Source organism: Equus asinus, chromosome 20, assembly GCF_041296235.1.
Source record: "Equus asinus isolate D_3611 breed Donkey chromosome 20, EquAss-T2T_v2, whole genome shotgun sequence".
Classification (NCBI taxonomy): Eukaryota; Metazoa; Chordata; class Mammalia; order Perissodactyla; family Equidae; genus Equus; species Equus asinus.
This window is the reverse complement of record NC_091809.1, coordinates 49467058-49611236: the sequence shown is the minus strand read 5'-3', so window position 1 is coordinate 49611236 and position 144179 is coordinate 49467058. Positions and strand designations below refer to the sequence as shown.

The window sequence follows — 144179 nt, the reverse complement described above, 5'->3', positions numbered from 1 at the left end:
GTTTTTGCTCCTGCGCCTCCCCGCGGGTTTGCGACGTTTAGCGACCACCGCGCCTGCGCCAGCGCCGGCTGAGAGGCTGGGGCCGTGGCGGCTCGTGCCGGGTGATGCTAGGCGGCTCCCTGGGCTCCAGGCTGTTGCAAGGTGTGGGCGGGTGTCGTGGGCAGTTCTGGGCGCGGAGTGTCCGCGAAGGTGGCGCAGCCATGGCGGCAGGGGAGAGCATGGCTCAGCGGATGGTCTGGGTGGACCTGGAGGTGAGTGAGGTCGGTGTGGGGTGAGGGGAGACGAGGGAGGTTTCGCGCTTGGGACCGAGCGGCTGAGCCCGTCTGGGGACGGCGGCGGGTATCTGGGTCTCAGGTGTGGCAGGTGAACGCCGCCCGGCTGTGGGCGGCCCGGGGCAAGTCCGGGGCAGGAGTCCTGCGGGTTTTGGGAACTGTGCTGGACTGTGGGGTTTCTTTTCAAAAGTGAGGAGTCATCCATATGGCGCCCTTTCCCACCAGCCCCCCCAACTCTGCCCAGATGTGGACCTGTCTAACGCTCTGGTCCTTCACGTCTTAGTGTCACAGGGGTGGGGGTGGGGACAGCGGCTGTGCCAGACGCCACTTCCCCAGCCTTACAGGACCCTAGTTGTTAGAGCGAGACTAGACTCCGGAGATGACTCAGCCTTACCCCTCATTCCATAAACGGGAAAACTGAGGCCGAGAGAGAGGATTCAGCTCGTTCAAGGTCATGCTGTTAGTGATCTGAGCTGGGACTAGAACCCAGTTCTGATCCCTTTGGGTTTTCTGTGCTCATGCCAAGGACTCCTCTGTCCCTTGAGCCTCAGTTTTCTCATGTATGAAATGGGGATGATAACAGTACTTTCCACACTAGATTGTGATAAAGATCAAGTGGCATGGTTAGTATGAAAACTTTGTGAACTCTGCAAAGATGTAGTGATGTTAGTTATCTTACTCTTCCAAAATTGAATGCTGTCAGCACTCAATTTTGCTTACTTTGCATCTTTCCTAGAGTAGAACCGGTGGTGCCTGACATATAGCAGGCCTTTGGTAAATGTTTATTGAATAAATGACTCATGTTAAGTGTCTTGAGCGCTTGTCCAAGGAGCATTATTGTCTCTTCTATCCTGGTTGTGGGATATAAATTGAATTTGCTTGAGGGAATTCCTGTTAAATAAACTTGGTAAAATAGGCCAGAAAGATGGTTTTGTGTGTGTTATATGTTTTTTATTGCAGATGACAGGATTGGACATTGAGAAGGACCAGATTATTGAGATGGCCTGTTTGATAACTGACTCTGATCTCAACATTTTGGCTGAAGTAGGTGATGCTGTGTAATAGAGCCATGCTGTTCAGAGTGTATTGGAAATCTAAAGATTGTTTTTCCTCTTCATTTAAAAAATGAGAAACCTGAGGTCCACGTAGATTAAGGTCCAAAGTAATGTGCTAGATCATGGTAGGGTTGGTACTGGAACCAAAGTAATCCGTCTCACAGCCTAGTTATTTTTAATAAGCCATGCCAAAAATTACATAACTGCTACCATTTACTGAGAGCTTACTGTGTGCCAGGCACCGTTCTAAGTGCTTTCCAAGTATTCACTCTTAATCCTCACAACAATTATAAGGTAGGTACTGTTATACTTGTTTATATAGGAGGACATTTTGGCACAGAGACATTGGGTAATTTGCCCAAGGCCACCTGGCTAGTTATTGGGGCAGACAGGAGTTTAACCCAGGCAGTCTGAGTAAAGTACTCCTAACCAATAAGACAACCGACTATTGTAATACCATGAGGTTTGGTGACTCACGCTAAGGTTGACATCTTTCTATCATAACCTTAACTTTAACTTGACTCCGTATGTCTAGTTTCTGTCTTTTCAACTGGTGTCTGATTCTTCTAGATCTATATTCAGATTTTAGAATTCCTGTTGATGCAGAATCAGAAAATATTCTCTTGTTGACATATTGGGCACGATTAAGGTTTTAGCATGCTGCTTTTAACTGAAACATTAAGCAAAACAAATAAAACACACCTGTTGCCTTTTGGCCACTCATGCAGCACTTCATAAGTGTGTGGCAGCATCTGATTGGTAGAGGGTAAAATCTCTAGCCTTGAATAACTCTGTTGCATAGTGTCAGCAGTATTCAGAGGCAGTGGGAAACTGTAGAATAGGAACACAGTAGGGATGTTTGTGGGAAAGACAGTCTTGTTAAAATAAGTTCCCAGATGGAAGCATTGATGTGTTATTGGCATTGTATAAATTTCATAAATCTACAGTTAAGACTTCCACTTATTTTCCTGGGTAAGTAAAAGAGGAGAGAGGGCATTTATAGATGAATTGCTACCTTTGTGGAGTACTAGGCATACATCCTGGAGTACCGCCTGACCCATCAACTGGAGGGACAATCATGAGACTTTGTTTTTTTTTTTTTGTTTTTGTGAGGAAGATTTGCCCTGAGCTAACATTTGTTGCCAATCTTCCTCTTTTTTTTTTTTTTTGCTTGAGGAAGATTAGCTCTGAGCTTACGTCTGTGCCAATCTTCCTCCATTTTGTATGTGGGAGGCCTCCACAGCATGGCTCATGAGTGGAGTAGGTCCCCACCCAGAATCCAAACCCATGAGCCCCAGGCCGCTGAAGCGGAGTGTGCAGAACTTTAACTGCTTAGCCACAGGGCCGGCTCCAAGACTTTGGATTTTTCATCGTTAACAGCTAACTTTTTTTTCAAACTTTATGTAAATAACGTGCTGTGTTTTAGTTTCATTTGTTTTTTCCTGTCACTTGGAATTTACTTGAGATAAGTAGTGAAGAGAAGTGTCTATTTTACCACTCCTACTGACTTTGGCCAAGGAAGACTTATCCCTTTAGACTGTTGAAATAATGTGAAACGCTGATGGTTTAATGGACCAGTTAGTTGATATGGACCCTGGAGGAAATTTGGGTCTGTTTTCACACAGACTATGGCGTTTGTAAACAGACTCAGTCAGATGAGGATAAGGATGTAAGAAGAAAAATGGTCAGTGACTGTTGGCACTTAATTGTCAGTTCTGTGGAAAGTATGTTCTATTCTTGTACATGAGTCTGAGGAGCGTGTTTTTTGCTCGTAGAAGAACAAACATCCTACTCTGAAAATTTTTTCATAGTTTTGTGTGCCAAACTGGGCTCCAGAGTAAGTTACATAGCCTTATATTGGTACTAGTTTGCTTTTTCCATCATGCTTTGTTAGAATTGTTTTTTACAATATGAGGTTTATGGTTTTTTAAAAAATATGTTATCAGAGCAAATTTTTTTGCTTCCTCGTGGAGATGGCTTTGACCAGTTTTCTTGTTTTGGTGAAATTCCTTCTTAGTTGTAGGATGTCAGGCATATTTTAGTCAAATTCTAGCCATTTCTCTCAGTGATTGCAAACTATTTTTAGTGCTGTAGTAGTAATAATACCTTGGATTTACAGAGTGCTTTTTTTCCAGAGAGTTCAAAGAAGTTTCACATCTATAATTGCGTTTAGGGATGCTAACATCCCTGTGAGAGAGCCGGGGCAGTTTATTGTCTCCGTCATACGGAAGGAGAAACGAAGCCCAAAGTGACTTGCTTTAGTGCCCCTTGTCAGGCTTCTGTTACTGCTGGGACTCTGTCCGAGGAAACTCACAGCTGAATGCTTTGTTAAATGGAGCTGAGAATCTGAGGGCCACTGTTCCCTTTTTTTTTCCAGCTGTCACCAATTACCTTTTAAATTTTTTAATGTAAAAATATTGCTAAAATTAAGCAGTATAACTTTATCCAAAATATATGTATAGTAAGCTGTTAGTGTTTTGCCCTGTACTCCTCCTGCCCCATTTTTTTTAAACAATTATAAATGAAATAATATGCATGAATATACTGTTCAGCAGTTTCTTTTTTCGCATGGTAATATAGACATTTTCAAAAGGAACTCATAATCAAGGATTGGCAAGCTTTCTCTGGAAAACACCAAATATTAAATATTTCAGGCTTAGAGTGCCACATACCTCTCTGTCACATGTCTGTTTTACACATGAACATTTTACAAATGTGAAAATCATTCTTAGCTTGCTGGCAATAAAAAAAAAAAGCCACAGGCTGGGGCTGCAGTTTGCTGACTCTTGATCGATATTTATGTCCTCTTTTAATAGGCGTTTTAGTTTTCAGGTGTGTGTGTATGCGTGCTTTCGTTCATTCTTTTTTGCCGTGATGAACAATGCTAGGATGAATGCGGACCACTTTGAGTTAACAGACAGCCCTCATGTCTTACTTTCTCTGGTATATATATTAAATCCTTAAAGCAGCTTAAACTTTACCTCAGAAATGAAGGTTATCCCTTTTGATTCTGGATAACTAATGGCTTTTCCCATCCACAGGGTCCTAACCTGATTATAAAACAGCCAGATGAGTTACTGGACAGCATGTCAGATTGGTGTAAGGAGCATCATGGGAAGGTAACAGTACCAAATAACAGGATTGCTGCTTTGGGGATCAGTAACCAGCTTGTTGCTCCCACCTCTGAATCCTGGACCATTATTGGATGGTAGTTTAAAAAGGGTTAGAGGAAGATTGCTTGGCAAGCCTGGGGAACTGCTTGCTTGTTTCCTTGTCGTCTTTGGGACCTCTCGGGATCATCTTCTCCTGAAAGTCCTTTTTGCCTCTCCTACATTCAGTCTGTCGCCAATGCCTTGTGGATTGTCAAGTATTGCTCAAGGCAGTCTTTTGGATAAGATTAGACATCAGCTTTCAGAGAAGGGGGAATGCTGCTGTCCTGTTAATAGTTGCTTCTTCCCAGACCTTGTATCCTTGGACTTTGGGCACCATCTTTTTGGCTGTATGGAAATCCTATTAACAATCAGGAACATAGCTTATTTGACTTGGATTCTTTAAGAAAAAATCGGTGCAAAGATGGCAGTTTCAATTTGAACCTGAGCTCTATAAATGGTCCATCTGTGGTTATATTTGCCCATTTTAGAAGTGAAGTTTCATTTCTGGATGCCTTTGAAAACTGACTTCATGTGTTTCTGGTGGGGGCTGGGGATTCTCTCTTGCAGTCCGGTCTAACCAAAGCAGTGAAGGAGAGTACAATGACATTGCAGCAGGCAGAGTATGAATTTCTGTCCTTTGTACGACAGCAGACTCCTCCGGGGCTCTGTCCACTTGCAGGTAAAATCAACTCCTATGTGTACCTTGTAGGTAGTCTTCCATTGTAGTGGTTCAAGAGACTGCAGTTCCAGAAAGACCAGCCAGGACTACCCTGTCTTCCACTTACTCTGATTTGGATTATGCATCTTACTTAAAAAAATTTTTTTTTTTTGGTCAGGAAGATTGGCCGTGAGCTAACATCTGTTGCTGGTCTTCCTCTTTTGCTTGAGGAAGAGTGGCCCTGACCTAACAGCTGTGCCTGCCTTCCTCTATTTTGTATGTGGTATGCTGCCACAGCATAGCTTGATGAGTGGTGCATAGGTCTGCACCTGGGATCTGAACCTGCCAACCCCGGGCCACCTAAGCGGAATGCGCAAACTTAATCACTATGCCACCGGGCTGGCCCCCTATATACATCTTACTTTTGTGTTCGGGTCTCCTTGTATAATTTATACATGAATATTGGGAAACTGCCCTGAAACTAACATGAGATCTGGGATACACAGACTAACTCAATAAACTTTTTTCCCATATTTTTATTATGGAATATTTTCACATGTACAGGAAAGTTGGACATAGTAATTGTTAACTTTGTGCCATGTTTGTTTTACATGTCTGTTTTTGTTGGACATTTGAAAGTAAATCATGGGCATTGTGACGGTTAACTCCTAAATACTTCATCAAGCATTTCCTAAGAATAAGGACTTTTTCTGATGTAACCACAATATCATTGTCACATTTGAGATAACTAAAAATAATTCAATAACATCATCCTATATCTAGTTCATATCTAGTATATGTTAATTGTTTTTGAACCAGGATTCAGTGATGACTCATGCATTTCATTTGGTTATTATATCTCTTTGGTTTCTTAATCTAAAATGTCCACCTGCCTTTTTTTGCCTTGTGACATTGACTTTTTAAAGAAACCAGGCCAATTCTACTAGGATTTTGAAAGGATTGCCATTGTTAGACAGAAGTTAATGTTCTATGAAGGTGTATTTTTATTCGTATATGTAACTTGATGTAGTAACTGACACTTTCCTTAAACATTCATAAAAAGTGTTTTGACAATAAGTAATAGAGCATATATTGTATAAATTTTATTCCCTACCCAATGCGGCGGGTGTCTGTTTTAAAGTTCTCATTTAAAATTTAGTGTTTTTAATGTAAATTACTGTATGAAAACATGAATATGGATATGATTTGTTAAAATTGGAATGTAAATAAAGGTTTATTTGTTTATGTGATTCACTTAAATTTTTAGTGTTAGTGGTGTGGATTTTGTGACACTGGGAGAAAATTTGCACATCTGGTATGATCTGAAAAAGTAACAAGCAGATTTGTGCATTATTTTAAGTATATGGAATAATGGATTTATTCTTTTGTCCATAGAGAGGCCATTTACAAATTTGTTATGAGATAGACTGACTAAATACTCAGAAATCTGCACTTGTAACTTAATCAGATGCACTCAGGCCTGATTGAGAAATTTTGAGATGCTTTTAGGAATTGTTTGAATTAAAAAATCATCTCCATTTCAAATACAGTTTATAAATTTTTATATCCTGTTGTATACTACTAGAAATACACAGATGAGGTATGCTTCGTGTCTTTCTAGGAAATTCAGTTCATGCAGATAAGAAGTTTCTTGACAAATACATGCCCCAGTTCATGAAACATCTTCATTATAGAATAATTGATGTGAGCACTGTCAAAGAACTGTGCAGGTAAGGGCTATCATTAGGATCCATTAAATTGCCTCATTTACCATGTTTTAATTGAGAATTTGTGGAAAGTAATTGAATAGAGCTGTAGAACTGAGGGTGCCAAGTGGGTGTGTAATTTCCTCATCTCATTCTCGCTTGGGTAGGACCTTAATTTATTTGGGACTGGTGAGAATTGGGGGAAATAATGTCAAAAATCTTCCATGTAAATTTCATTAATCCAGAAAATTTACTGAGCACCCATTCTGTGCCATGTATTGGTCTGTGTGCTGGGAACATACGGATGAAAAGCCGTCAAGTAGCTTAGAATCTACGGCGTTGACAGATGGGTAAAAAACACACCTTAAAAATGTCCTGGGTGATGACTGTAATGGAGACGTGGGTATAGAATATTGAGGGCACAATATTCTATATTGGGGTGCGGGGAATGGGAAATCAGGGAACACTTTACCTAGAAAATAGCTTTTAAGCTGAGATTTGAAGAAGAGTGGAAGTTTTTCAGGTTTTTAAATGAGGAGAGAACAGTGCAGAGAATGGGCAGAGGTATGAAGATACGAGGGAGCAGGAAGATAAAGGCAAAATATGTTCAGGGAATTACAGGTAGTTCATTAATGCTGAAGTGCCAAGCATGAGATTGGAATCCGTAGGGGGTGAGGCCAAATTATGAAGGGCATATGTGCCATGCTAAGGAGGTTAAAGTATATCTTGTAAGGGATGGGTTCCTTTGAAAAGTTTAAGTAGAGGGATGAGTGATGATTAGATCATTCTGATTAGAAGGTGGCAAGAAGAGAAGTAGGGAGATAGGAAAGGAGACTTTTGCATCATCTTGGGGAGAGGAGAATGAGCTAGGGAAATGGCAGTTGGGTGGCACAGAAGGGGCTGGAGATAAACTATTTGGCACGGCATTGAATGCTTGGATCCAGGAGTGAGGAAAAGGAAGAGGTGTAAAGTGACTCCAGTGTTTCTAGTTTGGGCAGTTAGTGGATGATGGAACTGTTCAAAGATGAAAGGGAAAATAAGAGGAAGAGTGGATTTGGTAGATGGAGGGGGGGAGGTGTTGTGGATGGTGAGTATGGTTTTATGTGTGTTGAATTAGAAGTGTCTGATGCATTTTTAGGTGGAGATGTCCAGCAGGCCGTTGGATATCTGTGACAGGAGCTCACAAGAGGGCTGGACTGGAGTGAACAGATTTAGGAATCTTACACATTGATAAGCTTGCACAAAGAGAATATATTGATTGAAGAGAGGAGAGGGTGGAAAATCAAGTCCCAGGCAAGGAGGTGACTTGATAGTCACAACCCAAATGCCTTTTTTCAATGTTAATAAGTTACTGGAAGGAGGTAAATATTCAGTGTATTTGAGACAGTTTCCTTTGAGAGTTCCATTTTTGCTGTGTATAGACGCTGGTATCCAGAAGAATATGAATTTGCACCAAAGAAGGCTGCTTCTCACAGGTAAGTTTGGGTCCTTCCAAGTGCTTGGCAATCGGACATATACATAACCCCCAAATTCCTGACTGCTTGAAATAATGACTCTCCTCCACTCTTTTTTCTTGGGGGAAAAATCAAGGACAACCAGCATAAAGATAACTTACTTTTGCTAAGATTATCAGGAATTGTCAGATTTCTAGCATTCCATTCTGAAATATGTGGGGTCTTACATCTTTATTGCAATTTTAAACATTTTTAGGTAACTTAGTTTGTAGGAATGTGTAACAGTCTTAATTTTTCTAGTAACGAGCAGTATTAATTTTCTTCCCAGCAAGGATAGAGACTTGTAGCCATTTAAAATTAGAATTGTATTCTAGTTGTAGAATACAGTTAGCCAAACTTTGACACTTTTTAGTTTTTAGACTGTTTCTTTTCTGCAACCTTAAGCACAAGTACACAGGAATTTAAAGACCTTGTGTATCTAGTGTCCTCTTTTACTTTGTGATTTTGTAGCCTTTCGGGAGGAACTTAAAACTTGATGGGTGATTTAGCCACTGGCTTCTAAGGGCAGCATGTGGTTCATCCATTTCCAGAGCCCCTGCTGTGTGCTGGGCACGTTCTAGGCAAGCAGAGAAAGACAAGTCCCTGCTCCAAAGAGTCTTGTGTGCTGATGTTTTTTTATTGGCCTTCCATGGACCACAGCACAATAATACAGGCGTACAATACCTTCTTCAAACAATTAGGGCTTGATGTGTTTTGGATTTCAGAATATTTCAGGCTTAGGAAGGTAATGGTGAACCTGTAGTGTTTATCATTCTGTCATATCTCTAACAAGGTCTGAGGGTGCACCCCATAATACAACACTGGTATTTCCACAGGGAAACGTGGATATTCACACCAAAGGGCATACCTAACGACTCTAAATAGGCTTACTTCAGGATTGGTCAGGTTTTGCCATATAACAGGTTATAAAAATTTTTTGGGTTTTTAGTATTGTGGATAAGAGATGTGTACCTTGATTCAGCCAGAGGCTGTCTTTTTGACAGTTTCAGGTCTACGGTATATCCAAGACCTGGGAAGAAAGCAACATTGTTGCCTTAACCACAGAAATAACTGTCATAAAACTCTTGCCCTGAAGTCTGTGCAGTTTATTCTCTAGAAGAGGCCCTTGGCCCCTCGTTCAGAGCTTATTGATTTCCTTGCACACTGTTCTAATCATCTTGGTTACCTGATTTCTCAGACTACAACAGATGAGAAACAGCATGTTGGAGGAGAAGAAAGACTGTTAGATGGAGGCAGGCTGCCACTGATTATAGCACAAATCACCACGAGAGGAGGTAGATCCTCTTTTATGGTTAGGTACTGTCTGTAATTGATGTTTACTATGATGGCTGAGTCATGAGTGATGTTCGAGTATGTCAGTATATTTTGTTCAGGGACGTCATTAAGTATTGCTCAGTGTTTCCCAAACTATGTTCCATGAGCTGTTAATAAGTATTCCACAAATGTGGTCGATTAAGTTTTAGAAATACTGTGTATATAGTGCAGCCTCCTGTTGGGAATTCACAATACACGTCAGTCCATTAAATGCTTTGCGGAGAAGTTTTGAAATGTTTAATCTAGTTTTTCCTAAACTTATTTGACCCTGGAATTCTTTTTTTCTGTGGAACACTTCGCTGTCTTCCAGAACAGTTTGGGAAACTTGAATCTGTTTTATTTTAGAAATTTTTTTTTTTGCTCAAACGTTCTTGAAAAAACAAAGCACTTAAATTCTCTTTACTGAAATGTTTCACTTCTTGGTGATGTCAGATAGTGACATTTACATGTACCTGTTCTTAAGTTATTTATAAAAAGTTATGCTTTGTAAAATGCTTATCAGCTCCTCTGTTTCTGGACGTTTCAATTCAGTATGGTGTGTTTGCTTGTAGGGCTCTTGATGACATTAGTGAAAGCATCAAAGAACTTCAGTTTTACCGAAATAACATCTTCAAGAAAAAAACAGACGAAAAGAAGAGGAAAATTATAGAAAATGGGGAAAATGAGAAGACTGTGAGTTGATGCCAGTTCTCATGCTACCACCACCTAGTTCTCTGGAAGCAACTTCGGTGGTTTTTTTCTTTCGTTCATGCTGATTGCTTGGCAGAGCACCCTCTTTCAGTTAACTTGCATATCCAGATTATTCAAGCAGACAGCTCCTGAAATATTATTTTTCTCCTAACATGCTGTTTTCATTTATGACACAGCAGCTTCTTTGTAAGTACCAGGCCATGTCCATTCCTTGGTACATATCTGCATTTGATTTTAGACCATTTCTTTTGTTTAAAAAATAATAATAATAAAGCTAGTTCTATTGAAATGCAAACCTTTTCGTACCATCTATTCTTTAGTAGTTTAGTCATTGGAAAAATGATGGCTTTTTCTTTTTTAAGGGGTATGGCTAATGTTTAAATTCTCATAATGCCCTTAGAAATGGATCAAGTTTCTTATGTTAGATAGAAAGTGAACTTGTTCTGTTTGCTTTACAAGTCAAAAATAGAATAACTGGAGATAGACTCAGAGAAGCAAATTTGGGCTCCTTGTTAGTTATAGTTGTCGAATTAACATAGCTACTCTTCATTCCATTCAAGAAATTCAGGTAAGCCCTCAGACAGGGATGCTGTGGGTAATAACTAAAGTTTATTGAATAGATATTATGTGCAAGGTAGTCGCTGTCTAGGTTTGTAGAACGTAAATAGCTGGCTACTCTAGGTCTACTGGTCAGTAAGTTTTGAGAAAGGATTTCAGTTTGAATAATCTTAACTCCTCAGTTTATGTACTTCAGAGCACAGTACTAAGGTGAGTCCTCAGCCACAGGGTGCAGTAGAATCATCTGTTTGTAGAACACGTCTCATTCTGATGAATGCCCCCTTAAGACAAGAAATCAGAATTGGAAAAGGCCCACAGGTACCCTGCCTCTCCCAGAGAACCATTGGACTAGGTCTTCTGTGGTGATCCCAAATTACATTCCTGACATGATTATGGCCATTATGTGAACGTAGCAGTGTGATCCTAATGCGTGAAAGTTACAGATACAGAAGTCACTACAATATAGTTCAGAATTATCTGATAATTTCATTCACTTAGTGTAACTTGTTCCAAATCAGTAAAGTAAGGCTCAAATTCACAAGTATAGTAAGTTTGAGTTGATGAAAACATAAGTCCGCTGACTTTGGACCAGTGTTCTTTATACTGTTTGGAATGGTCTGAGCTTTAGCTCATGCACCAATAAAGAGGTTTGGAAGACAGAGTTGTATAGTAAAGAACAGGGCTCTTGAATCAAACTCTGGGTTCAAATCTGAGCTCCATGACATACGGGGGGTGACTTTGGCAAGTTCACTTTTCTAAGCTTCAGTTTCCTTACCTATAAAATGAGACTGATGGTACCTAACTGAAACATAGAGTTAAGTTAAATACTGCTCACACAGTTCTGAGTTCAGTGCTTGGTGCACAGTGAGCATCCTCATGGCTAATGTATAGTGATAATGGATTGCGTCAGTCCAGGACCTCTGGGAAAGGGTGCTGTGATCAACGAGCTATGGTGCCTGGAGGCGTTATCTTAAATCAGTGTTCTTTTAATGCCTATGACTAACTGTGCTGCCAAGCACTGTTGAAACTTCACTAACGGTGTGACTTTGGCTTAGTGCTTCTAGCTAAAATTGGGCAAGATAGTCTTTGTCTTCACTTGGCTCTTAGGAATGTTATGAATTCTAATGCAAGAATAGATCTGAAAACACTAAGCTTGAGAAACAGGCTCATAGGAAGCACATACTATTTTGCTGTAGGATTTCTCCCCCACAGATGGCCTGTTTATTCATCAGGTTAACTGAGTCCTACCAGTTAGTTTTGTTAAGAATTTTAACTCTTGGTGTTCATTTTAAATCCTCTGTCACACGAATGGCCAACTTACTGATTTAATCCTGTGTTCTGTATCTTTATGAAGTAGAATTCTCTCCCCTAACGGAGCATGTGTTAATTTTTAGTAAAATAATTGCCAGCCTGTGAGATAAGCAGATCTGGTCTGCTGCAGGTCTGTATGAAGACAGGATGGTTCATTATTTATTAGTCTGTTTAAAAATAAATTTAAATTTGTAGTGCTGGTATGTGATTTCACAGGGGAATCCTGCAGCTATGAAGTAATTTCTGTGAAATGAACTGCGATGCAAATTGGTTTAAATATAACTACAGCCTTAAAAATGATCAGTATGTTTGTTTAGCAGAGCTTGCCATTCCAGTGCTCCTGGGGCTTTTCATTTGCTGCTTCTCCTGTCTGTGCTGTAATTATCCTGCAGACTATGTTCTTGGGATCATCCAGGTAGACTTCCCCTGCCTTAAACTCACGAGGTGAGTCAATCAGTACTGTGAAGATAGTCTCCACTCAGTACTCCTTGAGCGCTCGTGGTCATCTAGCCATTGTACTGAGCATGTGGGCAAGAAAGACCCTCTCTTTTTCAGTAGCCTAGCCGTAGGAGATGAGACTGGAATGTGAGCCACCTGTTTTTTTTTTCGTTTACAAAACAATATATCTCTTTATTAATAAGCCAGCTGACAAATTCATAGGGAAATTGGTAGTTTCCTTTGGCAAAACTGGTGTTCTTATAAGTGTAAGCTTTGAAGAATTGCTAGTCATAATGTTCAAGTGCCATTTTGTCATTAAATAAATTTTGATGTATCGATGGCCTTGTGATAGTGCATGAAAGTCCTAGGTACACTCACATGCCCTGGCATCTTGAAAAATTAATGAGCAGCAGACACAGTGGAGAATTGGTTGTTGTTAGGATAAGCCATATGTGGCAGATTGATGAGGGCAGAAGCTATTATGTTCTATATTTATTGATGAGGCAAAAGCTATTATGGTATGTATCTATTGATATATGCTGTATATCTATTGTGAAAATTAATTGAGTTTTAGTTATTTGAGCAAAGCCTTTAATTGTATGTGGCTCCTGATAAAACCATAGCTGTGGTGGTAATGTAAATGAAGAGTTCCTCCCTAGTTGAGTATTTTCTATTGATTAGGGGAATCTGGAAATTTTCTAAGAGGATAGATCTTAACATAAATCTTCCTAACACACCCACACCACAAAAGGGTAACTATGTAGAGGTGATGGATAGGTTATTTAGCTTGATGGAGACTTTTTCACAATGTATACGTATATATATATATATAAAATCATTAAGTTGTATACCTTAAAGATGTAATTTCTGTATGTCGAAAATATCTTAATAAAGTTATTAATATATATATATGTTAAAAGGCTGCTAAAAAGAAGGGATTATAAGTCTTCATTCCACTAGAATGCAGGCAGATGTAATAGTTTTCGTAATTGACTTGTCAAGTTGAATGCATAGGACCTGAGATTTAACTTGGTCTTCAGGATAATTTAATCAGTTTAATTTTGCACCTGGGTTATAATACCACTGGTATTTTATGATACAGAAAACAAGAGTCTATCATTAGGAGTAAGCCCTAGAAAATAGGAAGATTGGGGAGTGTGGTGCAAAAATATATTCTTGTGTAAATGAAAACATACCATGAACAGCCCGCGGAACCCTTGGGGACGCAGGATAAGTTGCATAATTTGGGTTGCACAACAGAGTGAATGTACCTAATGCCACTGAACTCTACACTTAAAAATGGCAAAAATGGTACATTTTATTTTATATATATTTTACCACAAAAAAAGACGCGTAATGTACCACAGCCCGTTTTCAGAATGATCTTGTCTGAGGACGCTTGGAAGAGCTGAACTCGGGCTGGTGCTTGTGCCCTTGGGAGGAGGAACTTCCCTTTGTTTCCCAAATTTGGAATAGCAGGAAGTGGACAGTTTCGGGCAGTGCTTTCTGTTATGTCAGCATCGAAGTGGTATAAGGAATTGCTGGTTTTGTTTACAGACAAAGGGAATTTAACAATATCCTTTGGGAGCGTCCAACCTCCTTCTCCCCTCCAAATTTAGCCATAGGAGTTGGGGGAAAGATGTTTCTGAATTCTGAGTTAGGTGTACTTTTTGGATAATCTAGCTTAATAAGCCCATTTAGGCTGGCCTGAAACCCAGTCCTATTTTGTTTCTGTGGAAAAACTTTTCCATTTTGCATTCCATTTCGCCAGCTCACAGTTTACATTGCGCAATGGAGCTCATTGTTCGATTAGAGACTGTGTACAGTGTAATACTTCCACTCATCTCGGTTGTATTCTCTTTGTCCAAATCATTTATTTATTTTTCTTACACACACTCTCGTCTCTACCATTCTGGGTGTTCTCAGTACCTTGTTACATCCTTCTGCCTTCTTATTCCATCTTTAAAGTCTTTTGTGAAATAGGCTGACATGCTGGCCCACTCATTTCATGTTCCTATTTAACATCTAACAGCAATTTCAGAAGAACTGAAAAGTAGGATAGATGTTAGGGATACTGTGAAGCAAAATCCTAGCCCTCCCTCCCTAAAGTGGGATAGGAGCAAAGCTTGCTCCTGTTTGAACTATTTTTGTTTAAATATAAGCTTCTAGAAATGTGGGGTTGGCATTACATGTTCCAGGCCCAACTTTTACTAGGAAACCTTGTTTCCTCCTCAGACTATCAATATTTGTTTTATACAGCTTTGCATTTTATGGATGGTAAATTTTTTACTTTATTTGGATACTCTATAGAGATTGCCAACATTTATTTTACCAAAGTAAGGATGTTAAAACACCATTTCCTGTCACTATCATTCCATAAGAGAGAAGACATTTTAAAACACACAAAAGAAGGATATAATTTCAGAATGAAGAACAGATACTTTGGAATACATTTAGCTTTGTGAAAAAGCCAATCATGTCCTTATTTTTTTCATTGCCTTTTGGATTGATTAAAAAAGCACCAACTTCATCCTGGGCCTATGTCAGTCCCCAGATGGGAGTTTGGGAATCACTGGTGTGTTTATGCCTGGGACTTAGGCCCAAAACTGTCTCCTGGAGGAGCAGAAAAGAGGGAAGGAAGTTGCATTCTGTACTACCCACATTATACTTTTTTGCAAGTTGTTAAATGAAAGGACCTGGAAGATATCCAGAAGCCTCGTTGCAGTCTAGTTGAGGTGAAATCCTGTGGTGTGTTAATGATCAGAGCGTCAAAGGAAGATGCCTTGTCCCTGGGTCTCACTCCACTGCTAAGCTTGTACAGTCTTTCCAAGTGATTCCAGGAATGCTGTGAATTCCTTGGTTGTTGGAAACTTTATTTTTGCCATTTCGACGTTCTGCAATTGTTTTTGTGTGCAGTCAATGTTCAAACATTGGCTTTCTGAGGATGGGCAGGGAGAGGAGACAAGTGTGAGTTTTAAAGTTATTTTAGAGTTTCAGATATAGCCTGAAATTTTTAAAAGTAATTTCATTTGAATTATGTCCTAATTCTAGTTTAAGTTTGAAGAATATAGTTAAGTGTTTCCTGTGGTTAAATACTGGTTTTTGAGAAAAGCATGACAAATCCTTTTAAACACTGAGTTACTGAAAGACCCTTGAGAATAGAGTGTTAATAGACTATTGATAAAAACAATTCTAAAGTTATATGGGAGAATGCTCAATGCTTTGGGAATTTCTCCTCTGAAAAAAGATAGCTTAAACTATTTAAATGTGATAGCACACGTCCATATTTCTGGAGAATTAAATTAGGTATGTTTAGTTGATAGTGAGAAAATGACTAAGAATTCATTCTTTTACTTATTATTTCAATACATATTTATTGAAGATTCTGATTCGTGCTTAGTGTTGTTTTAATAATTCGGCAACCAGCCGGGACTTGGACATATCCCTGCCCTCATAGAGTTTATGCTTTAGAGAGAAAGACAGACGATACATAAGAAAAAAAGAATTGTGCCGTTAATTAAAAAGGTGCCACGGGACAGACACGTGGTGATGGAGCCGGGGACGAGGAGGGGCTACTTTATTAGGATGGGTGGTGCAGGTTGCCTCAATTAGGTAACATTTTAGTCTAGTCCAGAAAGATGGGAAGGAGGCTGTCGAAGGCACAGAGAACAATGGCCTCTAGGTAGCAAAGAACTTAGTGCGTTCCTGGAACCGTCCGAAAGTCAACTTGGATGGAGCACAGTGAGCTAAGGGAGAAGGCATTCTAGGCTCTCTTTAATAGGGCCCTAGTAAGTATTTGCTTCATGAACGAGTGAACGAGTAAGATTTTTACAGCCTTCGTTCTGGCAAAACCTTATTGCATGTTAAAAGTAGGTGACAATGAGTGAGAGGTGGACGTCACTGGGATGATGGTCAACTGGTCAACTCAGAGACTTTAAAGCAGCGTCTCAGTTGGTGCCCCAATTTTAGGTTCCACATTACAGGCCCAGAAACTTGATTTCAGCGGTACATCAGCAGCAGACCAATCCCTTAAGGAAGAGCCTGTTCCACCCGAACACGCGAGGGACTGAGGTGTAATTCTGAAGGCTGCTGATCAGTTTACACTGGGGTCTCCTTTTCTAAGGACTGAAATGCTATATTAATGTGTGCTGGATGGGGCATCCCTTTTTCCAGCATCAGGGCACTGGGAAAATGAGTTTGTAATCAGAAGCTCACAAAGTAAATTTAGGATGAGATCAAGAAGGTCTTGAGGAGTATTCTGTCTGGGTCAGGTTGAGGCTTAATGAAGCGTCTTTGCTCCACAACGAAGAAAGCTTTAATGTTACCAGCGCTTTCTGGATTTATAGGTTTTTTTAGGATAGGGCTGGATTTAGGTTCACTTTTAGGTCACTGGTTTGCTTTTTCTAGGCTTCCTTTTTCATTATTTTGCTTTCTTTTGACACAGTCTTTTTTGTTTTGTGTGTGCAGTTTTTGTTTTTTTGTGTCAGTTTTTTTCCTGAGTATAAAATAACAAGTGAAACTATAGAAAATAACCCCACTCTACAGAGAAGACCACTGTCCGTCTATTGATGCCTGTACTTTTTTCTACGTATCTACGTATGTAGCAGGCTGCTCAGTGTGGTGGACCTTAAAATGTACTTCTCTTGCCATAAATATTTAAAACAGGTGGTGTCAGAGGTGATGGCAAGTCATCTTTGAATAGACTTCTCCTTTAGTAAGGTCATCAAAATGCCTCTTTGGTAGTATGCTTATAATACAAATATCCTTGTGTTTTTTAATAATGTAGATAAAGCAATCAGAATGCAAAGAAGTCCAATGGAGATGTTAAGTAATCTGTTTAATAATGTAGTTGGTTCTCACTGAGGGAAGGTATATCTCAGCAGAAATTTATTTATTTAAGAATTTTTTAAATAGAGTATTTAAGAGATGTGAAGTCAAGAGGCTAGTGTAGTGAACCCCTGTAGACCTTTACCCAGCTTGAGCAGTTATCTCCACTCTGGTCATTTATACCCCCAACTAGTCTCTTCCCGCACAGTTTATTTTGTAGCAGTCCCCACACAGCATGTCAGTTCTTCTGTAAATATTTCAATATGTATCTCTATAAGATAAGGACTCTAAAGAAATAAAAGCAATAACCATGGTATGATTATTATACCTAAAAAAGCTTACAATGGTTTCTTAATGTCATGCAGTAAGTGTATACATCTTCCTATTCTGTATTTCCCATATATAGTTACAGTTGTATCCAGTGGATCGATGAGATTTAGGTTTGGTTTTTATGACATTTCCCTTTCCATACTTCAAAGTTCTTTGAAGCCAGTCACTCCATGCAGCTCACATTCGAGGAGGGGGTGGGTTGAGCTCTACCTTCTGCGGGAAGAGGGGGAACCCAGGGAGTTATTTCAACGTCAAATAATTTTTTCTTTCTGGTTGTCTCCTTGAGGCTGGCGAAGAGTGCAGGTTGAAAGAAAGGACTCAGAGAATGTAGGGAAGAAAATGGCCAAAGGGAGCTCCTTGGCTGATGAACTGTAGGAAATATAATGACTAAAATTGTAGGTTTTCTTTTTGTGTGTTATAATCCATAACTTTAATGTTGTTTATTAAGTGCCTGCCATCTAGCATCAGCATTAGTTAGCAAAGCCAAATTGAGAGAAGTGGAGCATGTCAAGCTGCAGCCATAAACTGGCCAGTGGTTCTCAGAGCAAACATACAACAGCAGTCACCAGTGAACGGTGACAAGTGACCACCCAGGCACATAAGCCCCTCCTAGGAATCCTCAGACATTCGGGAGGGACTTGAATTTCCTATAGGAAAAGAAAAGGTTTGATTTCTTTTCATTAGATCTTAAGGAAAAAGATAACCCCAGACGGCTGGAGTTCTGGCATTACTCATGATACACACAAGTTTGGATAAAGCAAGATGGCTATAACATGATGAATCAATTAGGGATTACAATGTGAAACAGTCGTAATACATGGACCTCCATTTGTTATAAAGTCCTAGCGATTTGGATAGAACGCAGAGCCCAGTAGGAAAACAGCTGTTATGATGTAACTCTTAGGCACACATACCTCTGTTTGAATGACTGGCCACGTAGGTTTTTTAAATTTAATTTAATTTTCTATTGTTCTTTTGTTTACTTCTAGTGGTAGTGAACTGCTACCAAAATTGCTAGTTCAAGGCCAACAGTAAGAGAATTTAAAAAAACATCATGAGTGTAAATATTTGAAGGCGTATGAGGTTTGTTTTTTTCCCAGATTTTATCAAAATATTTTTACTTTCCTTTATGGTTTCCACATTTACTGAATTGAATTAATTACATCTCAGTTTATTCATGACACATTATGATCAGTCAATGCAAAATCTTTCTTTTGTTTTATGTTATTACATACTCCATCTCTACTTCCATTGCCAGCCCCCTAATCCCTGTTTTGTTGAATATATGAATATATCCATTCTACCTTTTTGTTCTTAAAGTATATGATATTGTATGAGTGTGTTTTAACTTGATATAAAATGGTACTATGATATAAATGTCATTTTATATTTTTTTAATGCCGTACTGTGTTTATGAGGCTGTGTATATTACTAAGTAGACATTAGTTTACTAAATCTTACTGCTTTAAAGTATTTCTTTATATACACATTCCCAATTTTACTTACTGTTATCACAACCAATACTGCTATGAATATCTTTGTGAATGTGTCCTTATGGGCCTGAGCAACAGTTTTCTGTGAAGTATATAGCCAGGAGTAGGATTTCCAGGTCATTGGATAGCCCTGTAACTTAATTTCTCTAAGTACTGGCAACATTTTCTCCATAATGGCTGTGACAGTTTGAATTAGGACCAGAAATACAATATTACCATTTTCCTAGATCTTTGTCAGTACTTGGAATTACATGAATTTATGTTTTTTTTCTATTTTTATGTGCAAAAATAGTATTTCCTTATTAAATTTGTATTTCTCTGAATACGAGTGAGTTTGAGCATGTCTTCATATGTATTGCAATTTTGTTTCTTTTTTGTAAATTCTTTATTCATATTCTTTGTCCATCTTTCTATGGGATTTTCTGTCTTTTCCTTAATGATTTTCGTTTCAATTATTTACTCCCAATCAGTTATCCATCTGTTGACTTTGTGTGTGGTGACTTTCTTTAAACAGGGACCTTTAATTTTGTTATTGTAACGTTGTCACTTTTCCTCCTTAAGGTTTGTTCTTTGAGAATATTGTATAAGAAATAGTTCTCTACCTCAAGATCATGAAGATATTCTCCTATATAACCTTTTATTAGCTTTATACTTTAATTTTGCTTTTCTGAATTGACTTTTTTTTTAATTTTTATTTTTTTCGGATGTACATCGTATTTCAAATTCTGGATACATTACATCATGTTCACCACCCGAGCACTAATTATAGTGCATCCCCTCACATGTGACCCTAATCACCCCTTTTGCCCTCCCCCCACCCTCTTCCCCAGTGGTAACCACCAGTCCAATCTCCAATGCTATGTGGTTTTTTTTTTTTGTCATTTTGTCTTCTACTTATGAGTGAGATCATATGGTATTTGAGTTTCTCCCTCTGACTTATTTCACTCAGCATAATACCCTCAAGGTCCATCCATGTTGTCACAAATGGCCGGATTTCGTCATTTCTTATGGCTGAGTAGTAGTCCATTGTGTATAAATACCACATCTTCTTTATCCATTCGTCCCTTGATCGGCACCTAGGTTGCTTCCAAGTCTTGGCTATTGTGTATAATGCCGCAATGAACATAGGGGTGCAAGTATCTTTATGGACTTTTAATACATCTGGAGACCACATCTGGAGACCCTGTGAGGTAAGATTCCAACTTTATTCCTTCCATAAAGTGCACCAATTTCCCGTCACTATTTGCTAATTAATCCATCCTTTCCCACTGATTGTGATACCACCTCTATCACACAAAACATTTTTGTATACAGATGGGTTTGTTTCTGGGCTTTTCATTCTATTCTGTTGGTCTTTGCCTGATTCTATGCCACTGTTTTTTTATTTTGGTTTTTTTTTACTGTGGTTTTGTATTATATCTTGTTTCCTTATAAGGTCTTTTAATTAGATGATGGTTATCCTGGGTTATCTATGTGGATTTTAAAGTCAACTTCAAATAATAATGATTTCTTTTAATTGATTTTGTCTCTTATGTGCGTTTCTTGTCTTATTACATTGGCCAGAATGTCCTTTACTATGTTGAGCGGTACCTGTGGTGGTAGTGTTGTTATCTTGTTATCGACCTTAAAGGAAAGACATCTAAAGTTTGTCCATTAATTATAATGTTTGTTATAGGGCATTAATACATAACCTTCAAGAAGTTAAAGAAGTTCTATTTTATCCCTGGGTTTTTAAGAACAAAATGATAATTGAATGTTGAACTTTATCAAATATCTTTCCTGTGTCTCTCGAGATAATTATGTATTTTCTTCTTTACTCTATTGCTGTGGTGAAATGCGTTTATAGATTTCTGATATTAAATCATCTTTGAATTTCTAGAACAAACTCTTAATACAATACTTAATAAAAGTATTTTTGGGTTATTTTTCACACTCCCAGTTGGATGCTGTCAGCTAAGATTTTATTTCGGCAGTCTGCTTCTACGTCTGTTAGTGAGATTGGCCTGTAATTTTCTTTTCCGTATTGTCTTCATCAGTTTTTTTTTAAGGTTGTACTAACATGAAAAATGAATTGGACATCTTTTACAATTTTTCTAATTTTGGATAAATTTGTGTAAGATAGAGATTATCTATTCCAATTTAATGGAGCTCCCCTGTTAGACCATCTGGGAAAAGTTATTTTTTGTCTAGCGATTTTTAGATTACTATTTTAGTTTCTTATGGTATTGGCTTATTCAAGGTTTCTATTTTACATAGTGCTAATTTTGTCCTCAGTATATTTTTCCTAATTTATTTATTGTAGGTTTTCAAAAATATTTGAATATAGTTTTTCTTACAGTAGAACTTAACTTTTTATCTTTATGATAGCTATAATTTGCCCCCTGATTTAAGTATATTACATTTACTTGCATTTTATTATTATTTTGTTGAATAGTCTTTCTTGAAGTTGTCTGTAATAGTCTTTAAAGGAGGAGCTTATGGTACTATTAATCTTTTTTCTGTACCATTTTGTTGTTTTATATTGGTTCTACCCTTTATTATTTTCTTCCTTTTTCTTTCTTTGGGCATACTCTCTTGATTACATTTTCAGTTATGCTTAGTTAGTTTTTAATTTTTTTTTTTTTTGAGGAAGATTAGCTCTGAGCTAACATCTGGCACCAATCCTCCTCTTTTTTCCTGAGGAAGACTGGCCCTGAGCTAACATCCAAGCCCATCTTCCTCTACTTTATATGTGGGATGCCTGCCACAGCATGGCTTGACAAGTGGTGTATAGGTCTGCAACCAGGATCTGAACTGGCGAACCCCAGGCCGCCAAAGTGGAACGTGCAAACTTAACCACTGTGCCACCAGCTGGCCCCTGCTTAGTTATTTTTAAACTTTTCTAATTTGTTTTCAGAGCCATGAATTTCCTTCTAACAAACTTCTCCTAATGTGCATACGTCTAGAACACTGCCCCCAACAACTTCAGGATAAGCCTTTTCCAGCATTCAGTAGTTTAAACTCAAAGAATGTTATCTGATAATACCACAATTAAGCTATAAGTCAATAAATAAAGGGTAACTAGAAAAATTTAATATTGTTCCAAACGACTTACATCACAGAAAACTTTAAATAAAAATTAGAAAATATTTGGAACTGAAGGTTCGTGGAAACGCTACAGATAAAAACTTTTAGTGAAACGGTACTTTGAGGGAAAATTGTAGCTGTAAATCCTCATTTTAGAAAGGATGATAGATGAAGGGAATAATAAAGTTATGAGCAAAAATTAATGAAAGAGAAATGAGTATTGAGTAGAGAAAGCAAGCAAGCTAAACGGAATAATAAAACTGACAAATGTTAACATCATTCAAGAAAAAAGAAGGTACATGTAACCGAAATCAGGGGAAAAAAAGATACAATTAAAGAAATAAACTGAAAAGATAAGAAAATAATGTGAACAACATAAAGCCTACAGTATGATAATCATTTCATACCCATTCAAATGGTAAAAATCAAAGGTGTGACAGACCAAGTGTTGGAAAGGATCTGGATCAACAGTATCACTTCAGATTTTCTGGTGGGAATGGTAGTATAGCCACTTATGAAACAGTTTGGCATTGTTTTAATAGTTAAACATTTATATACTTGTCTACCGGCATTTCCACTCCTAGGTGCAGAAGAAACTTGCAAATATGTACCAAGAGACATGTATAAAAAGTTCATAGCAGCATTATTTGGTAAAGCAAAAACCTGGAAATCTGGATGCCCACAGATGGGAATGGATAAGTAAAGTATATTCTCAAATGGCTATTATATAGCCATCAAAATGATTGAACTACATCTATATGCAAAATTTCTGCTACATAAAATTGGGTGAATAAGTAAGTTCCAAAGAGATTTAATGTATCATGGTACTCAAAGTTAGGGTAATGTAAACTAAACAGAAAATATACTCTCCAGGAGTATGTACATATTCCATCTTGCAGAATGCTTCACGCACCCGGGGCGCTCTCCTGTGCAATAGGGATTGTTCCTTGCAAAGTCTTGTTGGTGTAAATATAGTAAAAACTGCTCTGTCTTAAAAAAACTATACATACATATATGTATATGCATACACACACACACGCTCGTCTCTTTATATGGAAGGATTACAAGATTCAGGAAATACTCTGGGTGAGGGGAGGAAATGGGGGGGTGGAATGGAGGAGGATCACATAGCTGTATAAATAGTGATGTCAGTTTTCTGGTTTCTATGATGGGTTCACAGGTATTTATTACTAAATAAAAGATGGCTTGTATGAACCAATGGACAGAGTGTTATGAAGCAAGGGTTATGAGCTCCACAAACAAAAATATCGAATAATTTAGCATATTAACATACTAAGGGAGAAAAATCATATGACCATCTTAATAGGTACAGAAAATCATTTGTAAAAAGTCAATATCCATTTGTGATTAAAGGAAAAAAAACCTGGGAATACAAGAAAATGTACTTAATCTGGCAAAAGGTATCTATAGAAACCACTACCACAAATATTAAACATCATTCTTTTTTCCCCCATACACCCCTAATTTTTAGTACTTTGCGTTAATGCAGTACACTTGTTATAATTGATGAGCCAACGTTGATACGCTGTTATTAACTAAAGTCCATAGGTTTACATTAGGGTTCACTCTTTGTGTTGTGCATTCTGTGGTTTTGGCAAATGTATAATGACATATATCCACCGTTACACTACCATACAGAATAGTTTCAGTGCCCTAAAAATCCGCAGTGCTCCACCTATTCATCCCTCCCTCCATCCCTCTGAGCCCCTGGCAACCACTGATTTTTTTCCTTCTCTGTAATTTTACCTTTTCCAGAGTGTCATATAGTTGGAATCATACCGTATGTAGTCCTTTCAGATTGGCTTCTTTCACTTAGTAATATTCATTTAAGGTTCCTCCATGTCTTTTCATGGCCTGATAGGTCATTTCTTTTTAGCGCTGAATAGTATTTCATTGTCTGGATGTACCACAGTCTATTCATATACTAAAGGACATCTTGGTTGCTTGCAAAACATTCTTAATATTAGCTGAAACTTCAAAGGATTCCCACTGAGAATGGGAGCTTGTCAAGGATGCCTGCTGCCAATTCTATTGATCATACTGGAGCTAGCCAATGTAGTAAGTCAGTAAAAAATAAGAACACGTTAGGGTTGGGAGGCAAGTAATAAAGCTGCTGTTATCCATAGATGACTTGAATGTCTATATGGAAGACCGAAAAGAAAGTAAAAAACATTTTTAGAGATAATAATTTAGCAGGCCGTCTGGCTACAAAAACAGATACAAAAGCAAGTTGCATTTTTATACAACAGCAAACATCAGTTAGAAAATGAAAATTTTAAAACATACCATTTACAACAGCGTAGAGAAATATGAAACACATAGGAATAAATTTGACAAAAGCTTTACAAGACCCTAAGGGTGAAAATGATACAACTATATTGAAAGAAATTGAGATACTTAAACAATGGAGATAGATAGAAGAAAGACTCATATAATGTATATATGTGGACCTGTATATTGTGAATGTCAATTTTCCCAAATTTTATTTATAGAGTCAGTGTAGTCCTAATAAAAATCCCAACCATATTATTTTGTGGACATTTGATAAAATGATTCTCAAATTTATATTGAGGTTCAAAGGCCTAGGTATTGGTCCACTCTTGAAGAATTGTGAAGTGGAGAAAATAGCCCTCTTAAGTGTAATGACTTACAAAGCTGTAGCCTTTAAGTGAATGTGATGTTGTTGCTGGAATAGACACATAGACTAGTGGAGTAGAATAGAGAATCCAGATACAGAACCATACATTAAAGGACACTTGATATATAACAAGATGGTTTTCAAATCGGTGGAGAAAAGAGATTTTTTTCCAATAAATATTAATAGGACACTTGGGTGCCCATATTTTAAAAAATGAAATGGGACATCTACTTCACACCACACACATATACATTCCAGGAAAATATCTTTGTATTTTCCAGATGGGGAAGAATTTCCTAAACAGGACTATACTCACACATACATGCCAAAAGCAAAATAAAGTGCACACGTGCGTGTGTGTGTACGCAAACTTGCACCGCGTAACAAAAGATTGTTAAATTCAATTAGATGAAAAAGAAGAATTTCTTTTCTTGAAAGCTACCATAAAAGACACAAGTCATAAACTGGGTGAAGATAATTGCGAATCAAATAATTGACAAAAATTGATACTCAGTACATGTAAAGAATTCCTACCAAATAACCAAAAATAAAAAAAGGAATCTAATAGAAAAATGGGAAACACGAGAAAAGATACTTCACTAAAGAGGAAACCTGAATGTCAATAAACATGAAAAAGTGTTCAACTTCATTATTAATTAGGAAATTCAGATTTAAACTACAATAAGTAATGTTCCTACCAGATTGGCAATATTATAAAGTCTGATAATACCTGGGATTAAGAATGTGGTGGCATTGGAACTCCCGAGCACTGCCGGTGAGAATGTAGATTGGTTGAACTCCTTCGGAGACTTACTTGGCATTACTTAGTACATTTAAATATGTGCACATCCTAAGATCCAGTGGTCCTTTTTCTGGGTGTTTAACCCAGAGAAAGTCTTGCACATATGCACCAGAAAATAAGTATAAGTATATTCATAGCAGCCCTAAAATGAAAATGATCCAAATATTATCATCAGTAGACTGTATAATTAATTGTGGTACATTTAGAAGGTTCTGCAGTGAAAACAAGATCTAAAGCTACATGCAGCAACGTGGATGAACTGAAAGACAATGTCTAGCAAAATAATCAGACTACAAATGAATCCATGCACTACTATTCCATTTAAGTCAAGTTAAAGGAACATCCAGAATGAAGCAGTGTCTTTAGGAATGTATACACAGGATGTGTGAAGCCAGGGCATCAGGACACAGCTGCTTTTGTAGGGAGCAGATGTGATGGAGACAGGGGCACACAGGAAGCTTCTAAGGTTTTGACAATGTTTTCTTTATACAAAATGAGGTGTTTGCTTTTCTAAAATGACTATTCTTTGAAAAATATATATGCTTTATTTTCACCAGTCTATATTTTACAATAAAAATACAATTGTTTAAATGTGATAAAGTATGAAAACTTTAACAAATGCATGGCATATCAAAGTTCATTTTGTTTATTATTGCTTTGTTATTAATTATTAATATCAAAACGTTTCCTTCTAAATACAGTTGTGGCTGCATCTCAAATTTTTCACGTAGTGCTTTTAGTTAGCTAGAAGTCTTTTTAAAATTCCCTCATAATTTTCTCCTTAAAACAAATATTATTTAGTAGACTATATTCTAGTTTTCAGGCACATAAGATTGTTCACTATCTCTCTTTTTTTATAATAGTGCTGCGTTATACTCAGAAAACATAGTCTCTATGAAGGTAGTTTTTATTGACATTTATTGAATAATTTATCTGCAGCTTGAAATAGCAAAATGTACTTAGATGAATAAAAATATCTTTATTGAAATTCCTGCAGTGAAAATAATTTTGGTATTGCAGCTTGAAACTCTCTACGCCATTCCCCACTTCCCCATTATACTTTGATTTTAATATCTCCATTTTTGATAACCTGAGGTTTCTTAGTACCATAACCATAATAATATTACAGAATAGACTATGATTTTGTGTGTTTATATGTATTGTTCAATGTCAGTTTAGATTATCCCCAGCAATGTATGAGAGTGCCCATTTCTTTGTCCCTTGCTGAGCAGTATTGGATAATATCTTTCAAAAATAATTTTTGGCAATTTGAGAGGATATATATCTATATTTCAGTTATATTTTATTCCTTTACTTTTAAGTAGGTTTAACCTTTTTATCCATAGATTGTCCAGTTGTCATTCTTTGTGAATCGTTGTCATGCCTTTTACTAATTTTTGTGTTGTGGAAGCAATGTTTTTTTTTTAATTAAATTTTAAAATTTTTTTATAGATTTAGGGTGCTATGATCCCTTGTTGCAATTTTTCACCCCCAATTTGGTATTTGCTTTTTAACTTCAACTTCACTCTTTTTACCTTCCTTCTTGTTATTCAGGAATAAGTATCCCCACCTTTGTTCTCTTATTTCCTGTGGGGCAGTTTGGTCTTCTTTTACTGCAGGAGAAGATGATCATCTGGCAGAGATGCTGTAGCTCAGATTACAGAACTGAGCTGGAGGTCGCACTGTGTGAGCTCCGATCCTCGCCAATTCTGTAAGTCAATGAATATCGCATCTATTCAGACAGCTTCCAGGTAACAGATAACACTGAATAGAATCTTCCTTATGATACAGTAGTGACCCCAAATTTAAGCATGTCAAGAAAATCTAACCTTCCGACTCCTTGACCAAATTTTATCTCAAGTGACTTCATAAATACACTGTGCACTCTTTATCAAACAATCCAAGGGAAAACATCTCTTCTATCTATAGTGGAAGAATAACATTGACATTTGTCAAAGGTCAGGGCTTCAGAAACTTAACTTATTGATAAATCTGTGAACTGCTCGTACTTTTGTATTGTGGTGGTAGAAAAAATTGCAGGATTTTTTTTTACGTGTTTTAGTTCCTATCAAGAATTTCTAAGCACATTGTTTTCTACTAAAGTCCAATCTGTTCCACATTTTTGACTGATAAAAGCTAAATCTTTCCTTTTGGAAAAAAACGTTCTATTTTTTAAGGAGATCATGTAGGATAGAGGTCTAGAGATATGTAAGTCTCAACATAGGCCTCCCCACATTCCCAAAACTGACTTAAGATGACCCCAAAATAGGACAAATCCTCAATGGGTCCTGGAAATTGAGGAGAACTCCATCCGTATGCAACAATACTAGAGACCATCTACTAACTGCAATATAGGAGTAACTATGTTGAAAGAAGACATTAGAACTGACCTGTGGTATTGCCTTTTAAAAAATCATCAGGATCAGAGCCAATGAGTAAAGGAAATTATGGGAGAACTCCACTGATAGCCCTTAATTTAGAGGGGTGAAAGCTAGAGGTGAGGGTGCGCTGTGGGACAGAAAGTGAGCTCTCTGCGGCAAGAATCAACCACTGGCATCACACAAACTGCAGAGTTGTGTGTGGTGGTCCTACTGTCTCAAAGATGGGACTCTTTACTGTTAGCTGTCCTCGACCTTCTAAATAGTGGTGGGTCTACATACAGAGGAACTTGCTAGCAGCAAATCTCTAGGGTCAGGCCACCATTTCAAATGGAGCAAGTAAGGATAACTTTTTTGTATTCTTATGGCAGACGTGGGTCCACACTGTCGTCCTATCATAATTGCCTTTCATTGTTTGGGAAGTAGGGGCAAGATTGGTTGCTTGGTTTGTTTTAAATCTGTTTTCTAATAAAAACTTCCATACAGTCTCAAAGAGGTTTTTTTTTTAAAGATTGGCACCTGAGCTAACAACTGTTGCCAATCTTCTTTTTTTTTTTTTCTGCTTTATCTCTCCAACCCGCCCTGTACGTAGTTGTATATCTTAGTTGTGGGTGCTTCCAGTTGTGGCATGTGGGACGCTGCCTCATCGTGACCTGACGAGCAGTGCCATGTCCGCGCCCAGAATCCGAACCCTGGGCCACCGCAGTGGAGCGCATGAACTTAACCACTCAGCCATGGGTCTGGCCCCTCAAAGAGGTTTTTGAGCAAGTAGTTTTCAGGTGCTGTTTTTATCATCCTTAGTGATACTTGTGGAGGATCATTGGGAAAGATGCACACAGGCATTACTGTAACTGAAGAGCAATAGACAATAATCATAATCTGCTGATTTTATCTCTTTCTCTTAGAAAAGAAACATTATTAGATGATGAAAAGTGTCAGCAGTTTTCTGAGGGTCTCCAAAAATGCCATTTTCAAGTCAGCTGATTAAATCAGATTAGATTAGATCAAGTGTATCCAGTTTTCTTGACTCCTTGCTGAGCAATTTTAACTTTTACTTTTTTAAAAATTATTTTATTGAGGTCAAATTCATTTATAATATGTAATTTCAGGTGTACATTATTATTTATCAGTTTCTGCTAGACTTCATCATGTTCACTAACAATGGTCTGGTTTTTATCTGTCACTATATATATGTGCCCCTTCACGTTTTGCTCACCCCCCACCCCCTTCCCCTCTGGTAACCATTAATCTGTTCTCTTTGTCCATGTGTTAATCTTCCACGTATGAGTGAAATCATACGGTGTTTGTCTTTCTCTGTACGGCTTATTTTGCTTAGCATACTACCCTCAAGGTCCATCCGTTTTGGTGCAAATGGGACGATCTTGTCTTTTTTTATGGCTAAGTAGTAGTCCGTTGTATAAATATACCAAATCTTCTTTATCTGTTCATTGGTTGGTGGGCACTTGGATTACTTCCACATCTTGGCTATTGTGAATAATGCTGCAGTGAACATAGGGGTACACAGATCTCTTTGTATTGTTGATTTCAAGTTCTTTGGATGAATACCCAGTAGTGGGATAGCTGGATTGTGTGGTATTTCTATTTTTCTCTTTTCCATGGTGGCTGCACCAGTTTGCATTCGCACCAGCAGTGTATGAGCTTCCCTATTCTCCACATCCTCTCCAACACTTATTACTTCTCATCTTGTTAATTACAGCCATTCTGAGGGGTGTGAGGTGATATCTCATTGTAGTTTTGATTTGCATTTCCCTAATAGTGATGTCGAACATCCTTTCATGTGCCTGTTGGCTGTCTGTATATCTTCTTTGGAAAAATGTCTGTTCATGTCCTCTGCCCATTTTTGATCAGTTTGCTTGTTTTTTTGTTGTTGAGTTGTATGAGTTCTTTATGTATTTTGGAAATTAACCTGTTGTCGGATAGATGATTTTCAAATATTTTCTCCCAGTTGGTTGTCTTTTCATTTTGTTCTTGGTTTCCTTTGCCTTGCAGAAGCATTTTACTCTGATATGGTTCTGTTTGTTTATCTTTTCTTTTGTTTCCCTGCCTGAGTAGACATAGTTTTCAAAAAGATGCTGCTAAGACTGATGTCAAAGAGTGTACTGCCTATATTTTCTTCTAACAGTTTTATGGTTTCAGGTCTTATGTTCAAGTCTTTAATCCGTTTTGAGTTAATTTTTGTGTATGGTGAAAGATAATGGTCTACTTTCATTCTTTTGTGTGTGGCTGTCCAGTTTTCCCAACATCATTTATTGAAGAGACTTTCCTTTCTCTGTAATATGTTCTTAGCTCCTTTGTTGAAGCTTAGTCGTCTGTAGATGTGTGGTTTTATTTCTGTGCTTTCACTTCTTTTGCATTGATCTGTTTTTGTGTCAGTACCATGTTGTTTTGATTCCTACAGCTTTGTAGTATGTTTTGAAGTCAGGGATTATGATGCCTCCAGCTTTGTGCTTTTTCCTCAAGATTGCTTTAGCTATTTGGGGTCTTTTGTTGTTCCGTATAAATTTTAGGATTCTTTGTTCTATTTCTGTGAAGAGTAATATTTCCTTTTTCAGAATAGGATCTTTACCCCTTTGCAAAACTGAAGAGTGTTTTTGCCCAGACAGTCAATATGTTAAAGGGAATGAAGTGTAGTAGAATGTGACACCCCAAAATATCCCTCTTTGGCATAAGGATTATTTTGAGCTGATTAATTTGAGAAACTATATACATGGGGGAAGCTCTGACAACAGGGTAGAAGTTACTCTTTTGTAAGGGAACTTGAGAAAGGGGGCCTGTACCAGGAAGAGAGCTATTACCAGAGGTTACTTTTTCGTGTGAGAGACTTATCTGCATGGCAGGGCAAACTTTGTTTACCACACATTTCCTCTTGTCAGCTTCCTGTGAATTGCCTTCCCTCCTTTCGAAGCTCCAGACCCCTTTCCTTTCTTTAGCTCAGGATGATATATAAGCCTGAATAGCCTGGCTGCTTTTTGAGTCTCATAGCTTTGTGGGGCTCCCATATGTACATAATTAAAATTGTGTTTTTTTCTCCTATTAATCTGTCTTTTTATTACAGGGGGATCTCAGCCAAGAACCTAGAAGGGTAGAGGGAACATTATTTTTCCTTCTGTACAGTGAATTCAATCCTCTGTTTCTAGAGAATTAGAAAAATTTCTTGCAGTTTTAAAATGGCAGATTTCCTTACTTCTAGTTCTCAAGGTTTCCAAAAAAGCGAAGTTTAACTTTACCAAGGGCACTCTATTATAATGGAGAAAATGTTAGGATATATTTTGAATTGAAAAAAAGAATTAAAAAAACAAAAAAGTATCTCAATTTTTAACAGTTATATATACAAACACAAAGATTATAAAACTGAGTGGGAAATTCCATTATAGACTGTTAAAGCTACGTTTTGGTTTACAAAGCTATGTTTTATATTAGTTGTACATTTACTTACTGAATTGTGTAGTTGGAAGAAACTTAGAAATTGTTTATTTTTGTCTTTATCAAAAAGCGTTCTTGAAATTATACCTCATTTTTTTTGGAAATCCTAGTGACCAGAATTGAGGAATTTTGCAACTTTAAAACTCTAAAGCTAGCCCTTCTGGGTAGAAATCCCAGTTCTGCCACTAATTAATTGTGTGACCTTGGGCAAGTACACAACTTTTCTGTGGCTCAGATTCCTCGTCTCTAAAGTGGGGATAATTCTAATGACAAGAAAATACCAGGTTCACAGAATATGCTGACGGCTTTGAGATGGGGTGTGTGCGCGTGTGAGAGAGGGAGAGGGAGGCAGGGAGAGAAGGAGACGGGAAGAGATCCAGAGACTTTGGCACTTGATTGGATGTCAGAGAGAGAGGAGTAAGTAGCGAAGGAAATTGAAAAGGATCAGCCTGTAGGGTAGGAGGAAACCAGGAGAGTGTGGTGTTGAGAAACCAAGGTCGTCTGTGAAGAATTGAATTAAACGCCACTGTCAAGTATATTAAGTAAGATGTACAGCTACCATTGGATTCTGTGGTTCAGCAGTGATTGGTGACTTTGAGGAGAGTGATTTTGGTGGAGGGATGTGGACCAAAGCCTGATTGGAACAGGTTCAAGAGAGAATGGAAGGGGAGAAATAGGAGCAGCAAGTATAGACCTTAAAAAAAGTTTTGCCTTAAAGGTGAGAAACCGTATGTAATGTTTTTGAAATAATAGGTGACGTTTATTGAGCACTTATTGTGTGACAGACACTGTTTTAGGCAACTGTATTAACTTGTTTAATGAGGAATAAGAAATATAGGCAGTCCTTGCTTGGCGTGATAGTGCAAGATCGTGCAAGCTAAAACCATGCAAATCAACCTTAAAAATCATGGGAAAGATGGTGAGTATTCTGTGACCATTAAAATTTTTTGTCAGGACATTCAACTTTTTAAGTAGCTCTTACTGTTGGTTATTAATGTATTGGGAAGTGAAAAAAATAATAAAACTAATATTTATAGTGCTGTCGATACAAATAATCCATAATCAATCTATAAATCAAAATTGGGGTGAATTTATTATATGAGCCAGTTTTGAGGACTATAGCCCAGGAAAACAACCTTCATCAAGGAAGGAAGCACTCTGAGGAAGCAGGTTGTACTGTGTCGTTGTATATCGTCTTGGAATAAGGAACGTACATCAAATAGGACAGGAATCACTCTTTTACTATAGTCACAAGATGTTTTGCTAGTACAGCAGGTCAGTGGTCACAAGATGAGCACAGTAGTCAGTGATTCTTAGTTTCTGGGAAGAAACGCTTCTTATTAAAGAAATGCTGATATGGGGGGAGAAAACATCCCTATCTTTAAGGGCATCATTCTTGGCTTTGGGACATTTTAAATGTGTAAAGCAGATGTACAATGCATGCTCTACAGTCCACGTCAGCCCATTTTGGAAAAACAAGGACAGGCTGAGTTAGTTTTAAACCGAATGGCTTCCTCATGTATCTCAATATATCTTATTGCTTTCATTTATTCATCAGTACACTATAATTTAAAACATTAGAAACATTGGAAACTAAAAGTGTTCTATTTTGTTGTAAAAAACTCCCAAAAGTTAGTTTGAACAGTGCTTGCCTTCCCATCATAAAACATACGACATGAAGCAAGCACCTTTGTGTGTTTGTCATACTCCTTTCTACTTTTGCATCAGTAGTCAACATTTTAGCCTTTCCACTTTCAGTGTTGTCAAATATCTCCGAGAGTTCATTTCATCTGAAGCTTTTGCTGGTGTCACTCCCTCTGGGACATCTTGTCCTTTTCATCCCAACCGCTTTCCTCACTTACGTTTTTATAAATTCACCTCCACTAAGTTCCTCAGGCTGCATATTTGCCCCCTGGGTCTGAGTGTGCCCTGCCTGAGCTTTCCATTGCTAATATGCCAGAGTTTTAAAAACATACTGAGCCCAGGAGGGAGAAGTCAGTGGAGACAGGAATGCAGTGGGCACAAGTAACCTACAAGTGGAAAAGACTGGTTTTTAAGGGCAAGATATTCTCACCCCACAGTCAGCTGTCAGGGCCCTGATGAAATTCAGGAGCAGCGTCAGCTTGCTTTCACCACTGGTAAACAACTTCGTGGACTTAAATCACCACCTTTCATTTGGTCAGTTTGGCTGGTGATCGGAACTGTTGGGTAAATGTAACTGAAAACAAAATCTCCTGCCAACTCAAAAAACCTCTCCACAAAGGGAGAAGAGAAAACAGTTTTATTATTGAGTAAGCGTTTAACCAGAATGTGGTGCACATCACAGTCAATCCGCTAAAAAGAGTGTAAAGACAGAAAGAAATCTCAGCCTTTCCTATAGCCAGGCAGATACAACCCACTGCATCCGCGTTCTCAAGATAAAGGGTTACTAGTCCTCAGGAGAGGGTGCGTGACAGCACCATTTGTCACACATAGTTCATCCCAGATTCACTTGGTAATTTGAATTTAACCACTCAGCCATGGGGCTGGCCCCTCACTTGGTAATTTGAGTGACCATCTGTGTTTACTAATTGCCTCTATCTGGAAGAGTGATAAAGGTTCTCGTAGCTCTAGCTCTGTGACAGGTAGGTAGTTAACAATGTGGAGCCAGAGACCTAAGTGAAAGTCTCCTGGAGACTGGGCAGTAGGGGCCTGTGCTATCTTCCTTCATGTTTACGTTGTAAAGAGATGACTCCTAGATCCTTAAGAAAGACATTCCTGGGTTGTAAAACTGGTGAAAGGCTTATTGAGCTTTTGAAAAGATTTGCATATATCTCCAAAGACAGAGAAAGAATTTACAATTACAAGTTTTCTAAAGGAAAAAGAGGGGGGGTAGAGTCTCTTTCCTCTTTTTTTTTTTTTTTTAAAAAAAGATTTGTTTACCCTTGGAGGACTTATGATCAAAAACCCTTTGAATGTAGTCCAAAGCTTATTTCTGTTCATTTGATCTCATTGGAGACTAGAAAAGAGCTTGTTATCAACCTCCGAATAATTGCTTTGATTTTGAAGATTAAACTTTCTCCTTCAGGCCACTAATTAATTGTTATCTGAGCCCTTTCTTTTCTTGGTCTGTAGGCTCTTATCAACAGATGAAGATGTTTTCAGGCGTGTTTAACCAACCATGCTGCGGAGAGAGTCCTCTGCATTCAGCTCTCTTTGATTCTGAATGGCGATGAGTATTAAACAGATGGTGTGCCCCACTGTCCAGAGCACTAGAGATAAATGGTGGACCCTTCCGTCCCGGAGCTTACCGTCTGGCAGGGAATCAGACATGTAACATGTAGTAACCAATGCCAAGAGTGCTGCCCCTGGAGGAGTACAGGGTGTTTTGGGACAGCATCGTGAATAAAGTGCCCTACCCTAGCCTGGGACTGCAAGAGGTCAGATTATGGAGGCCCTTAAACCATACTAAGGATTTGGGATTAAAAATCAGTGTCTTGGGCCTATCCCTACAGGTTTTGATTCTTTGGGTTTGGTGCAACTCAAGAGCCAACATTTTAACAAGCACCTCTATAGGACTCTGGTACAGTTAATCCCAGCACATCCCTCTGAGACACTCTGAGCTTTATGGCCTTTGAAGGTTTTTAAAGGCAGAGATTGATATAATTGGATTTGCATGGAGTAGTGGAGGGAGGTGACAAGAATGGTTGTAGGGTAGTTAGGTGGCTACTGCTGTAGTTAAAGAATGGTGGTAGCTTGGACAAGTGGGCGTATAGAGAAGTGGACAGTTTTGAGATATTTGGGAGGTAGATAAGCTTTTGTTACTGTTTAAATGTAGAAGGAGATGCTGAAAGAGAGGGAGGTCTCAAGGATGAGTCCCAGGTTTCAAATTTGAGTAACAGGCTGAATGGTGGTGTCATTTTCTGAGATGATGAACGTTGGAGGAAGAGCATATTTGGGTTGAGGGGCAGGAATGAGGAGTTAATTTTTTAGATGCAGAGACAGCCATGTGGAGAGAGTGAACAGTCAGATACAGCACTTTGAAGCTCAGGAGCTCTGGACTGGTCAATACTAGAGATGCGGATTGGAGGGTGGTCAGCTGATGGGTGGTAATTGAATGGGAATGGATGAGATTGTCCAAAGAAAGACCATAGATGCGAAGGTCAGAAGGTCCAGAACAAACCATGAGCAAGGTCAGGATGTACTTTGTTAGGAAGAGGAAGAGGAACCAGCAGTAGGTATTGAAAAGGAATGACTAGATAGGTGGGAGGAAAACTGGGAAAGTGTGGTATCAATGTGGATATCTATGGAGAGTGGCCCCTTGTGATTCTTCATATTTGTAATTTAACAAACACAGGTTGAAAACGTTTCACTGTCATTTCTAATCACATGATCTGGAGGGTAGATATTCTTAGTGTCACATGCAATGGTTTTATCCCAGGTATCAATCACACTTACACTAAGATCTTAAAACATGTCCTTCAGGGCGAGTGAGTTAATATAGCCGCAAAAGTCACTGAGTCCCTCTCCTTCCATATGCACATTGTTAATGCTTTCCATCTCACTTTGGTGTCTGGACTTCTCAGGAGCCGACATTCAATGGCTTTTTGACCTTGTGAATGAAAACATTGATAAAGAAGGGTCTGAAGTGCTGGCCAAGGGTGATGACAAGGACTGCGTTGTTTGCTGCTACCAAGTCAGTTTCTTGGGTGATATATTTGTCTGTCACTGAGAAGTGCTTCAAAGTGATAAATGGGAATCCATGTCTTCCCCACTGAATGTGAATTTCTTTTATGCATCTAGAATTACGTTTCTTTTTTTTTTTTTTGTAAGACTGCCTAACACAAAACTCTTGACCAGTGGTCAGCAAATGTAGTCCGCCACTTGCTCATGTACAGCCCCCCAGCCAGGAATGGTTTTTACATTTTTAAATGATTGTTTTTTAAGGGATTACATAAATACCTACATAACCTTGATTTTGCCTCTTGGCCCACAAAGCCGAAGCTTTTTAATATTTAGCCTTTTATGGAAAAATTTTATAATCCTTGCTCTTGACTATTACTCTTTAACTACCTAAGATGAAAAGAAATCTTTTCACTCAAATGGGAGAGTCAGCTAGGCCAGTGGTTCTCAAACTTTAGCGTGGCTCAGAGTCACCTGAAGGGCTTGATCCAATACAGGTTGCTGGTCCCCATCCCTGAGGTCTGCAGTGGGACCAGAGAAGTAGCATTTCTTTCTTTAATTTATTTTTAAAATTGAGATATATTTTACCTATCACATTATATTAGTTTCAGGTATACAACATAATGATTTGATATTTGTATATATTGTGAAGTGATCACCACAATAAGTCTAGCTAACGTCTGTCCCTATACATAGTTACAAATTTTTTTCTTATAGTGAGAACTTTTAAGATCTGCTCTCTTAGCAACTTTCAAATATGCAATGTAGTATGATTTAACTGTAGTCACCATGCTGTACATTCCATCCCCATGACTTACCTATTTTATAACTGGAAGTTTGTACCTTTTATCTCCCTTCACTCATTTGAAACATCTCCCCCACCTCTGGCAACTACCAATGTGTTTTTCTTCTGGATTCCACATTTAAGTGAGATCATATGGTATTTGTCTGTCTCTGTCTGACTTATTTCACTTAGCATAGTGCCCTCAAGTTCTGTCCATGTTGTCACAAACGGCAAGATTTCATTCTTTTTTATGGCCGAATAATATTCCATTTTGTATATCTACCATGTTTTCTTTATCCATTCATCCATCGGTGGACACTTAGGTTGTTTCCATATCTTGGCTGTTGTAAATAATGCTGCAGTGAACATGGGGGTGCGTATATCCCCTCAAATTAGTGTTTTTGTTTTCTTTGGATAAATACCCAGAAGTGGAATTTCTGAATCATATGCTAGTTCTATTTTTAATTTTTTGAGGAACTTCCATACTTGTTTCCATAGTGGTTGCACAAATTTACATTCCCACCAGCAGTGCACAAAGGTTCGTTTTTCCCCACATCCTCACCGACTCTTATTTCTAGTCTTTTTTTTTTAAAGATTTTATTTTTCTCCCCAAAGCCCCCCGGTACATAGTTGTATATTTCGTTGTGGGTCCTTCTAGTTGTGGCATGTGGGATGCTGCCTCAGCGTGGTCTGATGAGCAGTGCCATGTCCGCGCCCAGGATTCGAACCAACGAAACACTGGGCCGCCTGCAGCGGAGCGCGTATTTCTAGTCTTTTTGATAGCAGCCATTCTAACAGGTGTGAGGTGATCTCTCATTGTGGTTTTGATTTGCATTTCCCTGATGATCAGTGATGTTGAGCATCTTTTCATGTACCTGTTGGCCATCTGTATTTCTTTGGAAAAATGTCTATTCAGAGCCTCTGCCCGTTTTTAAATGGGGTTGTTTTTTGCTATTGAGTTGTATGAATTCGTTATATATTTTGGATATAAGCTCCTTATCAGTTCATGTTTCTTAAGAAATCCAATTTCATGACAATTAAAAAGACACAAAACTATTGCTGGTGGTAAATAACCAATAAACTGTGGTTTTTGGGGGGTAAAAGAATAGTATTTGTCACTTTGAAATGTTTAACTGTAGTAGCCATGTATCTGCCAAATCTACTCCTCTCGGGGAACGAATCCCCCATCATTCCACCAGGTAAGCTGTTGGGCTGTCAACCTGTCAGGCCTGATGCTCTGCCTCCCTACCGTATGGGCTGGGGACACATGACCCTATCCCCCCGGGGCCAAGTGATTGGTTTAGGGATGGGCCCATGGCCCATACAGATTCCTTCCTGGGATAGGTACATGGATGTTAGGGGAGGAAAATAATTTTTTCCTCTTGTGGTTGCTGAGCTGGAAGGATGTAAATGTGGGTCTGTAGACAGCCCCACCTTTCCTGCTGCATGGCGAGGGCTTCTTGGAAGAAGGAAGCCAGCCCATAACCAGAAGCAGATTTGAGAGATGGAGAGTGATGAGCTCCGGTGACACTATGTGAGTGGTGTATCCAGCTGTTGTCTTGAATTCCTGGATTTCCCAGTTATGTGATAATACTCCTCACTTAAGCTGACTGAAGGTGGACTTTTGTCATTAGCAACTGAAAGAGTCCTAGTTAATCCATTGACCCACTGGTTAAAGTATTCATTCTAATGTTCCAGGAGATATTTATTAAACATCTTTTATGGGCCTGAAGCCCATCACCCTGTTCTTCTATACTTACCATCACAATAAAAAAGGATCATCAGCTTGTGACTTTTATTTATTTACTTTTAAGATTGGCACCTGAACTAACATCTGTTGCCAATCTTCTTTTATTTATTTTTCTTCTCCCCAAAGCCCCCCCAGTACATAGTTGTATATTCTAGTTGTAGGTCCTTCTGGTTCTGCTATGTGGGATGCCACGTTGGCATGGCTAGAGGAGCGGTGCCAGGTCCGTGCCCAGGATCTGAACTGGCAAAACCCTGGGCTGCTGAAGCAGAGCATGAGAACTTAACCACTCGGCCACAGGGCTGGCCCCCAACTTGTGACTTTTAAATTTCAAGTCACTTAGGAACAGTATGCTCCCTTTCAGGAAAATAAATGGTATTTATTACAATGAGGAAAGAGACTATACAATATTTGCTAGATTCCTTTAAGAAATCTCTCTCAAGAATCGATGCTTGCATGCTGTTTTAATGTTTAATTAGAGAACGAGAGATTTTGCCCGCTGAACTTGCCTCAAAAGAGATTCTAGAGTTATGATTGGATTCACCAAGGACCATTTATTTCTATCCCAGAGGATGAGCCAAAGGAATCAGAACCCCCACACTGGTGTGTCCACAGAACTTTGGTGTCTAACCCTTGGTACCAAGTGAGTTCCTAGCTTAGTGCGGTGCTGGGGTGAAGGCATCACACGGGCAGAAGGCTGAAAACTGTCACGTAATATTTGAATATTGCTTAGTATCGTCTTGGAGAAGAGTGAACAGAGACCTTTGATTGGTGTCCTGAAATTTCCATCTCATCTTAACGAATTTCAAAGGAAGCCCAGCACAGAAAAGGAACTCACCCTGGATTTTGGTAAGGTTTTAAAACATGTGATAAGATAATCAAATTTAGAGCATTGTTGCCTAAAAATGGCAGAATGCTAGCTCAGGTGAATTAAAATGGCAATGACAGAACTTTTTAATAGAACGTATGAAGAGGATGAATATTGTTAATATTTCTTGTGACGAGAAGTGAAATTTTAAAAACAAAAACTCACAAGTCGAAAAGGTGGATAAACCCAAATCAGATCAAGAACATAGAAAGATCACATTTAAAGAAATTCAAAATTTTAAAATTTTAAAATTGAATTTTACGAGAGAAAAAACATATTTTTAAAAACTTTTGGGAAGTGGTAAATCTAGTGGTGTAGAATCTCCCATGAGGTAAATAAGTTTTCTTTTCAAATGATCATTGATGACATTTAATTCAGACTGCAAATTTCTGAAATCCATTTCCTTCCAAAGGGTAACCACTGAGAACTGAGGAGTTACCTCAGTCTTGCATTTTTCTTTCACTTTTTCACACTCTTGTAAAACAAACACCTCTTAGAAGCAGTATTCAGCACCACAGTTTCTGTTACAGCCCTTCCTATACACTTGCAAGTATCAGAAGAATCAGCCAAATTTTTCTCCTACCTGGGCATGTGGAGGAAGGGAGCACAGGTGCTGGGTGAAGAATATCCGTGCACAGGTTTCTGCTGAAAGACACATGATGGCATCCCTCAATCTGTGCTCCTCACCGAGTGGTGGTTGCAGCCTGCTCCTTCCTCACCTGTTTATCGAGTGCCTGCGCCATAGCTGTGCAAGGTTCAGGGGATACAGAGATGAAAAAAACGTCTCCTGCTTTTAAGTAGCCCACAGCCGAGTGTAAATCCAAATGTGAAAGACAGTGTACAGGCTCTTCATCATTGACTCAGGTTAGGAATGCAGCCTTTAGTTTAGAAACAAGGCAGTTAACTGACCTGGGATCCTCAAAACACTGACCTTGTCAAAGCTGTGATTTAACAAGCTGAGTTAAAGCAGCTAGAGCTGTCTATGAAGTCTGGATGTTACATAAGTACTCATGGAAGGATTTCAGAAAGAAACTCCCAGGAAATCTTACAAACAAAGGAATCCACATGTATTTGATTATTTGAGATTTTGGAGCATTTTCCGTTAGTTGTAGCCGTCTTTTGAACATTTCCAAATCACATTTCTCCCTTCCTCTCTCCCTGCATAACAAGTTATGAATTAGTTATTCATCCTTATTATGAAAGCAGGTGCAAGGTGCCTTGGCTGATATGTCTACAACTACTAAAGTCTTGCACAATTACCTTCCTCCCATAATGCACCCCAAATGCTGTCAAATTGTCCAGTCTGTCATTTCTGTGCCTTCCACTATTGTCTTTTGAATCTGAGTACACTAAGACTTTGATTGTCCAACACTAATCTGCATGTGTGTCATTTCTTAAGCCTTTTTCCAGTAGGACGTGTGGTTGTCTTACGAGATCTGAACATGTATAATGCACACAGGTTTTTTCAGCATACTTCATACCAACTCATTCAGCCAGTTGTTAGTTGTAATCCTACATTGCTAGACTACAACAGTTAGGTTCCCCTCACTGCTCCCAGCATTCAGTTGCCAATAATTTTACTCCTTCCTACAGCTTGTCTTTCTTTCACAAAGTTTCTATTCATAAAACCTTGCTGAACTTACTTTATCTTCTATCTTTTTATTCTTTCATTTCCTACCGCCCTAATCTAGTTTGTGTATTCCTATGTTATAAAAGCAACAGTAAGATTTATAATTTCAAGAAATAGATTTTTAAAAATACTTTAAAAAGGTACTCAAGAAATAGAAACTGGCGTATCTTGGCCCAGACTGCCTTGTTCACGCCCCAGCTCTGCCACCTGCTGGTGGGGTTAGTCATTTAACCTCTTTCTTTATACACCTCAAGAGTGAGCGTAATAGTAGTACATAGGCAGTATGATGTAGTGGTTAGAGTGGGAGGATTCTGGCCATGGGTTCAAATCTTTGCTCTGTCACTTATTTGCTGTCTAATCTTGGTCAAATTTACTTAACCTTTCTACATTGCAATTTGCTGTTCTGTAGTCCAAGGATAATGATAGCATCTGCTTCTAAAGTTTGTTGTATGGAATGTGGTATGAATGTAAAGCATTTAGCACAGTGCCTGGAACACCTTAAGTGCTAAACACATGATAGGTGTTCCTAGGAAAACACATAGCAGGGTCAAAATCAATAAACTAAAACTTAGATATGTAAAACAATGTGGCTTTCTAACTTTTCTTTGATTAGCTTAATAATCCTGCTGTTGAGGGGGCAAAAGTCAAATTTCCCATCATGGGTCATTGTCTCTCCCAGTTTAAAATGGTCTCTTTCAGATTATTTCCCCATTTCTTTTGTTAGTAAGTGGACAGTCTTGGAGGAGTCCTCTCCCTGCCATATCCCCCTTGATCACCCTCCCTTCATTCTCCATCTCTATCTCTGGTTGCTCTCTGGGCACAGACAGACACTTACTTGACCTCCTGGTAGCAGGGGAGATTTCTCTCCTAAGAAAGAGCTTTCTCTGCTGGTTCCCACTGAACTCTGATGTGTAACTTGTGCCACTGCATCTTTGAGCATCTGCTGCTGTCCTTGCTGCTTCGCCTGTTGATGCCGTTGTGGCTGGTATAGCTTGTGGCCTGTTTTCCAGTCGAGGGAAATGCAATATAGTGCTCTTGGGAGAGTTCTCCATCGTGTCCCACTGAAGACTAAGCTCCCATGTGACTTCGACTGATCTCGATGACCTTATGTGACCAAGCACCATTGTTCCTCTCTCCTCCCCCAGCCCTTGGTGCTGTTTACCAATGTCTTCGTTTTCACTCTGCTATAGGTTGGTGCAGTGTACCTGCAAGCCATTCTTTTATCAGAGTTCCAAATGGAAAATGAAGTTCAAGACTCCCCTTAGCTTTTGGCATGACCTCTAACTATCTGGGGTATTTTTATTGCCGCTTCCCCAGGGTTTGACTGTGGGAGGTGTTGGGGGCAGAATTGAGAAATTTTCCTTGATGACTTCTCTCTCTCCCCTCTCCCAGCTTCTTCCCCAGTTCCCAAAGGGCTTTCTACTTTTCTTCTCTAGGTGGTGGGAATGCCCTATCTTCTTTCTTGCCTGCTCTGTGAATTTTGTAAGACTGATCATGTTGGGCTGACTTGATTCTCTTGATATATTAAGGGTATTAAACACCTCTTTTTTTTTTTTGAGTTCATGATAGTTCACATCATTGTGAAACTTCAGTTGTACATTATTTCTTGTCTGTCACCACATAGGTGCTCTTCTTCACCCCCTGTACCCACCCTCCACCCTTCCCCTGGTAACCACTGAACTGTTTTCTTTGTCCATGTGCTTGTTCATATTCCACATATGAGTGAAATAATCTGATGTTTGTCTTTCTCAGTCTGGTTTATTTCGTTTAGCATAATTCCCTCCAGGTCCATCCATGTTGTTGCAAATGGGATGAATTTGTCTTTTTTATGGCTGAGTAGTATTCCAGTGTATATCTATACCACATCTTCTTTATCCAATCATCAGTGGATGGGCACTCCATGTCTTGGCTATTGTGAGTAGTGGTGCAATGAACGTAGGGGTACATATGTTACTTTGGATTGTTGATTTCAAGTTGTTTGGGTAGATACCCAGTAGTGGGGTAGCTGGGTCATATGGTAGTTCTATTTTTAGTTTTTTGAGGAATCTCCATACTGTTTTCCATAGTGGCTGCACCAGTTTGCGTTCCCACCAGCAGTGTATGAGGGGGTCCCTTCTCTCCACACCCTCTCCAACATTTGTTGTTTTTAGTGTTAGTGATTATACCCATTTTAACAGGCATAAGGTTGTATCTTAGTGTAGTTATGATTTGCATTTCCCTGATGATTAGTGATGTTGAACATCTTTTCATGTGTTTATTGGCCATCTGTATATCTTCTTTGGAAAAAGGTCTGTTCATGTCCTCTGCCCATTTTTTGATCGGGCTGTTTGTTTTTTTTTTTGTTGTTCAGTTGTGTGAGTTCATTATATATTGTGGAGATCCACCCCTTATTGGATATATGATTTACAAAAATTTTCTCCCAGTTGATGGGTTGTGTTTTGGTTTTGATCCTAGTTTCTTTTGCTTTGCAGAAGCTCTTTAGTCTGGTGAAGTCCCACTTGTTTATTTTTTCTTTTGTTTCCCTTGTCTGAAAAGACATGATATTTGAAAAGATCCTTTTAAGTTCCATGTCAAAGAGTGTACTGCCTATATTATCTTCCAGGAATTTTATAGTTTCAGGACTTGTCTTCAAGTCTGATTCATTTTGAGTTTATTATTGTATATGACATGAGATAATGGTCTACTTTCCTTCTTTTGCATGTGGCTGTCCAGTTTTCCTAACACCATTTATTGAAGAAACTGTCTTTTGTCCACTGTATGTTCTTGGACTTTTGTTGAAGATTAGCTGTCCGTGTATGTGTGGTTTTATTTCTGGGATTTCAGTTCTGTTCCATTGATCTGTGTGTCTGTTTTTGTACCAGTACCATGCTGTTTTGATCACTATAGCTTTGTAGTACATTTTTAAGTCAGGGATTGTGATGCCTCCAGCTTTGTTCTTTTTTCCCAGTATTGCTTTAGCTATTCTGTGTCTTTGGTTGCTCCATATGAATTTTAGGATTCTGTGCTCTATTTCCATGAAGAATGTCATTGGGATTCTGATTGGGATTGCATTGAATTTGTAGATTGCTTTGGGTAGCATGGACATTTTAACTATGTTTATTCTTCCAATCCATGTACATGGAATCTGTTTATATCGTTATCTATTTCTTTCAATAATGTCTTACAGTTTTCATTTTATAAGTCCTTCGTCTCCTTAGTTAAATTTATTCCAAGGTACTTTATTCTTTTTTTTTTTTTTTTGCGATTGTAAATGGAATTGTATTCTTGAGTTCTCTTTCTGTAAGTTTGTTTTTAGAGTACAGAAATGCAACTGATTTTTGTAAGTTGATTTTGTACCCTGCAACTTTACTGTAGTTGTTAATTATTTCTAATAGTTTTCCAGTGGATTCCTTAGGGTTTTCTATATATAAGATCATGTCTTCTGCAAACAGTGAGAGTTTCACTTCTTCACTCCCTATTTGGATTCCTGTTATTCCTTTCTCTTGCCTGATTGCTCTGGCCAAAACTTCCAGTACTATGTTGAATAAGAGTGGTGATAGTGGGCATCCTTCTCTTGTTCTTGTTCTCAGGGGGATGGCATTCAGTTTTTTCCCATTGAACATGATGTTGGCTGTGGGTTTGTCATATATGGCCTTTATTATATTGAGGTAATTTCCTTCTATCCCCATTTTGTTAAGAGTTTTTATCATAAATCGCTGTTGGATCTTGTCCAATGCTTTCTCTGCATCTGATGATCATGTGGTTTTAATTCCTCATTTTGTTAATGCGGTGTATCACGTTGATTGATTTATGGATGTTGAACCATCTCTGTGTCCCTGGAATAAATCCCACTTGATCATGATGTATGATCTTTTTGATGTATTGCTGTATTTGAGTTGCCAATATTTTGCTGAGGATTTTTGCATCTATGTTCATCAGCGATATTGGCTGCAGTTTTCCTTTTTTGTGTTGTCCTTGTCAGACTTTGGTATCAGAGTGATGTTGGCCATGTAAAATATGTTAGGTAGCATTCCATCTTCCCTAATTTTTTGGAATAGCTTGAGAAGGATAGGTATTAAATCCTCTCTGAAAGTTTGGTAGAATTCCCCAGGGAAGCTGTCTGGTCGTGGGCTTTTATTCTTTGGGATGCTTTTGATCACTGTATCAATCTCTTTACTTGGGATTGGTCTATTCAGATTCTCCAGTTTCTTCTTGATTCAGCTTTGGAAGATTGTAAGAATCTAAGAGTTTATCCATATCCTCTAGATTGTCCATTTTGTTGGCATATAGTTTTTCATAGTATTCTTTTATAATCTGTGTATTTATGTGGTATCCGTCATTATTTTTCCTCTTTCATTTCTAATTTTATTTATCTGAGATTTGTCTCTTTTTTTCTTTGTAAGTCAGCTAGGGGTTTGTCAATTTTGTTTATCTTTTCAAAGAACCAGCTCTTTGTTTCATTGATCCTTTCTACTGCCTTTTTGGTTTCAATAGGATTTATTTCTGCTCTGATTTTTATTATTTCTCTCCTTCTGCTGACTTTGGGCTTTGTTGGTTCTTTTTCTAATTCAGTTAGGTGTAGTTTGAGTTTGCTTATTTGGGTTTTTTCTTGTTTGTTAAGGTGAGCCTCCCTTGTGATGAATTTCCCTCTTAATACAGCTTTTGCTGTATCCCATATGAGTTGGTATGATATGTTTTCATTTTCGTTTGTCTCTGGATATTTTTTTATTTCTCCTTTAATTTCTTCAATGATCCATTCGTTATTCAATAGCATGTTGTTTAGTTTCCACATCTTTGTCTTTTTCTCAGCTTTTTCTTGTAATTAATTTCTAGCTTTATAGCATTGTGATAGGAAAAGAACCTTGTTATTATTTCAATCTTCTTAAATTTATTGAGGCTTGCCTTGTTTCCCAACATATGGTCTATCCTTGAGAATGTTACATGTGCACTTGAGAAGAATGTGTATTCTGTTGTTTTTGGATGGAGTGTTCTGTATAATATGTCTATTAAGTGCATCTGGTCTAGCTTTTCATTTAATTCCACTGTTTCCTTGTTGATTTTCTGTCTAGATGATCTGTCCATTGATGTGAGTGGAGTGTTGAGGCCCCCTACTATTATTTTGTTATTATTCATGTCTTCTTTTAGATTTGTTAATAGTTGCTTTATGTACTTTGGTGCTCCTGTGTTGGGTGCATAGATATTTACAAGCATTATTTCTTCTTGATGGAATGTCACTTTGATCATTATATACTGCCCCTCTTTGTCTCTCTTTACCTGTCTTATCTTGAAGTCTACTTTGTCTGATATGAGTATTGCAACACCTGCTTTCTTTTGTTTGCCATTAGCTTGGAGTATCGTTTTCCATCCCTTCACTCTGAGCCTGTGTTTGTCATTGGAGCTGAGATGTGTTTCCTAGAGGCAGCATATTCTTGGGTCTTGTTCTTTAATTCATCTCACCACTCTGTGTCTTTTTATTGGAGAATTCAATCCACTTACATTTAGTGTGATTATTGATATATGAGGGCTTAATGCTGCCGTTTTATCACTCGTTTTTCAGTTCTCCAGCATTTCCTTTGTTTCTCTTCCTGTTATTTTGGTCTACCAATCAAGTTATGTAGTTTTTTATGTTGTGGTTATTTATTTTCTCCTTATTTATTATTTGTGTCTCTGTTCTTCTTTTTTTGTTTAGTGGTTACCCTGAGATTTATATTCAAGACCTCGTGGATAAGACAGTCCCTTTTCTGATGGCCTCTAATTTCCTTAGACTAAACCAATTCTGTCCCTTTTCTCTTCCCCTCCTAAGTGGTTTTTCTCACATCTTATTCCATCTTGTGTTATGAGTTTGTGGTTAAAATGACAAGATTATCTTTGTTTTTGGTGTTTCCCTTCCCTTTGTCTTTAATGCTATACTTGAGCATTTGCTGTCCTGCTCTGATTCTGTCTACCTGTTTAACTCCTTACTCCATGCTTTGTAACCCCTTTCTCTTTTTTTTCAGGTATGAGGGCCTTCTTGAGGATTTCTTGTGGGGGTGGGGGTCTCGTGGCTATGAACTACCTTAGCTTATGTTTATCTGGGAAAGTTTTTATTTCTCCCTCATATCTGAAGGATATTTTCTCTGGATAGAGTATTCTTGGCTGAAAGTCTTTGTCCTTCAATGATTTGAATATGTTGTTCCAGTCTCTCCTAGCCTGTAAGGTTTCTGCAGAGAAATCCACTGAAAGCCTGATTCCTTTGTAGGTTCCTTTGTAGGTTATTTTCTTCTGCCTTGCTGCCCTTAGTATTCTTTCTTTTTCATCCAGGTTTGCCAGTTCCACTACTATATGCCTTGCAGTAGGTCTTTTTACACTCACATATTTGGGAGATCTGGCAGCCTCTTCCACATGGATTTCCTTCCCTAGGTTTGGGAAGTTCTCTAGTATTATTTCTTTGAACAAGCTTTCTACTCCATTCTGTTCTCTTCTCCTTCTTGAATACCTATAATTCTTATGTTGCATTTCCTAATTGAGTCAGATATTTCTTGGAGACTTTCTTCATTTCTTTTAGTCTTAGTTCTCTCTCTTCCTCTATCTGGAGCATTTCAACATGTCTGTCTTCGATTATGCTGATATGCTCCTCTATGGTGTCCACTTGAGCATTCAGGGAATCTATATTTTGTTTTGTTTCTTCCATTGTGTCTTTCATCTCTAATGTTTCTGATTAATTCTTCTTTATAGTTTCAATCTTTTGTGAAGTAGCTCCTGAACTTGTTGAATTGTTTCTCTACATTCTCTTTTAATTCACTGAGTTTTTTGATGATAGCTGTTTTGAATTCTTTGTCATTTAGATTACATATTTCTGCATCCTCAGGACTGATTTCTGGCTACTTGTCATTTTCTCTCTGGTCTGGAGATCTAATATAGTGTTTGATATTACTAGAGGGAATTCTGTTCTTTTACATCCTGGTGTCATTTGGTTGCAGTTACTGCCTATTGCCACCGTGTGGAGGTCAAGAGCCACATATTCTGAGCTCTCTGCCTTCAGCTGAAATCCCAGGGGCTGTAGCCATGCTGAGCGGGTGGGAGGAGGGGCACTTTCTCCTGCATGCTCTCAAGGTTTTCTCCTTCTGCTCTCTTTGTGTGTTTGCTTGATAACATCACCCCCCATGAAAGCTTTTGCCACAGTGGAGGGATCGCAGTCTTTAAGGGAAGGGAGTGAAGATTTCTCTTACTCCATTCCACCTTCTCCAAGGGGGGCTCCAGTCTCTCCACTCTCCAACGTATGGTTGCATGGGTCTCTCTGATGTTTTTTGTGTTGTGTTTGGATGTCCTTTGTTGGATTATGGATTTTTGTTGTTGTTGTATATTGCAGGGGAAAGATTTCTGAGAGACCTCACTCTGCCATGATGCTCTAAATACCCTTTTGAAGGTATTGTCCCTTTTAAAAACAAAGAACCAAACCAAGCTTTCAAGTCTTTTCTGTTTCCATGTGCTAGAATTCTGGTTTGAAGATCAAAACTGAGCAATACTTCTTTCTTCCCCCTAAATGATGAATATTGTTAATTAGGCAGGATAACACAATATATAATAAATGAAATTCACATCAGTTTAATATTTCAAAAATATTATCCTTATTATTTCTATTTGTTATAGACTGGGTCATCACAAAGTAGAAAAAAATAATAATTTGTAATCCCATCTCCAAGTAATGATCACCATTAATAACATTTTCTAGCTGGGTGGTAACTGGGTGACTTAGAGCAAGTTACTTTACTGTCTGATCCTCAGTTTCCTCTTCTGTTAAATGGGAATAACTCCTCACCCTCCTCCCTCAGAGAGTTGCTTTGATTCAAGATGGCATTTTTATTATAGAGGGAATGATTATATATAATTGGTTCTGATTCTATCTATTCCTGTTGCAGTACTCTATCGTCTAATTTATGTCTCTATTATGCATTTTAATATTTTATAAAACAATTATTATATATCTTTTATTATTATCTTATTACACACTTTTAAAATAATTTCTGCTAATTCTAACATTTATTCTTTCAAATGAACATTGGAATTATTGTATTAACTTCTTAAACATTTCATTGGTATTTTCATTAAGATTGCCGTAATGTTTACGGTATTAAACATTCTAATAAATAGGTTTTCTTTTCTATACCTCAGTAAAGTTTGGTAGTTTTCACCATATAAATTGTTTCACCTTTGTCATTAAGGTGTTTTGTAGGCATTTTGTGTTTCTGGTTGTTGTTTAAAATGGGGATTTTCTTCTGTTAAATTTCTCAACTGATTACTGGTGGTATATAGAAAAATAAATGTTGACTTTTGTCTCCTGACTGACTTCTACTAGTGAATTTTCATTTGATTTACTTAGGTTTGCCATTTAGAGAAACATCATCAGAAAACAGAGATTAATTTGTCCCCGTGGTTCTAAAATTCATGAATTAAAAAAATTCCTCTGTCCTTTATTGTGCTAAATAATAAATAATGAAAAAGTGCAAAATAATAATCAGCACACAGCTCTTGTTCCTGAATTTAATAGTTGTGGTCTCTAGTATTTCATCATTAACTATAATATTGGCTATCTATATGCAATAAGTATTCTCTAATGGATTAAGAAGATTTTCTTCTATTATAAGGGAGCTTTTGTATTTATTTTAATTATTTTTTAATCTTTGCATTTATTAAAATAATTATTTTTTAATCTTCTGAGATATTGAAGTGACTAATTGGTATATTAAACATGCTACTGTATTAGCATATTATTTATATTAATAGGGCAATTAGTTTGTGATTTCCTTTTTTGTGCTCTATTTATTGGACTTTGGAATTAGGTATTGCTGGTTTTGGAAAATGAGTTGGGAAGGATGCCATCTTTTTCTGTGCTCTGGAACAGTTTACATTATATGTGAATTACCTTTCCTTGAAGCTGTGCTAGAACTCACTAGCAAAATTGTCTACACATGGTGTACAGCATTTAGATTTATTCCCCAGGCAAAAATTTCTGTTTTGGATTGGCCCGGTAGTGCAGCAGTTAAGTGCACGGTGCACATTCTGCTTCCTTGGCTGGGGTTCTCTGGTTTGGATCCTGGGTGTGGACGTGGCACCGCTTGGCAAACCATGCTGTGGTAGGCGTCCCACATATAAAAAGTAGAGTAGAGGAAGATGGGCATGGATGTTAGCTCAGGGCCAGTCTTCCTCAGCAAAAAGAGGAGGATTGGTGGCAGACGTTAGCTCAGGGCTAATCTTCCTCAAAAAAAAGAGAAAATTTCTGTTTCTTCCACAGTTATTGGTATCCAGATAGACTGCTTTCTCAAGTCATTTCTGGAAGTTTTTGTGTTTTTAGGAAATCAAGTGTTTCATCTTTATTTGAAAATTTGAATTTTTAGTTTACAGTACTGCATTTGAATTTTTTATACCATTATAAAGTACTTCTATATCTGTGAATAAAGCCTAATTTTCACTTTTAATGATTTGAATGTTTTCTGTTGTTTAAATCTGCAAGAAGTTTGTCCATTTTATTGATATTTTGAAAGAATTAGCTTGATGATTTATTAAATATTTTTATATTTTCTAATAATTTTACTTTTATATTATGATTAATTTATTTCTCTTTATCTCTTAGGCTCTTTCCTTTTTGACATTTTTCTCAAGTTTACTTTCACTTTCTAGTTTTAAAAATAAATATATTTAAGGCTTGAGATTTCTTTTCAATATAGTCCTCATATCAATTTATTTTTATTTTTGATTGATTTGTTTTTTATTGTGGTAACATTAGTTAATAACATTATATAAATTTCAGGTGTACATCATTATATTTTGATTCTTGTGTAGATTATATCATGTTTGCCACCAAAGACTAATTAGAATCCATCACCATGCCCATGTGCCTAATCAGCCCCTTTGCCCTTCTCCCTAACCCCTTCCCTTCTGGTAACCACCAATCCAGTCTCTGTCTCTATGTGTTTGTTTGTCATTGTTTATATCTTCTACTTATGTGTGAGATCATATGGTATTTGACTTTCTCCCTCTGACTTATTTCGCTTAGCATAATACCTTCAAGGTCCATCCAAATTGTCACAAATGGCCGGATTTCATCGTTTCTTATGGCTGAGTAGTATTCCATTGTGTATATATACCACATCTTCTTTATCTGTTCATCCCTTGATGGGCACCTAGGTTGCTTCCAAGTCTTGGCTATTGTGAATAATGCTGCAATGAACAGGGGTGCATGTAGCTTTACACATTTGTGTTTTCATGTTCTTTGGATAAATACCTAGCAGTGGAATAGCTGGATGGTATGGTAGTTCTATTATTAATTTTCTGAGGAATCTCCATACTGTTTTCCATAGTGGCTGCACCAGTTTGCACTCCCACCAGCAGTGTATGGGAGTTCCCTTCTCTCCACATCCTCTCCAACACTTGTTGTTTCCTGTCTTGTTAATTATAGCCATTCTGACAGGGAGTGAGGTGATATCTCATTGTAGCTTTAATTTGCATTTCCCTGACAGTTAGTGACGTTGAACCTCCTTTCATGTGCCTTTGGCCATCTGTATTTCTTGTTTGGAGAAATGTCTATTCAGATCTTTTGCCTATTTTTTAATTGGGTTGTTAGTTTTTCTGTTGTTGAGATGTGTAAGTTCTTTATATATTTTGGATATTAACCCCTTATCAGATATATGATCGGCAAATATCTTCTACCAATCATTAGTCTTTTTGTTTTGTTGATGGTTTCCTTTGCTATGTAGAAGCTTTTTAGTTTGATGTAGTCCCATTTGTTTATTTTTTCTATTTTTTCCCTTGCCCAGGCAGACATAGTACTTGAAAATATGCTGCTAAGACTGATGTTGAAGAGCATACTGCCTATGTTTTCTTCTAGAATTTTAATGATTTCAGGTCTTACATTCAAGTCTTTAATCCATTTTGAGTTAATTTTTGTGTATGGTGGTGGAAGATGATTCTTTCATTCTTCGGCATATTGCTGTCTAGTTTTCCCAACACCGTTTATTGAAGAGACTTTCCTTTCTCCATTGTGTCTTCTTGGCTCCCTCGTCGAAAATTAGCTGTCCATGTATGTATGGGTTTATTTCTGGGCTGTCGATTCTGTTCCATGGATTTGTGTCTGTTTTTGTGCCAGTATCATGCTGTTTTGGTGACTATAGCTTTGTTGTGTATTTTAAAATCAGGAAGTGTGATCCCTCTAGGTTTGTTCTTTTTTCTCAAGATTCCTTTGGCTATTTGGAGTCTTTTGTCGTTCCATATAAATTTTAGGATTCTTTGCTCTACTTCTGTGAAAACTGTTGTTGGAACTTTGATGGGGATTGCATTGAATCTGTAGATTGCTTTAGGAAGTATGGGCATTTTAACTATGTTAATTCTTCCAGTCCAAGAGCATGGAGTATCTTTCCATTTGTTTGTATCTTCTTCAATTTCTTTCATCAATGTTGTATAGTTTTCAGTGTACAGATCTTTCACTCTTTGGTTAAGTTTATTCCCAGGCATTTTATTCTTTTTGTTGCAATTGTAAATGTGATTGTATTCTTGAGTTCTCTTTCTGTTACTTTGTTGTTAGTGTATATAAATGCAGCTGATTTTTGTATGTTGATTTTCTATCCTGCAAGTTTACCATATACATTTATTATTTCTCAATGCATTTTAGTGGATTCTTTAGGGTTTTCTATATATAAAATTATGTCATCTGCTAATAGTAACAGTTTCACTTCTTCCTTTCCAATTTGGATCCTTATTTCTTTTTCTTGACTGATTGCTCTGGTTAAGAATTTCAATACTATATTAAATAAGAATGGTGAAATGGCATCCTTATCTGGTTCCTGTTCTTAGAGGGACAGCTTTCATTTTTCTCCATTGAGAATGATATTAGCTGTGGGTTTGTCATATATGACCTTTGTTATGTTGAGGTATTTTCCTTCTATACCCATTTTATTGAGAGTTTTTATGATAAATGGATGCTGTATCTTGTCAAATGCTTTCTCTGCATCTATTGAGATGATCATGTGATTTTTGTTCTTCATTTTATTAATGTGGTGTATCATGTTGATAGATTTGCAGATGTTGATCCATCCCTGTATCCCTGGAATAAATCTCACTTGATCACGGGTATAATCTTTTTAATGTATTGTGTATTCAATTTACTAGTATTTTCTTGAAGAGTTTCGCGTCCATGTTCATCAGTGATATTGGCCTGTAATTTTCTTTTTTTGTGTTGTCCTTGTCTGGTTTTGGTATCAGGGTAATGTTGGATTCGTAGAATGGGTTAGGAAGCCTCCCCTCCTCTTCAATTTTTTGGAAGAGTTGGAGAAGGATAGGTATTAAGTCTTTTTTGAATGTTTGGTAGAATTCACCAGGGAAGTATCTGGTCCTGGACTTTTATTTTTGGGGAGGTTTTCGATACCTGTTTGGATCTCCTTACTGGTGATTGGTCTATTAAAATTCTCCATTTCTTCTTGATTTAGTTTTGGAAGGTTTTATGATTCTAAGAATTTATCCATTTCTTCTAGATTATCCAAGTTGTTGGCATACAGCTTTTCATAGTTTTCTCTTGTAGTCTTTTGTATTTCTGAGGCATCCATTGTAATTTCTCCTCTTTCATTTATGATATTATTTATTTGAGCCTTCTCTCTTTTTTGCTTGGTAAGTCTAGCTAAAGGCTTGTTGACTTTGTTTATATTTTCAAATATACAACGTGCCTAAACTTATGGAATACAGCAAAAGTGGTTCTAAGAGGCAAGTTTATAGCAATACAGGCCTACCTCAACAAACAAGAAAAGTCTTGAATAAACAATCTAACAGTGCACCTAAAGGAACTGGAAAAAGAAGCACATCCAAAGCCCAAAATCAGTAGAAGGAAGGAAATAATAAAAATCAGAGCAGAAATAAATGAAATAGAGACCATCATATCAATTTTTATATGTGGATTTTGTTGTTTTTATAGGTTTAATAGTCTATAACTGCACTTCTTTAGCTTTTATAAAAATTGAGTATAATTTACAAACAGTAAAATGCACTTATCTGAAGTGTACAACTTGATAAGTTTTTTATTGAAGTAAAATTTACATTTGGTGAAATGCACATATCTTAATTGTACAATTTGATAGGTTTTGACAAATCTGTGTAACCAACACACCAAGCAAGCGACAGAACTTTTCCATTCCCCTGAATGTTCCCTCATGTCCCATTCCAGTCAACCTCCCCCCACCACCCAGCAACCACTGTCATGATTTCTGTCAGCACAGTTGTTGTGTTGATGCTTGAACTTCATGTAGATGAAATCAAATGGTATGTGCTCTTTTATTTCTGACTGCTTTCCCTCAGATAATGGTTTTTAGATTAATCTATATTGTTGCTTGTATCAGCAGTTCATCTTTTTTTTTTTTAGATTGCTGAACTTTTAAAATTTCTTTGTATGACCATACCACAATTTGTTTATCCTTTCTATGCTGGATGGACTTTTAGGGTATTTCCAGTTTTTGGCTATTATTAATAAAACTTCTCTGATATTCCTATAAAAGTCCTTTTGTGGACATATTTTGATTTCTTTTGGGTAAATACTTAGTGGAATTTCTGGTTAAGGGATAGATGTATGCTTAATTTAATAAGAAATTGCCAAATTTTTTTTCCAGTGGTTGTACAATTATATATTCCATCGAGAAATGCACGAGACCCCAGTTGTTCCACATCCTTGCTAGCAATTGGTATTGTCAGTCTTTTTAATTTTAGCTATTTTATTGGGTATAAAATAAGATCTCATTGTGTTTTAGTTGGTATTTCTCTGATGACTAATGATATTGAACATCTTTTTGTGTGTTTATCGAAGATTCATATAACTTTTTTGTGAAGTGTGTGTTCAAGCCTTTTGCCTATTTTTTAACTGGGTTGTCTTTCTGTTATTAGAGTTGTTGGAGTTCTGTATATATTCTGGATACTGTGGTCTATCTTTTTTTTACAGTGTCTTCTGAATAATAGAAGATTTTAATTTTAATGAAGCCCATTTTTTACAATTTTTTTATTGCTTTTTGTGTTTCATTCAAGAAATCTTTACCTACCTGAATATTGTAAATATAGTCTGTTTTCTTCTAGAAGCTTTACAGTTTTGGCTTTTTGTTTGATCCTATCATCTATCCCGGATTGACTTTTGGGGATTTGAGGGATAAATACTTTTGGGAAGTAGAGGTCAGGGTTCGTTATTTTTCCCCCAGTGGATATCCAGTTGTTCCAACACCATTTGTAGAAAAAAGACTATCATTGAGTTGTCTTGGTGCCTTTGTTGGAAATCAGTTGAGTGAATTTTCTAGGTCTATTTCTAGACTTTCTATTCTGTTTCTATAATTACAGTTTTGGTGTTTTCTTTGAGCCATGGGTTATTTACGAATACACTGTCATCTTTAACAACAACTCTAACATTTGACCATAAAATCATTTTATTAGGGCCATATCAGGACTGAGGCTGAATGGTTAGAACCCTGAGTAAGAATGTCCATACTCTAAAGTGGTAGTTCTCAAACCTAGCAGTATACATGAGGTGTTAAAAACAAGAACAGGGGCCAGCCCAGTGGCGCAGTGGTTAAGTGCGCACGTTCCGCTTCTCTGCGGCCTGGGTTTGCCGGTTCAGATACCGGTTGCAGACATGGCACCGCTTGGCACACCATGCTGTGGTAGGCATCCCACATATAAAGTAGAGGAAGATGGGCACGGATGTTAGCTTAGGGCCAGGCTTCCTCAGCAAAAAAGAGGAGGACTGGCAGTAGTTAGCTCAGGGCTAATCTTCCTCCAAAAAAAAAAAAAAAAACCCCCACAAAAAACAACAACAGATTTTGGAACTCCTTCCAAGAACTAATTTTTAGTGTAAAAACTGGGAAATTTCTGCTTTTTAAAAAGCTCTCCAGGTGATTCTGAGACATCCAGTCAATTTGGGAACCATTGTCCTAAGTACTACCTCTTACAGCAAAGAGCAGACTTATAGTCATACAGTGGGTTCAATGTGTTGCATTATTTCAATGTACATGCTAGACCTTCAAAACAGGGAAACAGAAAATTAGCCTATTTTTTCAGGTATTGAAATGAACATGAATCTCGAGTCATCTTTTAGTGACCTTCTTTTTAATTTGGGAGAATATGTTGCTTATTGTTGTTGTGGTCTAGTTAAGATATTTTCATGTTGCAAAACTACTGGAATCTGGATGACTGTTCTGCTGTTCAAAGAGGGCAACTTAAAATTTCAAGGAGGAATCTTTGGGGCCATGGAGGCAAGTGCCTTATTTATTCCAGGGCTAATGGATCAGGAAAGCTCCAAGCAAGCCAAGAGGGCTGTCAAATAAAGTGCACTGCTGTTCAGGACCCCAGAGGGAAGAACCTAGAGATAATGGCTTTCAGAGGGACTTATGATCTTAATGTATTGGTGATAACATTAAAAAATTTTAGTTTCTCAGTAGATTTTATGTTTAAAAAATTACAGTCTTCTCTTAGGTGAGTGGTTCTCAACTGGGGATGACTTTGTGTTCTGGGAGACATTTGGCAATATCTAGAGATATTTTTGGTTGTTAAGCTGGGAGGAGTGCTACTGGCATCTAGTGGGTAGAGGCCAGGGATGCTGCTGAACACTCTACAATGCACAGGACAGCCCCACAACAAAGAATTATCCTTCCCAAAATGTCAATTGTGCTGTGATTGGAAAAATCTGTCTTAGCCAATGGAAAAGAAGAATTTTTCTACAAGTGACTATTTGGCAACTACTTTTGATGGCGCAAAGAGTTCTCAAATCCATATATCCAAAATCAAATTCATGCCCTTTCTTGCCAAATCTTGGACTTCTTTCAGTGTTCCCTCTCTTGGGAAATGGTACCAGTATTCTTCCTATTGTGCAAACCAGAAATCTAAGACTCACACTTTATATCTCTTTGGTGTTCTATACTAGGTGTGGATTTAGTTTTATTTATGCTGCTTGGGATTCACTGGGCATCTTAATCTGAGGATACATATCTTTCATTTATTCTAGAAAATTCTTAGACATTATTTTCAAATTCTTTCCCTCAAAAAACCCCTCATCATGCACTTTCTTATTATATATTTCATATCTCTCACTTTCTGTCTCATATTTCCCTTTCCTGTCTTCCATTTCACTAATTCTGTCTTCATCTTTGTCTAATCTGCCACTTAACTCATCCATGGGGTTTTTGGTTTTAATGACTATATTTATATGTTTCATATCTGGAAGTATCATTTAGTTCTTTTTCAAATCTGTGTGATATTTTTGTCCTTTTTCATATATTTGATTTTATTTTGTGTGCCTTTAATAATTTTAAATGCTTATAGTTTTTAATGGTAACTCATCTGAAATTCTTTTTCTTTTTAGATATTTGTAACATTCTTTTAAAGATTTTATTTTTCCTTTCTTCTCCCCCAAATCCTCTGGTACATAGTTGTGTATTTTTAGTTGTGGGTCCTTCTAGTTGTGGCATGTGGGACGCCACCTCAGCATGGCTTGATGAGCCGTGCCATGTCCATGCCCAGGATCTGAACCAGCAAAACCCTGAGCCACTGAAGCAGAGCATGCAAACTTAACCACTTGGCCACGGGGCCAGCCCCTCATCTGAAATTCTTAGAGGTCTAATTTCATCATACCTTCTGATTCTTGCTTATGTTACATGGTTTCCTTGTGTTGTTTTGTAATTCTGGATTGTGATTTTATGATTGGTGGGATTTATCTATGGCAATCCTGTGTGGTTTGTTTTGAGTGTGCCAATTCAGAAAGAGTTTTCACTTGTTTCTGTTAAGTTCTCTTAGGGAATTATCCCCAGATTCCTTGCTTATTTATTTAATTAGTTATTGGATTGGTGTTTCCTGAACTGCACAGGTGGTATAGATTAGAATTTCAGATCTTTATCAAGGCAGGTTTGTGCTTACTAACTCTCAGGGGGAGATTTTTGCTTCTTTATCAGAATCTAGGACAAAACAGACAAGCTTCTTTGTCAACTTTCATTATCAATGGGTATATTTTTTTTTCCAGTCCAGCCTTTCTTTGAGAATAGCCCTTTGAAGGTTTAGGCTTATGCAGGGGTTTCAGGCCCAAAACCTTGTCTCCTGTTTGATTTAAAGCAAGAAATCCAGTGAGGCTGGAGGGTAATGAGTGAGGGGCAATAGTAGTAGGATAAGAAGCCAGGGAGGTAATGAGAGGCAAGAACACGTAGGGCCTTGTGAGTCATGATGAGATGTTTCACTCATACTCTGGGTGGGGTGAAAAATTATTGAAGGGTTTTGAGCAAAGGTGTGACATGCAAGAATGTGACTTGATTTTTATTTTAAATAAATTTCTCTGGTTGCAGTTGGAAAATAGACTATAGGACCTGAGGATGGAATCAGGGAGAAAAAAAATTGAATGCTATTGCAGAATTGTGGATAAGAAATGATGATGACATACACTTGGATGGTTACAATGGAGGTGGTGAGAAGTGGTAAAATTCTGAATATAGTTTGAAGGTGAAGAAAACAGGATTTGATGATGGAATGAATATGTAGTATATGTAAGAGTCTTCAAGATTTTTAGGCCTGGGCAACCGGTAAGAAATATATTGCTATTTACTGAGATGAGGAAGACTGGATAGAGTGGGTTTGTGGAGGAAAATCAGGAGTTTGGTTTTGGACATTTAGTTTAGTTTTTTTTTTTGTTTTTGAGGAAGATTAGCCCTGAGCTAACATCTGCCACCAATCCTCCTCTTTTTGCTGAGGAACACTGGCCCTGAGCTAACATCCGTACCCATCTTCCTCCACTTTTTTATATGTGAGACACCTACCACAGCATGGCTTGACAAGCAGTGCAGAGGTCCGCACCCGGGATCCGAACTGGCGAACCCTGGGCCGCCAAAGTGGAACGTGTGCACTTAACCACTGTGCCGCCAGGCTGGCCCCTACATTGTGATCTTAAGCTTGAGATGCCTGATAAGCCATATAAGTGAAGATGTTGAATGGCAGTTAAATATATGAGTCTGGAAAAGTTCAGAGGAAATGTCCACATTATACCTAACAATTTAGAAATTGTCAGGTTGTATATGGCATGAAATTCCATGGGACTTTATAAGACTACCTATGCATTTAAAAAAGGTGTTTGTTATAAATTATGTAGAATTTCTAGGTATTGTGTAGCAGATATGTTTTTAGATTATATTGGCTACCATATTAGGAGAAATAGAAGTATATTCTCTTTTTTTCATTGTGGTAAAATACATATAACATGAAATTTACCATCTTAACCATTTTTAAGTGTACAGTTCAGTAGTGGTTAAGTATATTCACATTGTGCAACCAATCTCTAGAACTTTTTCATCTTGTAAAACTAAAATTCTGTATGTATTAAATAACAACGCCCTAGTCCCCTGTTCCTCCCAGCCCCTGGCAACCACCATTACACTTTCTTTTTATTGAGTTTGACAACTCCAGATACCTGATATAAGCGAAATCATACAGTGTTTGTGTTTTTGTGACTGACTTATTTTACTTGGCATAATGTCCTCAATGTTCATCCATGTTGTAGCATGTGCTGGAATTTCTTTTCTTTGAGACTGAATAACATTTCATTGTACATATATTACTACATTTTATCTTTTCATCTGTTGATTGACATTTGGGTTGCTTCCACCTCTTGGCTATTGTGAATAATGCTATTATGACAGGGGGTGTGCAGTTATCTCTTTGAGACCCTGGTTTCAATTCTTTTGGATACATACCTAGAAGTGGTATTGCTAGATCATATGGTATTTCTATTTGTAATTTTTTGAGGAAATGCTATACTGTTTTCCATAATGACTACATCATTTTACAGTGCTACCACCAATACATAAAGATTTCATTTTCTACATGTCCTCATGAACACTTGTTATTTTCTGTTTTGCTTTTTTTTTTATGATAGCAACCAACCTAATGGGTGTGAGATGATATCTTATTGTGGTTTTGATTTGCATTTCTCTAGTGATTAAAGACATTGAGCATCTTTTCTATGCTTGTTGGCCATTTGTACATCTTCTTTGGAGAAATGTTGTTTCAAGTCCTTTGCCTATTTTTTTCTTAATTTTTTTTGCTTTATTGAGGTCATAATTGTTTATAACATTGTGAAGTTTCAGTTGCACATTACTATTTGTCAGTCACCATATAAACCTGCCCCTTTACCCCTCTGCCCACCCCCAAACTCCCTTCTCCTCTGGTAACCACTACTCTGTTCTCTTTGTCCATGTGTTAGTTATATCTTCTACATATCAGTGAAATCATGTCATGTTTGTCTTTCTCTATCTGGCTTATTTCACTTAACATAATACCCTCAAGGTCCATCCATGTTGTAGTGAGTGGGATGATTTTGTCTTTATTTATGGCTGAGTAGTATTCCTTTGTATATGTAGACCACATCTTCTTTATCCACTCATCAGTCAGTGGGCACTTGGGTTGCTCCCACATCTTGGCTATTGTGAATAATGCTGCAATGAACATAGGGGTGCATAAGTCTCTTTGAATTGTTATTTCAAGTTCTTTGGATAAATACCCAGTAGTGGAATAGCTGGGTCTTATGGTATTTCTATTTTTAATTTTTTGAGAAATCTCCTTACTGTTTTCCATAGTGGCTGCACCAGTTTGCATTTCCACCAGCAGTGTATGGGAGTTCCCTTCTCTCCACATCCTCTCCAACATTTGCTATTTTTTGTCTTGGTGATTCTTGCAATTCTAATGGGTGTAAGGTGATATCTCATTATAGTTTTGATTTGCATTTCCCTGATGATTAATGATGTTGAGCATCTTTTCATGTGCCTATTGGCCATCTGTATATCTTCTTTGGAGAAATCTGTTCAGATCCTCTGCCCATTTTTGGATTGGGTTGTTTGGTTTTTTGTTCTTGAATTGCATAAGTTCTTTACATGTTTTGGAGAATAACTGCTTGTCGGATATATGATTTGCAAATATTTTCTCCCAATTGGTGGGTTGTCTTTTCATTTTGTTCCTGGCTTCTTTTGCATCGCAGAAGCTCTTTAGTCTGATATAGTCCTATTTCTTTGTTTTTTCTTTTGTTTCCCATGCCTGAATAGACATGGTATTTGAAAAGATCCTTCTAAGGCCAGTGTCAAAGAGTGTACTGCCTATATTCTCTTCTAGGAGTTTTATGGTTTCACATCTTTCCTTCAAGTCTTCAATCCATTTTGAGTTAATTTTTGTGTATGGTGTGAGACAATGGTCTACTTTCATTCTTTTGCATGTGGCTGTCCAGTTTTCCCAACACCGTTTATTGAAGAAACTTTCCTTTCTCCATTGTATATTCTTCACTCCTTTGTTGAAGATTAGCTGTCTGTAGATGTGTGGTTTTATTTCTGGGCTTTCAGTTCTGTTCCATTGATCTGTGTGTCTGTTTTTGTGCCAGCACCATGCTGTTTTGATTCCTATGGCTTTGTAGTATATTTTGAAGTCAGGGATTTTGATGCTTCCAGCTTTGTTCTTTTTTCTCAGGATTGCTTTGGCTATTTGGGGTCTTTTGTTGTTCCATATACATTTTAGGATTCTTTGTTCAATTTCCATGAAGAATGTCATTGGGATTCTGATTGGGATTGCACTGAATCTGTAGGTTGCTTTAGGTAATATGGACATTTTAGCTATGTTTATTCTTCCAATCCATGTGCATGGAATATCTTTCCATTTCTTTATGTCATCTTCGATTTCTTTCAGTAATGTCTTATAGTTTTCATTGTATAGGTCTTTCACCTCCTTAGTTAAATTTATTCCTAGATATTTTATTATTTTTGTTGAAATTGTAAATAGAATTGTATTCTTGAGTTCTCTTTCTACTAGTTTGTTATTGCAATATAGAAATGCCACTGATTTTTGTAAGTTGATTTTGTACCCTGTAACTTTGCTGTAGTTGCTATTTCTAAAAGTTTTCTGATGGATTCTGTAGGGTTTTCATATTTGTAGAATCATGTCGTCTGCAAACAGCAAAGAGTTTCACTTCTTTCCAATTTGGATGCCTTTTATTTCTTTTTCTTGCCTAATTGCTCTGGCCAGAACCTCCAATACTATGTTGAATAGGAGTGGTGAGAGTGGGCACCCTTGTCTTGTTCCTGTTCTCACAGGGATGGCTTTCAGTTTTTCCCCATTGAGAATGATGCCGGATGTGGGTTTGTCATATATGGCCTTTTTCATGTTGAGGTACTTTCCTTCTATACCCATTTTATTGAGGGTTTTTATCATAAATGGATGTTGGCTCTTGTCAAATGCCTTTTCTGCATCTGTTGAGATGATCATGTGTTTTTTATTCCTCATTTTATTAATGTGGTATATCACATCGATTGATTTGCAGATGTTGAACCATTCCTGCATCCCTGGTATAAATCCCACTTGGTCATGGTGTATGATCCTTTTAGTGTATTGCTGTATTCTGTTTGCCAATATTTTGTTGAGGATTTTTGTGTCTATGTTCATCAGCAATATTGGCCTTGATTTTCCTTCTTTGTGTTGTCCTTGTCTGGTCTTTGTATCAGGGTGATGTTGGCCTCATAGAATGAGTTAGGAAGCATTCTGTCTTCAATTTTTTGTAATCATTTGAGAAGCATAGATATTAAATCTTTGAATGTTTGGTAGAGTTTTCCAGAGAAGCCATCTGGTCCTACACTTTTATTTTTGGGAGGTTTTTGATTACTGTTTCAATCTCTTTACTTGCGATTGGTCTATTCAGATTCTCTATTTCTTGTTGATTCAGTTTTGGGATGTTGTACAAGTCTAAGAATTTATCCGTTTCTTCTAGGCTGTCCAATTTGTTGTGTGCCTTGCTTTTTTAAGAAGGATATCTTTTGAATATGTTTTCATTTCAGTATATATTGAGCTGTCTCAGTCATCCATTAGGATGGACACACATTATTCCATAGTATGGATGTCATTCTTTAACCTCCCTGTCAGTGGACATACAGATTTTTCTAGTCTTCTGCTAATACAGGGTTGAATTTAGTAATCTTGTACAGATACCCTGGAAATGGAGTTAGTGGGTTGAAATTTAACAGCATTTGATTGTCTGTGTTCTAAAAAGTGAAAACGTTTGTGTTTTTGTTCTAGCAATTGTCTTCATGTAACGCATAAGTTTATATCTACAATAAATTTATATAAAATATTTCATCTTCTCTTTCTTCAGCAATATCTACTGACTCTCTACTATAAGCAGAGACCAAAATTATGTATCTTTGTGTTTACCCTTATTTCCTTAAATATGTGTTTTAATAAACAAGTTATATATGTCATATATAGTTGTATATATCACTATATATAGTATATAATATAGTATATTATATGTTGTATATACTGCATATATGTTATTATACATACTATATATAATGTAGTATATGCTAAATATTATAGCACATAGTATATACTATATTATATAAATATATACAATAAATATAATATAAATAATAAATATATATAATATATAATAGTATATATTGTTATATATAACTTGTTTATTAAAAGATGTATTTTTAATATATGTGTATATATTCATGCATATGTATATTACTTATTAGCTTTAAAAAGTATCTTTTAATACCAGGCTAAAAACGATAAGGAATTTCTCCACCTGTCCTCCTCCAACTTTTCTTATTTACAACATTTCTACATTGTCACAGTTTATAACATTTACATTCTGTTTTCCAACCCTAATCTCGGTAGTTTTATCATGTTTTTGGCTAGTACCATAGTTAAGCGGATTCAGTAATTGTCATCATTCTGTTTGTAGGAGGTTTTACCATTTATCTCTTGTTTAGCTGAAGTTGGTCTTCTACATTTTTTTAAAAAAAGAGGTTTATAGGGACCATATCCCCTGAGTTTGTTGTAATGGTTGGATTTTTTAAAAAAGGCTGAATCTATAAATAATCTGAGATTTATTTGATATGAGGTTTGATGTGAGAATACAAATTAACTTGTATCCTACAGTAATGTCTGATAACTAGTGAAACGATTTTGCTTATTGCTTCCTTAACCTTCAGAAAGATGAAACTGTCCAAGGACAAATTTAGAATTAATAGATGCTTTCCTTCAAGGAAACGGAGACCCAAACAGAAAAACATGTGTTCAGTGAATTTGAGGGTTTAGGGGAGAAAACAGTTCAAGTAATGAATACAGAACCTACTTTGAGAAGAAAAGGAAATTGGACTAGAAGAGGTCTTATAAGGTGAAAGAATCTGGAAGAATCATGGAAACATGCCTGGGACAGAAGAGGCATTCAGTATATTTTTGTTTACTGAATCAGTGAGTGAATTCAACATTTCTGGGAGGTGTAATGAGAGTGAGAGTATAAGAAATATAGAAGATTAGGAGTTGGTGGTTAGAAAGTGTGAGATGTTAGTTGGGTGATAACAGGTTCAAGGTGTGGCCCTCAAAATGGGTTGTCAAAATACGTTAGATGTGAAGGTTACTGGTACTTGGAATGAAAACTCACCAGGAGGCTCGAGGCTTGAATTGGTTTGGATGTGGGATCTAAATTCTTTCAGGGCAGTGGAAGGAGTTTCGGGAGAGGATGAAGACTTAGCCAGCTACCTACTTATTCAGTGAATATGGGGAAACAATTAACTCTGTGAGGTAGGTCCTATCTTATATTCATTTTATAGATTAGAAAATGAAGCAGGAAGATGTTAAGTAATTTGCGTATGGCCATAAAATTAATAACTGCCAGTGTCAAGATTCATATCCAGGCAATCTGACTCTCAAGTCTGTGATCTAACTTTTCCATACCCACCTTCAAATTTGTGTGAATGTATGTGTGTCTGTGTGGTGGTGGTGGTGGGGCAGGTGTTGTTACTGTATGTGAGTACGACCCTAGGGGATGGTGCAGAGGCTGAGCACCATGAAACTCCTAGATTTTGTCCCATCAGCCAGAGTTGTCCTATGGGGCAGCTCAGAGAGCTCTTGAGTCTACTTTGTGTATACAGTGGTCCCCCCTTATCCACAGTTTCACTTTCCGAGGTTTCAGTTGTTCACAGTCAACCAATTGCAGCCATCCTCTGCTGCTGACATCCAACCATCAACATCCTAATGGCTTGATGATCCTCCTTCTGAAGGTCAATAGTAACCTAATGCTATGTCACAATGGCTACGTCATTCACTCACTTCATCTCATCACATAGGCATTGTATCATCTCACATCATCACAAGGAAGGGTGAGTACAGTACAGTAAGATATTTTGAGAGAGAGAGACACCATATTCATGTAACTTTTTTATAGTATATTGTTATAATTGTTCCATTTTATTATTTTGCTGTGAATAATTTGTAAATTAAACTTTATCATAGGTATGTACGTATAGGAAAAACATAGTATCTATAGAGTTCAGGACTATCTGTGGTTTCAGGCATCCTCTGGGGGTCTTGGACCATATCCCCCATGGATGAGGGGAGACTACTGTATAGTTTGGAAGGAGACTTTTCCATTCCATAGTCACCCTATCCTCCAAGACCCAGCTGGTCACAAGGGATGGAGACTGACATTTAAAAAAAAACCCTTAGGCATTTAAGAAACCATGATATTTCTTCAAAACGTACTGAACAATGTATCCACTTGTTTGACAAACATTTTAGGACCTGTCTTGCGCTGGGCATAGTAAGAGGCATTCAAGGCAAGATCCCTACTCAAGAGTAATTTAAAATTTAGTTGGAGACACAAATTAAGACAAAATAGGTTTAACTCTATCTCATTTACTTTGCTCTCTCAGGTTATAAAGTTATGGGTAAACTGAGGGAATATTAAATCTTTCCCAATTAAAAAACTACTTGGGGGCTGGTCCCGTGGCATATTAGTTAAGTTTGTGCTCTGCTTTGGTGGTCTGGATTCGTGGGTTTGGATCCTGGGCGTGGACCTACCCCACTCATCAGCCATGCTGTGAAGGCAACCCACACACAAAATGGAGGAAGACAGATACAGATGTTAGCTCAGGGATAATATTCCTCAAGCAAAAAAAGAAAAAAGAGGACGTTTGCCAATGGATGTTAGCTCAGGGCAAAGCTTCCTCACTAAAAAAAAATTAATAATAGTAAAAAAATAAAAAGTGGCTCTTTACCACAGATAGTGTTAGATGTGCTGTTTGAGAAGCTTTATCGCCTTGCTTTTCACATTTAAGTCTATGATCTCCCTGAACAGTTTGTGTGTGTGTGAATAGTGTAATGTAGAGGTCCAATTTTATTTTTTTCCACATGGATATCCTGTTTTCCCAGAGGGGAAACTATTAATTTTTGTATGTTGAACTTGTTGTAGGTCATCTTCTAAATTCTTATATTTAGCCTCAGCTTGTTTTTTTTTCCTGAGGAACATTTGCCCTGAGCTAACATCTGTTGCCAATCTATCTTCCTCTTTTTTTGCTTAAGGAAGATTGGCCTTGAGCTAACATCTGTGCCAGTCTTCCTCTATTTTGTATGTGGGCTGCTGCCACAGCATGGCTAATGAGTGATGTAGGTCCACACCTGGGATCTGAACCTGTGAACCTTGGCCACCAAAACGGAGAGCACTGAACTTACCCAGTACACCATATGGGGCCGACTCCTAGCCTCTTAGTTTTTTCCTAGAAGAATGATGAAATAAGCATGGACAGTCAACTTCTGTTCCTTTCTCACATGTACTGCCAGTACATTATTGAATAGAAGTAGTGATAGGCATTCATGTTTTCTTCCTGAAATGTTTATGTTTCATTCATTAAGTGATATTTGTTGTAGTTTTCTGGTAGATAACCTTTCTCAAGTTATGGGAGTTTTCTTCTATTTCTAGTTTGTTACTAGTTTTTCCCTCAGCTTCCAAGGGATCTGTGTTCAATTTTATCAAGTTTTTTCTTTTAAACTGGGGGTTGGCAAACTATGGTCTAGAGGTCAAATATGATCCACAATGTTTTTTTTTAGGGCCCATGATCTAAGAATGGTTTTTACATTTTTTCAAAGTTGGGTAGAAATTAAAAGAAGAACAGTGTTTCCTGACGTGAAAATTATATGAAATTCAAATTTCAATGTCCACATTTTATTGGAATATAGCCATCCTTATTTGTTTACATGTTGTCTATGGCGGCTTTCTTGCTACAATGGCAGAGTTGAACAGTTGTGACAAATGACTTGCAAAGCCTAAAACATTTACTGTCTAGCCCTTTACAGAAAAACTTAGATGACCTCTGTTTAGACCATCATGGCAATCACAAGTTTACTGTCTTTTACCTTACTAAATTATCAGGTACAACTTCAGCCACAAGTAACAGAAATCATGACCCAAACTTGCTTAAAGAATAAGAACATTTATTATCATACATAGACAAGCTCCAAGCTTGGTGTAATCATTCTTCATGTCTTTTTCTTTTGGCTTTGCATCCTATGCCAGTTGTCTTTGTTTTTAAGCATCCTCCCTCCCCAGACAGATTATCTTAAATTTGATTTTCTTAGTCCCTAAAATAAATTAACTTCTTGGACAAAACAAGCAGGGTTATTTGCAGAGATTGAGCCACAGAGATTTTGTTGTTTGTGCTTTAGCAGATGTAGTTTAAGAACATGTTAATCTGATTTCCAATCACATGGTCAGGTGGGTGGACATTATTGGTGCCATATGCAATAGTCATGTCCCAGGCATCAATGACACCCACGTTGAGATCTTTGAAAATGTCCTTCATGGTAAGATATTGAATGTAACCATGGAAATCTCCAAGGCTTTCTGTGTTTGAATGCATCTCCCTGATGTTTTCTGTCTTAAGGATCACTTTGGTGGCTGGGCTTCTCAGGAATAGTCGTTCAATAGCCTTGCGGACATTGATGGCCCTGCGAATGAAAATGTCAATGGGGAAGAGTCTGAAGTGCTGGCCAAGTGTGATGCTGATGGCTGTGTTTTTGTCACCTGGTATCCGGTCAATTTCCCGAGGAATATAACCCTCTTCTATCACAGAGTAGAGTTGCATTGTGACAAAAGGATAACTATGTTTTTTCCATTGAATCTGAGTGTGTCTTTCTGCATCCAGGAGCAAATGTTTCTTAAAAAGTCCAGTTCCATGAAGATCAAAAAATTTTAGTGCTGATAAAAAAAAATAAATCTTTTAACTAGAAGGCAATGATTAATATTTTTTAAAGGGATATCCTATCCTTTAAAGTAGTCACCTACCTAGATTATTTTTGACTGTAGCATTTCTACCCTCTAGGGCAGAGTACCTGTTCATACATGTGAAATGTCAATCAAAATGTAAAGTTCTCACTGGAGTTTATAAAGAGGAACATTTCTTGTGAAAGAGGGAATACAATATACTACACAATATATTTTAAATTAAAAGGCTCAAATATAGAAAGCTAAATGAAGTAAAAAACAAGACAGCCAAAATGAAAGAACAGAGATCGCCTTGAAAGTATTTTAAAATCAGCCTGAACTTCTAAAAGATTTAAAAATAATTACATACTTTTTACAACTTTGGGTAAGTAGTAGATCCACTGACGCAGCGTAGAGTCTCCCAGGAGGTAAATGAGTTTTCCTTTCAAACAGTCTTTTATCTTAATTGTATTAAACTGAGTCTGGTTGCAAAACGTTGTAATCCACCTTCCTTCGAAAGTATAACCACCAGGGACAGGAACCTTCATTCCAATTTGGCATTTCTCTTTTATGTTTTCTCTCTCTGGTAACAGAGATACTTGTGGTAAGTGATTTTATTGGCATAAGTTAAATATCCAGCCTTCTTTCTTTCTTTTGAGGAAGATTAGCCCTGGGCTAACGTCCACAGCCAATCCTCCTCTTTTTGCTGAGGAAGACTGGCCCTGAGCTAACATCCGTGCCCATCTTCCCCTACTTTGTATGTGGGATGCCTGCCACAGCATGGCGTGCCAAGCAGTGCCATGTCCGCACCCAGGATCCAAACCAGCGAACCCCAGGCCACCAAGAAGCAGAGCGTGTGCACTTAACCACTGCGCCACCGGGCCGGTCCCTGTCCTTCCCTTTCTTGATCTCTTTCTCTCGTCCTCTAACTCCGATTTCCTAATTCCTTACCTTCCTAGTACATTCTTTGATCACCAGCTTTGCTTTAGGCAGTTCTACGCATTCTTTTGAGAGACTTTGAGTATCTTGACTCTTCCCTGTTCATTTTCTCCCAAATCTGGTCATTAGCTAAGTCCTGATGTTCTGTCATTTCTTTGCCATCCCTCCTGATTCTGTGGTGACTTAGGCCTTTGTCTCTAACCTAAATACTCATGGTCTTCAAGTTGGTGTCCTTGCATCAAATCACTTACCTTTTGTTCCAGGAATGAAGCAATAATCTTATTTTTTCTATTAATTTTTTTATAGGAATATTTTTAATTTTTCAAAAAAGGCTTAAATATGTGATACTATGTCCACATTTCAAAAACCTCAAACAGTGTAAAATACCTAGCTTGAATTAATATTTTTTCATAGGATTTTGCTAAAGGTGCCATACAGCAGCCAACACAAACGAATATTTTGAGATTTTCCATCAAGTTCCTTTGGAATTACAGGCTCTGTGGCACATGGTCTGCCTTCTAAGGCATCACAGGTACCAAATGTTTTGCTGTGGCATAACAAGATGATCAGATTTCTCACCTGTGTGTTTCCTTGTCACTTATTATGCCACGCCCCCCGCGGCCCCCACCCCCAGCCAATGCCTGTATTGCAGGTTTTGTTACATCAGCACTTCTGTGCCGATATCTCATTCTGTATTAGATAGGAAGCAAATAACAATGATTTAAAAATATAAATTTGCTTATCCCTCACGTAACAGTCCTAGAGTGAGCAGACCAGGGCTAATATGATATTCATGATATCAGGGACTCCAGTTCCTTCTGTCTTGTTGTTCTGCCATTTTTTGGGGGGAAAGGGGGTAATAATCTTAACTTTATTATTTTTTCCCACAGCTTTATTGAGGTATAATTGGTATACAAAAAACTGCACACAATTAATGCATACAGTTTGATGAGTTTGAATATATGCATACATCCATGATACCATCACCACAATCAACGTGCTGTTTTTAACCTATGACTTCAGTCTCATGGCCGACCATGGCTTTTTCATCTCTCCCCGTTATGTGTACAATTCAGCCAGTAGGAAGGGGAGAAATGAAAGGGTCGGCCAAGTTGTTTTACTTTTAAAGGCATGACTTAGAAGTTTCCCACATCACTTCCACTCACAATTCTGCCAAAAATCTAGTCACGGCCATAACTAGCTGCAGAGAATGCTGTGACGTTTAGCTTGGTGACCATGGGTCCAGCTAAAATTAGGGGGTTCTATTGTTAAAGAGGGAGGAAGAAATGGATATTGGGAGAACACCCACAGTCTCTGCTTCACTCTCTGTGCTTAGCTCCCAAAGGCCTTGCAGTCTCTGCCTATGTCCACTGTGTTTGTAACCTGTGGACAAAGTGGCAAAATGGTGCTGGTGGCAGAATTGGAAAATTCTGGAATAGCTCTTATCTGGAATTACTTGGAATAGCTATTAAGTCCTGGTGATTTGACTTGCTAAAGAGAGTTTTCATCATCCTCTAATTATTTTGGCATTTCAGTGTGATAGGGCTTCTTTGAGGCTTGTCAGCATTGCACCCTGGATGGTTGAATACCATAACCCTGGAAACTTACGGTCCGTACTTATTAAATATTCCCCATCCTAAGAATGTACTGGTATATTTGGTGAGAAGATAGCCTTTGAGCTTATTATTGTAAACCATATCTTGTATAATTTATGGGTCAAAGCATTCATTTTGCCAAGTGTCAAACGAAGTGCTCTGCAGGGCTATTTGAAATATATAAGAAATTCTGCTATGATTAGTCTTACATATTTATTTACTTAATAATTTTAGAATAGGCTTGAGTATTTTTAACACTATGTTGGTAATAGTGTTAAGATTCCATTATATTTGTGGATTAGTTTAGAGACTGTGGTGGGCAGGCTAAAGCCCTCCCACCCCCGACCCAAACACAGCCAGTCCTAATCGCTGGGCTCTGTGAATATGTTACCCTCCCTGGCAAAAGGGACTCTCCACATGTGATTTAGGGTATGGATTTGAGATGGGAGATTATCCTGTATTATCCGGTGGGAACAATCTAAATCTCATCAGTCCTCAAAAGTACCAGAGGGAGGTGGAGGAACGGGTCAGAAAGATGTGATGTGAGTACTTGACCCACTGTTGCAGCTTTGAAAAATGGAGGAAGGGGGCTGTGAGGAATGTGGTGAGCCAGAAAAGGCCTGGAACACAGTCTATGCTGGAGCCTCCAGAAAGGAATGTGGCTTCTACACTTTGATTTTAGCTCAGTGAGACGTTTGACTACTGAACTACAGAACTGCAAGATGATGCATTTTGGTTGTTTTAAGCCACTCAATAAGAAAATGATACAGAGATGTCTGACATCTTTTCAATAGCAAGTGATTCCATTCAGAAATAATATTTTTCTTCTATTTACCTAGATTTTATCTTATATCCTTTAGCAACATTTTAAATTGTCTTTCTATAGATCATGTACTTTTTAAAAATTGTGAATTAGTTTTTGTGTGTGTGTGTGTGAGGAAGATTGGCCTTGAGCTGACATCTGTCATTAATCCTCCTCTTTTTGCTGAGGAAGATTGGCCCTGAGCTAACATCTGTGCCCATCTTCCTCTATTTTGTATGTGGGATGCCGCCACAGCATGGCTTGATGAGCTGTGCCTCAGTCCACACCTGAGATTTGAACCTGCGAACCCTGGGCCGCCAAAGCTGAGCACACAAACTTAACCACTACACCACCAGGCTGGCCCTGTGAATTTGTGTTTTTTAAAGCACAAAGTGGATCATATCACTCTCTTCCTTAATTGATTTTTGTAGCTTTCAAAAGCCTTCTGAATAAACCCTAAAATCCTCAGCATGGTACTTGAGAACCTCTATGATTTAGTTTCTTCCTCTCCTTTTAGCCTCATCCTTTGCTACATTCCATCAAATGCTCTCACTCCATTGGCCTGTTGAACAAAGTTCATGATAATTTTGCTCATGACTACAGTTATCAGATTAAAAATACAGGATACCAAATTGGAATTATTTCTAACAAGGAATAATTTTTGTGTATTTCTCCTGCAATATTTTCCCTTTATCTCATGTAACATGCATAAGCAATTAGAAATTACTCAAATTTAACTGATACCCTGTATTATTATTTGCTAAACCTGGCAACGCTACTCATGGTCTTTATGAGTTTTCCCTTTACTTAATTATCTGTCTATAGGTATTCTTCAGGGCTAAGTCAAATACCAACTTCAGCATAAGCCCTTTTGCCTTTTTTACTGTCTTCATAGAATTAGTAGGTTGAATGTCTTTCAGATGGCAGCCTTGCTAAACATTTATTTTTCTCCATTTGTCCGTAATGCCTCATATCTATTAGAACCTCAACAAACATTGGCTGAGTAAATGAATAAATTTAGGCAAGAAATCATTAGTTGAAGCAAATCTCCAAATGAATGTTATTGGTAAACTCAGGTAGGCTTTAAAGAAGGTTAAGGTAGTATAAACATTATTCTTCATCGGTAACATAGCTTGTGTTTGCCACTAAAACATGTTTAATGAAATGGAGTCTCTATATAAAATTGCTAAGTCCCTCCACTAAAGGTTAAGATGTTATTCCAACAGAGAATTAGGATAACCAAACCCAAATGTTCCTACTCTGAAGCTGTGAGTGTCCATCAGAGACGTTTGCACAGTGCCCTAGACAGAATCGCTGACTTAGGAGACGCACTCCCAGGTTTAAATATGAATGTAGGATATGAATACTTCCCCCTTTTGGATAAATTGAGATGAAATCTGTTATAAAAACAGTTTGAAATAATTTCTGTGAATTGGTTTCTCTCTTTAAAATCCAAAGCAACTGACACCATAGACACCTGCTAAGAATTATGCTCCAGGAAAACCATGATTACTAGGATTGATACTGACAAACTTTCCTCTTCATAATACTGTCTCTTAGAAGATGCATGCCAAGCACCATCTACCACAGGACAGAGCAGACTTACGGTAACATTGGGAGACGTTAATGTGTTTAAGATGTTTCATCATTTCCACTCCCACATTGGACCTTCAAGAAATAAAACAGTAAATTAACCTAATGTCTGTCCACAGGATACAAGTAATAGAAGTCACCTGCTTGTGAGTGAAGGATAATTTAAAATTTTCTCCAGTTGGAAAGTAGTATTCTTTTAAATTTTGTACATATTGGGCATTGCATATGAATTGGGATTTTGGAAAACTGTCTAACTTTCTGAGAGCACCTAAAATCCAGGGTAGCTCTACTCATCTGCCACATGCAATCAGTGTGTCCTGGAATTTTAGATTCAACGTATTTATCTAATTGGCAACTTCTCTTCTCTTTTGCTGCTTCCACATCACTTATGCGAGTTAATACAGTATTTTCCTTGGATTATTGTGAGCCTCTAATTGGTCAGGCTCTCTCAGTTTTAGCCCACCTATTTTCTTCAACATAACTGCAAGAACACCATTTCTAACTGCAAATACAATTGCATTCTTGCTTAAAATCCTTTATTTAAAATTCCCATCACTTACCTGAGGTGTTCAGGCTCCTTAGCTTGGCATGAAGACCCCTTATCACAGGGATCCTGCTTCCCTCTTTATCCATGTTTTCTGCTGTGTTTACCTTCCATTTGCCCTAGAAACTTGCTTTCTGAAGATCGTAAGGAAGATATGCATGAAGGAAGATAACGCATTTGCCTAGTCCACTGCTGTCTCCCTAATATCTATCAAAGTGGCTGGCAGAAAGTCATGTTCAGTCTGATGCATGAATTAATATACATTGCATTTCTGTCCTCCAGTTAATGAAAGACTACCTCACTCTCCCTGCTTTGAAGCTCTTACCTTCTCTTTGACTCGCTCTTTGTTTCAAACCTGTGTACATGTGTCTGTAAGTGGTGGCAGACAGAAAGGGGCTACAAGGGGAATGGGGACCCACGTGCCAGGTACAACAGATATAAGTGGTACCCAATTCTCTGCTATGGATGTCTCTTGAGGTTCACTTTGAAGAAGGGAAGGGAGCAGCACATTTTCATCCTTATTTTGCCGGGACTTAGGTCTCAAGATGGTTAGTGGGTAGGAGGAGATTTGGTGAGCTGCACCATCAGAGATCAAATGGAAAAAACAGAAAGCCAATGTGCTTTTACTTATTTCAGAAGGGAGTCAGGGACTATATATCAGGAGCCAACACTTGGACAACTATGTGAGATGTGGAATGCATGTTATTTTTCCATGGTTGTTATCCATACTTTCTCTTGGCATATTTTTTGAAAGCTTAAGGAAGAAAGACTGTAAGCTTGACTTTGAAAACTGCTAAGAAAGGGGTTGTGAGAACCTAGCATTCCACTTTGTCACTAGGGAAATTGAATCCCCAGGAAAAAAAAATGGATAGTTGCAGAATGGAAGGGAAAAAGAGATGGACTGAGCCTGAGACTTACAGAAAGTTAGCAAAGAAGCAAGAGAGTCTGAAATGGATAGGTCATCCCAGGGCTTAGCCCACAGGTTCTGAGATTTGTGGTGGCACATAGCTACCCTTTGCAGATTCTCAAAGTGGCTTAGGACGAGACCCTGATAGTTCATTCTAAGCAATGAAGTGTTTTCCAGCTTGGTGGAGAACTGGGAGACCAGGAAATGAGCATCTGTTTATGAGCAAGGGGAGAAAGGCATGGCATTGATGCAGCCATAATTGATAGGAGAAACGTGCTTGCTCCCCAGTTTGTGGAGTCCTGTTCAACCAGGGGCTTCCAAGAATCACTGGATCACGATTTGGGGAGTTTGAAGGACTCCTGCAACCTGAGCAGCACATACTGAGGAATATCTGATCTTGAGATCAACTGGAGATGACCAGTAGGAATTGGCTTTTTGGAAATATTACTTAGGCTGCAGTGTGGACAGTGGTTTAGAGAGGGTAGGATTGGTGGGAGGGAAGCTATGACAAATAGTCTAGATGATAAGATGAGGATCTGAACTCAAATAGCAGCACTAGGCATGGAGAGAAATGGATGAGTACAAAAGATATTTAAAGGCAGAATCTACAGAATATGATATGGGGGATGAAGGAGCATGGAGGTTATCACACACTTATCAAGGAATCCTTTTTTGCTGTAACATCTATTAACACATAGCAGAATACTTTTACACTGAACATATTTTATAAAACCTAGGTCTACAGTAAAAGACATGACTGAACCTGAGAATACTGGTCATCAGGGAGAAGTACAGGCATGTATAATAGATTTCCACCTTGGGTAGCCCTCTTTTATTGAACATTTCAGTGAGAATGCCAACCTTGGCAGTGAGAGTCATGGACAGGGGGCTCATGAAGACACCACATTTCTCAGCAGACTTTGAGTAGAAGAGGCATCCGAGAGGGTCATGCTCAATGTTAACTGAGATGGGCAATGTAGCTCTGCCTGTAGGCACCTCTCAGTGTACCTAAAAGTATGCTTACCTGTTAAAAAGGCTTTTTTCCTTGACAGTAAGATAAGAAATTTCTCTATTCTTGGTGGTCATGTGAGTCAGGGCCTCACAGGGCATGTGTTGAGGTCTCACGCAGTAGAAGGCTTCTTGGTCTCGAGTCTCCAGGTACTCGCACAGTTCAGCACTTGATATTGGGGTCAGGCCACATTCAGTGAAGACTTGGCTGGTGCCATTAACAAATTTACCTTTGAAAATCACTCTGTCATAGCCTTGGTTCCTTGCCCTCCAGAGAGCTGACACCCCTTCACTGGGGTGGATGAGCAGGAGAGACAGAGAGACCTGGCCCTCCCAGAACAGAGTGAAGCTGACAAGGTAGGTGCCGTTGTTAAAGTCTGTCACCTTTCCTGAAGCGCCTGCCTTCAGGGCCGGGGAGGACATCCTGGCCCTCAGGAAATCCCCGCCATATTCCTTCCTGCGTCCCAGGTGGTCCCTCATCTCCACCAGGATGTCTAGTTGATCGCCCCTGCAGTATGTGTCTTGAGGGTTGAGGATGGTGACTCTGCTGTGCGCTGCACTGGTGGTGGTGTTCACATGGGTGAAAGGTCTGGGTGGGATCAGCTGGTCTAGTTTCTCCTTGATTCTCTTTATTTTCAGCTCAGTCTCTGTTGGTGACTTTAACGGGCTCAGTGTTGTTTTAGTTTCTGAAGACACTGTGAAGTTGTTCCAATGATAGAGGGAGATGGGTAGGTTTAGAGCAGACCAAAACTGGAATGACAAGGAGTGTGACATACTGTGAAATGAGCCTGTCCAAGTCATTTTTACTTATTATGAATTTAAATATCTATTTACATATTATCATCAGTATTATGTAAATGCTCTGACAATTTTGAATAAAATGTAAACATTTATCTTTTAACCTCAATATTTTTAGAGAATTCCTGAACAGTTGTAGATAAATATGTTGAATCCAAAATATAGAGCTCAGGGAATTCATATGAGTTAAATTGATTCTGGTGCATTTACTCTCCTTTCCTTATACATCTTATATCCAGTCATCACTTACTTCTGTTAGTTCTACTTCTGTGTATATTTTACCTACGACTAATGGTCTTTTCCTCCCCAGCTGTGTTGTAGTTCAGGCCACCATCATTTGTTGCATGGATTATAGTAGTCATCCCAAGGGTGCAGATCATCTTCAGTCCTGCTTTCTCTCCAGTTAATTTTCTCCAGTGTATCTAAATCAGTTCTTCTGAAAACTCCATTCATGTCTCCTCCATGCTTAAAACCCCTTCAATGGCTTCTCATTACTCTTGGCGTAAAGTTCGATCTTCATATGGCTTTATGCTGTGGCCTCTTTTTAACTCTCTCGTTCCTGCCACTCTTTCTCTTGCACTCTACGTTTTAGTAAGACTAACCTTTTATTTTCAGGAGCTGACCTTCCTTTCCTTCAGCTCTTGCTCTTTACTAATACATTTTCCTCTTCCTGGATTGCTCACCACCTCCACATTTTCCCCAAAACCACCTAAATATCTGTTAACTTCTAACTTAGAAGTCGTTAGAACCTTAGAGGTCCCTTCTTATCCTTTTAGCATTAGACCTTGTTTTATAGGTACTCAAATTCAGTGATTTCCAATCTTGTTGATAGTCAGAAGGTTCACAGCAAAATTGAAAGGAAGGTATAGATATTTCTCATATACTCCCTGCCCCCACACATTCACAGCCTCCCCCTTTATCAACATCCTCCGCCAGAGTGGTACATTTGTTACAATTGATGAACCTACATTAACACAATATAATCACCCAATGTCCATACTTTACATTACACTTCACTCTTGCTGTACACTCTATGGAGTTGGACAAATATATAATGACACGTATCCATCACTATAGTGTCATACACAGTATTTTCACTGCCCTAAAAATCCTAAGCATAGGAAATTTTTTTACGGCCCTAAAATTATTCTGTATGATACTGTAGTGGTGGATGCATGACACAATGCAAAAATCCATACAATGAACCTTAATCTATGCAAAATTTGAAAAAATCAATTAGGAGATTGGGAGACACAAGGATGAAATGTAGACCGACAAAATCTAACTGTATTATAAATATATGACATAACCCTACTGAAGGGGATGGGGTCTTAGGGGTCGGTGACCTAAGTAACTTTGGAAATGAATGGTGGAGACTGTAAGACTAAAGACTAAACACAAAAGAAATTGCATATAAGGACTGTACTCTTCGTTAACAGTTCAGAAACTATCAATTATGTATAATGGGATTGAACAAATAAGCAAATGGATGACAGCTGATGGGAGTCAGATTTCTCATTGTTAGAGTGGGAGGTTACAGACAAGCAAGAGAGGAAGGCTTGAGTGAGCTGTATGATAATGGATGAGAGAAATATCAGGATGTACTCATGTTTAGCTTAATATGGATTCAGATTTTATATATTTATAAATGTACACACAAATTATAGATATATGTGTATTACTGGTTAGTAGCACACGTGTTTCTGAGCTCTGTCTTCTGAGAGGGTCTAGAAGCAAAACACCCCAATAGTAACAAACACACTCAGTGTCCAGATCTTGGTTTCTGATACCATTCTCCTGTAAAAGGAACCAGGGCTCCTTGGGTAAGTGGCTGATTCTAGGACTAGGGCAAGGGACATACAAGATAAGCCTGAAGTATCTTGTAGTTCCAGAAAGGAAGGAAGTACTCAAAAACAAACAAACATAGGAGCCAACTGAAAGAGTTCTCAATGGCCAAAGCTGGAACAATTTGAACAAGAAAAGAATGTTGTGTTGCATTATAACCCAAAGGATGAAACAAATATTCATGAGTCCACACTGATGTAAATAAAGGACTGAATAAATAAGTATATGGGGAACAATAGACAAATCTCCTGTAAAAAGGAATTCCAAATAATTTATGTGGATACTCCCCCATTCAAAGAGGTGGAACAGAACTGCCCAGTCCTCAAGTGTGGGATTGATCTGGTAACCTTGCTCTTAAAGAGCACAATATGGAGAAGAGTGGGCGAGGAGGAAGAGGAATCTTATCATGGAGAAACCTGAAAAACACTACATCAGCCAGATGATCAAATTTAACATCATCAGTAATGAGTCATGTTGGTAGCATGTGTCCTTGATATGATGTGACGAGAATGGCACTTTACCACTATGGTCTTCCTTCTGCACACCCAAAATCTGTTTAACCATGAGAAAAACATCAGACAAGCTAGACTGGAAGGACATGCTATAAAATACCTGACCTTTGTTCCTCAAAACTGTCAATGCTGTCACAAACAAGAAAAGTCTGAGAAACTGTCACAGTCTTGAGAAGCCTAAGGAGATGTGACGACTAAATGTAATGGAGCATCCTAGATGGGATCCTGCAACAGAGAAAGGTAAAAACTAAGGAAATCTGAAGAAAGTGTGGACTTCAAATGATAATAATGTGTCAGCATGAGTTCATTAGTTGTGACAAATATGCTATATAATGTGAAAAATAGGGGAAATTGGGTGCAAAGTACAGAGGAATAATTCTCTGTGATATTCTTGTAATTTTTCTGTAAATCTGAAGCTATTCTAAAATAAAAAGTTCATTAAATCTTAATAAAATTAGAAATTGGACAGGAATACAGCAGGTAAAAGCAAAAGAAAAAAACAAAAAGGAAAGTAAGCAGGTATTTGATAAGGGTAACATTCACACCAAAAAGTATTGAGACAAAAGACGACACTTTAGGGGCTGGCCCTGTGGCCGAGTGGTTACATTCACGTGCTCCGCTGTGGTGGCCCAGGGTTTTGCTGGTTGGGATCCTGGGTGTGGACATGACACTGTTCATCAGGCCACACTGAGGCGGCATCCCACACGCCACAGCTAGCAGGACCCACAACTAAAATATACAACTATGTACTGGGGGGATTTGGGGAGAAAAAGCAGAAAGAAAAAAAAAGAAAAAAGAAGATTGGCAACAGTTAGCTCAGGTGCCAATCTTTAAGAAAAAAAAAGGACACTTTATATGCTAAAGGATAATTAATCCACAAATGATTAATATTTATGTACACAGTACAGCAATACATTTACAAGGCAGAAAATATTGGAGGTTCAAGGAGACATACAGAAATTCACATGAATGATTGGTGCCTTTAATACATGACATATCTAAGACATATCAAATGGACCCAAAATTCTCAAGGTTCCAAAAGACCTAAATAATATGGCCAGTACAGCAGATCTTATAGATATATACTGATCTGTGAATTCCAGTAATAGAGAATATACCTTCTTTTCAAGGACATATGAAACCTTTAAAAATATTGTCTGTATCTTAGGTCACAAAGAAAATCTAAATAAATACTAACTAATAGAAATAATAAAAGAACATTCTTTGATTATATGCACATATTTAAGAAAAATTCATTAAAAAACCCCCAAATACTATCCCACCTGAAAGTTAAAAAATTAGTTTCTTTCTTTCTTTTTTATTGCGGTTACGTTGTTTTATAACATTATATAAATTTTAGGTGGATGTTGTTATATATTTCGATTTCTGTGTGGATTACATCATCTTCACCACCCAAAGACTAATTACAATCCATCACCACACATGCGCCTAATCAACCCTTGAGTCAAAGAAAAATACAAAATAATATTATAGAGTTTTGTTAAAATAAACGTAGTTAACACATTATATCAGAATCTATGAGATACAGCTAAAACAATTATTAGATGAAAATTTATAGTATTGTCTCTCTGCGTATACATGTAGACTATATCGTCTCTCGATGGTGTCTATTGAGTCTATGTATATAGACATTGTCTCTATGTTTTTCTTTTTTCTCCATATATATATGAATTAAACACCCATCTAAAAAGTCAGAAAAAGGGAAAACAAAGTAAATGAAAAGGAAGCAAAGGGAAGAAGTTAGTCAGAAGGGAAAAGCAAAATTAATGCATTAAAAACTGCAAAATAATAGAACAAACAAAAAGCTTTTTTTATTAAAAAGAATCAGCAAAATAGACAAGCTTCAGCTAATCTAGTCAACGCAAAGGGAAGAAAACACAAATATGAGAAATTAGAATGCTTATGAGGAAGACCTCTAAAGAGGGAAAATTTTAAAAAGTTACGAGAGACTTTTTTGCAATTTTAAGCGAATACACATGAAACTCTAGGTAAAATGGATAATTAAGGGAATACAACTTACTAAAATTGACCCTAGTGGAGACAGAGTCTAAACAGATAAATTAATCATAGAAAAAAGTACAAGAGTACTCCCACAGCCAGATTGGAGGAATTCTGCCACACTTTAAACATCAGCCAATCTCCATACTACTTAAACAACGTCAGCACGCCGGCAAAACAAACAAACAAGAGAACACTTCCAGATTCATTTTATGAAGTATGTATATTTCCCCAAACCTGATAAAAATGTACCAGAGAAAACTGTATATATATAAATATTTATGTAGAAATCTTAAATAGAATATTAACCAACTGAATCCAAATGAATATTAGAAAAAATAATATATCATGACCCGAGAGTTTTATTCCAGGAATATAAATTTGGATCAGTTTTAGCAAATCCTTTAATATAATCCATCATGTTAATACAGCTAATGAGAGACAGCTAATGAGAGAAATTATGCAGTTATCTCCATAGATGAAAAAAAGGACTTTGACAAAATTAGCGTTGATTCATGTTAAAAACACTAAACAAAAGAAATTTATGGATCATATGGTAGATCTATCCTTAATTTTCTGAGGATACTCCAAACTGCTTTCCATAGTGGCTGCACCAGTTTGCACTGCCACCAGCAGTGAACAAGGGTTCCCTTCTCTCCACACCCTCTCCAACATTTGTTGTTTCCTGTCTTGTTAATTATAGCCATTCTGACTGGAGTGAGGTGATACCCTTGTGCACTGCTGGTGGCAGTGCAAACTGGTGCAGCCACTCTGGAAAGCAGTTTGGAGTATCCTCAGAAAATTAAGGATAGATCTACCATATGATCCAGCTATTCCACTGCTGGGTATTTATCCAAAGAACTTGAAAACACAAAGGCATAAAGATACCTGCACCCCTATGTTCATTGCGGCATTATACACAATAGCCAAGACTTGGAAGCAACCTAGGTGCCCATCAAGGGACGAATGGATAAAGAAGATGTGGTATTTATACACGATGGACTACTACTCAGCCATAAGAAATGATGAAATCCAGCCATTTGTGACAACATGGATGGACCTTGAGAGTATTATGCTGAGTGAAATAAGTCAGAGGGAGAAAGTTAAATACCATATGATCTCACTCATAAATAGAAGATAAAAATGACCAAAAAACCCCAAAACCACATAGCATTGGAGATTGGACTGGTGGTTACCACAGGGGAAGGGGGAAGGGGGAGGGCAAAAGGGGTGATTAGGGTCACATGTGAGGGGATGCACTATAATCAGTGTTCGGGTGGTGAACATGATGTAATGTATCCAGAATTTGAAATTTGATGTACATCCGAAAAAAATAAAAATTAAAAAAACTTTCTGTTAAACAAACATTTTTAATTTAATTAAAATTTTAAGCAAATGGCTCCAAATTTTTGTCGTTATCAACAATACTGTGATAAATTTCTTGGTACATAAAAAAAAAGAAATTTATGGATCTTATCTGCATGTAAGAAATATACTTTAGCCCAAAAGCTAGCATCTTACTTAAGGGAAAACACTAGTGGCTTTGCCACCAAAATCAGGAAGAAGAGAAGGATGCCCACTACTACAAGATTATTTAACATTGGGTTGGAGGTATAGTTAATGCACTTAGACAAGAGAAGGCAATTAGAGACTTTAGAGTTGGAAAGGAATAGTTAAATAGTTTTTATTGTCAGATGCAGTGATTATTTATCTGCAAAACTCCAAAGTATCAATGGAAAAATGATTGCAAACAAAAGAATTTAGTAAAATAGCAGGTCATAAAATTAATGTATAAAAACTAATAGCACTTGAAAACATTTCTGCAAAAAAGCTGCACATGGATGTTGATAGGAGCTTTATTAATAATTGCCAGAACCTGGAACCAACCAAGATGTTCTTTAGTAGGTGAATGGTTAAACCATGGTACATCCGGACAATGGAATATTATTCAGCACTAAAAAGAAATGAGCTATCAAGCCACGAAAAGACATGGAATGAACTTAAATGCATGTTACTAAGTGAAAGAAGCTAATCTGAAGAGGCTACCTACCCTATGATTCTAATTATATGACATTCTGGAAAAGGCAAAACTACAGAAATAGTAAAAAGGTCAGTGGTTGCCAGAGCTGAGGAGGGATGAGCAGGCAGAACACAGAGCATTTTTAGGGCAGTAAAAATACTCTGTATGATATTATAATGATGGACACATGTTATTATACATTTGTCTAAATCCATAGAATGTACAACACCAAGAGTGAACCCTAATGTAGACTATAGACTTTGGGTGGTTATGATGTGTCAATGTAGGTTTCTTCTTGGTAACACATGTACCACTCTGGTGAGGGCCGTTGATAATGGGGGAGTCTATGCATGTGTTGGGGGCAGGGAGTATTTGGGAAATCTCTGTACTTTCCTCTCAGTTTTTCTGTGAACCTAAAATTGCTATAAAAAAATAAAGCTTTAAAAAATAAACACAAAAACTCCATATCTTTAATATATACAGACAAAAAACCAGAGAGAAGATAAAGTGGAAGAGATGATCTGACATGATAGCAACATGACAGTAAAATAGTTATAAACTTAACATGAATGTCTAAGACTTACTTGAGGAAAACTCATGAAATACTATTGAAGGAAGCAAAATTGACTTGAGCAAATGGAAAGGAAACCATGTGCTTGGATAGAAAAACTTAACATCATAAATATACTATTTCTTTTAAAGTTAATTTATACGCTTAATGAAATCACAAAAAAATCAGTAATTTTTTCTGGAGCTAGACAAGTTAATTAGAGAATTCACTTGAAGGGCAAATAGGAAAGAATAGCCCCATAAATATATGGAGGGTAAAAAAAAAGCAGGGGTGGTAGGTGTGGGTAGGATTAGCTCTACTAGATATTAAAATCTACTCATAAAGTCTCTATAATTAAAATAGGGTGTTTGGTGCATGAATAAAAAGACAATGGAACAGAACTGAAAATCAGAAAAAGACCTCGTTATAAATACAAATTTAGTATACTATAGAGGCAGCACTCAAAATCGGTGGGGGTACAAAATGGAATTTTAAACAAGGCGATTAGGATAACTGAACAGCCAATATGGAAAAAGGTGAAGTGAGATCAATACCTCATGCCATTCAACAGGATAAATTCCAAGTGGATTGGATATTTAAACATAAAAAATGGAACTAAGTAAAAAAATAAGAAAACTTGGGTGGATTCCTGTACAACCTTAGAGTGGGAAGAACTTTTCTGTGACTCAATATACAGAAACAATGAAGGAAACTGGATTACTTTAAAAATAACTTTTGCATGGAAAAAGAAATCATAGACAAAAAAAAAATAAGACAAAATGAAAACCTGGATTTACATCGTCAAGTAATATATTCACCTGGATTTAGTAACAAGAAAGTCATCAATGGTCTTAACAAGGGCCATTTTGGGGGCATGTTGGAGATGGAATCCTGATTAGAATGGATTGAAAATGAATGGGAAGTAAGGAAATGGAAATAGTATCCACAATCCCTCTGAGAAATTAGGTAGAGAAGGGGAGAAGGAAGAGCAGAGTTGGATGGGGAAAGGAGGGGAAGGGTTTGGCTGGTGGGGACTGACTTGAGACAGGTCACACTGCTGGAAGCTTCAGGTCAAACTGGAGAAAAATCTTCCTACCTTTCTGGAGTTTTGAGAAATCATGAAAATCATCCAGGCAACTACTAAAAGAGACATCAACATCAGCAATATTTTTTGAAACAGTATATTTGAGGACATGATGAGTGCCCTAGGAGAGAAGACACAAGAGAGGGAATGGAGTAAGGAGCGAATCTCTCTGTGCTCATTGTTCTTTTTTTAACTTGTAATAGGTCTCTGAGACTTTGTTCCTCCTTTGTGAACCACTTTCTTCTTTCTCTCTCATAACCAACAACTCATACCCCCAAACTTTTCACCCACCTATTGGCTACCTATCCAGGTTTTAGTGAAGATTATTGCTTCCTCCTTCCTGGACCCTGAAATGGGAGTCAGATGGCCCTCATGTGTTCTCTCACTGTGCTCTACTTTCTCAGTTATAGCACTTGACGCAATTACAATGAGAAGCATAAAAATCGATTCATCAGCCTGTCTTTTAGAAGAAGACTTAGGATAGCTGATGGGTTATATAAGAATATGCTTATGTTACGAACATAATCTGTAAAATGCCCTTAAAAAATATTGGTTATGTTAGCTGGGTGGGGCGGTGGGGCTGGTAGCTTTTGTTTTGCTGAGCACCAAGTACAAAATTTCGAAGCAGGAACTCCTTCAGGACTTCATTACTCTGCATAATAGAGAAGAGATGACCCAACAAGGCTAGGTACCACATGAGGAAAGGAGATGGGAAGAGGTGGTGAAGGGGAGAAGGGGTGAGGGAGAGAAAGGGAGAGTGGGAGAGAAGCCCGTCCCCACATGTCCATGTTAGTGTGGTCATGGAGAACAGAAATCAAATTACATGCATTTTAAACAACTTATTTTGGGGTGCAAGATGTAAAGTCTTTCCTTTCCTTTCCGCTGTCCCTCCCCAAATTCCCAGGGAAATCTAGCTTGTGTGAAAAGTTTTTGTGTGAATGGGACTCATTTGGTGGAATCAAAAGAGGTTCCATGTTTGAATCTGGTTGGTGCAGAGCAAAAACAGGGACTGCACATGCAAAACAGAAGGTAGACAAATGGTCAGTTTATATCTGGCTAACCTTGGGGGAGTCCAGGATGAAATTGTTTGAAACAAGGTGCAGTACACAGCCACAACTCTTATTAAATCACTATCTGAAAGATGACTTCTTTCCAGTTGTTGGAGCCTGGTGTGGGAGAACCTGTGGAGGTGCTGAGTTCCGAGTCCAGATTGGTATGGGGACACAAATGAATGAATGCAGGAGAGAGGACAAAGTGACAGCTCTAATCTGTGTCACATACTACATTGCAGTAGTTTTCTTACCTTCTGATTGCCAAAAGACTGTCAAATTATTAAGGAATTGGAATAATATCTATCTCAGGATTGTGTGTCCAGGGCCCAGCACAGTGTCCCACAAACACATTAGTTGAATGAATAATTTAAAACCAAATCCTGCTTTTCAGACCAACTTCAACGTCTATCCCCTGAAATTCTGTATTTTCTCAGAATGTACAAACAGCATATTTAACAGGGCAAAAAAATCATAGTCAAGGGGCAACTCTGAGTCCCTTCTCCCCACCATTCTAGAGATTGACCCAGGTCTTCTCACTTTTAAGTGAATTTTGTAGCATGTGAGTTACAATGTACGGTCTAATTCTTTCTCCTTACCTAGGAAGTAGTGGGTGTAATTAACTTTCAGCAATCTTTAAAAAAAAAAAGATTAAAATTGCACTTAGGAATCAGACTTTCAACCTCCCTTTCAGAGATCTTAAAGCTATTCTGTTTACTTATTTATTTGAAAAATATCGAATACTTACCAAATAAGTGCCAGGTACCATGGAAAATGTTGATGATAAACCGACAATAAAATAAACATTTGTGTAGGATTAGAATACAGTAGTAGAAATACCAAGTTCTTGTTGGTCTCCGAATAAGCCTTGTTCTTCCATGCTTGCGAGTCTTTGCATCACCTCTTCCCTTACTGTACGCTGATAGCCCCTAATCCCCACCACGCTCCCTGGTAAACTTGCAAAATTCCTATTCATCATTTGACCTTGACCTTGAGTACTAATTATTCCTTCCTCAGTAGTTTTAGTTAATCATTTATTCCTCTGTGCTCCCATAGTCCATTATGCATACCTTTGTTATTGAAGGGTAGCAAAATATGCCACCCCAAAATATGCCTCTTTGGCATAAATATTTTGGGCTGATTATTTTGAGAAACTGCAGAGATAGAAGAAGCTCTGAAATCAGAGTAGAAGTTTCCCCTTTGTAAGGGCAATTTTACATTAGAAAGGGGGCCTGTCCCAGGAACAGAGCTACTACTAGAGATCATTTGTTTATCTGAGAGACACAACTGCACGAAAGGGCAAACATTATTTACGATCCATGTCCTCTTCTCAGCTTCCTGTGAATTGCCTTCCTACCTTTTGAAGCTCCAGGCCGCTATCCCTTTACTGAGCTCGGGATAGTATATAAACCTTAGTGCCTGGCTGCCTTTTGAGTCTCATATCGTTATGGGTCTCCTGTACATATGTAATTAAAATAGTTTTTTTCCCCTCCTGTTAATGTGTCTTTTTATTATAGGGAGGTCTCAGTCAAGAACCTAGAAGGATAGAGGGAAAATTCTTTTTCCTCCCCTACAATTTGATGACCATTACGAGACCTGCTGAGATATCCTGCTTGCTCTGGAGCCTGCAGATGAGATCTTGAAAAACTGGCAGAAGCTAGCACAGGGTAAGAATTCTTACCAAAGCCAGCTCTCCTGGATCTGTGTCTAGTTGAGAGAGAAAGGTAAAACTTTCATGTTGTACCTTCCTTTCCAAATTCAGATTAGAAGGAGAAAAACATTTGTTAGAATTTGCTGTTTGGATTGTGACTCTGGTTAATATTTGGTTTTGGGTACCCATTGGTTATTGATCCTGTTCCTCCCAGGGACAGCTATTATTTTCCTTTTTATCTTGTTGTATGATCTGAGAACTTGGCTTGGCTTTCTGCCTGCCCAAGGCATGCAAGTTATTGGTTCTGCATGTGTAGGCAGCTCAACTGTCAGATTAGGGGCCCTGAAAATATGGCCAGACAAATGTGGGTTGCACACCATTTGTGGTTTGTCCTACCAACTGCTGCCAGCTCTCAGGTGAATTGTCTAAGTCTTTCTTTCTTTTGGCTGTCTTTGGGAATAGCTTTCGATCTTGGGAGGACTGTATCTTTTGCACTGTCTTTGGGGACACCTCTTGAGTCAATGATTAAGTCATAAAAGGCTCATTGGTTTTGGTTGAGTCACTTGAGGTTTACCTTTAGTTTAAAAGAAAAATGGGGAAAAAAGGAGTTCAAGACTACCAGGAGTAATTACTGTTTGTCCTGGCTGAAACTCGATAAGATATTTGAAAGGATTTTTTTTAAGTAGCTCTATAGTCAGAAGTTGGCCAAATTGGAGGCTGATATTTGGAGCCTAATAGGAACATTTTTTTAAGGCCTTCTCTCCTAAGCCAAAACAAAACTATGTACTCAAAGGAGAAGAAAACATCCTGAAGACTTTGTGAAAAAATTTTAAGACATTCCAAAGACACATAGCTCTAAATCTAGAACATAGGAATCTTTTAATTTCCATAACAGTTGGAAATCTTCTCCCTGATATAAAGGAGCAAATAGAAAAGAAATGTATTTAGATGGGTGGGTCAGCCCCTTGATATCATTCAGGCTGCAACCCAATTCTTTGAGGAATTAAAAGCAACTGTCCATATCTTGCAAAGTGAGTCTTTACAAAGCCATAAATGTGGCTCTAGAAGCAATTCAGAGTTTTCTCAATCTTACCAATCACCAAACCTCCTCTATTCATCTCAGAATGTTGTAAATATTGTAAAAGATCAGGATATTGGAGACAGAAATGCCCTGCACTTAAGAAAAAGAAGGAGAAATTTAAATAGTGATTACCCTAGACTTCTGAAAATAGACAAATATACTACAAAGACTCTAGGAGAAAACTTACATTCTTTCTTGGCCCCTGAAAATGTAAATCTTAACGATGTATTTGAAATATAAACACTCAAGGAGATAACTGAAACACTACCTGCAGTTTCCTGAGACTGAAGAAAAAGAAAGGGAAAAGAGGCATTTAAAAATATAAACAGCTGGGCCTGCTTGGTGGCATAGTGGTTGAGTTTGTGTGCTTCAACTCGGCTGCCTGGGGTTTGCTACTTCAGATCTCAAGCATGGACCTATGCACCACTTATCCCCATGCTGTGGCAGGCATCCCACATACAAAATAGAGGAATATGGGCATGGATGTTAGCTCAGAGCCAATCTTCCTCAGCAAAAAGAGGAGAATTAGCAGCAGATGTTAGCTCAGGGCTAATCTTCCTCAAAAAAAAAAAAAATATATATATATACATAAATTGTTGTAAAAGCTCCCTTGCCCAAAATCTAGTCCACAGCCTCCATAACATTACCTGTCAAGGATGAATAGAAATCTTAAAAGTCTTCTACATAAATGTTAGTTAAAAAAAGCTTTAGTCATCTGAGTTGATAAACTTATTCCATCTGTTAGAAACACAATTTTGATTCAAGCATTATTTATAAACTAGTGAGTTTTGTATTATCGTATGTGACTTATGGCTAACATTTTAGCATTAAAACTATAAGGTCTCTGCATCTGTCTGTCTGTTTATATGTTTATAGATCTACATTATGTATATGTGATACTTTTGTGACTCCCGATGGTATGGCCAAAATTAATTTGAAAAAGGGCTCTATTTAATAGGCTTAAAGAAAAGTAAGCACTTATATAAATTAACTATTCCCCAAACTCTCAGAAATATAGAAACTAACCCAAATCTTTGTCAGGTTCACATGATCTGGGATAATATTCGGTAAATAAGAGCTAGTTTAAATTTGTTGGTTTAATTAAAGTAGGCTTGTCTTCAGAGTTATCAGCATTAAATATAATGCAGACAGATAACTTTTATTCTAACTTGGTTTACTAACTAAATAAACTCATGTTGTCTCTGTTGCAAAATTTATCAGCAAGAAAAATAACTTAGGTTGCTGGCTAACTTAGTGCAATGTCTCATGAAATTTTCATGAGTAATCTAAACATAATTGTTAAGAGCAAGTGAATTAAATAAGTGTAAGTAAGATAAAAGTTTATAAATGAACTTTTCAACAATAAGATATGTCGAATTAAATACTTTCCCAAATCTCTTTGGTAACTTACACCCTTAGAGTTTTGCTAAGATGAGTTACATGATGGAAATTCATTGAATATCTACATCACTTCTAAATAACATCAAATACTGAAACATTAATTACTGAACATAAGTTGACCCACTTTGGGCTTCCTATTATGGAGGAGCTAAAGATATTTGGGTCTGTTAGTAATATATTTTGTGCCACATTGAAAAAATATACTATGAGGTTGCGTATACTTCCAGAAATTATGAAATGTGTTTATAAATTTGCCAATCCAAGGAATGCTGGTGTAACAGGCAGTTCATAATTGCTTACTTAATTTTCAGTAGAAATTAAGGTTTCTAAGAGTAAAGAATTCTATTAATGTGTGTAATTAAAACTCATATAAAATAATAAGAGAAACAATTCTCTATGCAAGGAAGGTAGAATGTGTTTTTGGCTAAGAAAATATATCAGGTATGGAGATGTGTTTTTGTTAAAGGAAAAAGAGGAATTTTGTCCTGAGGTTGAATAACTGGCTGTTTCAGAATGAGAAAGAGGAGAATAAAGGACAAACTAAATGGATGTAGAAAGTTTGGAGGAGAGAGAGAGGAAGAGAGACAACCTTTGTGTAGTCAAGCTGGCTAAAATTGAAAGAATTTATCATAAGGGATTTAATAATAAGCTTTAATATCATTAGTGTACTTATGTAAAACTAAAATTTAATTTTCTTTCATCTGCTAAAAGGACCAAGTTTTCTTGGACTATTGGTCTGTTCTTGATAAGAGACTGTGAAGGTTTTTTTCTGTACTTTTAAAGTAATCTATCTAGAAAGCAAAGGTGTTGTATTTTACTAACATAATTTCCTGTGCATCTTGTTGTCTTTATCAGCGTTTTGTTACTTAAAAACAAAGATCTTCTCAACATTAAAAGAGCTAAGTTTTGCTCGCAACTATGTAACCTTCTGTATCTGCTTGTAAATTGTTTATTGGTAACTTTGGTTAAATAGATAATTAAGTATTGTTTCATGATGATCTGTGATCCTATTTAGCCAAGTGTACAAAACTTTTTGATATTTTTGACAAACTTCTAAAAATAAAATTCATTTTGTTTTGAATTCTGAACTAACTTTGGGATTCTCCAGAGGGCTCCTGGAACATCTTAAAAGATTTAGTTTTTCTCTTTATTTAAAAAAAAATGATGTAACACTAATTAGGCTTATTCGATATGTTAAATTACATGGGAAGCATTGTCAAACAAGCAGTGATGTTAAACCTTCCTTAGGTTATATTCTTATAGATGTATGTTATTAATATAAGTGTTCCAGAAATTATATGAAATTCCTAGAAATCTGATGTGCCGTGGTATAGTGTTATCTGTTATAATTCTAGTTATCTTAAAATGTATGTCATGGAAGTAACCAAATTCTCTTGTCAATTGCATTATAATGAACTCTCATCAGATCTTTCAACATGGCCGTTTTGAAGTCTTTTGTCATTTACAGATAGTTATTATTTTACTCTGATGCTTTTGTAAAAGTGCTTTATCTTCCAGGACATTCACGGAAAGGACTCTGATAAGTACAGATTTCTGATAACTTTCAGATCATACCACTGAATTGGGTAAGAATTTATAGAACTGTAATGGAAAAACTGATGGCTTTAGAAAACTGAAAGCAAAAGATAAAAATCAACAAAAATTAATTCCATGGGACTGAATAAACTGATGAGAATGACTATAATTTTTTATGACTTTTTCTTTGAAACATTGCTGTTTCTTAATGTTTTGTTTTTCCAGATTTAAGGAAATATTTTTCTCTTAACCTATCTATGATTTACAGTGATTTGCTAAATTATACCTTTGTGAACAAAGATAAAACAATTACTTTTTCTCCCTATCTGATCCCTCCAGAATTCAGAAACTCTTAGCAAGTATTCTTATTTTTATGGCAATATAAATATTTGTGGAAATTCAGTAAGAATATATTCTCCTTGTAACAGGACACATTTGGAAACATTGGTTATATTACCAAGGCTTTGACTGGAATGTCATATTTGATAATGATGTGCATAGAATCAGATATGACTAGACAGTTTTAGGGAACTAAGATTGACTTTATGAAGCCAAGAAAACCCCTTGGAGAAACAGCCTGGTACGTTGCTTACAGAGTTCTTAACAGCCTTACCAGTTGAGTAAGGGGGGTCATTTCCTGGCAGCCTCAGATATTTCAAGATATTTTGGGGACCTTGAGAAGAGAGGAATTAACCGAAATTTATAGGTATTGCAGACGAAGTCTGAAGGCAAGTCCTTGGCTTGGCTTCCTAGGCTTGAGAGGCTTTTAAGAGTCCAATCTGAGATTTCTTATGAAAGGTTCCAGGAAGCAAACATTAAAAAAATCTATATGGTCGATCATTATTCTTGCTGCACTTAGTAAATAATCAGGCCAAGTATAACGAGACAATTTACTTTGCAAACATTAGTTTTACTCTGATTATCTCTGATAGAAGTGGGGGTGACTGTAGAGAGAAAAATTATATGTCATTGGAAAACTCTAGTGTACCTGTGTGGATGTGAGATTATAGACTTGTTCATTGTCTTTAGGATTTTGTTATCTCCCAGTAAACTGGACTGGATCCTGAATTCTTCGAGTTTCCTCAAATATCTGGCTACAACTCTCCAAACTAACACTTGCAATTTTTTTCCACCCTTCTGTCTTGAAGTCACTAAAAACAAAGGCTGCCCTTTTCCCTGCAAACTGAAGCTTGACAACTTGATATAAAGGTCACGGAAATCAACACAACAGCTCATGTGAGGGCAATCTTTGTGCCTGCTGCTGTGTGGGCCACTCAGAAAGATCACCAGAGACATTCAAATTTGCAAACCAGGAAAATCTATCAGATTGCCATTGTCTGCTCTCACTCTTGTCTGAAAATGCTTCCAGCCCAACATCTAGAAATCTTCTTGAATACCTGCCCTCAGGATTCAGACTGGGTTTATAGTCTGCTCCAACCATTAATCAATGTTTTTCTTTTGTTTTCATTGAAATCCTCTTATTGAATACTGATTGCTGGCCCCATATAGGCCTAACTATGGGAGTCCATTTGCATCACTACCTCCTGATGAGACACAACCTTTTAACTAATTTGACCTATTCTCAGGACTAAGAGACTGGTTCATTGAGATATGGAACAATCGACCAACTCAGCTTCTGGACTGTGAAACTTCTTAGAAGTTTCAAAGGTGGAAATGAAGGTAACAGAATATGCCACCCCAAAATATATTTCTTTGGCGTAAGCCCCAGACCTCTATCCTTTTCCTTAGCCAAGAAGTGTGAATCAAAGTGCAGCAAGTGGTGTTGGCCGTAGCACAAACACCTCCTTGCTCAGCTAAAAGATAACCAAGAACAACTTCGGCCAGAGAGTCTAAGAGTTTTGTTGGGTAGCTGTGGCTTTAGCAGCAGATTCTGCAATATCTTCAAGAGTTAAGGAGAGGTTCCTGATCATAGCCTCATTTGTGCTTACTCCTAGCCAGGGTAGCAGGGATCTGCCAAAGGAAGCAAATTTTGAATTGTGAATGCCTCCCAGTAATTCCCATTTGAGTCTGTGGCTCAGGACTAGAAAGGTGACAGCCATTGAGGCAAGTAAAATATAAGGAACTGTAGACTGTGTAGGCAGTTTTATTCTGGTTACCCTTGCCAGCCTAGATGCAAGGTTCCCAGGTTTGGGATTGTTATCAGAGACAAGGAAATGGACCCCCAGGGTTAGGAACTCTGACATGATAGAAAGGGGGCTGAGTTTGTTCCAGAGAAACTGAGGCATTGGAAACCAGGGAGAAGTTTGTGATGGGCAGAGCTAAAGGATCACTATATCGTGGCCAATCCAACAGTTATTTGGAGATTGGATTACCTCCCTTGCAATGGCTGAGAGTATGTGAACAATGGCATTATCTATCCCGGCCAGAGCAAGGCAAAATGTGGAAAAAAGAATCATAAAGACCTCACGGTATAAGATTAGGAAAAGGATGGTGAGAGAGGGAAGGAGGTATGGAAAGAAACGTTACTGATCCAATGTCTTGGGAGGCAGTATTCTATCTCAATGTTGGCTACTTCTCTTCCTTGTCAATTTGATTGTCAGGTCTCCAGCATTTGCACGGGAGCAGATATTAGGTGGAGCCTTCTTCAACTGTGAAATATGTACCCAAGATTTGACACCTTGTAATTTGGCAGTGATGTCACTGGTCAAGAATACTTGGTAGGGTCCTTTCCATGAAAGTCACCTTTGTAAAAGCATCAGAGTAAAGCAAAAACTGTCTGTAAATGACAAAAGACTTAAAAATGCTTATGGTTAAAGATCTGATGAGAGCTCATTATAATTGAATTGACAGGGAAATTTGGTTATTTCTGTGACATACAGCATTTAAAGATAACTGGAATTATGACTGATAACATTATACCAGGGCATATCAGATTTCTAGGAATTTCATACAATTTCTAGAACACTTATATTAGTAATATGCATCCATACAAATAAAACCTAAGAAAGTTTATCATCTCTTATTTGACAATGCTTCCCTTGTCATTTGACATACCAAATAAACCTAATTAGTTTAATATCTCTCTTTTACAAGGTGACAGACAAATCTTTTGAGATATCTCAGGGACCCTTTGAGAAATCTCAAAGTTACTCAGAAGGGTCAGAAAGACTCCGTTTAGAATTTGATTAGGGGAAGTTGTCAGAATGTCAAAAGATTTGAACATTTGACTAGACAGGATCAAAGATCATTATGAAATAATACTTAATTATCTATTTAACAAAAGTGACAAGATTTTAAAGGCAAATACAGAATGTTGCATAGTTGTGAACAAAACTTAGCTCTTTTAGTGTTGAGAAGATTGGGTTTTCTTAAGTAATCAATAACCTGATAAAGATAACATGAAACACAGTAAATTATTTTGGTAAGACAAAATCTTTGCTTTCCAGGTAGATTACCCAAAAGATTAAAAACCCCAAACTTTTCACAATCTCTTATCAAGAGCAGATCAATAGTTCAAGAAAACTTTGTCCTTTTAACAGAGAGAAAACCAAATTCTAGTTTTGCAGCAGTATACTTTTGATATTAAAACTCATTTTTGTGTGTGTGCGTGTGTGAGGAAGATTGGCCCTGAGCTAACATCTGTTGCCAATCTTCCTCTTTTGCTTGAGGAAGATTGTTGCTGAGCTAACATCTGTGCTACTCATCCTCTATTTTATGTGGGATGCAGCCACAGCATGGCTTGACAAGCGGTGCTAGGTCAGCGCCCAGGATACGAACCTGCAAACCCTGGGCCACCAAAGTGGACTGCATGAACTTAACTGCTGTGCCCCCAGCCAGCCCCTTAAAACTCATTTTGAAAAAAATTAAATAAATCCATTCCAATCTTAGCCAGCTTGATCACACATAAAATTCATTTCCCAAGATTCCTTTCCCACAAACCTCCTACAGCTTTTTCATATTCATTCATATTTTGTCCTATGTTTTTCATTTTTTCCTTTTTCTCATTCTGGAACAATCAGTTGTTTCACTTTCCCTACCTACTTTTCACAAACAGCTGTTTCCTTTCACCCTTAATATTTCTAAGTAGTTTTAGTTACATATGTTGACTAGAATTCTTAGCCCTTCGAACTCTTAATTCCTAGTGAAAACTAAGTAATATGTAAGCAAGCGTAGACTGTAACGTTAGCAGTCTGTGGGTTGGCAAATTTATAAGTACATTTCACGATTTCTAGAAGTATATTCTTCCTAATAGCAAATTTTCAATGTGGCACAAAACATGTTTACTAATAGACCCAAATGTCTTTAGCTCCTCTGGCAAAGGCAGTTAAACGTAGACAAACCTATGTTCTGAATTAACATTTCAGTATTTTGTCTTATTTGGAAGTGATCTAGATATTTAATGAGTATCTATCATTTAACTTATCTCAGTATAACTTTAAGGTTTCAAATTACTAAAAAGGTTTGGAAACTATTTTTAAATAGACATACCATAAAGCATAATTATTGTTGAAAAGTTCATTTATAAGTTTACTTACTTACATCTATTTAATTCACTTGTTCTTAACAATTATTTTTAGATTACTCATGAAAGTTTCATGAGACATTAACCATCATCTTAAGCTATCTTTCTTGCTGACAAATTCTGTAATAGAGATAATGTGAGCTTATTTAACTTTTAGTAAACCTAGGTAGAATAAAAGTGTGCCTGCATTATATTTAACACTGATAACTCTAAAGATATGACTGTTTTAATTAAATCAATAAACTTTAATTGGCCCTTATTTACTGAAGATTATGCTAGATCACGTTAACTTGAAAAACATTTGGGTAGTTTCTGCATTCCTGAAAGTCCACTTAATTTAAGCCAGTCAAATAGAGCTCTTTACAAATTCATTTGACAATACCATCCAGAGGTAGAAAAATATCACTCACCTATAACATATGTACATAGACATATGTAAACACACAGTCAGACGCAAACAAGATCTCATAGCTTTTGTTTTAAAATTTTAGCCATGAGACAGGTAAGATAATGCAAAACTTACTAGTTTATAAAAGAACAGTTGGATACATATTGTGTTTCTGGCAGAAGGGGTAAGTTCCAGTTACTTACTCAGACAGCTTAAACTTCTCGCTAATGCTTGTGGTGAGGATTTTCATTTGCAGAGTTTCTGAATAACCTCTCTTTTTTCCTCTTCTGACAAGAGTTACCTCCTGAAATTTGTGTTTCAAAGAGATGGCCCTCAGTTCCTAGAGAAGACAGGGTAGAACATTTTTTTTTTTTTTTTGAGGAAGATTAGCCCTGAGCAAACATCTGCTGCCAATCCTCCGCTCTTTGCTGAGGAAGACTGGCCCTGAGCTAAAATCCGTGCCCGTCTTCCTCTACTTTATATGTGGGACGCCTGCCACAGCATGGCGTGCCAAGCGGTGCCATGTCCGCACCTGGGATCTGAACAGGCGAACCCTGGGCCACTGAAGCAGAACGTGGGAACTTAACCACTGTGCCACAGGGCCAGCGCTGGGGTAGAACATTTTTATCTCAGTTGCACGGAGAAAGAATGCAAGTTTCTCCAAGAAGCACTTTTGTTTCCTAAAGCCAGAATCTTTTCAATACCTACGCACCTTTCGAAAGGAACAGGGGAGATTTTGAGATGGTGAAAAAGACACATGGGCGTTTTCTGTTCTTGTAAAGACTCAACTTGTAAGACAAGTTGTACAAGTTGTCGTCAATTTGTAGAACAGTTGTTTTTAATTCCTTGAAGAATTGGGATGCAACCTGAATTATATCCAGGTGCTGACCCACCCATCCAGCTATATTATCTTCAATTTATTTCTTTACATCAGGGAGAAGTTCTTCAACTAAGATGGAAATCAAAAGATTCCTGTGTTCTAGATTTAGAGCTGTTTGTAAATGTTAGAGCTGTTTCAGTAAATCCTTCCACACAGCCTGCTCCCAAGAGCCAAAGATAACCAAAATAAATGAAGACAATTCCCCTGAGAGCTGGCAACAGTCGGTAGGACCCTAGCTGCAATGGAGTGCAGCCCACATTTCTATGCAGTCATATCTAGCTATAAGTGGGGTGCGACCCACATTTCTGTCTGGCTATATTTTTGGGGACCCCAACCTGACAGTTGCCAAGCCAAGTTCTCAGGACACAAAGAAGACAAACAAGAAGGCAGTAGCTGTCCCTGGGAGAGAAAGGACAGACCGCAAATGAGTACATGAAAGCAAATTCAAGAGTCACAAGTCAAAGATCTAATTCTTACAAATGTTTTTTGCCTGCCAATCTGAATTTGGAAAGGAAGGGACAACGTGAAAATTTACCCTCCTCTTTGGACCAGGCTGCACAGATGCAGATCTGGGAGAGCTGACTCCCAGGAGACTCACCCTTGGCCGGCTCCTACCAATTGTCCCAGAATCTCGCCTGCAGGTTCTGGAGTGAGTGGGGTGTTCCAATGGGTCTCATCCTGGTCACCAGAAACTGTAGGCCAGAAAAAGTAATTTTCCCTCGACCCTTTATGGTGAGTGCTTGTTTTTCTCTAGCACATCTTGTAAATGCATGAGTTTATCTAGGTTAAAAGTTCTCCACTGTGGCCGCTGTAATTCAACATGAACTTTGGTAAGGTTAACCTGCTTGTTCAGCCTTAAAACAAAATTTTATTCACCTGAGGACTCACACTGGCCCCAGTCCAACTCCAGATCCAGTCTACTTTTTCAAGTTGGACGCAGTCTGACTCTGGCCGGTTTCCAGACCAAGTCTGGAAAAAGAAATGCTCAAATCAAGTCTGAAAGCTGCTAACACAAAAGCTGTGGAGCTAGCTTCCGGGAGGGACGCGCCCACCACATCCAGAGGCAGCGAGGAAGCAGAGAGCTCAAGGGGCTCCATGGTACCTTCGCCTGGTTGCTTGTTGCTCCCCGGGGCCACTGGGGGTCTCCTTTGGTTCTGTCTTGTGACACTAGAGCTGTTAAAAGATAAATTGAGGCATATTAAAAATTTCATGAGTTTATTTGAGCAGAAATGGATTCAAATCAAGCAGCATCCAATCTAGTAGATAGAATGGGGTTCCGAGGAGCTATACAAAATTAGGCTTTTATAGGAGGAAGGGAGCAGGAGCATGGAAGTTAATACCAGGCCAAAGAAAGCAGGTTGGCTATTGCGAGGTTCTTTCCTTTAGGGGATGGCAGGAGTCTGTCAGGCAGATTGTCTAACTAGTGCTGATCAGGAGATTCCTGATTGGTTTGAGATTCCATTTCTGGGAGAGCAGAAACTAATTAAGTCTTGGTTTGGTGACATGGGGCTTTGGGCCTGTTGTCCTTTTCTTTTTTTTTAAACAGAATCCTATGGCCAGAAAATCTTACTGATTTCCAAATCAATGTCTCACCTAGATTCTACTCCTAAACTTGAACTCTCCATATGCAAATGTCTTCAGGATGTCTCCACTTACAAATTCTCAGCCTGCAGGGCCCAGCAGAGGTGTGCTGGCTCAGACTAGCTTATGAGAGCCTGTTGTGCTCATCTCTTCCCAACTCCTTATGCCATGACATCATCTTGGGAGCTTGAAAGTGGCCGTGATGGGTAGATTTACTTCATGGAAATCTGCAATTGCTGCAAACAGGTTTTTCTGCCCCTCCCCACTCCCCCAGGCCCCAAACCCACCACCCGAGAGCAGGGTTACCAGTACCTCACTGCTCACAGAAAGCTCAGAGTCAACTTGTCCAAGTGGAATGTTCTCTATTCTTCTGCTTCTTCCTCTCTCTCTCTTTGTGAATGGTATCACTAATCAGAATCCCGGCCGCTGTCTTTGACTTATTTAGCTCCCTTACGCTTATATCCAGTCATCTTCAGACACAATTGAGTCAACGTGCAGAGATTACTAGTTGCCTCTTTCACCACTAGTAATAGAAATATAGCTGGGCACGTGGAATAATGGTTCTTAGAGTTGTATGCCCAGTGCCTAACACAGTGCCTGTGAAGGAAACCAGAATGTCACCCCCAAATATGCCTCTTTGACGTAAAAATTATTTTGAGTGAAGGCAATTACGAAACTGTAAATGCAGGAAGACCTCCTTTTATTGGAGATAGACTCTTATCAGCCCAGAGATGGCACCAGAGGAAAACGCAAACAACTGTGGTTAACCTATCTTCCTTAAGTAGGGTGTAAAGCACTACCTAACCCTAGTTAGACTAGCCCTAGTGAAAACCTCTTTGTCTTGGCGATTCTCCACAAATTTATTGTATCTTTGTCTGAAAGGTATAAAAGCTTCCTGCTCTGGTCACTTCTCTGGATCTTCATTCTCTTGTGAAGGCTCTCGTGTACATGCAAAAATTCAATAAAATTTGTTTGCTTTTCTCTTATTCATCTTAGTTTAATTTTCATTCCCAGCCAGGGACCCAAAGAGGGTTGAAGAAAACTGTTTCATCCCTGACACCTGACAAGCACAATATTTGTGTTTCCCAGACTGCACTGAGTTCTAAGTGGAATGTAGACAGAGGTGATGTGTGCCGTATCCTGGCCTTTCCCTTAAGGCTGTGATCTAACTCCTCGTGCTCTCTTTGCTCTTCCTACTTGATGCAAACTGGATGGGGCAGCAGCCCAGCTTTGACCACGGGGTTGATGGCAACATCCTAACACAGGGCGTTCTTACAACGTCTTCGTAACATGGGCCCCTTTGGCAGTCTGACGAAATCCTTGGACCTCTTCTCCAAATAACGTTTTTAAATACACAAAATATACAGAATTATAACAAAAATAATTATGTTACAGTACACTTATCAACATTTTAAATAACCTAATTTGTTATACAGTTGTAGAGCAATTCTTTATTAACTCACTAAATAGCAAGATTTAGCAGCCAGGTCTAATATTTTATAATAATTTTAAACTGATGTTAAGTGTGAGTGCTATTTCCAGATTCTATAATAACTGCTTTTTGGTAGGAAAATATTGGCGACTTCAGTTGGGGACTAAGCCACAGGTACTGTGAACGCTGCTGTGATTTGTTGCCACCGTTCACAATGGAGGAGATTACTAAACTTCCTTTAGAAGCTGGAGAACATAAAGATGTAAGTTTTTTCCCACTCAAGTTCACAGACTTCCTAAATTCTGCCCATCAGCCCTTTCGAGTCTCCATCAACCTCAGGTTGAGACCACTGGCAGAGGATGACGGAGCTTCCATGATGGACGCCTGGCTTCCTGGATGACCTCGAGGAGCAGAACCCCTGAAATAAACCCCAACCTTTTTGAATCATTGCATTTTTGGAGGTTTTTCTTTTAACAGCAGTTCAGCCTGCCTACATCTACTACTAAGTATCTCTTCAATTTGTAGTCTTTTTCCATCATTACTCTTGCTGCCTGGTACAGGTATTGCCGAGGTATTGCTTAGGAATTGTAATAGGTGTTTTTTTAAACATTACTGAGGTATAATTTGTATACAATAAGAATTCATGCATTTAAATCCACAGTTTTATGAGCATTAACAAATGTATATACCTGTGTAGCATCAGTATATAGAATTTCCCCCCAAATTCCTGTTTACCACTTTTGTCAATTCTGTCCCCATCTCTGCCCCCAGCTACTGTGCTGTATTATTTTTATAGTGTTTTTGCATCAGCACACATCTAGAACAAAGATGATGAGAAGTGGCGGTATTGGGCAGCTTTGACATGTTCCCACTATTAATTTCAATATTTCACCATGTTTGATTAAATGTGTGATGTTTGACATATGATATTTGCTGGTTTCTTTACTGTCTTCTATTAAAATAAGAAAGTTATTTTCTACAAAACCAGTTTGCTAAGTGTTTTTATCATTAATAGAAGTTGATATATTGTCAAAGGCTTTTTCTGACTTACTGAGGTGGTTATATGATTTTCCCCCTATATCTTTAAATGTTTTCCAAAGCTATTTTGCTGGCTTAAACCTAACTGGGTCATAATATATATTGCATTTTTATACATAACTCTGTTGTACTGTTGGTGAGAACACAAATGAATACAATCATTTTGGAAAGCAATATGACGGTAGTTTTTTTTAAATTGTGTATGCCTATGTCCTAAGTCCAAGCAATCTAATCTGGGTATATCACAGAGGACTTCTCAGTCCACAAAGAATTGCATACAAAATTTTATTTCAGTTGCTTCTATATCTGTGTATGTAGTTGTATGGAATTGGATAGACTTTCATATATATTGCTATGAAATGGTTAAGACATATATATAGTGGATGTGTAATGTGGGACACTAAACAGCAGTTAGGAGCAAATTACTAGATTTACATACAACACAGCAGCTCTTAAAAACAGTGCAAAGTGAAGAAAGTAAAAAATATTAAAAATCTATATCACAAAATTATATGTAAATTAAAAACATACACACGAAATGCAATATAAGGATACACGGATATTCAAAGACACAGATAAAAAAATCTTCCTCCTTTTCTGACTTTGTTTGTGACACATCCTGCTGCCCTCCTGGGATGCTTGCCCCTGTGCCCATCCAAACTCTATAGTCAGTCAGCCCCCAACCTAGGACCCATCTCTACAGAAACTTTTCCAGAATATCTCTAGACCACATGGGTCTCTCCCATGTTCTGAATTCCTGTGGCTTATTTATACATTTTCCACCCAGACAACGTCACATGTGAAACAAGACAAAAAAATGTTATCAGCTGTGATCAGGTATTATTGACATACTTCTTTCTTTCTCCAGTTGGATGTTAGGTTGGGTGACTATATATATTCTTGCTCCCCATGGAGCACTGGGTACTTTAGCTGGTTGGTTATTAGAAAAATATTTTATCTTCCTGCCATGTCGTTCAAAACCAGCCTGTCTTTGTCAGGAAGAGAGGCTCTCATGATCATATTTTGTTTGTTTACCACATCTTTCTTCTGAACTTTCCCCCTTTTCTTCCTTTCTCTTACTTGAGAGAACATTTTGGCAGAGAGACAGTCTTTCTAATTCCTTTTGCTTTGCTTTTTCCCCTCCCTCACTGACCACAGTCAAGACCAGAGAGAGAGAGAGAGAGAGAAAGAGAGAGAATGGCAGAGTCTCCATAATTTTACTTACTCACCTGTTTTAATGACTTCCCCACCTGGATAGTAGGAAGAGAACCTGTGAGTTCTCAACTGGCTCTTGTTGCTGCAGAAAACTCGCTTTTTTCTTGTCTATGAAGATATTTATTTTCATCTACGTGTATTCGCTCTCTTGGTTTTTTATTGCCTCAGCATGTAGATATGAAGAGTCAATAAGGAAGAAAGTAACTAGACGGTGGTGTAATTCTACAGGCTCTGGTAACTGGGCGTTTCCCGGAAATTCTTTGAGATTTCTGTTTCTCTCCCCATATGTCACCAGACCTTTGGGAATGGAAATCTCTTAGTTGTAAGACAGCTAAGGACCTGTGGTCATAGTGTGGGAATATCCCAGTGGCTCTACTGTACAGGTAGACTTTCCTCTGAAAACCTGGGGTCTCAAAATGACTCCTACTAGGAGGATGTATTGTCAGTGGACACCATACGGAGAACTGGCGAGTGGCTGAGATATTTCAACCAGTTTGGAAAGGATCTAATAAGTGGGGAAAGATTATTTGCTCTGTGGGATATGTGTCTGTCTGTGGAACACTCTTTGAGAAGCACCGCTGTAGAGAAGAGGCTATGTAAGAAAAGAGAGTGGTAGAAATACACTCCAGGACAGGAGGTCAGAGTGCAAAGGTCTTCAGTAGGGAGTGTGAGAATCTAGGGCAGGGCTTATCTGGGCATTCTGATATGCCCTTGGCATCTGTAGGCTTTTGGGATAGAGAGAGTATAGCAATATTTACTGTATCGATGAATATGATAATGTGTATGACAATGAAGAATTAAATCATTACACTGCATGATGTGCATACACTAATTCACTCCTTTATTCACCCAGCGTTTACTGAGTACCTATGATGTTTTAGGTGCTAGTAACTCAAACATAAATAATAAAATATTATCTTTGCTCTTAAGAATCTCATAGTCCAGTGATCCCAAGGTTGTAATCTTTAGGGCATTAACAAACTTGGTCCTAGGTTATCCCATCGTACCCAGAGCTTCACCTGCCTCCCACGTACCGTATTCCTGTGTCGAGACATTCCCTGAGGACGATATACCCTTATGGGGACTCATCCTTCAGGTGCTGGATGAGGAATGGAGGCGTGATAGTTTGGGTTCTTGATCCAGGAATATGATCTGAGTAGAAGAAGCTGTTAGAAGATGGAAAAATTAATTAGTCATTTTGCTCTCCCAACATTTCTTTGTTTTGTGTTAAAATCGATACTCCTGCATCCCCTTTGTTTATTTTTACTATTTTCCCACTCCTTGGCTTTCAACCTTTTTGTGTCACTATGTTTTAGATGTGTCTTTTGAACAAGTTAAGGAGGGATTTTAGTTCTTTACTTCTAATTTTTAATCACTGACATTTAATAGGACAATTTGGTTTACTTAAAGTTATTGTGATTACTTGCATTATTTCTATCATCTTTTTTTTTTGGCTTCATATTTACCATGGTGTTTTTTTTCTTCTTTCCTGTCCTCCTAGTGGAATGATTATTTTTTTTAAAAAATAGGCTATTGTTTAGAGCAGTTTTAGATTCATGAAACTGAGCAGAAAGCACAGAGATTTCCTATATGCCCCATGGCCCCACACACGCACAGCCTTCCCTGCTATCAATTCACACACCTAAATGGTGCATTTGTTACAGCTGTTGAACCTACGTTGACCCATCATCACCCAAAGTCCATAGTTTATGTTAGGTTTCGTACTGGGTGTTGTACATTCTATGGACTTTGACAAATGTATAATGACGTGGATCTACCATTACACTCTCATACAAAATAGTTTCACCACCCTAAAAATCCTCTGTGCTCCAACTATTCGCCTCTCCCTCCGTTCTAACTCCTGGCAACCACTTATCTTTTAATTGTCTCTATAGTCATGCGTTTTCCAGAATGTCATATAGTTGGACTCATATAGTATACGGTCTTTTCAGATAGGCTTCTTTCACTCAGCAATATGCATTTAAGTTTCCTCCATGTCTTGTCATGGCTTGATAGCTCATTTCTTTTTAGCTCTGAATAATATTCTATTGTCTGGATGTACCAGAGGTTATTTATCCATTTACCTACTGAAACACATCTTGGTTGCTTCCAAATTTTGGCAATTATGAATAGGCTGCTATAAACATCCATGTGTAGGTTTTTGTGTGAACATAAGTTTTCAGATCATTTGGGTATATGTATCAAGGGGTGTGATCGTTGGATCATACGGTAAGAGTATGTTTAGTTTTGTGAGAAATTGCTAAACTGTTTTCCAAAGTGGCTATTTTTCATTCCCGCCTGCAATGAATGAGTTTCTGTTGCTCCACATTCTCCCCAGCATTTGATGCTGTTGGTGTTTTAAATGTTGGCTGCTTTAATAAGTGTCTTGTGGTATCTCATTGTTGTTTTGATTTTCAATTTCCTATTGATGTATGAGGTCGAGCATCTTTTCATATGCTTATTTGCCATCTGTATATCTTCTTTAGTGAGGTATATTTTCAGGTCTCTTGCCCATTTTTAATTGGGTTGTTTGTTGTCTTCTTGTTGAATTTTAAGAATTATTTGTGTATTTTGGATAGCAGTCTTTTATCAGATATGTCTCTTCAAATATTTTCTCCCAGTCTGTGGCTTGTCTTCCATTCTCTTGATGATTACATTTTTTATTCTCTTTTTCCCTCTTTGATAGTTTTGGAAGTTTTATCATACATATATATAGTTAATATAATTTAAAATTTTTTAATACACATCTTTAAAAAGCTTAAAATCAATCTGCATCTTTTGCTGCTCTTCTGCCATGCAAAGGAACAGTTAGCTTCCATTATCTCCTCCTATAAAACACTTCTTCTCTTTTTTTTTTTTGGTGAGGAAGATTGGCCCTGAGCTAACATCTGTTGGCAATCTTCCTCTTTTTGCTTGAGGAAGAGTGGCCCCAAGCTAACATTTGTGCCCATCTTCCTCTATTTTTGTGTGTAGGTTGCTGCCACAGCATGGCTTGATTAGTGGTGTAGGTCCACACCTGGGATCTGAACCCAAAAACCCAGGTCACCGAAATGGAGTATGCTGAACTTATCCACTTTGCCACCGGGCCAGCCCCTACACTTTATTGTTTTATCTAGCATTTATTTCAACTTTGTTTTTAATTCTCCTAATTATTCAATGCTATTATAAGTGTCTAATATCATTTATTCGTTAAACAAATGTTTTTTACATGCTTACCACGTGCCAGGCATTATTCACATATATGAAAAAAACAACTTCTCTGTGCCTTAGTATCATCGATTTTCTGGTATGTAGCTCATAAGGTTGTTATGAAGATTAAATGAATTAATACATGGACAACATTTTGAACAGTGCCTTGCACTTAGTTTAAGCTCAGATTCACAGGGAGTTGCAAAGATAGTACAGAGAGGCCCTCTATGCCCTTGATGCAGTTCTCCTCAATGGTTGTAACTTACATAGCTATAGTACAATATCAAAATTGGGGATTGGACATTGCTATACTGTGTGTGTATAGTTCTATGTCATTTTCTTCCATGGGTAGATTTGTGTAACTACCACTGCAAACAAGATATAGAACTATTCCATCACCACAAAGATCTCCTTCATGCTACCCCTTCATAGTCACACGCATCCTCCCCTCCCACGATTCCTAACCTCTGGGAATCACTAATCTGTTTTCTGTCTCTATAATTTTGTCATTTCAAGCATGTTATATAAATGAACCATATCATATGTGATGTTTTGAGATTGGCTTTTTCACTCAGCAGACTATCCTTGAGATCCATCCAAGCTGTTGCATATACCAATAGTTTCTCCCTTTGTATTGTTGAATAGCATTCCATTTACGGATGGACCACAGTTTGTATAACCATCACCTATTGAGGTCCATTTTGATTTTTTCCAGCTTTTGGGTGTTGCAAATAAAGCTGCTGTGAACAATCGCGTACAGATTTTTGTGTGAATATAAATTATCCTTTCTCTGGAATAAATGCCTAGGACAGCAGTTTCTGGGTTGCACATGCATGTTTAGTATTATATTCCAACCTGATTTCTCTTTTGATTAGGAAATTTTATTCTTTTCTGTATAATATGATCACTGCTATGTACAAACTGGAGGAATTCTTGAGTTCATTCATCTCACCAGTTTATTGTATTCATTTTAATTTTTGGTGTGTCCCTCGAGTTTGTCTTTATTTCATCTATCACAGGTTTAGTTTAATGAACATCTAGTTAACTCTAAGTATGGCTGCAACATCTTCTCACGTCACTCTGGAAATTAATTATAATTATTTTAAATTCCTATATAACTTGCTCTGTTTCTTTGATGCGTAAATTTCTTCTGATTGCTGTGCTTGATGCCTTTCTTGCAAGCATTAGTCTTTTTCAAATGATGGCTAATTTTTGGATATGTGTTCATCTTTGAATTTGAGATTCCCCACTAGCCTCTGTAGATGTTATATCTGTTTACTGCAGTTCGTTTCTCGGAGAGTTGTTAGAAATATTGCCTGGTGCTGTGTGCCAACACCTAGTCTCTCCAGAGTCCAGTCTGCCTTTTGTTCTTAGGTGTTGTGCATGACATTGCTTTATCTTTCCAACCCAAGCATATACCTTCAGTGCTTTCGTATGAGGTGTGGAGGAGTCATACCTCCGCTTCTCTGTCAATCACGCTGGGGCTCCCTCCTGATCCTGGTGTAGGAAATTTTTGTGGCAGTCCAGTCCTGAATTCATTTGGTGCTGTAGTTTCATACTTTAATCCAATCTCTTCTGATTTCAATCTTTTAGAATTTTCTCACATTCTCTGTTCTGATGAAAGAAATTATTCTTCTCCTCTAGCATGGTAACAAAGTTTTATAAATCTCCTTCCAGACATTTCTTTGGACCTATTTGACAGGGGAGCCTGCAGCAGGTGCCAAGCCCACCATTTTGAATAAATTCTGCAGTTTTTCCTATCTACCACCAGCTTCCTACTTTATAGTGTTAATCTCTTGTTATCTATTTATACTGTCGTGTGCTACATGCTGTCAAGTTGGCTCTGACGCCTGGTGACCCTGTGAATGAGGGACGTCCACAATGTCCTCGGCAGCCCTACTCAGCTTCTGTGGACTCACGCCTATGGCTTCCTCTATGGAGTCAATCCATCTCATATTTGGTCTTCCTCTATTCCTGCTGCCTTCTACTGTTCCGAACATTATTGTCTTTTCTAAAGAATCCTGCCGTCTCATGCTGTGCCCAAAGTAGGACCACTTGTTTATCTTTTATCACTAGAACCCATTAGGTGTATAATACCTGATAAATAAAAGGTTCTCAATAGACTGGCTTTACAATCTTGGACAAGTTCTTAACTTTCTAGGGCGGAACTTACTCATCTATAAAGTGGGATATTAACAGTGCAGGCTTCTTAAGGTTTTGAGGATTAAGCATAAAAGCAGGCACTTAGTAGTTCCGTTAATTTGTGTCCTTCTCTTTTTGTTTCAGGAGAAATCTGTGGAATAAAATCATTCCGTCTCCATACAAGCTCTTTTTGTCCACACAACAGTTCCAATAGATCCTGCTGGGAGCATCACTTATATAGATGGTAGAATGCTTCGATGGGATGAATGGGATCCACAGAGAGTCAGAATCACATGGTTGACAGTCCCTCTAGTATGATATAAAGTGGAGAAGGGGCAGTTCCCCAGTAAAAGAGGGCCTGTGTTACTAGAAGTAGGAATATTGGTCAGGACAGAAACAATAGTTGTTCAATACAAAAGGCAGTACAGATGAGGGCAAAAAAGAGAATGAGTCATATTTTCTGTCATTAATCCTTTAAGAAAGCTTTATCCGAAAATTTCTTTCTCCCCATGAGTCAAATTAGGTACTTATTTATTCACTCATTGATTTACTTATTAGTCCCAATCACTTATTGCATGCCTGCAGTTGCAAACTTGAAAATAACTGGGAATCCATGTGTAGTCTCTCAGCTCTGAAGGTCTGGAATTGTTTATAAGTGGTAAAGATATATTCCCTGCCCTTATCAAATGTGTGATTTAGTTTCAGTGTTATCTATGTTGTCAGACACATATAGAATTATTTCCAACACAAAACAACATTATAGCCATGGGAAAATATTGTTATGAGTACGCAGAAGAGGGAGTGGTTGAATATGCCTGTATGGACCTGGGACTTGAAGGATGACTGAGCTCTCTTTAATTGGAGAAAGCTATGAAGGATGTTCCTTCCATGAAAAAGGAACAGCTTGGACAATGGACTGAGGGCAGGAATATATACTCAATATGATCCTTACCTGGTTATGGAAGTAGAAAATTCATTAAAGGGCCACTTCTAGAGCTTAATTTAGTTTAAGATACAGAAATTTTGGCCATGCTGGTGGACCCCCGGTTTCATTTTTAAGTTATCTTTATACAAGTTTGTCCCTTTGGTTGAATTATGGTTGCTTTCTGGGTGGGGACCAAATCTTATTCTTCCTTTTTTCTGCCCTAAGTGTGCCAAGCCCTTTCCTTGAGCCACGTATATCAATATCATTGTCCATGTTCCAAAAGAGCAAAGTTTGCCTGGTAACACAAACAGTAGTGCACCCAATGACAGGTGTCCATACTCTCCTTTCTCTTGTAAAGCTGCAGTCATCCATAGGTAACAATGAACAATACAATCTCTGTTCCTAAACTCTTCATTTCTGAGTCAACACATCAAAACATTTTGTGATACACATCTCGTGGGCTTTTGCAGATTGGATGAATCTTGTAGCCTCTCTGTCATATCATGGACAGATTCACCTGAAAGAGAACATGTCTTTACTGCATGCCGTGTCATTTTATACATAAACATCTCTCTAATTCCAAATAGGTAGCTATTAGCTATTATTGCCTCAGGCTTCCTTCCTAGCAAATGTAAAAGGAGCCTTTGTTTTATTTAACACATACAGACTGAACCGTTAATATATTCTAGGCATTGTTCTAGACGCTGTGGACAAAGCACCTGGTGGACAACACAAGGCCCTATAGTTCGGGAGCTTAGATAAATCTAGCGTTGAGTAGAACAGGTAAGAGTCACATACATGACTAACTTAATGAGATCATTTTGGATAGCGATACGTAGTTACTCGAAAAGAGAACATGGTGAAGTGACTAATTGCCAGAGAGATCGAGAGATCTACTTCTCGCTTGTGTGGTCAGGAAGAATTCTCTCTCGGGAGATAATTGACCTGAGACTGGACTGACAAGAAAGGGAGCCTTATGGTCATGGAAAGGAGTTTAGAGGTCATTGAAAGATTTTACCTAAGGATGTGAAATAATCTGATTTCGATTTTTAAAAGATCAGTCTGCCTGCTGTGTAGACAGTGACTTGTAGAAGTTTCAAGATTATAAGCAGAAAAACCAGTAATGGCCTCAGGGGTGGTATAGCTTGGACTAGGAAGGCAGCAGTGGAAGAAGAGAAGAAGAGACAGATTGTCTACATACATTGTAAGGAAATATGGCAAAACTTTGAGATGAGTGAGAGAAATGGGTGAATCAAGGATAGCTTCTGATTACTCTATGGATTTTGCTAACATGTTTTTCAATTGGAGAAGACTAGGGATAAATAAATGTGTTTTGGAATATAGGGATATAAGAATTCTACTTTGATCATGTTGAGTTTGAGATGCCTCCTAGATGCAAAAATGGAGAGTTAAGTAGGTAATTCGATATGCAAGTGCTAAACTCAGTGGGGAGATCAGAGCTAGAGACAAATATTTAGAAGTTGTCAAAATTACAGGTGTTTTTTAAACCACAGGGTGGATATCACCCAGAATGAGAGCACAGAGCAAAGCAGGTGGGTAGGACTGACCCCAGGGTATTCCAAATTTGGAGGCCAAGTAGTAGAGGCAGAATTGGCAAAGGAGTGTGGGAAGGAGTCTCCAGGGAGGCAGGAGGAAAACACAGAAAGAGTTGTGTCACACTCTTTCCTTCTCTCCCTCCCTCTCTTTCCTTCCCTCTCTCCTATTTTCCCTCCCCCAGCTGCCTTCCCACTTTAGTTAGGATAAAATTCAAACTCCTTGCCATAGGCTCCAAGGCCATAGTGATCTGGCCTCTGCCTTCCTCTCTAAATTCTTCTCCCTCCATATTTCCCTCACTGACAATACTCCAGGCATAATGGTCTCCTGCTCTTTAAATAAACCAAGCTCCATCAGGTCTCAGGGGCTTCGCATTTGCCGTTCTTTCTCTAGCATCTGTCTCTCCTTTGTCTCATGAATGCCTCTTTTCCATTATCTTGATATCACTTGAAACGTCTTCTCCTCTAAGGTGCCTTCTCTGACTAGTCACCTCCATCACTACCATGTCGCTCTGCAACGTATTACCTTATTCTATACTTTGTTCTTACTACTTTTGCAGTATGGAATTATTTTATATCTTTTGTTTATCTTTTTTCTTTACCACGATGTAAATTCTTTGATGGCAGAGAATTCACGTGCCTTTTTGACCACTGTCTCCCTAAAGACTAGAACAGTTCCTGGCACATGATAGGGATTTAATAAATATTTTTGACCATCTGAGTGTTTGCTGGGCACTGAACTGTGAACTGTGGTTCATGGGCAATTGAGGAGAAAATTTATTATCCCTTGCCGAGAGGCTAGATATATTTAAGATGTTCCTATTACAATTGCTATTTCCTAGATACAGCAAGAGTAAGTCAGGGACCCAGTGATATCTGGGGGCATAGTTTAGAGGGGAAAATTAAGGAAGAATATGATGCCAAATTGCTTTATACTAATTATATTGCCCTATTCAACTGAAATTCTCATATCAATCATTCTTTTTCGGTCAAGTTTTGGGAAGTCCTATTAAAATGCAAGTAAGTATGATTAAAATATTAACCTACATGTGTTAATTGTTGATTATCTGCATAATGCTTTTCAAACATGTTTTAAACAGTGGAACTTTTTTCAAACCGAAAGCCCAACCAGAAGTCCAATACACATAGTGTAAGAATGGCTGATATTTTGGCTGATGTGATGTGGCAGATCTTGCACCCTGCCCACCAGGCACCTCTCCTAACTCCTGTCCATCCAGGCAGTACCTGAAGTACCACCTACAACACCCAGAGCTGTACAGAGCAAGGTTTGCAAATTACGAATCTTAGTCTAACCCCTTCGTTTGGGAAACCAAGGTCCAGAGAGCGGAAGTGACTTATCCAAAGTTATAGAATTACTGCAACACAAGGACCCAGGCCCAGCTCCGTGAATTCTAGTGCACCGTGCTTTTGCCTGTGTTATCCTATATTCCTGAAGGATAAAGTTTATAGACTAGATTAGTCTCCTAGCAGTGGGAGTTCTATAGGGAGAGAAAAGTCAGAGGTTTTCAGTATCCCAGGAACCTTGCTTGGAATTCTGCTGGTCCTCCAGCACTGTGGACCTGGAGAATTGCCTCACAAGACTTCTCTTCCCACTTGGAAATCACCTTGAGCTTATCTTTAGTGGTAGAAATAAGGAAATGGAAGTGCTTTCTCCACATATTTATTTTATAAGGACTTTATTGCTCTGAATTTCCATGCCTCAGAGAGAAGAACTTTTAACCATTAGGTGTCTTGACTCCCCATTTGTGAAGAGTGGCAGGGTTCTGATCAAGAACGGTAGGTCCTTTTCATGAGTATTTTTATTTTTAAGAGGAAGCCCAAATTAGAAGTAACTAACTGATTTGATTGAACTGGTGGTTTATGGATCAACCATAGTGCAGATTATCTTGTGCTAATTGGGAGTTCAGAACCAAACACACATTTGACATGACAGCAAACACTTATTGTTTTTAATTAAGTAAATGAATTTCAGAGATATGTGTTATCTAGCAAATATAGTTTAACAATATATTAATCTGATTTCTGACTACAGATTGAGGTGGGTGGACATTATTTGTGCCATATGCAATTGTCATATCCCAGGCATCAATGATGCCCACATTAAGATCCTGGAAAATGTCCTTTATGACAAGATATTGGATGTAACCATGAAAGTCACTAAATCTCTCCATGTCAGCGTCCATATCCCTGATATTTTCTGCCTTGATAATTACCATAGTATCTGGGCTTCTCAGAAGAAGACGCTGAACAGCTTTGTGGACACTGAGGGCCCTTCGGATAAAAACATCAATGGGAAACGGTCTGAAATGCTGGCCCAGAGAAATAACAATGATGGTATTTTTCTCTCCTCCAGTTCTGTCAATGACCCGGGCGAGGTACTCAATATCTTTGACTGAGTAGATCAATGATCCAATCAAGGGGTAACCATGTTTCTGCCACTTGATGTTGATATTCTTATCCAAGTCCACAGCAAGCAGGTTTTGAAATTTTCCAAGTTCATGCAGATCCACTGACTTCAGTGCTGATGACAAATAGGCAATCCCAAAATGAAAGGAGAATAAAGTTACAAAGATCATAAAGATGAAGAAAAGCTTCAGTGTTTATGATTGAATAAGTTAATCATGGCTGATTTATTATAGGTTTTAGGTTTAAAACTTATTAGAGCAATCAAGAGGGTTGCACAAGAAGAAATTATGTATGCCCCCTTGTAGAACCATGTAGAACCAAATGGACTGGGGATGGTAAGCTCTGAAGTAAATTCATTGGAGGATGATGTAGTCAGTTTTGTAGGTGTTATTTTTGTACATTTTCTTAACTGTACACTAAGTTCATTTGAGATAGAAAAAGGTACTAATTGATGTCTTTACATTTAAAAAAAATAAGTAGACCTATTTCCTCCAAATATTCTGTAAGTTCCTTTAAGACTGAAATTACATTCTATACCTGTGTGTTTCCTTTGCATATGCATGGAACGGTACTGAGTACAGCATCTATAATAACAGTATTACTATTCATCTGTGAGGGACTTTGCAGTTTACAAAGCGTTTATTTGGACTTATATATTCATTCCCCTCAGAGCTCTTCATATATATATTTGTGCATATATGGATATATTTAATTGCCATGTTATAGACAAGAAAACCAAGAGATTAAATGACCTGCTCAAGTTTACACAGCTAGTGACAGAATCTGTGCTGAAACTTGAAGCTGCTCTCACTTCTTGTGAAAGTAGTCCACCCGATCTTAAAACTTTTGATGGTAAATGTAATAGGAACAGAATAAAATGAAGTCCTTCCATTTTTCATCATATTAATTAGATCCTTATCAGATTATCAAGGCCAGCTGCTTTGTAGTTAGAACTTCTGAGAAAAATGTGTAGAAAAGGATTATTAATGCTTTGTAACCTGTGCCGTCTTGGAAGTAAAGGGCTACATTTAACGCCTTAATGCAGTGAGGTTTGAAAATGGAGATGCTGGAGGGTTGCTTGGAGGAAAATGGCAGAATGATTTTCTTCATTCTGCTTCCAGCTTACTTCCGTTTCCTTTTTCAAAGCACACTATGGGCATAGAGTTTAATTTTTAACAAAATGTGCAACAGATATTTTGCTACTGCAGTTTAGGAGATTAGTCACAGATGGTAATAACTCAGTAATTCAGTACTCTGTTATAGGAAGTGATGCTAAAGGTCATCACCAGAACCTTAATTTTATAGATGAGGAAACTGAGGTCCAAGGAGTTCAGTTGTTTATCAGAGGTCACAATGTAAAACTGTCTCCTTCTGTTAGGAATTCCACTGATAGCTTGGAGCCCTACTGATTTTCCCTTTTCATCGAGAGGATCAGCTTACCCTCTGAGTTTGAGATCACAAGAGCAGCATCATGTCAGGAAGGCCAGAGTGCCCCTGGCACCAGGAGCCACACCAGGTGCACTGACCCCAGTGATAAAAGCTAGAGCCCAGCACACAGAGGGCAGGCAGGGATGGTTTTCCAGGTTAGAGGGCTACGATCTAGTAGTGGATTCTGAGTTATTATTACCGCATTCTTGGTTTAGTAAAAAGAGCAACTGGACTAGGAGTCTAGCCCCAACTCTGACATTAACTAATGATAATAATTGCAATATGCTGTTGTTTACCCAGCAGCTTCCACATGCCTGTGTGGCTTACAATATCTTAAATATTTTATACCCATTACCTCATTTAATCTTCATAACAAGGACCAGATACTATTATTATTTCTAGTTGATTGATGAGGAAAATGAGGCAGAGAAAATAAGTAACATGCCCAAGGTCATGGCTTCTAAGTGGCACAGTTCAAGTCTGTTAGATTCCAAAGCCCATGCTTTTAACCATTGTGCCTACCTGATGCAAAGTCACCACCCAGCTCCTGGCATCTGTTCTTTTTTTTTTTCTGCTTTACCTTCCCAACACCCCCCCCCCAACCCCGTACATAGTCGTATATCTTAGTTGCAGGTCCTTCTAGTTGTGGTAGCATCTGTTCTTTCATGTAATGATCATAGTGATGATAGCTAACACTAAAGAGAACTGACTATGTACCAAACAGTATTCTGAATGCATTGCTTACATTACCTCATTTTACCATGTGGGTACTATTTTCATCTCCATTTTACAGACGAGGAAACTAAGGGACACAATGGTTATATAACTTGCCTAAAGTCACCCAGATAGGACACGGAGAAACCAGATTTTGATCCCAGGCCATTTGGATCTAGAATCCACACCTTTAAACATAATGCCAATTGTAGAAGGCGGACAACATAATATATGAGGTTATCTTCAGCTCCGTCAGCGATTTTATGAGCATGCTGGGTAAATACTGAAGTGTGAATTCTGCGGGGATATGGATGTAATAAACTGTTTTCTACACTGGCTCCCTTCCAGTCAGAGAAATGTGTTCTTTCAAAGAAAAGTTAACGACGTCTTGCGAAAAGTTTTTGTGTGTTGTGTTTAAGAAATATGAAAAAGAAGAGGCATTTCCCGTATTTCTTTCTCCCCTTGAAATGAAAAAGAAGATTCTGAAAGGGTTATGCATAACAACTTAGACTGAAGCGTACTGTTGATAGTGCTTTTGAAGTATTCCATCCACTGGCGGATTGTGGAATCTCCCATTAGATGTATGAATTTTCCCCTTAGGCATTCTTTCATTTTAATCGGAGCCAAACTACAGGAGACAGGATTCCATGTGTCTTTCCAGACGTGTCCACTGGGGATTGTGGATGTCATTCCAAACTTGCATTTCTTTTTCGTTGGAACTCTTTTTTCTGCCAAAGAATCAGCAAGATAGGCTCTCCTAAAATATCACATTATCCTTGAGTATTTATTAAGAACCTACTGTCTGTTCTAAGTATTTACTTAATAGGGCATAAGCGTAGTAGAAAAGCCTTATTGAAGCATCATCCTCTTAACGGAATAGTTATTGTTCAGTAAAATTTTTCTCTGATATGAATTTTCTAAATGATACCCATAATGTTCATTATACAGAACATATTTTCTCCCAGAAAAAAAAAGCCTTCTGGGTAAAATTTAAGCGTTTGTTTGCTTTCCTATGTAAGTAGAGTCATCAATTCTTGCTTAGTAGCGAAAACTCAATTATTCTATCATTTTAGCCCACTTTATCCCCAAGTTTATCACACTCTGTCATAGTGTCTTAAATGCCACCATCAAACTGTAAATCCTTTGAATTAAATGCAGGGTGATACACAAAAAATTAATAACTAGTTTGGTTTGGGACCTGGACAGTCCACATGAATATGGCTGTAGGCTGGCGTAGAGTCCTGGAGGTCCAAGACGGGCCAGGTATTAACTGTTAGTTACTGGTTTGTGGATGGTCTGGGAATCTGAGGGACTGAGGTGGCTAGGATGGTGAGGAGCCCTTGGGGGACTTGGGGCAGTGATTATTCACCAACCAAAGGAAATAGTTCATATTTTAACAACTGGTATGAGTGTACGTGTGTATCCTGGGTGAAAAATGCCATTTCTCCCTCTAGGTACACATTTACACTTCAGTGTGAACAAGTTTATTTGCAATTAGCAAGCTGTTAATGCTTAGAGAGACACAAAAGCTCTTGCCTTAAATGATTTTAGATAGAGATTTCTTAGGATGTTTGGAGCCAAACAGATTGAAGAGAAATTAATAAATATAAGTGTGGAAGTGCTATTTTATATGCTAAAATAGTTTGAAAGGCAGCAAAGACCAAGAGGGGGAAATTGTAATGAATTGACTCCTAGATGGTGGGTTGGAAACCTCTAGATGGTGATTCTGGTCTTGTAATGATGTGGGAAGTGCTGATGGTGGTCGTGTGGGGGGTAAAGACCTAGGTGTAAATTGGAAGAGAGTTTTGACATTTGAAGGTTATTGTATTAGATGGCCAGGTAATCTATTGCCTGATAAATAGATTGATTATGAGAGTTATATTGCTAAAACAGATTTATGGTATCCTAGTGATTTCAATCATTTATTCACTTAGGTAACTGGTATGTTGGCCCACCACAGACAAGTCCGATGAGAAGCACCAATAGGACTGATAATAGTGAACAAGTCCAGCAGAAAGAAGAAACCCTTTACCTGGGTCTAATATTGAGAACCACTCATCAAACACAGGGAAAACTTACTGTTGCATTGGGAGACACTGATGGCATCGAAGTTTTCCATAATCTCTACACCCACATTTGACCTTAAAGAGACAAGTACAGGAATTAATCTGCAGGTGGCCCCAAAGATCAGGAAACACAAGAAGCCACATTCTTCATTGCTTCAGTTATTTCTTAGTGATAATAATTGACTACTGTGCCCACGGTTCCAAGCCATTTATTAAATTTTCATTTTTTTGCTTATTAGTTTAGGGGGTACAGATACCCGGAAGGTGTGCTAGGTAATTTATCGAGATTGCAGAAAGAATATATTAGAGCACATACATGTACACACATGTATATTTCTCATCCTCTTTTAATTTGTATTGTTTATATTTTTTGTTTCAATGACAAGGGTTAAATATCCAAAAAGTTTAGAGACTACTGGGGAGTGGGCACTGTCCTCAAACGAATTCACAGATCTTTTCTAAAATGGCTCTTCATAGAGTCCCAAAGTTGATATACTCACAGCACTTTCCTTTGGATCAATATGTAGGTGAAATCATTACCATGGTTGCCCAGGTAGTCTCCAAAAATAGTTATTTACCTTTCAAAGAGGCTCCTTTCTTGTTCACTAAGATAAGAAACTTCCTTGTTTTTGGAATACATGTGGGTGAGTGCAGCACAGGGCGCCTGTGGAGGCTTCACACAGTAGAAGGCTTCTTGGTCTTGGGCATCCAGGTACTGGCACAGTTCAGCACTTGAGTTTAAAAGCAGGGCACAGTCAGTATTGACATGGGAGGTGCCACTGGCAAACTGGCCCGTGAAGATCACCTTGTCATAGCCTTGGTTCCTTGCCCTCCAGAGAGCTGACACCCCTTCACTGGGGTGGATGAGCAGGAGAGACAGAGAGACCTGGCCCTCCCAGAACAGAGTGAAGCTGACAAGGTAGCTGCCGTTGTTAAAGTCTGTCACCTTTCCTGAAGCGCCTGCCTGCAGGGCGGGGGAGGACATCCTGGCCCTCAGGAAATCCCCGCCATATTCCTTCCTGCGTCCCAGGTGGTCCCTCACCTGCAGCAGGATGTCTAGCTGATCCCCTTTGCAGTATGTGTCTTGAGGGTTGAGGAGGGTAGCTCTGCTGTGTGCGGCACTGGTGGTGGTGTTCACGTGAGTGAAGGGTCTGGGTGGGACCAGCTGGTCTAGTTCCTCCATGATTTTCTTTATTCTCAGCTCAGTCTCTGCTCGTGAAACTACTGGATTCAGCAATGCGTCAGGACATAAGGAGTTTGTGAAGTAATTCCAGTGATGGAGGGAGATGGGCAACTTGAGTGCAGTCCATAACTGAAATGACAAGGAATACAATAGAGAGCATAGAAAATGTTCCCCTTTAATGTAATAATTTTTGGTAGGTTAGCCAACTTCTATCTTTTATAGAATGATGGGAGATACGAAAATTAAACTAAAATGATATTGAGATTTTATTATCATATATGTTTCACAGGCAAAATGATTTTCCTTAAATCTGGTGGTACAACCTCACTTCTCCTTGGCTAATCTATTTCAGAGAGTCATTTAACCCCAAAGAGACTGAGAATCTTCTTCCTTAAAGTGGTGATGATAAAATATACCTTTACTGGACAACTGTGAAGACCAAATGAGATAATGTTTTTTAACTGCAGAGCAGAGAACAAGTGTTTATTGTTCTGTTATTTTTTATCTTAAAACAAGAATTCAGTCATTTAAAAAAAGTTCTTAAAAAATGTTTAAAATGCCTGGGCTCTTACGTAAAATATGATTATCTGTTGTTTCTATTTCACTTTTTTCACTTTGCTTAAGCATTCTATGATATTTATCAGTATTTTTCAGATTGCTTTAGCTAACTTAGGAGATAAGAAACATAGGTTTATAAAAATACATATTTATTTTCTAATTGTAAAATAACACTGATTTATTATTAAAAATGAGAGAATGCTGAAACTTTATAGCAAATAAAAATCAGTCACAGTCATGCCAACCATTGATAACTACTCTTAACATTTTGGTGATTTTTCTCTCATTCTTCATATACTATTTTACATGATTGTGAATAAATTGAATATTTACCAATGAATTTCGACTTTTTTAAAAAGAGTGCCGTTAAAAACTCTCCATCTTAGGTCAAAGGCCGCATAGTGTTCCAGCCTATGGATATAGCTTAATATTTCACCTATTTCCATCTTTTCTGGACAGTTATTGCATTCAGCTTTTCTCTATTACTTATAATTCTGTAAAGAAGAACTTTGGTATAAATCTTTCTTTGTAGTTCAGGCTATTTGCTGAGAACTCAGAAATAGAATTATTGGTGAAATGTGGTGAATATTTTTAAAGATCTTAACACATGCTGTGAAATTGTTTTCCAGAAATGTGGTGCCGATTTGCACCTAAACGAGCAGTGAATGAGAATTCTACTCTTAAAACCTCATGCTCACACCATTGGGCAGCTCATTTTTAGAGAGATTTGCCTGGGATTAGAACCTGACTCTGTCGCTGACTAGCTGTACAACCTAGGTTAAATTCCTTAACTTCTCTGTGAATCAGCTTCTTCATCTAAAATTTGGGTCATAAAAATAACCACCTCATATGTTATTGTGGAGATCATTGGGCTAACATAGGAAAAGCATTCAGAATGGTACCTGGCACATACTAAAGTGTTTGTTATTACTATCTATTTTATTTGATAAATAAAAATGTTTTTTATTAAAAAAACTTAATATGTCAAATAATAAAACAGTAATAATATTAATCCAAGAGTATTGGATTTCCAGAATTTCCAGTAAAGGCAGAGTAATTTGTATTGGACTAACTCTTCTGCAGAGAACAATGATAAACTCTAGACCAAAAAACATCCTCTCTAAAAGCACAGGAGAGTGACTACAAGCAGACAAATGCTGGAGGGGAGTTGAAAGGTGGAAGAAGGAACAACTGGACTTGCATTATAGGAAGCGCTAACTGAAGTTCTTCAAGCCAAAGGGAAATTACACCAGAGAGAACTTAGATCTTCAAGAAGAAATGAAAACACCAGAAATGGTAACTATACAGACAAATAAAAAATATTATATGTTTATCTCCTAATTTTGTTAAAATATGTATAATTATTTAAAGTAAAAACTATAATTTTGTAATAATATGGCAGCTATAGCATAAAGAATGGGGTAGGAAAGAAATGGAACTAAAAGTTTAAAAGGTTGTTACAGATTACATGAAGTAGCACAATATTAACTCTGAAAGTGAAGACTGTGTACTGTGATTCCTAGCAAAATCCCTCTAAAAAAACAACTTAGAAAGCCCGGCCCCACAGCCTAGTGGCTAAGTTCTGTGCACTCTGCTTCGACGGCCTGGGTTCACAGGTTCAGATCTCTGGCATGGACCTATGCCACTCATTAGCCATGCTGTGGTGGTGACCCACAAATAAAATAGAAGAAAGTTGGCACAGATGTTAGCTCAGGGTGAATCTTTCTCAGCAAAAAACGAAAAACAAAAAACCACTGCAATAAATGTTTTAAAAAAGAATCTAACAACTTAGAGCTATAAAAATAATAGAGAAACGAAAAGGAAATACTAAAAAAAAAAGGAAAAAAGTTCAGTTAACCCAAAATAAGGCAGGAAAGGGGGAACAGAAGAACAAAAAACAGAGGGGCCAAATAGAAAACAAATAGCAAAATGGTGGCCCTAAATCCTCTCATATTAATAATTTCTTTAGGGGCCAGCTCTGTGGCTGAGTGGTTAAGTTCTCATGCTCCACTGCGGCAGCCCAGGGTTCAGATCCTGCGCATGGACATGGCACCACTTGTCAGGCCACGTTGAGGTAGCGTCCCACATCCCACAACTAGAAGGACCGGCAACTAAGATATACAACTGTGTACAGGGGGGGTTTGGGGAGATAAAGCAGGAAAAAAAAAAACAAAAACAAAAGATCGGCAACAGTTGTTAGCCCAGGTGCCAATCTTTAAAAAAAAAAAAAAATTTCTTTAAAAGTAAGTAGACCTGGGGCTGGCCCCGTGGCCGAGTGGTTAAGTTCGCACGCTCCGCTGCAGGTGGCCCAGTGTTTCGTTGGTTCGAATCCTGGGCGCGGACATGGCACTGCTCATCAGACCACGCTGAGGCAGCGTCCCACATGCCACAACTAGAAGGACCCACAACAAAGAATATACAACTATGTACCAGGGGGCTTTGGGGAGAAAAAGGAAAAAAAAAATAAAATCTTTAAAAAAGTAAGTAGACTAAACACTCCATTGCAAGGCAGAGATACAAAAGCAGGACCTAACTACTTGCTGTCTGTAAGGAATGTAGTTTAGGTATAAAGATAGCTACAGGTTGAAAGTAAATGATGGAAAATGATATACTATGTAAGCATAAAAAAGCTAATATTAATATTAAAGCAGACTTCAAGACAAAGAGTATTACCAGAAACAAAGATAGACAGTTCACAATGATAGAAGGGTCAATGTGTCAGAAAATATGGCAATCATAAATGTGTATGTGCCTACACATACATGTATTTATACCTGAAACAAAAATTGACACAACTAAAGGAAGAAATAGAAAAATTCACAATCATAATTAGAAACTTAAAAACCTCTCTCAGTAGTTGCTACAGGCACTAGATAAAAAAATGAGTAAGGACCTAAAGGATCTGAACAATATTAGCATAGTAATGTCTTTTAACCATCACAGTACATTATCAGATATTTTTAAATTGCTACAACCTCAAATGAAAATTGAGTGATTTTTGAGGGACCAGCCCAGTGGCGCAGCAGTTAAGTTTGCATGTTCCGCTTTGGCGACCTGGGGTTTGCCAGTTCGGATCCTGGGTGTGGACATGGCATCGCTTGGCAAGCCATGCTGTGGTAGGCACCCCACATATAATGTAGAGGAAGATGGGCATGGATGTTAGCTCAGGGCCAGCCTTCCTCAGCAAAAAAGAGGAGGATTGGCAGAAGATGTCAGCTCAGGGCTAATCTTCCTCAAAAAAAAAAAAAAAGAAAATTATGAGTGATTTTTAGTATGGTAGAATAATATTCTGTGCACAAAATGAAGAAATATAACAGGAAAATTCTGATTCAAGATGGAGAACTAAGCACATATTATAGCCTCGATTTCCCTCCATAAAATCCTATAAAAGACAAGAAAGTACTTAAAAAATTTCTAACTGTTCTGGGAAAGAGGAAGAGATACCTTAATTGGACCAGAACTAATAAGGAATCTCCTGAAAAATGAAAGGCAGATGAGATTAGATCAAGGAAGAAAACCTTGGCTCCAAAGTCACGCAGATGAGGATTCTGCAAAAAGATGGAACCCACTTCATGGCCACTACAAACCGGGAGGAGGTTGGTAACTGGGGTAAGAGAGGGTAGAGGGGTAACCCACAGGAGGACTAACCAGGTGGGTTGATCCTGCCCTACTTCCCCACCTGAGCCTGGGCCAGGCAGCTACAAATGGGGACTTCTGTACTTGGGTGTGAGTAAAAACTAGAGATATTTCAGTTGGAGAGGTAGGGTAGGACCCTGTGTGCTTGGCCACAGCGTAGACAGATGGGCAGCATGTATTGCCCTGCAGTACTTTTTGCACCTATGCTACCAACGTGCTGGAGAAAACAGATCACAGCTCTCCAGACTGGCCACCACAGAATCTCAGGTATAGAGTGGACACACAACCAAGATTTAGCAAAGATTTTTATGGAAGCCAACTCATGAAGGAGAGGTATCAAGTTTAATGAAGAGAAGACACCCAAGGGAACAGAATTAATAGGAAGAGCAAAACAAAATTTAGAACAAGTATACTTTCTATCCTCAGAGAGATGCTAGATGATATTGCATCCATAAAAGAATGGATCAATTAAAGATCTTGGAAAGTGAAATCTTGCTATTCAGTGGCAAAAGTCAGTTGCATTCCTCTACACCAGCAACAGGCAAATAGAAAATGTATTGAAAAGGACACTATTTACAACAGTGACAATAAATGATAAAGCACTTAGGTGTAAATCTAAGAAAAGATGCGTTAAGACCTCATGCAAAAATTCTAAAATTTACTGAAAGATCTTGCAGAAGACCTAAATAAATGGACAGATATTACATGTTGTTAAACAGCAAAATATTACAAATATGTCACTTTTTCCAATTTTATCTACATGGTTAATGTAATATACATATAATTTAAGTAGGACTTTTCATCAAATTTGACAGGCTGACTCTAAAGCATACGAGAAAGAGTAAAAGGCCAAGACTGGCCAAGAACTGAAGTAGATTAAGCAATGGTAACTTGACCTACAAGTTTTCAAGACTAATTATGAAGTTCCATTAATTACAGCAATGTGGTATTGATACCTGGAAGACAAATTGATCAACGGAATAGAACAAAGAGCCAGAAAGGGACCTGTACTTATTAGAAATTTTGATATACAACAAAAGTGACACCATAAATCAGCTTAGAAAGAAAGAACTACAAAATAAAAAGAGCTGAAAAAGTGATGATCCATATGGAAATAAAAGAAAAATCAGTAAAAAAGAGAAATCCAGATACATTACAGGGGTAAATGTCTTTAAAGTTAAAAAAAGTAGAATATTTAGATAAATAATCTGACATTAGAGTAAGGAAGAGTTTCTTAATACTTAAAAAGCATTAACTGTAAAAAAAAAGACAAACAAATTTTACTATATAAATATAAAAATAGTCTGTTGTTCAGAAATTCCCTTGGGGGGCAGCTCAGTGACATAGCGATTAAGTTTGTGTCCTCCGCTTTGGCAGCCTGGGGTTCGCGGGTTCAGATTCCACATTGGACCTATGCACTGCTTATCAAGCCATGCTGTGGCAGCATCCCACATACTAAATAGAGGAAGGTTTGCACAGATGTTAGCTCACGGACAATCTTCCTCAAACAAAAAGAGGAAGATTGGCAATAGATGTTAGCTCAGGACCAATCTTGCTCACTAAAAAAACAAGAAAAGAAATTCCCTTAAAGAAGATGAAAAGACAGCTAAACATTGACAGAAGAGAGTTGCAACACATACAGAAGAGACGAAGGAAGAATGTGTGCGGCCACACACAGTATTATCCTCTCCCATATTGCACAATGATCATAAAGTACCCTGGTTCTTAAAGGTTGTGGAAGCTGTTCAAACTCCCCTGTTACAATCTATAGGTCTGGTCGTTTGAACTTGCCTAAAACATGTGAAGTAGCGAGTAAAAGTATACTTTTGTAAAACACAGAAAGAAAGCAACGCCTACCTTTGCGGAGTTTTGGACAACTGTAAAAGTGATCCAGGAGGCTAATATAAACAATAATACCAACAGTGACTTACGATTTATCACAGTCATTGTCCTGATTAGGCTCCTGCAAGAGACAATACAAAAACTAGCACAAACACAACCAAATCAAAATAGAAAAGAAATGCAGATACACATGAAAAGTTTATGCCTCCCGATTTTTTTTCATCCTCAGATAATCTACTCCCAGAGCTCAACCTTGGCCCTTCCAGCTGTTCTTCCTGTCTCCCAACTGCTAGCTTGGGCTGTCAGCTTGTTCCTTCAACAGAAGTGCTATTCCAAGACATGGAGCCCACCATGGACTCCCGGGAACTGAGCAGCTCAGGGCCTGAAGGATACAGGGTTGCTCAAGTCTAGGTGAATCTCTAGGATCTGTGTCACCTAACGGATTTCTTGTTCTCCTCCCTTAAACACAAAAAGCAGACACAAAATATCTCAGTAAATATTGACCCTGATGATCACATCATCTTAGGGCCTTTTCAATGTAACTTGATTTTTCCAGCTTCCTTATGACAAATCTGTTAATATGTTCCCTTTTCTTGTCTTACCAGCCTTTCTAGCACCCCTGAAGCTGGAAAAGAATTATTTTAAAACTCAGATTTCTTTGAAAAATTTTTCATCTTTATCCATATTTTTCTATGATTACATCTTAATTTCTGTTTTCGTCCTGGAATTTCAAGTTGTCTTTTTTTTGTTTTTTTGTGAGGAAGATTTGCCCTGAGCTAACATCTGTTGCCAATCATCCTTGTTTCGTTTGAGGAAGATTCTCACTGAGCTAATATCTGTGCCAGTCTTCCTCTACTTTGTACATGGGATGCTGCCAAAGCCTGGTTTGCTTGGTTTGATGAGTGGCGTGTATGTCCACACCCAGGATTTGAACTTGTGAACCTGGGGCCACTGAAGCAGAGCATGCAAACTTAACCACTATGCCACCGGGCCGGCTCCTCAAGTTCTCTTTTAAAATCAGATTGCTTGATCACTTTGTTGCATATACAGACGTTGAATTATAAAGCTGTATACCTGAATCTTTTACGATAAAAAAAAATCTCTTTATATACATAAATAAAAATCCAATCTCTTACTGCTGTCTTTCTAAAATTTTCCATCTCTGAAAATTTACTTTCCCCTAGAAGCATCTCCTAGCCTAGATCCACAGTTTCTACATAGACATTAGAAGTTTCTGCATCCAAAAATAGATGTTACCCCTTCCCCTGCTTGCCCAAATTTGCCAATATTTTCATACCTTTAGTTTAGACTTTGACTTTGTTGAATCTTCCACATAGGAGCTCCGGTAAGCCGGGTGTGGAGGCTTTGTTCTGAAGCCACCAGTGTACTCTCGGAGTACCTCTCCTCTGTGCCAAAACAAATCAAGGCATAAGCTGCGGTCTGCATGCTTTGAGCTTAGAGCCACAACCTTCTGCTTGTTTCAGCTGAGTGTCAGGTATGCCAGCTCCACCCTAAGGAGGGGCCTAGATAACAAACTACCGTTATCAGTTCACACAGAAGTAAGTGTGTGAGGTCGTTCCCATTTTCAGATGAGGAAAATGAGGCACAGGTGGTTTAAACATTAGCTAAGGTCATATAATTAGCACATGGAAGAGGCAGGCCTTGAGGCCAGAGCTCCAGAGCTGGATTTTTAACCATTCTAAGGTGCTGCCAGCAGTCATGAGATAGTGGGAGACACGAGGCAGCAGAAGCCATGAAGCAGAGACAGAGGGTAGAGACTGGTTCGGTGTTAACAGCAGTAGGAGAAGCAGAGACAGAAAGTGCTTGAGTCACTTAATGGTGGAGCACACAAAACCTGTGCCTGCCGCTGAGGTGGTTTCAAACGCATTACTAGGGCCACCTCGTGTCCTAAAGGCCCCTCCAGTTAGTTCCTCAGCGACCCTTATGATCTCTGGGAGGCATTGGAGCATGTTGCGGGTCTGGGAGGATGAATTTTATCTCATCCCTTGTGGGAGACTGGAATTAGACACCCCAAGATATGCCTCTTTGGCCTGAGTATTATTTGGGCTGGTTACTTTTAAAAACTGCAGACAGGAAAGAAACCCTGAAAGGTAGAATTTACTTACCCTTTCTAAAGAGACATTTACGTTATAAAGGAAATCTCCATATATAAAGGTGTCTCCCTCTCTGTACCAGGAAGAGGGGGGATGACCTTATCTCTAGAAACTCTCATCAATGCGGAAGGCAAGGACTCAAGTCTGCACAATAACCTGACTCTTGTTTACTGTACTTGTGTGGTAATCTCCCATGATCGACTCCCCCTATCCCCAACATCCTCCTTTGCTTTTAGCTGAGGATAATATTTAAGGTGGTGGCTTCAGTCATTTTGGTGAGTTTCCTGGGCCTCTCCCATGTATACATGTTATAAAGCTTTGTTTAATTTTCTCCTGTTATTCTGTCTCGTGAATTTAATTCATTCTCCAGCCAGAAGAACCCAGAGAGGGTAGAGGAAATGTCTTCCTCCCCGACAGCCTCAAATTCTCGACAGGATTCTAAAATGTGCGAAACTGTCAAAATCGTGTGACACCAGCTACAGATATTGCAAACACACGTCATTATATTTTTGTTCACTGGCAGCATGAAACTGAAAGTGTTCTTTGAAGATGTTTTCCATGAAGATGAAAAACAAAACACAGGAAAACCGTGAACATCTTGTTCAGATGCACCTGACTTTGACACTTGAGTGATATGAGGAGCATGTGTCTAGGGATTTTCATGGCTAGGTAAGTGAACATGTTTGTTCAAAGAGGGATGTGATTGGTTTCCAGAGCACTTTTAATGGATTTGCACAACCTGAACAGGAGACTGTGGGCATCTGGCCACCTAGTCAATTTTTGACCAAACTCTAATTAACATGTTCGCCTGGCTGAGACTTTGTCTCCAAGATAGAATGAGGAGAACTTATTTAAAAAATTTATAAGAGGGCTTGCCCTTCAGGGTTGACTAGAACCTCTCTCCTACCAAGACCCTTTTAGTGATATGATTGTGAAGCAGGTGTACGCCCCTTTTTCTCTTGTGGAAAACGTGAATGAAGCGGAGCAACTTAAATACAGACATTTCGGAATGAAAAGTATTCCATTTCGTTATATAGATAGATACATTGTTAAGATGTATTTTCTCAGCATTAGAACTGCAGTAAACATTTCTGTAGTCAAGATGGGCTGATGAATCTTAAAATCAGTGGATGAAAGCTTGGGGAGAAACAAGAATATCTTTCCACCAATACATTTATTAATTTCAAAGTGAAAAATAGTACTTTACAGTGGAAAAGAGCAACAGATACCAGCTTATCAAAGTGATCAAGGTTAATATCACCAGTAATAAGATACGTCTTTTTCCATAAATATTGTACCTAGAAGGGCACACCACTTCTGTGATATTCTTGACAAAAATGCATGACCTCAGTTAATAATGAGAAAATACTAGATAGATCAAAATTGAGGGACATTCTACAAAATAACTGACTAATACTCTTCAAAAGTGTCATAATCATGAAAAACAATGCAAGACTTTTAAGCAACTTTCAGATATTGGAAGAGACTAAGCAGGCATGATGATTAAGTGCAATGTGGGATCCTGCAACAGAAAAAGGATCAATGGAAAAACTAGTGAAATTCAAAGAAAGTCTGTAGCTTAGTTAATAGCCATGAATGTACTAATGTTAATTTCTTGATTTTGAACTTTGTACAATGGTTACACAGATGTTATTAAGTGAAGCTGGCTGAAGGGTATATGAGAACTCTCTGTACTATTTTTGAAACTGTAAGTATAAAATTATTTCAAAATAGAAAGTTTAAGAAAGCTTCTCAAATGGAAAAAAATAGTATATTTCTCCATGAAATGATTTATTTTTCCCATATCATCTACCAAAAATTTACCAAATAGTCTGTCATATTTATACAGGTTGGTGCTGCCACTTCTATCATTTCACATTGCCATCTATACATGGTATGTTTCTGGGCTCTTCATCCTGTTTGGTCTACTTTTCATCTATAGATGTCACACTGTGTTTTTGTTTTATTTTGCCTTTTTAAAACATGGCTTTGTATATCTTATTATCTGCTGGTCTGATTTTTATTGCTCTAATTTTTTCAAAATTAGCTATCTATGTACCATGTTTTCCCCCACATGCTGTTAAGAATCAGTGTTCCTACTGAGGCAGCAAGGGGGGATACTAACAGATGATATGTTCCCTCATCTGCTCCAACCCTGGAGATGCCACAGAAGTGAGAGGGAGGTAGTGTATTTCGGTTATTAGTAAAAACTGTGAGAAATCCCTGGGAAGTCCGAGATGATGGGGTTCTGATGTGCCTGTTGGAGGTGAGGGTTTAGGAAAAGGAAGCCAACCCAGGATGCAGGAAAAAGCTGGAAGCCACGGATAGGGAAAATATTGAGGTGAGCCTTCTGAGTCTTTTTAGTTTCCTTTCAATACCTTGTTTAGAACACTGATTGCTGCGTTGCTACTCCAGGGCAGAGAAACAGCATCATCTTGCAGCAGCCAGCTGGAGGCAATGTAGTAGTATCAGGCACCAGTAGAGAACCCTGAGGATAGAGAGGTGAAATATACATGTGCAAAGGAATGAGCTATTCCTAAACTCCTCCCCATCACCACCCATGGGGGCACTATTGTCATTTTTATCTGGGACAGTACTTCATTGTGTGGGATTTTTTCATGCATTATAGCATGCTTAGTATCCCCTTAGCTTTTTGCCCTACATGTCTATTGTAATCCAGCATTATTATAGCAACCCCCAAATTTCCCTCGTACATTTCCAAATATCGCTTTTGGTTGAGAAACTCGGATTTAGATGTTCAGATCCCAAGAGGACAGTAGCTCTTTGGAAAAGCTGTACTCGCGTGGAGGTGCGGAAAAGTCACTTGAGGTCAGTGTCACATTATGTGTGTGAGTGAGAGAATGGGAAATTGTCGAGAACAGATCAAAACAGGCTCTTAGCACTAAAGAATTCTTCTCAGAATCTCTGTAAACTCACTACCAAGGGCACAAGCTAAGGCTTGGGATTTTGCCTATTCTCCTAGGGAGACAGTACCATTGGTAGTAGCACATAATCCCAGGGAAATGTGACCTTAAGAAAAAAATGAGACACCTGAAGAGAACAACCACTATATAAGAAAAGGAAAAAAGTAATGGACCACACAGAGCAAGAATTAGAATTGTAGGGGAGCAGAATTTGATACCCCAAAGTGTGTGTCTTTGGTTTGAAAGACTCAGGAAGAAACTTGGATCTTCTTCCCTAACTGCCTAAAAATAGACAGCTAACGCGCCCCCTCCCCTGCCCCAGCCGCTGGGCCGGCGCTCCCGCTCCGCCCACTCGCCCGCCCGCCGCAGCGCCCTCCCGCGCGCCTGTCGCCTGTCGCAGAACGGGATCCCCGGACTGCAGGAGGAGAACTTGCAGGGCTCCTGGGTAGAATTGCACTTCAGCAATAAATGAGAACGGGAGCAGAGTTCCAGCCTCCGTTTCTATTTATAATGGTGAAACGGAAAAATACTGCTGAATGCCCAGCAGGAGTCTGGACGGAGTAGTTTCAAGAGTTCTCACTGTGACCGCCCGCCTCGCTCACAGACCCCACAAGATACTAACAGAGCTTCTGAAACATACCCATAGCATTGGAGAGAAAAACAGCTCTCAGTCTGAGGAAGATTATATTGAGAGAAGGAATGAAGTTGCAAGCGTCCTGAAGAAAAACTCAGACTGGATATGGGATTGGTCAAGTTGGCCGGAAAATATCCCCGCCAAGGAGTTCCTCTTCAGACGCCCTAAGCGCACAGCCACACTCAGCATGAGAAACACGAAAACATGAAGAAAGGGGGCATTGTCTCGGCAGAGTTTCTGAAAGTTTTTCTTCCGTCTCTGCTGCTGTTCATCTGCTGGCCATTGGTTTGGGGATCTACACTGGAAGGCCTCTGACGACCCCCACCAGCACCTTTTGATGAAGAACTGAATGCGGCTCTTTTCATGTAGCCGGATGTGCATCCGAGCTGGCGGCATAGCTAACTGAAGAGCCATCTCGGTCCTTGAGAGGCCGCACCACTTGTGTGTATTTGTTCTGTAAATGCTCTGTTCCTAATTTAGGCAAATGAGAGAATAGACACTAAAACCATGCTAATCTGTAGTCATAGCTATGGGATCAATTAATAAGCATGTCATTAAGACTGACTGTAATAATTTGGTAGTAAATTTTCTTTGGCTATTTTAAATATCTAAGTATAAATAACTTTAACCTACTAGTCATGATGTATGTAGTATTTTCACAAAAATTATCTGCCAGCTTCATTCAGTTAGGGCACTTTATATTTTGGAAGAATGAACAATGTTGATATTAAAATGACTACATAAGGGGTTTATCCCAAATAAATATTGTAGCCTTATACTCACACTGCTGGAGGAAATACTATGTTCGAGGGCATGCAGCTGTCTAGGACAGACTGCTCAGCTCGGCCTGCCATTCTTCGCTGTGCAGAGCAGAATCCGAGGTACACACAGACTCACCATGTGGTCAGACGCTGGACTGCCTGCTTTACAGGGTGAGGACTTCAGTCTCTGGCTGTTAGTAACCACTGCATGGTCAGTATCCCTTCCAGGCCACCTGCCAAGCTAAGTAGCTTACTCTTTTATCACTATAGGTTGCTGAATTTAGTCTTATCCTTTGTGTTCAGTTTTTGCGTGCTCTTAGAATCAACTTCATTCTAGCAAATCTCTCTACTTTGAAAAAGACTGGAAATAGAAAAAAATAAGCCTTTGCCAAACCCTAAAAAAAAAAGGGAATTTGAGATAGAAGGCCTATTTCAGGAAGGAGCTATCACCGTGGATAACTATGGTATAATATGAACTGGGTGTGGTAGACAGAGAGGAACCTAGCAAGGCCCATTTGATCCAAGTCCTCTCCATGTCCCATCATCTTTGCAAGGCATGGCAAACATTCGTTTACCAGATGTTTGCTTTACCTTCTCTGTGTGAATTGCCTTCGTCTCCTTTGAAGTCCAAAACCACTACACCCAACATCCTTATTTGTCTTTAGCTGAAGATGATGTTTAAGGTGGTAACTTTGGCCATTTTGATGAGTTACTCAGTTTTCCTGGGTTTTCCGCATGTATACCTGTTATTACATTTGTTTGATTTTCTCCTGTTGTTCTGTTTCATGTCAGTTTAATTCTTAGACTAGCCAGAAGAACTTAGAAGGGTAGAGGAATGGTTCTTCCTCCCCTATAATAAGCATAGTAAATATCATTAGACAGAGATAAAGTAGAGATATCAATTGTCTGATTGTAAAGCAGAAACAAACAGTCATAAAGAACTAGTTGAAGATTCTTAGTCCAAAACATATAATTGCTGAAGTGAATAATAGTCTGGTGCAAGAGTAGAATGCACACAAAAATCAAATTAGTGAGTTGGAAGCTGAGCTTGAGGGCCTCTCCCAGAAATCATCAAGATGAGGTTGAGGACCTCTCCCAGAAATCATCAAGATGAGGTTGAGGACCTCTCCCAGAAATCATCAAGATGAGGTTGAGGACCTCTCCCAGAAATCATCAAGATGAGGTTGAGGACCTCTCCCAGAAATCATCAAGATGAGGTTGAGGACCTCTCCCAGAAATCATCAAGATGAGGTTGAGGACCTCTCCCAGAAATCATCAAGATGAGGTTGAGGACCTCTCCCAGAAATCATCAAGATGAGGTTGAGGACCTCTCCCAGAAATCATCAAGATGAGGTTGAGGACCTCTCCCAGAAATCATCAAGATGAGCTTGAGGACCTCTCCCAGAAATCATCAAGATGAGCTTGAGGACCTCTCCCAGAAATCATCAAGATGAGTTTGAGGACCTCTCCCAGAAATCATCAAGATGAGGTTGAGGACCTCTCCCAGAAATCATCAAGATGAGGTTGAGGACCTCTCCCAGAAATCATCAAGATGAGGTTGAGGACCTCTCCCAGAAATCATCAAGATGAGCTTGAGGACCTCTCCCAGAAATCATCAAGATGAGCTTGAGGACCTCTCCCAGAAATCATCAAGATGAGCTTGAGGACCTCTCCCAGAAATCATCAAGATGAGCTTGAGGACCTCTCCCAGAAATCATCAAGATGAGGTTGAGCACCTCTCCCAGAAATCATCAAGATGAGCTTGAGGACCTCACCCAGAAATCATCAAGATGAGCTTGAGGACCTCTCCCAGAAATCATCAAGATGAGCTTGAGGACCTCTCCCAGAAATCATCAAGAAGGAGACTAGAGTTCAAAGAGTATGAAAGACAAGTTAAAAGATATGAAGCAAAGAAATAAAAATGTCAATATCCACATTTAATAAGAATCCCAAAAACGTAGGGGAAAAACCAAGGAAACAAAGAGACAATGCATTATTTTCAAGTGCGTGTGAAAATCAAGGACAGACCACATACTGGGTCACAAGGGAAATCTCAGCAACTTTTAAGTTCATCATTGAAATGTAAATCACAATGAAATTGCAAAATATTTGACAGGGAATAACAATGAAAGTAGTTTATATCAAATGTTGTAGAATGCCACCGCATCGCTAAGAGGGAAGTCTATAACTGCAAATGCGGCTATCACATAGCAATGAAAGTTAGGACTGAATGAGCTAGATGGCCCAGTCAAGATTAGAAAAGAACAGCATAGCAAATCTGAAGAAAGTAGAAGTGAGGACATCATAAATATAAGAGCAGATACTAATAGGAGATAAAACAAAGAAACAATAGAAATAATCAACACAATAAAAAGCTAATTCTTAGAACAAAACTAAAAAGTAAGAAACTTTCCAGTAAATTTGATCAAGAGAAAACCAGAAAATATACAAATAATTAATTTTGCGACTAAAAAAGGGTAGACCAAAGCTGATACCAAGATTTCTGAAATCATGAGAAAGTACTAGAATAACTTTGTATCAATCCATTTGCAAGCTTTGACACAGAGGAAATATTTTAAAATTATATGACAACAAAATTGATGGGAGAAGGAATAAAAAGCTCAAATGAAAAAGCAATTATTCTGTGCATAGTGACTTCCTTCTAAAGACTACAGCCTGGAAATAGTGGAAAAGAGTAACTTCTACAGTGGAGAAACCTGACAAATGCAGTCTCAGCCAGGTAATCAAGGTCAACATCAACAGGGGTGAATCCTATCGATAATAGGTACCATTGATTTAATGTGATGAAAATGATACTCTGCCTCTGTGGTCTTCCTCTCCACAACTCATAACTTCAGTGTAACCATGAGATAAATACCAGAAAAATCCAAATTGAAGGACATTCTATATAAAATATCTGATCAGTACTCCTCAAAAATGTCTAATCATCGAAAACAAGGGAGGTCTGAGAAACTATTACAGCCAAAAGGACCTAAGAAGACAAGACAACTAAATGTAACATGGGATCGTGGAACAGAACAGGGATATTAGGTAAAAACTAAAGAAATCTGAATCAAGTATCATCTTTAGTTAATGATAATGTATCAATATTGGCTCATTAATTATAACAACGTACCATAGTATATATGTTATCATAGTCATATATACCACATATTTACATTTTTATCATAGTATAAATGTACCATAATGATACCATATGTACCAAATGTACCATAATAATAGAAGAGTACAGGGTATATGGGAACTCTCTGTACTATCTTCTCAACTCTTCTGTAAATCTAAAACTGTTTTAAGAAATAGAGTCTATTAAAATTCTAAAAATGTAGTTATTAAGCAAAATGAATTCATAATAGAAAAAATCTCCAATCTGTACTCCCAAAGGCACAAGTTTTACCCAATTTTTACCCTATTTCACCTATGTTATATAAACTATTTAGAGAAAGAGGCTGAAAATTCCCCAAACTATTTTGCAAGGAAAGTAAAGAAAGGGAAAATTAATTTCACTATGGAACACAGGTGAATAATCTTAAATAGATTACTAGCCAATTGGATTCTGTAATATATGGGGAAGAAAACCATCATGGTGACACTGAACCTCTTAACCTCAAATTTGTGTGCCCAGTGTGCAGCAAGCCATACACTGAGACATTGATGCTTGGAGATAGAGAAAGCTTTATTTGAATTGGCCAAAATGAGAAGGCAGGAACCTGGGTTTGCTCAAATCTGCCTCAAACAGAGCAAAAAGCAGGGGTGTTTCATAGAACTAAGGGGCTTGGCAGGGGAAGCTTCAGAGAAACAAAGTGGTCACTCCTGAAAAGTCCCTGGGCAATCTGAAATAGTTGCTGGGACTGGCCATCTGGTGATCACAACTTCCCCAAAGGCATTTTCTTTCTTCTGCAAAACAAACTCACAATCCTCAAGACTTGAGTCACCCCTCAAGTTAAATAAGAAAACAGCATATTGACAAGATTCATCTATGTCTTGTTGGGAAAGAGGTCAAAAGGCAATCATGTTCTTATTGAATATCTATATTAATCCTCAGGTACCTGGCTTCAATGGCTAAGTTAGTTTTGTCCCAGGAAGACAATGATGGACATCCATTGTATTTTACCATGTGGGGACCCACTGGGGACCCCAGAGTTGGTATGAAGACTTAAGATTTAAGCTGAAGACATTTAAGATTCAATAGATACAGATAAAAGCCTTCTTGGAGTGTTCTTTATCTGATTAAAAGCAGCAACTTCTGGGAAATGAGACCACTATAAATAGCCACTCCTGAGAGTTTCATGGCCATGAAGAAAATGGAAAGACCACTGGCACCTGCATAAACAAACAGTATCACAAACTTTCTTATATCCTGTTTGTTCTCTTAAAAAACAATTTGCCTTTCCTAAAGAAACTTATTTGTTCTTCCTACAAGACCCTTTTCTCCCTCCTCCCTTTTCCCTGATAAATTAGGTGCGTAAACCTCTAACTGTCATCAGTTAACAAGACAGTTATTCCTTTTGTTGGCTTCCATATGCATATGTATAAACTTTTTCCTTCTGTTAATCTGTCTTTTGTCAGTTTAATTCACAGGACTCCATGCAAAGAACATAAGAGGGTGGAAGAACAGTTTTTCCTCCCTGACAGCCACATTAACATTTAGATGAAAGAAATGTGATCATTTCAATCGATGCTGAAAAAATGTCAGTAAAATGCAGCACTCATTCAAAATTTAAAAACGAAACAATGTAAAAATGTTACATTGCAAACTAGGAAAGAAGGAAACTTGATTAGTATAATAAAAGATATTTATTAAAATCCTACATCGAATACATTACACTTACCTGTGAAATTTTAGGAGAATTCATGCTAAAATTAAGAACAAATTAAAATCGTTTGTCATCACAACTTTCATCCAACAATTTTTCTGGAGTTGTAGCAAAACTAAGAAGACCTAGGAAGAAAAAAGAAGGAAAAGGGACAGAAAATGAGAAAATTGTCTGTTTGATGATAACATAAAAGTCTACATAGATAATCCACAAATTATTAGAAATAATAAGAAAGTTTGGTCAAGCTTCTATACAAGATTGTAAGTGAGTTGAATAGTGTCCCCCCCAATTTTGTGTCTACCTGGAACCTCAGATTGTGACCTTCTTTGGAAGCAGGGTCTTTGCAGATGTAGTTGGTTAAGGATCTCAAGATGAAATAATTCTCAGTTTAGGCTAGGCTCTAAATTCAGTGGCTGATGTCTTTCTAAAAAGAAAAGTGGACACAGAGAGAAGGAGGCCATGTGAAGATGGAGGCAGAGATTGGAGTTATGTTGCCATAAGCCAAGAAATACTTGGGATCACTGGAAGCTGAGAGAGGCAAGCAAGGATTCTCCCCTAGAGCCTTCAGAGGGAGCGTGGCCTTGCTGACGCCTTGATTTCAGACTTCTACCCTAAAAACTGTGAGAAAATAAATTTATGTTGTTTTAGCTACATATTTTGTGGTACTTTGTTATGGCAGCTCTAGGAAACTAATTGACATATAAAATCAACCGTATTCCTAAGCAATAATAATGACCAATTAAAAATATACTAGTAAAAAATCCTATTTGCAGTAACATCTAAAATTAACACAAGATATAAAAGATTTTTATGGGCAACGTTATAAAATATTGAAGGACATAAAAGAAAGACTTGAATAAATGGAATCCTGTGTCATGTTTATGAATAGGAAAGTTTAACATCATCATAAAGATTGCAGTTCTCCCCCAAATTCTATCAGACTTCTATAAGCTGATTCTAATCATTGTCTGGAAGAGCAACAGGCCAAAAATAGGCAAGGAGCAGGAATTCTGAGGAAGGCTGTCTTGAAGACCCAGGCACAGAGGACCTGCCTAAGACAGAGCTGGACCAGGAAAATAGAGAATCTCTCTTGCTCCCATCCCAGGGCTTGTACCCAGTAACAACAGCACAAGAGCAGCCTGCAACTGGTGGAGGGACTGCACGGTGACCCTGGCCTCAGAGATGGCTGAGAGCAGAGGGGCCAGCAGGAACACCGAGAAAAGACCTTCCTATTGCTCAGCTCCCACCCTAAGCATAGGACAACAAAGAATTTGAAGGCTGTGGTGCACTGAAGGTGATAATAACAACAACAAGAAGAAAAAGTTATTAGGGTGTTGTTAGGATGGCAACAACACTCCATCTTTCTATATCCCTGGTTGGTGTGGAACTTGTAACTGGACTGAACCTTGAAAGCATTTGTTACCCAAGTGAAAAAGCTATTCACCCAACATCTACACCAATATTTCATGTTGTCATTTTGCTTACTGCCTAGAGGGTTTTACGCTCTGGGGCAATGCACCCTAGTAAGATTCAAGATGGGTGAGGGATAATCAGTGAAAGAAGGGTCACGGTGAAAGAGGACTCTGAGACCTTAGTTGAGTTAGCAGGCAGATCCATTTCATGAAAGAATATTTATAGAAGTTGAAGATCTGGACTGGAAAATGATTCTCTTAAAGCATTCTATTCCTTCCTACCCCTTGGAAAGATTCAAGGCTCCAGGGCTCCCTGTACCCAACCTTGAAGCTATCTGTGTGATTTATTTGTAGGGTTAAGAGTAGAGTCTCGAGAGGCAGACTCCACTACTTGCAGGCTGTGGGGCCTTGGGTAGGTTCATTAAGCTTTTAGTGTCTCACTTTTCTCTATCGTAAAATGAGGACTGTGATGGAATTTATCTCAAAGGGCTGATGTGAGGCTTAAATGAGATGGTTCATATAAAATGCTTAACACAATGAGTGCTGCTCGATATATGTTAGCTATTATTCTTACAGTTCTCATCAGGGGGTAATAAAGTCCTGGAATCATTATTGAAGTTAGAGTGAAAAGGAGGAGATAGAAGTGAAGGATATGGTAGACACTGGACTGACTTGTTGACTGATTGAATATGAAGGATGAGCGAGGTCAGCGTCAAGAATGGCTCCACATTTTGAGACTCCGAGATTGGCAGAGTGGTGGTGCCGATGGTGTCCTGGAAGGCAAGCATCTGGTCTGTAAAAGGCAGTCCGTTCAGCCCCAGTCCATTTCATTTGGGACTGCAAGTCCAGTGGTGCCAATCCACCACTTCTTCAATTGAAGCCAGAAATCCAGATGATTATGTGAAATCTCCTGAATTTTTAATATTCTTAAAAATCTGGAGCAAAGAAAACATGACTGTGAAGTGTAAATGTGCAACCTCTGTGTAGGATCTTAGAGGTTCTGCTGCTGTAGAACTCATCACATGTCCCATAGTGCCTTGCACATTTTTAGGTTCTCATTAAATACTGATTGAATGGATTTTTGATAAAAGGATTTTCTATGAAGCATATATACCAATACTTACTGGTTTTATAAGTTTCAAATTTATAAAAATCTTTGGAGAAAGCAATTTAAAAAATAATGTTCCTGTTCAAGGTTTAACAATTTGATATTTGAAATGCAAAAGGAAACTTAAACAAACATTATAAACATATTATGTAGGGCTGAACCCCAGATAGGGTTGTTCAAGGAAGCAGTACTCTTTATAGTTAGCATATGCTGCTTTCATTTCCCCTGTAAGCTCAACCATCTTGTTTAATAGGCAAATAAACCCTCTAATTTTCCTCTTGATTCCTCTTCTGATGCCACCTTTTTTCTGACCTAGAAGGTAGCTTCAAAAATATATTACCCTTTGCTGCTCGTACCCCATATTGCATTCTTTTCTTGGTAGGACTGCCCTTACTCTGCTTTCTTTTCCTGCCTCTGGAAAGCTTAGGATTCTAGCTTTCCTAAACAAGGATAGCACCTACACCCATGAAGTCTTGAAAGGTGAGTTCTAGTTAGCCAGGAGAAAAAGGCAGCCTCGGAAGGACGGCATTCCAGGCATGTGCAAAGCATATGCAAAGCACAAAGTTAGGAAAATCAGTTTTGTTTGGGAATGATAGTGGTCCAAGGTGGCTAAGGAGCATGTGAAGAGGCAGGGGCTGAAGCTGGAGAGTAGACTCTGCATTGGTTTTGAGAATGCACTCTCTGTAGTATGGCATTGAAGACTCTTCATCCCTGAGCATTTCCAGACTGAAATGCTTCCCTCCCACACAAATGAAGACACACCCAAAGTCCCTCTTGAGCTTTGAGTGAAACAGATCTAGGTTGAAATACATGCTCTGCAACACACAAGCTACTTGATCTTAGGGAAGTTGTTTAAAATCTCTGGACCCCAATTTCTTCATCTCTAAAGTGGAAATCAAGTATGTTTACCTCAAAGAGATGTTGTGAGGACTAAATTCCAGGAAAAAGTGTTTATAATATACTTAATACAGTACTTGGCATCTAAAAAGTCCTCAATGAAGGGTAACCGGTAGTAGTAATCGTAGTTGTGTTCCAAAATACCAAATTACTTTCAGTTCTCTGAATGTACTGCACTCATCCTCAGCTCCATCCTCAGTTTTGCAGATGCTGTGATCTCCACCTGGAATTTCCCTAAAGCCCTCTCTGACTTTTCTCCCTTTATTTCTGATTGCTTTCGGCTTCTAGCACAGACGTTTCTTAATCCAGTGTGCCCCTTGCGGGACCCATAGATAGAAATCAGAGAAGTCTGTGAACTTAGATGGGAAAAAGATTACATCTTTATTTTCACTAACATCTCACTAAAATTCAGCATTTAAAAAAATTTGAATGTAGATAATAAAGCTCAATAGCATTAGCGATATCTAATTTCAAACCATTAGAAACCACGAATAGTTCGCATCAGGTTACAATTTTTGCAGATAGCATGAAATAGCATTTACTCTCACCACTCTTTGAAATTACAGTAGTTATTAGACCTGACTCTAGATATTGTTATTTAATGTGAGAAATAGGAAAGGCATATATTTCTTTGTTGTATTTAAAAATACTTTGAAAACGATAATTCAATATAATTGATTTCCTTTTTAATTCTATATATTTTAAGTCCTGCATTTAATAACATTGTTTTGAGAAAAGATTCATAGATTGTGGAAGTGTTCTATGGCACCAAAAAAAAAAAAAAGAAAAAAAGGATTAAGAACTCCTATCCTAGCACTTACTATATTATATTTTCCACTAATTTAGGTAAATATACTGTTTTCAGTTAAAAATTAGCCTACAGTCTCAAAAGCAAACCTTCTCACAGTCTCACTGAATGCCATCATCCTCCTCAATCAACAGGGAATATAAGACAGAATTACTTACTTTTAGTTGTAGATAAAGTCCAATCGCTCATTAAACATGTGTTTGTTAAATTAGAGTTTCCTCTCTGGTCCAAGAGAAGTTTTATTTGCTTTAAAATCAACCCTGGAGGACTTCCAGCTTCAGTCTAGGATCTAGTTAGCCAGCGGGAACACCATCGCTCCCACAGTAACAAGAAAAATCCAGATAATCTACAAAATGATATTTTTTTTATTGACTTACCAGAAACTGGGGTCACAGGCCAATCATCTAACTTAAAATCTAAAGACAGACGGATATTTCCAAGAACAGAAGGGACATAAACGCTGACTCACTTTGCGGGGGAAAATGGGTAAGAAGAATTTAGCTAATTTTTTGTTAACAAATTGCTAAAAGTCTCACCCAGCCCACCACCCCTCTAAGACTTTACTGACAGGCCTGCTTAGAACAAACCTAACATATTCTCTTTAGCTTACAGGAAACCACAAAAAGAGGAAGGAAGAGATGGCTGAGACATATAGTTGAAAGCAGTTAAAATAGGTTGAAGGGAACACGGCAGCCTGACTTGACTTGACATAGACCCCACAGCTCATTATATGCTCATTGTAATACATCAACATGCTACATAACATACCCACCAGTGCCATGACAGTTTACAATTGGCAACAGCAGGACATAAGCAAATAAGGAAAGAAAAGAGGAGGCACCCTTGTTCCCTGGGAAAAGCTTGCCCATTTCCCTGAATAACTGTGGATATTGCTCCCCTTCATTACCAAGACCCTGTGTATTAGCTGCTTAATCACACCAAGAGCTGAGAAGTTGGCTTGTGAACATAGTTTCACTTCTCCATTCTTTGGCCATTGAATAAAGCTTGTGCTGTTGAATGCTCAGCTTCGGTTTCAATTCAAATCTGCAACATCAAACAGGAAAGAAAACCGCTGAGGATGGGATGGATTGTGGGTACAAGGCCCACCTGTGGGCCCCTCCTCAGAGCTCCTCTGAATGTGGGTTAGTGTCCCACTAGAGTGAGGTAAAATTGGTAACAAAAGCTGAGTGTGGGCTAGTGTGAGAGTATAGAACTTCTAGGAGTGAAGACATAAGGAGACCTGCCCACTCTTTTCCTTGGATCTTCTCCAAGCACTCATGAAAAAGAAGGGGTCAGGGCAGAAGACTGGATAGAGCCTCCCTTGGTAGTGTGGGCACGGAGGCGAGAGAAGCTCGATGATGGGAAAGGCACAAAGTCTCCCCTGCATCTTTCTTGCCTAGACCCAAAGCCTTATGCCACTGGGCGAAGGACAGCAAACTCTTCCCAGAGCACATATGAAGGTTGACTGTGGCTGGGGAAGTGGAGGAGAAATAAAACTGTGTATTCCCGGGGGGGAGGGCAGCAAACTATCCTGGACCCAGAGCATTAGGATTTCCTAATGCTGCGGGGATGGGGACAGGATCACTGAGAAAGCCACTACCAAACCTCCACCCAACCTGTGACACAGGGCTTGCCTAGGATGGAGGCTAAGCCAGAACAACAGAGAAGCCCATTCCTTCTCCCCACAAGTGGTGGAAAGCAATAGCAGTCAACCACAGCAGAAGGGGCAAGGGCATGGAGAGGGACTGTCTGAGACATAGGCACACAGGGGACAAAAAAGAACACTGAGAAAACCCTTTGTCAAAACAATACCTGCCCTAAGCACCAGGCAACTCCAGAGAAATTTGAAGTTCATGGTGAGCCCAAGGTCACCATAGCAAACCCATCTTAACTCTTGACTAGATTGAGTGAAACCTCATCCCACACTAATGACCTAGGAGAAGAGGTGTATCATTTCTATGCATAAATTATATTTATTTCAGTCTTTACTGTTCTAAACTTTATGTCTGACAATAAAAAAAAAAAAATGAGACACACACAGAAAAGCAAGACAAAATAATCCACAGTAAAGAGCAAGATGTCAGATGAGTCTGACATCTAGAGTCAGACTCAGAGATGACCCAGATGTTGGAATTATCAGACAGGGACAGCGACAGAGGTGAAGTATGCCTTTGATGGCTGTGATGGTTAATTTTATGTGTCAACTTGACTGGGCTAAAGGATGCCCAGACAGCTGGTAAAACGTTATTTCTGGGTGTATATGTGAAGATGTCTACAGAAGAGATTACTGATTCAAGATAGACTGAGTAAAGATTGCCTCCTCCCCTCACTAATGTGGGTGGGCATCATCCAATCCATTAAGGGCTGGAAGAGAAGAAAAATGTAGAGGGAGGGTGAATTTGGTCTTTCTGTTTGAGGCAGGACACCTATCTTTTCCTACTCCCAGACGTCGAGGCTTCTGGTTCTCAGGTCTTTGGATGCAGATGAGATCTTACATATATACATGTAAGATTATGTATGTATATATATATATATATATATATATATACACACACACACATATGTATACACACACACACACACACACATATTCTCCCAAAACTCAATAATAAGAAAATAAACTACCCAATTAAAAAATGGATTAAAGTTTAAACATTTCACCAAAGAAGAATATAGATGGCAAATGAACATATAAAAAGAGGCTCAACATCATCACACATTAGAGAAATGGAAGTTAACATTGCAATGAGATACTACTGCACATCTATTAGAATATCTAAAAAAAGACTGACAGTACCAAGTGTTGACAAGAATATGGAGCAACAGAAACTCTCAAACATTGCTGGTGGAGTGCAAAAAAATGGTGCAGACACTGTGGAAAACGGTTTGACAGTTCTTATAAAGTTAAAATAGACTGTATTACCTAGCATATCACTACCCAAGAGAAATGAAAACTTGTGTTCATACAAAAACCTGTATATGAATGTTTATAGAAGTTTTATTCACAATTGCCCAAAAGTGGAAATAACCCAAATGTCCTTCAGTTGGGTAAACAAACTGGGATACATCCATATAATGGAATACTACTCAGCAGTACAAAGGGACAAACTACACAACGTGTATGATTGTAAATGTATTATGCTACAAAAAAGAAACTAGACTAAAAAGCTTTGTATGACATTCTGGAAAAGTCACAACCATAGGGACAGAAAATAGATAAAGGGGTTGCTAGGGGTTGAGGGTAGAGGCAAGGATTAACCACAAAGGGATATGAGATAATGTTTTGGGTGTTGGAACTGTTCTGTCTCTTGATTGTGGTGATGGTCACGTTACTGTCAAAGCTCATAGACCGGTATACTAAAAATGATGAATCTTGCTGCATATAAATTGTATCTCAATAAATTGCTCCTCAAAAATTGACTTTGAAAAACCTAAACAGTGTCATGTTTCACATTTGCTTCTGCCAGACTGTTCTGTGCACCATGAAGAAAATGAGGTCTTTGAAGGCACAAATTCCTTAAAGGGACACATACAATCATCTGCTGCATAATGATGTTTCAGTCAATGACAGACCACATATGCAATGGTGGACCCATAAGATTAGTACCATGTAGCCTAGGTGTATAGTAGGCTATACCATCTAGGTTTGTGTAAGTATGCTCTGTGAAGTTCACCCAACAATGAAATTGCCTAACAATGCATTTCTCAGCATGTATCCTCATTATTAAGTGACACATGACTGTACATAATTTTGTCCACGCTTAAAACATGGCACCATATATTATTTTATATCCTCATTTTCTTTTTGTTTTTTTAAAGATTTTAGTTTTCCTTTTTCTCCCCAAAGCCCCCCGGTACATAGTTGTGTATTTTCAGTTGTGAGTCCTTCTAGTTGTGGCATGTGGGACACCGCCTCACCATGGCCTGATGAGCGGTGCCGTGTCCACACCCAGGTTCTGAACCAACGAAACCCTGGGCCGCCAACGCGGAGCGCACGAACTTAACCACTCGGCCATGGGGCCGGCCCCTATATCCTTATTTTCTCATGAAAACATAAATTAGAGTTTCATAACGGATATATAAAATAGCTTTGCCACACCTTTTCCACTTTCTTTATGATAATGCTATTATCTTGGCAAAATACAGAACATAATATCTATTTAAGGTAAGTTCAAAAGATGTTTGCTATTCTCTAAATTGTTGTCTATCCAGTTATACGATAAATAATTTGAAATGCTGGGTTTGTTTTCTCCCTCAAAATCTCTCCAATTCGAATGGAAATAAGTCCATTACATTTTGATGATCTGTTAACAAAAATATATGTCCTGAACTTGTTCAAAGTTTAAAAATTTTATGAACATAGTATCCCACTGGTAGTCATACTTTACCGAGGGTTCTATCAGTACTCAATAATTCTGAAAATGAAAGTGTTTGAAAAGTCTGAAGATCTCAAAGCATGCAAAGAGATTTGTACCTTTTAAAATGTTTCAACACCTTCTCTGAAGCCCACAGAGTTAACATGGAGCGTTGGTAGGACGGGACATGGAGAGCCAGACCGATTGCTATGAGTCAGTGTAGGTAGGAGATAGTCTGGCCTGTGAGATGGCAATTACCATCTGGAGTCAGAAAGGCAGAGTGTGTGGGTGGCAAACGTCAAGACAAAGTCAAGATCAGAATCCAGGG

General features: G+C 38.2%; 3 protein-coding genes and 1 pseudogene across 31 annotated transcripts in view; 2 read left to right on the top strand and 2 right to left on the bottom strand.

Annotated features, from left to right (window-relative positions):
* REXO2 (RNA exonuclease 2) overlaps positions 1–10656 on the top strand; it is a 10678-nt gene extending 22 nt beyond the window's left edge. The window contains exons 1-8 of one of the 3 annotated variants that reach the window (XM_014855504.3): positions 1–251; positions 1233–1316; positions 4369–4446; positions 5047–5158; positions 6759–6867; positions 8265–8318; positions 9535–9631; positions 10223–10656. The exon at positions 1–251 is cut by the window's left edge and continues 22 nt beyond it. In XM_014855504.3, coding sequence (XP_014710990.1) covers positions 105–251; positions 1233–1316; positions 4369–4446; positions 5047–5158; positions 6759–6867; positions 8265–8318; positions 9535–9583 — 633 coding nt within the window. In that variant the 5' untranslated portion in view covers positions 1–104 and the 3' untranslated portion in view covers positions 9584–9631; positions 10223–10656. The remainder of the gene's footprint in view (positions 252–1232; positions 1317–4368; positions 4447–5046; positions 5159–6758; positions 6868–8264; positions 8319–9534; positions 9632–10222) is intronic. The other 2 variants (XM_014855506.3, XM_014855505.3) reach the window with 2 other exon arrangements.
* Positions 10657–67335: 56679 nt separating this feature from the next.
* Positions 67336–102520, bottom strand: LOC106840240 (NXPE family member 1). Of its 14 annotated transcripts, XM_070490248.1 has the most exons (10): positions 102355–102520; positions 98968–99252; positions 98668–98841; positions 98177–98247; positions 97673–97766; positions 84618–84726; positions 75794–76527; positions 73332–73393; positions 68760–68972; positions 67336–68383 (listed from the first exon to the last, which is right to left on the bottom strand). In XM_070490248.1, the coding sequence occupies exons 3-10, from the start codon at positions 98697–98699 to the stop codon at positions 67848–67850; spliced, it is 1851 nt and encodes a 616-aa protein (XP_070346349.1). In that variant the 5' UTR covers positions 98700–98841; positions 98968–99252; positions 102355–102520; the 3' UTR covers positions 67336–67847. The 14 variants fall into 14 exon arrangements, with proteins under 14 accessions (XP_070346349.1, XP_070346353.1, XP_070346354.1 ...); XM_070490252.1 differs by lacking the exons at positions 97673–97766; positions 98668–98841; positions 98968–99252 and adding exons at positions 86254–86288; positions 97951–98043; XM_070490253.1 differs by lacking the exons at positions 97673–97766; positions 98668–98841.
* A 9301-nt stretch (positions 102521–111821) lies between these two features.
* LOC106840241 (NXPE family member 4) lies at positions 111822–140111 on the bottom strand. Of its 14 annotated transcripts, XM_044752999.2 has the most exons (12): positions 139966–140095; positions 139655–139842; positions 137356–137456; positions 135573–135695; positions 135287–135396; positions 128496–128605; positions 125301–125409; positions 124019–124124; positions 117363–118096; positions 116798–116859; positions 115240–115446; positions 111822–112691 (listed from the first exon to the last, which is right to left on the bottom strand). In XM_044752999.2, exons 8-12 carry the CDS (start codon positions 124106–124108, stop codon positions 112156–112158), a joined length of 1629 nt encoding a protein of 542 aa, XP_044608934.2. In that variant the 5' UTR covers positions 124109–124124; positions 125301–125409; positions 128496–128605; positions 135287–135396; positions 135573–135695; positions 137356–137456; positions 139655–139842; positions 139966–140095; the 3' UTR covers positions 111822–112155. The 14 variants fall into 14 exon arrangements, with proteins under 14 accessions (XP_044608934.2, XP_044608933.2, XP_044608938.2 ...); XM_044752998.2 differs by lacking the exon at positions 139655–139842 and having other exon boundaries at positions 139874–140111; XM_044753003.2 differs by having other exon boundaries at positions 121501–124124; positions 139655–140096.
* On the top strand, positions 128872–130468 carry LOC106840329 (BCL2/adenovirus E1B 19 kDa protein-interacting protein 3-like; annotated as a pseudogene).
* Positions 140112–144179: the final 4068 nt, after the last annotated feature.

Excerpts from the sequence above, each read along its gene's own strand:
- LOC106840240 (XM_070490248.1), bottom strand. The coding sequence starts at position 98,699 with ATGGAGAGTTCAAGTTTAGGAGTAGAATCTAG. Across the intron at positions 84,727-97,672 it reads TTGGTAGGAGCCGGCCAAGG|GGCACTCATCATGTCCTCAA; the intron begins GTGAGTCTCCTG and ends CTTCTCTCCTAG. Across the intron at positions 76,528-84,617 it reads TTTCTCAAAACTCCAGAAAG|TTTTGGTCTGCTCTAAACCT; the intron begins GTAGGAAGATTT and ends TTGTCATTCCAG.
- LOC106840241 (XM_044752998.2), bottom strand. The coding sequence starts at position 124,108 with ATGACTGTGATAAATCGTAAGTCACTGTTGGTATTATTGTTTATATTA. Across the intron at positions 116,860-117,362 it reads GAAAGGAGCCTCTTTGAAAG|GTCAAATGTGGGTGTAGAGA; the intron begins GTAAATAACTAT and ends TGTCTCTTTAAG. Across the intron at positions 115,447-116,797 it reads CAGTGTCTCCCAATGCAACA|AAAAAAGAGTTCCAACGAAA; the intron begins GTAAGTTTTCCC and ends ATTCTTTGGCAG.